The 134753-nt window shown below is 51.2% G+C and overlaps 1 protein-coding gene and 1 long non-coding RNA gene across 2 annotated transcripts; both read right to left on the bottom strand.

The window, feature by feature from the left end:
* Window positions 1–19100: 19100 nt before the first annotated feature.
* LOC144728271 (uncharacterized) lies at window positions 19101–21864 on the bottom strand. Its single transcript, XR_013587502.1, has 3 exons — window positions 21692–21864; window positions 20681–20741; window positions 19101–19185 (listed from the first exon to the last, which is right to left on the bottom strand). It is a non-coding gene; the product is annotated as an uncharacterized LOC144728271 (long non-coding RNA).
* A 4354-nt stretch (window positions 21865–26218) lies between these two features.
* Window positions 26219–84619, bottom strand: LOC144728242 (dual specificity tyrosine-phosphorylation-regulated kinase 3-like). Its single transcript, XM_078607548.1, has 9 exons — window positions 84495–84619; window positions 84036–84090; window positions 83285–83384; window positions 74060–74217; window positions 70549–70685; window positions 52120–52266; window positions 50562–50700; window positions 27692–27795; window positions 26219–26273 (listed from the first exon to the last, which is right to left on the bottom strand). Exons 2-9 carry the CDS (start codon window positions 84036–84038, stop codon window positions 26219–26221), a joined length of 843 nt encoding a protein of 280 aa, XP_078463674.1. The 5' UTR covers window positions 84039–84090; window positions 84495–84619.
* Window positions 84620–134753: the final 50134 nt, after the last annotated feature.

Here is a 134753-nt window from a genome sequence, read left to right as displayed (position 1 = left end):
GGGGACGGGGACCCTTTCATCGCGGTCCTCAATGTGGGATCGCAGACGGTGGTGGTTCCTCAAGGGACGGTGCTCGCTCACGCGACGCCAGTGCCCTGCGAGGAACCTGTCGCGAACCACGTTGGCACTGCTTCCCGGATGCTCCCACATTCGGACAGCGATGAAGGGTGGATCGACGCGCTTTGTGCGGGATCGACGGACCTGACAAATTCAGAGCGCCAACAGCTTAGAACGCTACTGAGGGAATTTTCCGACGTTTTCAGTCGAGATAAATATGATTTGGGTTGCACTCACCTGCTGCGTCACCATATTGACACGGGTGACAGCCCGCCAATTCGCCAAAATCCGTTTCGGTTAAGTCCCGCCGAAAAGGACCATGTCAAATCGGCTGTTGATGACATGTTAGCCGCCGACATCATTTCTCCCTCCACCAGCCCTTGGGGAGCGCCGATCGTCCTGGTTAAAAAACAGGACGGCTCGTTGCGGTTTTGCGTGGATTTTCGGCGCCTTAATAAAATTTCGGTTGCCGACGCATACCCGCTCCCACGGATGGACGAATCGCTGGACGCCTTGGCGGGAGCGCGATTCTTCTCCACACTAGATTTACTTTCGGGATTCTGGCAGCTTCCTCTGGACGATGATTCTAAGCCTAAAACTGCTTTCCGTACACCGCACGGCCTGTTCCAATTCAACCGGTTGCCGATGGGCTTACACTCAGCGCCGGCAACTTTCCAGCGATTGATGGAATTGGTTTTGGCTGGATTGCAATGGGAGTCGTGCCTGATTTATTTGGATGACGTTATTGTCTTTGGTAAAACTTTTGACGAACATCTCCAGAGGTTGCGGGCGGTTTTCCTAAAGATGTGGGCTGCTAATTTGAAATTTAAGCCCCAGAAATGCCATTTGTTACGCGAGTCGGTGCGTTATCTGGGGCACATCGTAGGGCGCTCGGGTATTGCTACCGATCCCGCCAAAACGCAGTGTGTCAGCTCCTGGCCGACTCCCACCACGGTGGGAGAGGTCAGGAGTTTTATTGGCTTCGCATCATATTACCGACGCTTCGTCGCTAATTTTGCAACGATTGCAAAACCCCTACACGCGTTAACATCAAAAGGGGTCCGGTTCCACTGGGGTCAGGATGAGGAAGCCGCTTTCTGCTCCCTTCGGGACGCGCTGGTGAAGGCTCCTCCCTTGATTTACCCAGATTTTTCGAGGCCGTTTTTGCTCGACACCGACGCGAGCAACACAGGTATTGGAGGCGTGCTTTCCCAGGTGGTTGACGGCGTGGAACGGGTGGTCGCGTACGGCAGTCGGGTGTTGTCTCCAACGGAGCAAAGATATTGTGTCACCCGTAGGGAACTGTTGGCAATCGTCTATTTCATCCAACAGTATCGCCCATATCTGTACGGTCGGCATTTCACCGTCCGCACAGATCATGCGGCACTGCAGTACGCCCTGAAGGTTCAACAGCCATCGGGACAATTGTCCCGATGGTTGGAGGTCCTCCAGGATTTCAGTTTTGAAACCACTTATCGTAAGGGCGTTCGCCACACCAACGCTGACGCTCTGTCGCGGATGCCAACCGCCTCCGAATGCGCATGCCTCCTGGGGTCGGGGCGTTGCAAGCCAGTAGGGGACATGATGGTTCCGGTCCTGGCGGCGGCCGCCGACGATGAAACGGTAGTCCCCATTGATATCGCCGAACAGGGGAGAGATTCCCTGCTTGGATTGCCCGTTGATGAATGGGGGCGCCTCCAGTTGGAGGATGCCTCCCTCCTCGCGTTGCGTCGTCGCGCCGGGGAGAGGGGGCGTGTGACGGGTCATGCCGACGCATGGGAAACCCATGCGGGCTTGCTTATGCATTGGGACGGGAAATCCCAGCGTCACCGGCTGGTGGTCCCTTCTGGCCTACGGGGTAAGGTGGTGTGGGCTGCTCATGAGCGCCTCCTCCACCTAGGTACCCAGAAAACACTCGCCTTGCTCCAGCTGAATTTTTTTTGGCCGGGTATGACAAGGGATGTCGCTGATCTGTTGGCGGCATGCCCTCAGTGTGCGCAGCGCAAACCACCGGCACGGGAGTCGAACCCGCCCTTGCAATCCATCCAGGTCTCCAGAATAAATGAACTAGTCGCACTGGACATTCTGGGGCCATTCCCCGCCACCTCCAGGGGAAATAAATATTTGCTTACTGGGGTCGAATATTTTACGCGCTGGCCTATGGCCTGGCCCCTGGCGAATCAGTCGGCAGCAGCCATCGTCGACGCCTTTGTCCAAGGTTATGTCATGGACAAAGGTGCCCCGGAGCGGTTGTTGACCGACCAGGGTAGAAATTTTTCGGGGAAACTCCTAAAACAAGTCTGTGATCTCCTAGGAACGAAAAAAATTCGAACCTCTCCCTATCACCCGCAAACGGACGGGATGGTCGAGCGTCTGCATCGCACCATCACGTCTATGTTGTCGCAGCAAGTTTCGGACTCACAGGCTGATTGGGACTTACAAATTCAAGGGGTTCTAGCGGCATACAGATTGGCTCCCCATGCTGCGACGGGGTTTTCACCTTTCTTTCTTATGTATGGCCGCGAACCCGACCCACCTGTTCGGGCACAGCTGCAGATCCCCGTGCCGCTGGGCAAATCTAAATTGGACGATCACGTTAAATTTAACCTTGACAAACTGACTGAGGCGCGGGATGCGGCGAGGCTAAATTCTGACAGGCGTCAGAAGGCGAACGAGCGCCTCAGACTGGCTCGCGCGCACGTGCTGCAGTGGAAGCCGGGGGACAGGGCATGGCTGCACTGTCCCCAGGTACCACTCGCGACCTCCTCTAAACTCGTACGCCCGTGGCGGGGCCCCGTCGAGGTTGTTGAGGTTTTGAGGCCTCAGTGCGTTCGAATCCAATGGGGGAGGCGCCGGTGGTTTGTACACCCCTCTAGGCTGAAGCCGTTTGTTGCGGTGCGGGGGCCCACGCCACGCACGCGAGGCCAAGCATGTGGGGGGTCGACCGACTCGGAGGGTCCGTCGCTGCTCTCGCCTGATGTGTTGCCGGCTGTCCCACCCACAGGTGCACCGGGAATGACGGGCTCACGCCCTGGAACCCACACAGGTGATGCCGACAGTCGCGCGACTTCAATCGCGACCTCACCTCGAATGGGACAGCCGCCACCGGATGGTCCGCCGTCCGGGGTTGCCCCGTGTGACGGTCCTGCGGCAAGGACGCGCGCTAAAATGCGCAGACTCTTATAATATACAGCAGGAAGAAAAAGAAGAAAAAAAAAACTTTATTTATTTATTTTCCTTCACGTGTCATGGTCACTGTATGCTGCGTCGGTGGTGTGCTCCTTGCACACTGTGTGTGTTGTGTTGTGTGGGCGCGGTGTGTGTGTTGTGGGTGCGTTGTGTGTCGTGGGTGTGCTGTGTGTGCTGGGGGGAGTTCCTGGCTAGTTGTATATACGTGCTTTTACGGATTTCGTATTTATGCGGGGGGGGGGGGTGCGTCGGACATTCCTTTCGGGGGTATGGTTGTTGTTCTTGTTGTTGTTCTTCAATTTGCATTTTGTTGAAAAAATGAGGCACACACGGGGTCGAGGGGTAAATGTTCCTTTATTTGGAATTGTTGCAGCCGGGACGGCTGCGAGCTGTAATGGGGGGGGTGATGTAGGGCTGTTACGGGAGGGCTGTAAGTGCATACGATCCAATGGGTAACAAACACAGTGGGCGGAGTTACGGGAGTACACGGGGGGTGCCCGCAACGACGTCCGCGTCAGGCAGCCTGGGGGGGTTGGGATCCTGGTGAGGAGTATAAAGGGGGAGGACAGAGAGAGCTCGGGGCTCAGTCTGGGAACGAAGGAGGAAGAGTGAAGATCCTCTAGCTAGAGCCCTGGACTCCCCTCGACGCCGCCCTTGTCAGGGCTGCAGAGGATCGAGCCAGAGGCGTGGTTCCGTGAACCAGGGTTAGACCCTGGGACTCCGGAGACCGTAGCCCGACTCACCAGTGTCGGGCCAGTTAGCCTCCCCTAGCCCGTTAGAGGAGGACTTGGGGATAAGTGAGGTTAGCTAGGGGGTATCCCCAGTTAGCCGGGTGAGGGGGCCGCTACCCCCTCTAGTGTTGTCCTGTACCGACAAGCTAAAATAAATATACGTGTGCCTCAACCTGGGTGTCCAGCGTCTTCACCGGTACTTCACATCTATGACCTCCGCACATGGGCGAATAATGGGGCAGTGTCGACTCGAAGGCAATGGAATTTCGAGCTAATTGGAACACGTGCACACAGGGAGGAGAAATACGCCTTGTTGTCCTGCAGCTGAGGGAGCCAAGATAAACCCAGCTCAAGGTTGTGTACACAGGGGAGGGAGCTGATTAACAACCCTGCACGTCTGAACGTGAGGGGGCTTTTGTCCTGAAATTAATAACACTCCCAGAGCAGAAGGTTGGATGACCACAGTGAAGGGTGTTGTGCATCTCTCAAGGCTGCAGGCTCAGCTGAACAGCGAGGCTGCGGGGGTCACCAGAAGTTCGTGTTCGCCTAGTTAAGTCAAAAAGCTCAATTATTCTGTATTGCTATTAAAGTCACGTTAAAGTCGGAATTTAACAACAGGGTAGGCTAAAGTTGTTGATGTGAAATGTCATTTCCATACCTTAATACTTTATATACAACTCGACCCGAAGCATAACGGGATGAATCACCACCAGGTCGAATATAAAATACATAATAAAAGAGCGATGTTAAACCCAGGGTCGGAGAGAAAGGGAGATCCCGGCCATCTTTGTATCCCCGCAGCGCGGGATATGAGTGTGTATACGCTCGGGGAAACACCTCCACTTGAGTCAAGCACCACGATGGGAAATGACAGACCTTAGGTTACATACAGAATCATAACTGTGAAATGGTAAGGGACAAATGTTAAAACTTTTTTAATCATTTCTTTGTGCGTCAGTGAGGGTCGGAGGGAGTGTGCCCCTCCCTCCAGGTGGTGCAACACGGACAAAGGTGCCTATGAGACGATTTGTAACGTCTGTGTTTTGGTTCATGAAGAAGGCCAAACAAGAGATAATATCGCACCCAGACAGAGAGACGACCTCGAGGCAATTTGTAACACTTGACTGTTTGCTCGTGGATTTTATGGAGGGAATATGACAACGGAATATACCGTGGGTGAGGCACACAAGGACATACGGACGTACGGACACACACATGAACACACCTACCTACGGACAGATCCTGACACAGTAAATCAAAAGAAAACCCCGCCTTGTGGGCAGGGTCTAAAGGGATTTTTCGGCATAAAAGAAAGGACTCTGAGCATTGGAAACCAGTTCGACCAGGAGGGTCAACTCATCAGCCGAGTTCGACCAACAGGGTCGGCTCAGGAGTTCGACCAGCGGGTCGGCTCAGGAGTTCGACCAGCGGGTCGGCTCAGGAGTTCGACCGGGAGGGTCGACTCAGGAGCGAGCTGCGACCAGCGGGTCGGCTCGGCTCATAACCAGCTCGACCGAGAGGGTCGACTCAGGAGCGAGCTGCGACCAACGGGTCGGCTCGACTCTTCAGCTCGTCTGGGACTCAGCCGAGTTCGATCGGCTCTCGGGGCTCGACTCAAGCGGCTCCCCATCTCCTCTGCAGGCGGGCAAGACCCGCTTGACAGCTCAACTCGGCCTGCGTGGGTCAACCTCTGCCGAGTCGGAGGTCTCTGCTGCCGCGAGAATCGCGGTTTGGCGACGAGGCTTCGTGCTCACCCTGGCGACGACCCAACACTGCACGCTGCGAGCGAGCTGTGGGCGCCACCTACCGACCGGGTTCCGAACTACGACAGCGTATCAACAGGCATCCAACCAATTCACCACGGCGACAGGGGAGCGACTGATACGTATGACGCGCACCGCCCCCTCACCACACGACCACCAGGCGTCTGTTTGACATAAAGAACCGACTCCGAACACTGACTATTCAAGACAACTCTTACCACTCAAAAACACTCGAGACCGAGTGATGGCCATCCGTCGTTTATAAGAGTATTCGTAATTTTTATCTTTAATATTTAGTGGGCTGTACTCTTAATCGCATAAATTCCCAACAGATCCATCAATACGAATTGATTCTTGGTACCTCCTTCCGCCGAGCCACGCTCACGTGGGGAGTGGTGGCCCACCAGATCCTTATCAGGTGATCTGGTCCCCAATTAGTAAACTTGATAAGATAACGATCTTCGGAAAAGGAGCACCGTCGCAGGCCCTTACTCCGAGCCATTCTGTTGTCAGATAACCTGCCGATGTATCTGTTGAGATTGGTGCCTTTAAGAATAATAACTGTTTTTGATTGTGTCCTTTTTTTTATCGCCGTATAATCATTCAAGTATCTTTCAGTCATAATCGCCGCGCGTACTCGCATCCTATCAATAAGGAGTACGGTACTGCGTGAACAATATTGAGTAATCATTCATTAACGTTAAGGTTTTTCTTAGCATAGTATTTGCATGTTTTAACGACTCTCTCTCACTAACAACCATCGCGTTATGCGGGATACATGTGCCGTTGTCAAAGTGAAATCAGACAATCATTGATGATACTGTATTGATGCCGTGTTGACGTTCCGGGATTGAGAGTTCGCATACTATATCATAGTTGAGGTTGAATTAGTAATAAATTGATTAATACAGAAGTGGTTGTGTGATTCTTTCCTGAAATCTATGCATAAGATCTGCTTCTGCGTTGAGATCTGAACTTGGTGACCTTAATAAACACACTAATACACTCAGTAAATGTTAAAGCGATAACGGGGTGAACCGGGGACCAAAAAAAAAATAAGCGAGAATGAGACGAACCTAGACAACGATGCCGAGTTAATCTAAGTTAATCTTGCATACTTACACCACACCTGCATAACTGCATACGATTAATTGCCTTATTCCGATCGATAACCCACCCTCGTCACCGAGGCGGGGTCTGGTTATCATAACGACTGGCATTATCATAATTACACCCACTCGCATAATTACTACGATTACCTCTCAAATTGGCATAATTAAATGTGCATAATTACATAAATTAACATATTTCCGGATAATTACACATTTGGCCAAATTTCATTTGATTATTATTATTTTCACTGAATATTCATAACCCACATATACAACATAATAATTTCACCCACGCACGCATACAACACATCAAAATTTTGATACCCAACATATACAACAATTACCCTTGTTGGCCGAGAGGATGACTAAGTCATCTCTCTTTTTAAATTTTGCGAGTTCAGAGTGCTCTGCTGTAGCTTTCGTATAATTTCCAGTTGTGATTGAGTTTGTGGCGGCCTATTGACGTTCGAAGATGGTGTACGCGACCATCTTTTTCCAGTATAAAGATGATGACAGAGAATAGTCTTTGGTTTAACATGTAGGCTTTCACGACCAATATCCTTAATATAGTTTTTTTTGGGGTTAATATTTACGCGATTTAACCCAAAACATCCTTTACCGAACAGCATCTGAAACCCGAGCCCTATTCTTGCCGGCAAGGCTATGGCCTGGCCATCATTCTGACAGGATGGTGAATGGCAGCACCAGAGTGCGTGCGGGGGAAGCGAAGTCGCCAGCAGTGACCCCAAACGTGAGTCACCGACTCCAGCCGCTGGCTTGTGGGCACCGCGGGGTGCCCACGTCTACAGCAAAGTTGCACTTTCTCTTTCTGGAGCCAAGGGCAGTGGTGAGTGTCTCCCCCCCCCCACCCTGCCTGTGGCGTGTAACTTGCTGTGAGTCAACGAGACCTCTTTCTAGACGAAGTTTATTTTTGTCGGTCTGTTTTTTGAAACAAATTTTTTTTGCTTCCTGAGTGCGGCCGAGCGGGTTTCTCGGTGTACGAGCAGTGCATCGGCCTTGCCTAGTCTCGTCCCCGGCTTAGCGCGGGGTAACCAGCGCGGTCGGGAACAAGCTGCTCGAATATTAAAGCGGTAAACGAATACTCTTTGGTTTTTTCGGTAAAGTCACGTAGGTAAAAAATATAATGAATGAAAACAACTAAAATAAATCACGACGTTTCTGGCGCAACAAAAGCGTCCTTCAGGTGGGGAGAACGTAGCGAAAGCACAACCGCTTAAGTGTGTACAAGAGATGACTGACGAGGAATTATATAGTCGCGGGGGATGGAGGGAGGGGGGCATGGTGAGTGTGTGGGCGGGCTGTGGACTGGGAGCCAACGATGTGAGGAACGGGGAGGGCGCTGGGTGCCAAACGCATGGAGCTCAAACTGAAGCCTTGTGACGCAGGGGACGGAAGTAGATAAGAAAGCTAAGATTAAGCAGCCTTTGTTATGCTGCGGGGGATGGGGGGTATATTAGAAATGCGCAAGATGAAAAAACAACGTGGTAATGGTGATGGTAGTGTGTGAAGCTGGGGGTAACAGACTGGGAATATGGATATGATTATGAAAATAAATCTAAACTGCCTGTTTCGCAGTAAACTGAACGGCAGCTAAAGTTTAACTTGGTTAATTACATCCTTCCAATGATTGCTCAATTTGAATCCATCATCTCGGTTGAAGTTATGTCTATGTTTGTATATCTGGAAAATTTGAAAGGAAAGTATATTTATCATATGTGTGTATATATGTATATGTAGCATATGAGCACCTATTTCATAGACTGTAGTAGACTGCATCTTCAATACTGGTGTGTGACATAAATTGCTCTGGTCTGACGGTAGGCCTCGGCAAGGTAAGGTAATTTGCCCTTTTTACCGGGTAAAAGGGTAAAGGTAAAGGGTAAAGATGTCGACATGCCAAGGGGTAAGGTAAAGGGTAGGGTAAAGGTAGCCCGGAAGAATTACCCGGTAGGGTAAAGATAGCGCAAAGTATTACCCGGTAAATACGGTACCTTGTTTACCGCTAAAAGCTCCGTCGCGCAGTCCGTGGCCTACATTTAATGAGCAATATTAAAACAAACGTTATTAAAAACACGCTTTTATGAAATGTACGAGTAATGGCAGAACTGCACGACCCCAGGAAGTGGCCCCGAAGCTTGCCAGAACGTAAGGGACCGTGGTGATTTACAGCCAACGTTAGTTGAGCGTGGACAATTAGACCCAAACCGAAACATAACATATAACAAAGATTGTTTAAAAAGATATCGATTTTTTATGGTAGAATATAGTATTGTCATCAGTATTACCTAAGTATACCAAGTTTGCAGTCGATACCACATTAGGAAGTGGGTAAAATTTGAGTTTCAAGATTTGAGGATACAACAACAATAACGACAACAACGACAACCAGAGTGAGTTAAAAGAAAGCGTGTAAAATTGGAATAATCGAGAGTATTCTATATGATTAATGCGCTCTACCTAGCCTTTACCGTTATAAACCTTGTTCATGTGTAGTAGTTGCCTAGTAATTACCCTGTAATCGGGTAATTTGTATGGGGTAAGGGTAAAAGGTAGGGTAAAGGTAAGCTCGTTGCTTTTTACCTTTTACCTTACCTGCTAAAGCAGGGGTCCTCAAACTTTTTAAACAGGGGGCCAGTTCACTGTCCCTCAGACCGTTGGAGGGCCAGACTATAGTTAATAAAAAACTATGAACAAATTCCTATGCACACTGCATATATCTTATTTTGAAGTGAAGAAACAAAACGGGAACAAATACAATATTTAAAATGAAGAACAAGTAAAGTTAAATCAACAAACTTGCCAGTATTTCAATGGGAACTATGGGCCTGCTTTTGGCTAATGAGATGGTCAATGTCCGGTTCCATATTTGTCACTGCTAGTCGTAACAAGTGATGCAAGTGTGCATCCATTAGTCTAGATCTGGTTGGAGATTTCAAATGTTTCATTCTGGAAAAAGTCTGTTCACAGACATAAGTGTTGCCAAAGATGGTGGCCATTTTGAGTGCATGGTTCCTGAGATGAGGATATGTCTCAGAGGGGAGAGATGCATAGAAATTATGAAGGCTGCTTGACTTGAATGCGTCTTTCAGAGAGTCACAATTCTGCAGTTCAGCCAGTTCCATTTGGTAAATTGTATCCACATTTTCAATGTCAATAGAAAATGGGTTACGGAAAAGCTGTATGTCCTGTTCATGGAGATGAAGCTCTTTAAATCTAAATTGGAACTCCTTTTGCAATTTTTCCAGTGAATCCACACATGTTTTGTTTGGGAATGCAACCAATGGTTTTTCCGCTAACAGATTTTGAGTTGTGGGGACATGGCAGAAGTTTTCCTCCTTCACTTGTTTGATGAGGAGGCCTAATTTTACTTCAAATGCTTTGACATGTGATTGCATATCACAGATGAGCTTCCCCTTTCCTTGAAGTTGCACATTGAAACTGTTGAGTAGCTCTGTTACATCTGTCAGAAAGGCAAGGTGCCATTTCCATTCTGCATCATTGAGCTCTGGTACTTCTTTGTTTTTTGAAAGTAGAAAAGCTGTAATCTGTGGAAGTAAGTCATAGAAACGTTTCAAAAATCTCCATCGACTCAGCCAACGGACTTCTGTGTGGTACAGAACATCTTCATAGTCAACATTTAGCTCAGACAGAAATTCCTGAAATTGTCTGTGGTTTAGTGCATGAGCTCTAATGAAGTTAACACAAGATACCACAATTTTCACAACAGAGTCCCACTTCAGTGATTTACTACACAGCGCTTGTTGGTGGATGAGGCAGTGTATGGCTATTGGATGAGGATGGTTATGTTTGTCCATCTCTTGGTTAATGCGAGCAATTACTCCTTTCTTAGACCCCACCATGCTAGGAGCACCATCAGTTGTCACACTGGCTAGTTTAGCCCAGTTCAGCTCCAAACCGTTCACAGTTTGGCAAACCTTTTCATAGATATCCTCTCCTGTAGTTGTTCCTTTGATGCTTTGCAGTGCAGCAAGCTCTTCTGTGACTTCGAAATAGTCATTCGTCCCACGAATAAAAATTAGAAGTTGTGCAGAATCACGAACATCATTGCTTTCGTCGAGTGCCAAGGAATAGGAAAGTTTTTTTGTGGAGTTTTGCAAATGCTGATGCAAATTGTCTCCCATTTCTTCAATCCTCCGTGTAATTGTAGGTCCTGAAAGACTCACTGTACTAAATAAATCGGCCTTCTCTGGACACATCTCTTTGGCAACAGAAAGAAGGCATTCTTTAACAAATTCTCCCTCCACGAATGGTCTGCCAGTGCACGCTATTAGCTTGGCAACTTGAAAACTTGCTCGCAGTGATGAAATATTTAGTTGCTTCTGCTTCACGAAAGTATGTTGCTGAGTTGTTAATGTATTTTTCAGTTTTAATATTTAATCTTTTCTCACTTCTCCGACCAAACAATCATATTTATCTTAATGTTGAGTTTCATAGTGTCGACGTAAATTGTATTCTTTGAACACAGACACCATATTCTGGCATATCAGACACACAGCTCTTTCCTTGTACTGCATGAAAAAGTAATCATAAGTCCACTGTTCTTTGAATATCCTACACTCCGAGTCAATTTTTCTCTTTCTTGACATCATTGTTTCCTAGGGAGTCAAAATTGCTATTAGTAAAATACCAATATATATACAGCGCTACAAAAATATACCAGCAATAACTTTGCCCACACAGAGACATACAGACTGCACTGCCCATCAATGCAGTCTGATTGGGGGAACTCCGCTTTTACCCCAGGCTCACACTGGTGCGGGTGCCATTAAAAAGTTAATTACACCTGCAGTTTTGTTCACAGATCGCAGTGCGATCTGCGAACTCGCATTGGAATCTGATCGCATGGGGGAGAAGACCCATGCGATCCGATTCCACTGCAGGAAAAAAGAAGGCACATGTGCCTTTTTTCTTTCGAATCTAATGCAAGTTCAGCCATACAAGCATATGACTGAACTCGCACTGCTCAGAGATCGCAACAGTATGAACCGGGGCTTACACAACATACAACATATAACCTCATACAACTGAATAGCAATCAGAATATAAATGCACTTACTGTCATTTAAATTGGGTTTCCTACTCCTCGGCTGTCTGTCACTGACCAGCACGGGAAAACAGCAGGCAGCCCCTCCAGACATCAGAGATCACTCTGTTATTACCCCTCTATCATTTACTCAGCGGAATATCACTGGGAGTGGAGCCGAGGGGCAAGTGAGGGAGCTGAGGGAGGGAGAGCCAGTCAAGCGCAGCCAGGGGAGGGCTGGCAGCCTTAGGCCTGGGGGGCAAGTCCAGTCAATTGGCCCATTGAACCATTCACCAGTGCAGCCCAGAGGCGTAGCTAGGGGGGGGCAGGGGGGTACATATGTCCCCGGGCGCCAAGGTAAAGGGGCGCCAAAATGAGGCTTACAACTTTACATTATAACTTATTGCGGCGGGCGCGGCAGCCTGAAACTACTGCACAAATCTACACCTCAACCTAAAAGTTTATATATCCCGCCACACACAGCCTACATGTCATGTAATTACATTTTGGTACGCGGAAAATTTGAATACGGATGAGGATAAAAATGTTGGAAACTTTCTCGCGCTGATCAAACTCGTTGCTCAGTGTGACCCATTGTTAGCAAAACACGTATACCACGCAGGAGAAAATCCGGGATCAGTTTCTTATTTGTCACCGGAAATCCAGAATGAATGTATCCACATACTTGCGTCGACTGTAAAGAACCAATTGTTGAGTGATATCAGGAAAAACAAATACTACGGTATCTAACTTGACAACTCCTGATCTAGGCCATCGGGAACAGCTTTCTCAGGTCGTAAGATTTGTGGATGTGGATTTTCAAACTAAAAAAGTAACTATCAAAGAATATTTTTTAGGTTATATCGAGATACATGCAAAAGATGCAGCAAGCCTAGAAAGAGTCATCGTCGAGAGACTGAAATCTGACAACATACCTCTAGCCGACTGTCGGGCACAATGTTATGACAATGCTGCTGTGATGACTGGGCATGTATCCGGCCTTCAACAACGAATATGTGACAAAAATCGCAGAGCATTGTTTGTCAACTGTGACAACCACAGCTTAAACTTAGCAGGAGTACACTCAGCTTAACAGGATCCACTTGTCGTCACATTTTTTGGAACAGTTGAAAGTATATATTTGTTTTTCTCTCGTTCAACAATTCGTTGGGAAGAGTTAAAACAAGCTGTGCCCATCACAGTAAAGCGGGAATCTGAAACACGCTGGAGTGCACGATCAGAAGCTGGTAAAGCTATCTATGAAGGACTGGATGAACTAGTAGGGCTGCTAGACAAACTATCGGAGGACGTAACTATGACGCCTGAAACCAGAAGTGATGCAGAACAGTTACAGGTGTAACTCACTACACAAGCATGCGTATTAAATTTTAACTTCATAGTTTTATTACATTTCTGGAATGTCATTCTTGGAAAAATTGATCGTGTTCAGAAGCGCTTACAGGAACCTACTATGAATTTCAAGGAAGCAGCAACTGATCTTAAATCTTTGGAGCATGAATTTGTCAAGCTTCGTGATGATTTGAGCCAAGTTGCTGTAGAAAACGCCAAAACAAGATGCACAGCCTGGGGGATCGCTGTGGACAGAAGAATTAGGCGACGTCGGAAGATGCCAGGAGAACTGGCAAGAGATGCAGGACTTTCAGCAGAAGAAGAAATTGTGCGCGTTATGAAGTGTATTTTATCGACTTCAACAGGAGATGTCAACACGGTTTTTACGACTAAAAGACCTGAACACAAAATTTGGATTTCTGCTGGACGTCAAAACTCTTCTATCCGACACAGATGTCGATGCAATTCGTCGAAATTGCACAGATTTTGGAAATTTCTATGACACCGACATCAATGGCCACAAACTTTTCACAGAAATTGGAGATTGCAAAATGCTGCTCAGTAACCAGAATGAAGTTCTACCAGAAACTCCTTTGGATCTTCTTGGTTTTATTGTGTTTTATGGAGACGACATATTTCTGAATTTGCGAATTTCACTGCAAATTTTATTAACAATAGCAGTTTCAATTGCAAGCTGTGAGCGGTCGTTCAGCAAATTGAAACTTATTTTGTCGTATTTGCGTGCTTCAATGGGACAAGATCGTCTCAGTGATCTTGCTCTTCTTAGCGTTGAAAGAGAAACATTGGAAAAAACAGATTTTGATTACGTGATTGACCAGTTTGCGACAGTGAAATCAAGAAAAATGTATCTTTTGTAGATCATGTCAACCAGTCTACGACAGTGACTGAGTGAGCCATGTAATATAATTTCTATAAATTTGCTCCTTTAAATACAATGTTTCATTAAAATTGTTATTCCTTATTCGATGTAATAGGAAAATGTGATTAAACGGGGGGGGGGGGGGGGGCGCCAATTTTATAGTTCGTCCCCGGGCGCAAAATATTCTAGCTACGCCTCTGCCAGTCCATGTCTGGCGGCCGCTCTTCAGTCGTCTTCCACAGCTGGTCCCCACGATAGTGAGTGTGGTAAGTGGGTGTGTGTGTGGGGTGAGTGAGTGTGTGTGTGGGGTGAGTGTGGGGTGAGTGTGTGTGTGTGGCTGGGTGGGTGGTGCGGTGCTGCTGCCCGTGGTCGTGGTGGTTGGCACCGACTCCACCACCACCACACCGCTACTCTGCCGTGGGCCGTCCACCACACAGCAGCAGGTGGAAGATCGAGGAGAGTGAGCGGAGCGCCCTGCCCATTTGGGCCAGGCCCCCTCGCTTCTTTTTCTTCTTCTCCTGCTGCTGTTGCACTTCCTCCTCTTCCATCTGCTCCTCCTCTTCTGTCTTCTCCTCCACTTGCATCTTCTCCTCTTCCTCAGTCTCATCCTCCTCCTCTTCCTCCTCCTCAGTCTGATCCTCTTCCTCCTCCTCAGTCTGATCCTCCTCCACCTCCTCCTCCTCCTCCTCCTCCACCTCCTCCTCCACCTCCTCCTCCACCTCCTCCTCCACCTCCTCCTCCACCTCCTTCTCCACCTCCTCCACCTTTTCCTTATCCTCCACCTTCACTGTCTCATCCTCCTCCAGTGATGATGATGATGGGGGCTTCTTCTCCGACTCAGCTCTGTGGAGAGAGAGGCAGCAGCACCACAGCGGCGCATCATCATCATCACGCTGCTACTATAACCAGAGGTCGCAGTCGGTCGCAGTCGGTCCCCACGGCCAGAAGTGGACCTGGCCATCACAAATTAAAGCAGCTCAACCAAGTGGCCGATATCATCATCATCATCATCGTCACGTGGGGATTCATAGCGGCAGCCAAAATACTCTAAATGCATACAGATGCATAGAGACCCGTACTCATAGAGACCCATAGATATCCAGAGACTTGTGTAGAACCACATAGACCTACAGAGACCCATACTCATAGAGACCCATACAGACCCACAGAGACCCATACTCAGAGACCCTGCACTGAGCATACAGAGGGCGTCTCACCGTGGATGAGTAGCTCCAAAGGCCTCGCTGGTGGTGGGGGTGGCCTCGATGGTGGTGGGGGTGGCCTCGTTGGTGGTGGTTGTGGCCTCGCTGGTGATGGGGGTGGCCTCGCTGGGGGTGGGGGTGGCCTCGCTGGTGGTGGCCTCGATGGTGATGGGGGTGGCCTCGCTGGTGGTGGGGGTGGCTTCGCTGGTGGTGGGGGTGGCCTCGCTGGTGGTGGGGGTGGCCTCGATGGTGATGGGGGTAGCCTCGCTGGTGGTGGGGGTGGCCTCGCTGGTGGTGGGGGTGGCCTCGATGCTGATGGGGGTGGCCTCGCTGATGGTGGGGGTGGCCTCGCTGGTGATGGCCTCGATGGTGATGGTGATGGGGGCGGCCTCGATGGTGGTGGGGGTGGCCTCGCTGGTGGTGGGGGTGGCCTCGCTGGTGGTGGGGGTGGCCTCGATGGTGATGGGGGTGGCCTCGCTGGTGGTGGGGGTGGCCTCGATGGTGATGGGGGTGGCCTCGCTGGTGGTGGCCTCGATGGTGATGGGAGTGGCCTCGATGGTCGTGGGGATAGATACGATGGTGGTGGGGGTGGCCTCGATGGTGGTGGCATCGATGGTGGTTGGGGTGGCCTCGATGATGGTGGGGGTGGCCTGGATAGTGGTGGGGGTGGCCTCGATGGTGGTGGGGGTGGCCTCGATGATGGTGGGGGTGGCCTGGATAGTGGTGGGGGTGGCCTCGATGGTGGTGGGGGTGGCCTCGATGGTGATGGGGGTGGCCTCGCTGATGGTGGGGGTGGCCTCGCTGGTGGTGGCCTCGATGGTGATGGGAGTGGCCTCGATGGTCATGGGGATAGATACGATGGTGGTGGGGGTGGCCTCGATGGTGGTGGCCTCGCTGGTGGTGGGGGTGGCCTCGCTGGTGCTGGGGGTGGCCTCGCTGGTGGTGGGGGTGGCCTCGATGGTGATGGGGGTGGCCTCGCTGGTGGTGGGGGTGGCCTCGATGGTGATGGGGGTGGCCTCGCTGGTGGTGGCCTTGATGGTGATGGGAGTGGCGTCGATGGTCGTGGGGATAGATACGATGGTGGTGGGGGTGGCCTCGATGGTGGTGGCATCGATGGTGGTTGGGGTGGCCTCGATGATGGTGGGGGTGGCCTGGATAGTGGTGGGGGTGGCCTCGATGGTGGTGGGGGTGGCCTCGATGGTGATGGGGGTGGCCTCGCTGATGGTGGGGGTGGCCTCGCTGGTGGTGGCCTCGATGGTGATGGGAGTGGCCTCGATGGTCATGGGGATAGATACGATGGTGGTGGGGGTGGCCTCGATGGTGGTGGCCTCGCTGGTGGTGGGGGTGGCCTCAATGGTGATGGGGGTGGCCTCGCTGGTGGTGGGGGTGGCCTCGCTGGTGGTGGGGGTGGCCTCGCTGGTGGTGGGGGTGGCCTCGCTGGTGGTGGGGGTGGCCTCGCTGGTGGTGGGGGTGGCCTCGCAGGTGGTGGGGGTGGCCTCGCTGGTGGTGGGGGTGGCCTCGCTGGTGGTGGGGGTGGCCTCGCTGGTGGTGGGGGTGGCCTCGCCGGTGGTGGGGGTGGCCTCGCCGGTGGTGGGGGTGGCCTCGATGCTGATGGGGGTGGCCTCGCTGATGGTGGGGGTGGCCTCGCTGGTGGTGGGGAAAGACTCGATGGTGGTGGGGGTGGCCTCGATGGTGGTTGGGGTGGCCTCGATGGTGGTGGGGGTGGCCTGGATGGTGGTGGGAGTGGCCTGGATGGTGGTGGGGGTGGCCTCGCTGGTGGTGGGGGTGGCCTCGCTGGTGGTGGGGGTGGCCTCGCTGGTGGTGGGGGTGGCCTCGCTGATGGTGGCCTCGATGGTGATGGGGGTGGCCTCGCTGGTGGTGGGGGTGACCTCGCTGGTGGTGGGGGTGGCCTCGCTGGTGGTGGTGGTGGGGGTGGCCTCGCTGGTGGTGGGGGTGGCCTCGCTGATGGTGGCCTCGATGGTGGTGGGGGTGGCCTCGCTGGTGGTGGGGGTGGCCTCGCTGGTGGTGGGGGTGGCCTCGCTGGTGGTGGGGGTGGCCTCGCTGATGGTGGCCTGGATGGTGGTGGGGGTGGCCTCGCTGGTGGTGGGGGTGGCCTCGCCGGTGGTGGGGGTGGCCTCGCCGATGGTGGGGGTGGCCTCGCCGGTGGTGGGGGTGGCCTCGATGCTGATGGGGGTGGCCTCGCTGATGGTGGGGGTGGCCTCGCTGGTGGTGGGGAAAGACTCGATGGTGGTGGGGGTGGCCTCGATGGTGGTTGGGGTGGCCTCGATGGTGGTGGGGGTGGCCTGGATGGTGGTGGGAGTGGCCTGGATGGTGGTGGGGGTGGCCTCGCTGGTGGTGGGGGTGGCCTCGCTGGTGGTGGGGGTGGCCTCGCTGGTGGTGGGGGTGGCCTCGCTGATGGTGGCCTCGATGGTGATGGGGGTGGCCTCGCTGGTGGTGGGGGTGACCTCGCTGGTGGTGGGGGTGGCCTCGCTGGTGGTGGGGGTGGCCTCGCTGGTGGTGGGGGTGGCCTCGCTGATGGTGGCCTCGATGGTGGTGGGGGTGGCCTCGCTGGTGGTGGGGGTGGCCTCGCTGGTGGTGGGGGTGGCCTCGCTGGTGGTGGGGGTGGCCTCGCTGATGGTGGCCTGGATGGTGGTGGGGGTGGCCTCGCTGGTGGTGGGGGTGGCCTCGATGCTGATGGGGGTGGCCTCGCTGATGGTGGGGGTGGCCTTGCTGGTGGTGGCCTCGATGGTGATGGGGTTGGCCTCGATGGTGGTGGGGGTGGTCTCGATGGTGGTTGGGGTGGCCTCGATGGTGGTGGGGGTGGCCTCGATGGTGGTGGGAGTGGCCTGGATGGTGGTGGGGGTGGCTTCCATGGTGGTTGGGGTGGCCTCGATGGTGGTTGGGGCGGCCTCGATGGTGGTGGGGGTGGCCTGGATGGTGGTCGGGGTGGCCTGGATGGTGGTGGAGGTGGCCTGGATGGTGGTGGGGGTGGCCTGGATGGTGGTGGGGGTGGCCTCGATGGTGGTGGGGGTGGCCTCAATGGTGGTGGGGGTGGCCTCGATGGTGGTGGGTATGGCCTCGATGGTGGTGGGGGTGGCCTCGATTGTGGTGGGGGTGGTCTGGATGGTGGTGGGGGGTGGCCACAATGGTGGTGGGGGTGGCCTCGTTCTGGAGCCAGCTGTGACTCAGTGCCTGCTCCGGTGTCATGCGGAGTTCTGGATCCCACCTGGGGGGGCGGGGGGATGGTGAGAGGGGAGGTGAGGATTTGATGTTCCCATCTGTACGTGTGTGTACGTGTGTGTGTGTGTAATGGAGAGCGGTGGTGCTATGAACCCGGCAGAAACCCGAGTTAGATTCCTGCTCACGGCCAACACCATTGACAGCGATTCTATTATTTGAAACGGTCCTGGGCCTCCCCTAGGTCGACTCAGCCTCAAATGAGCACCTGGTTTAGCGGTCTGTAAACATCGCCACTGGCGAGACAAAGGTGGCCGGGCGTGGTGGTACTGGCCACCCACCTCCTCTGTGTGTGCCACAGTGCCAGTAGCCTTCATAGGCGGTGCTGCTACTTGCTACTGATAACATCACTTGCCCCTACAGCCTGGTAGAGGCAACACGGGGATCTTTGTGTATAGGTGCTGCTACTCGCTACTACTAACAGCACTTGCCCCTACAGTCTGCTTGAGGCTACATGGGGGGTATTTGTCTAGGTTCTTACTGCAGGCAGCTGCTAATGAAGGCCACTAGCTGAGCTCCACATCCCCGCAGCACCAAATGCAGGGGGACACTTGCCGGGAGTCGTTTCCTGGCCGGGCAGTGAGGCTGGCCGGCCTCGTCTGTAGGACAGAGACAGAGAGAGATATACATACACACAGAGAGAGAAAGAGACAGAGAGATAAACAAAGATATATAGAAAGAGCAAGAGAGACAGAGAGAGAGACACATACACACAGAGACAGAGAGATGGAAATAGAGACAGAGAGACGGAAAGAGAGACACACAGAGAGAGCCACGCACAGTGTCACCAACCACCACATCACCCACCCACCCACTCACCCACCCACATACCCACCCACATACCCACCAACTCACTCACCCACCTACCCACTCACCCACCCACATGCCCACCCACATACCCACCAACTCACTCACCCACCTACCCACTCACCCACCTACCCACCCACTCACCCCCCTACCCACCTACCCATCCACTCACCCACCCACCTATCCACCTACTCACCCACCTACCCACCCACCCACTCACCCACCTACCCACCCACTCACCAACCTACCCACCCACCCACACACTCACCCACCTACCCACCTACCCATCCACTCACCCACCTATCCACCGACCCTCTGACCCACATACCCACCTACCCACCCACTTACCCACCTACCCACCCACTCACCAACCTACCAACAACCTACCCACCCATGCACACACTTACCCACCTACCCATCTACCCATCTACCCACCCACGTGACGGTTCTTAATTGACCCACCCAGGTCGTTACTGAGTGGGCCCAAACCCCCAGCTCTTCCCTCTCCCTCCCCCCAGGCCCCCCCACCCCATTACCAGCACCATCGCCACCACCAACACCTCACCACCATTACCTCACCACCACCCCACCACCAGTACCACCACCTCACCACCACACCGCTACCCCTACAACACCACCACCTCACCACTACCACCTCTATGCCACCACCAAACCACGACCACCACCTCACCACCACCACACCACCACCACCTCACCACCACCCCGCTAGCTCTACACCACCACCACCTCACCACCACACCGCTAGCCCTACACCACCACCACCTCACCACCACTTCGCCACCACCATTGTCACCTCTACACCACCACTACCACCATACCACCACACTGCTACCCCTGCAACACCACCACATCACCACCACCACTACACCACCACCTCACCACCACCACTGCCACCTCTACACCACCACCAGGACCATCACAATACCACCATCGCCACCTCACCCCCACTACCTCTCCACCACCTCACCACCGCACCGCTACCCCTACAACACCACCTCACCACCACCACCACACTACCACCACACCATCACCACCTCACCACCACACCGCTACCCCTACAACACCACCACCTCACCACCACACCACCACCTCACCACCACCACACCACCACCACCATCGCCACCACCAACACCTCTCCACCACGACCTCACCACTACCTCACCACCACCACACCACCACCTCACTACTGCCATCTCTACACCACCACAACTACCACACCACCTCTACACCATCACAACACCACCATCACACCACCCTTCAACTCACCAAAGTAGGCCGCTCTTTTGCGAGCTTTCTCCACCATTTCTTTTGGAGGCATGCCCAGGATCTGTGCAACCGTTTCAAGACAGAGACACAGAGAGACACACGCATGTTACATGGATGTTACACGCGTGTTACACACGGGGACCTATAGAGAGATCCATAGAGATCCAGAGACTTATATAGAACCATTGGGACTCATAGAGACCCATACAGATTCACAGAGACCCATACAGAGACCTATACGGACACACAGAGACCCATACATAGACCCATAGAGGTCCAGAGACTCATATATAATCATTGGAATCCACAGAGACCCACACTAAAACTGAATTATTTTTATTTCACCAGGTAAGGTCCCACTGAGCTACGTTTTTCATCGGCCGTACGACGGAAGACCTGAACGTGACATTATCGTTGTTGCTCAGCGCATCTAGCATCATGGGTGAGTAGGTGGGTGGGGGGGTGAGTGGGTGGGTGGGTATGGGGGGGTGGGTGAATGGGTGCGTAGGTGGGTGGGTAAGTGAGTGGGTGGGTGAGTGGGTGGGTGAGTGGGTGGGTGAGTGGATGGGTGAGTGGGTGGGTAGGTGGGTGAGTGAGTGGGTGGGTAGGTCGGTGGGTGTGTAGGTGGGTGGGTGACTAGGTGGGTAGGTGGGTGGGTCAATGAGTAGGTGGGTGGGTGGGTGAGGGGGTGGGCGAGTGGGTGGGTAGGTGGATGAATGAGTGGGTGGGTAGGTAGGTGGGTGAGTGGGTGGTTACGTGGGTGTGTAGGTGGGTGGGTGGCTGGGTAAGTAGGTGGGTGAGTGGGAGGGTAAGTAGGTAGATGGGTGGGTGGGTGGGTAGGTGTGTGGGTGAGTGAGTGGATGGGTAGGTAGGTGGGTGGGTAGGTGAGTGGGAGGGTGGCTGGTTGGGTGACTGGCTGACAGGGTGGGGTGACTGAGTGACTAGCTGGGTGACTGGCTGGCTGTGGGCCAGGTCGTCGCTCGAGGCCCCCCAGGGAGGCTCTCCAGTCACCTCGATACAGCATGCCAGGTGGTCGTCGCGGCTGAACGAGAGGAAGAGGTCCCTGTCGGTGGCCAGCTTGGCTACGGTGCATCCCAGCGACCATGTGTCCACAGCACAGGTCGCCGGGTAGCCGAGAAGCACCTCAGGGGCCACGTATGCGAGGGTTGCTCCCACGTGTGAGGCTGTGCAGACGACAACAACAGCAGCGGTGATGATGATGATGAATGTAGACTGGGTACGTGTGTGTAGGTGGGTAAGTGTGTGTAGGTGGGTGGGTGGGTTGGGTGGCTGGGGCGGTGGCTGGGTGGGTGGGTGGATGGCTGGGTGGGTGGGTGGATGGTTGGGTGGGGGTGAGTGGGTGGGTGAGTGGGTGGGTAGATGGCTGGCTGGGTGGATGGGTGGGTGGATGGCTGGATGGGCAGGTCAGTGGGTGAGTGAGTGGGTGGCTGGATGGGTCGGTGGGTGGATGGGTGGGTGGGTGCATAGATGGATGGGTGGGTGGGTGTATGGCTGGGTGGAAGAGTGGGTGGATGCCTGGATGGGTGGGTGGATGGCTGGGTGAGTGGGTAGCTGGATGGCTGAGTGGGTGGATGGATGGATGGGTAGGTGCGTGGGTGGATGGCTGGGTGGGTGGGTGGATGGATGGCTGGGTGGGTGGATGGATGGCTGGGTAGGTGGATGGATAGATGGATGGGTGAGTGGGTGTATGGGTGGATGGGTGTGTGGGTGGGTGGCTGGATGTGGGGGTCGGTGGGTGGATGGGTGGGTGGGTGGGTGGATGGATGGATGGATGGCTGGCTGGCTGGGTGGGTGGGTGAGTGGGTGGGTGAGTGGGTGGCTGGATGGCTGGGTGGGTGGGTGGATGGCTGGGTGGGTGGGTGGATGGCTGGGTGGGTGGATAGGTGGGTGGATGAATGGGTGGATGAGTGGGTGGGTGGGTGGGTGGATGGATGGATAGATGGATAGATGGATGGGTGGGTGGGTGAGTGGGTTGCTGGGTCAGTGGCTGGGTGGGTGGGTGGATGGGTGGGTGGGTGGGTGGATGGATGGATGGGTGGGTGGATGGATGGATGGATGGGTGGGTGGGTGGATGGATGGGTGGGTGGATGGATGGATAGATGGGTGAGTGGGTGGGTGAGTGGGTGTGTGAGTGGATGGGTGTGTGGGTGGGTGGCTGGATGGGTGGGTGGATGGGTGGGTGGATGGGTGGGTGGGTGGATGGGTGGGTGGGTGGGTGGGTGGATGGGTGGGTGGATGGATGGATGGGTGGATGGATGGATGGGTGGATGGATGGGTGGGTGGATGGGTGGGTGCATGGATGGATAGATGGATGGATAGATGGATGGGTGAGTGGGTCAGTGGATGGGTAAGTGGCTGGGTCGGTGGATGGCTGGGTTGGTGGGTGCATGTGTAGTGGTGGTGTTGACGCGCGCCGACTGTGACAGTGATGGATCACGGGGCGGCACAGGGTGCGGGGTTGGGCACGCGTTGTGGGCGTGGTATGGACGCGCGCGCCGGGAGTGACGGATGACGGGGCGGCGCGGCGTGGGTGGTGAGGCACGCTGAGATGTGGGAAAACAGGATCGTAGCGAGTGCCCAGTGATTGGTCAAATAGGATGGGTGCTCTCAGCGACGTCCGCAGGTGGGGTATAAAGGGGGACGCGCGAGAGCACTCGGGGTTGTTAACCAGTTGAAGATCGAAGACGGAGTTGAAGAGATAGTGCCCCGAGACCCCTAGTCCCGCTGTCCTTGTAGGGACCGGGGCCCTGTGTGGCTCGGAGGCGAGACTGTGGGACCCGTGGTTCGACGCCCACGTGGGTCGGGACTGGGGGACCCACAGTCGAGACGGACACCCCGGCAGGGTGTGTCCCGAGTAGCTCAGTGGGTGTTTGTCACCCGAGTAGCTCAGTGGGCGTTAGTCGCCAGAGTAGCTCAGTGGGCGTTAGTCGCCAGAGTAGCTCAGTGGGCGTTAGTCGCCAGAGTAGCTAAGTGGGCGTTAGTCGCCAGAGTAGCTAAGTGGGTGTTAGTCACCCGAGTAACCACGTGGGTGTTAGTCACCCGAGTAGCTAAGTGGGTTATAGTCACCCGGGTAACCAAGTGGGTGTTAGTCACCCGAGTAGCTAAGTGGGTGTTAGTCACCCGAGTAACCACGTGGGTGTTAGTCACCCGAGTAGCTAAGTGGGTGTTAGTCACCCGGGTAACCAAGTGGGTGTTAGTCACCCGAGTAACCAAGTGGGTGTTAGTCACCCGAGATACTACAGTGGGTGTTAGTCGCCTGTGAACCGAAGTTGGTGAAATAAAGAGTGTGCTACCCGTGAAGTCGTCTCCCGCCGAGTTACTACATTACAACTGGCGTCAGAAGTAAACCTGTCTTCAAGAAGAATGGATACTAGGAAGACTACCCGTACCCACGAGCGAGATCGGGAAGACGACGGCGTACCGGAGACACCAACCTCGGGAGGAGAGGACGAGGAGTTGCCGCCGATGCAGCACTTCGCGGCGATGGCCGACGCTCAGCTCGCCTCCGACACCAGCCTACAGGACGCGCACTCCCGCCTGGCGGAGTTGCTGCTCGCCGCCGCTGCAGTTTTGGCGGAGATCTCCGTTCCAGCCGGCGGAGGGACGGCTGCGGGTTTGGAGGAGGCGGCGCGGCTGGAGGGTTCCCGCCAGAAGGCGCTTCGCGCCAAAAGTTTTGAGGTTGGCGCCGTTTTTGAGGCACCGCCATTGTTTGGCGGGAAACGGGGACACCACGTGGCCGGAGATCTCCACTCAGCGCGGCCCGCGTCATCGGCGCGCGCCGGAGCTCTCCAGGGTGCGACTGCTGACAGAGCCGACATTTTGTACAACCACAGTGGCGCGGGGGAAAATCGTTCCGACGACGACGACGACCGAGTCCTCCAGCAACGATTGCCCGCGCTGTCGGCGTTCAAGGCAGACGGAGGCGACTGGGGAGCCTTCCACCGAAGGTTCCTCGCACATCAAGAAATGTCGGGGTGGTCCGACACCACTGCCCTGCGCGCTCTGCCAGCGATGCTCGACGACGACGCGCTTGCAGCCTTCACATCGGCCCCAAGGTCGTCTCGCTCAACGCTACAGGCCGCGCTACACCTGATGGCTAGGGTGTTCGGCCCGCCCTCGACCTGCCGCCACCAATTCTACGATCGGCGGAAGGTGGCTGGGGAAACAACGCTCGCCTATCGCACGGCGCTGCTCGCCTTGGCGGACGCAGCTTTTCCCCGCATGGACAAGGAGGGGAAGGACGCCATGGTGACGGAGCAGCTGCTGGCGTTGGCCCACGAGTTGGGAGTCCCCATCAATGTGGCAGACGAAATGGATATCTGCTCCCTGGCGATCGCCACGAGTATTCACGCGTACGAGGTCCTCAAGCGCAAGCCGACGGTCGTCTGCAAATTGGCGGAGAACGCGGCACTGGCCGCCACGATCGCCGAGCCTCAGCCAGCTGCGGATCGGGAGCAGGCCTTCGCTGTATCGCGTCCGGGGGAGTGGAGAACGGGAGGTCGTTCACCCACACGTTCATCCCGCAAGCTGGAGCAACCGAAACCTACGACGTCCCTCGTCGTCTGCTACAACTGCGGCCTTCGGGGTCACGTCGCAGCCGGGTGCCGGGCCCCGCGTCTGCGCGCCACGGGACCACGTCGGGACGACGACCAGGCCCACAAGTCATCCCAACTAAACCCGGCTAGTCGCGGCACCTCACACGCCCGGTCCACATACGCGGCACGTTCGGGTCGCCGCTTGGCGGTGGGGGGTCAGCGGCTGGGTGCCGGGGGTTCACTTCGGCGGGGGGGGTCCGTACACGGCCCGCAAGCAGTCGAATGGTCCGAATTGGCCCACAGGATAGTGGCTGCGTCGGCCGGGTCGTCCGTGGAAACCGGGATTATTGACGGGGTTGAGGTCCGGGTGCTTGTGGACACGGGTGCGTCGGCCACTATCATTTCGGACCTTATTTATAACATTCTTCCCGTCCAAAGTCGACCCCTTCTGCCTGTGGACGTGCCATTTTATGCGGCGAATGGGGGATCCCTGGGGATCATCGGCCAGATTCGGGCGACTATTTGCATTGGTGACATCAAATTGGCGGGCCCTATTTTTGTATCATCATCGCTGGCCGTTGCTTGTTTGCTAGGTACGGACTTTTTGTCCAAAATGCCCATCAAAATTCTCATAGATCAGGCCTGCATTGAGCTTCCGTCGGGACGGCGGGTTGCGTTCTTGACAAGCCCTACCAAAATACGCACGGTTTGTGCGATGGTGCAGGCGCTGGCAACTCAGACTGTACGGGTGCCCCCGGGATCGCAAATGTTGGTACCCCTTCGGTTGAGGAAACCGCTCGGGGTGGGTGCGGGGGCACAGGGAGTACTGTTGGGGCCGTCTAACAGGGCCAAAAGGGGCCTCGACTTGGCGGTAGCTCAAACCATGGTGAGAGGGGACAGTGAGCCGTTCGTAATGGTCCTGAATACGGGGTCGCGGCCGGCCATAATTACGCAGGGAACGGTGCTGGCTCACGCCGCACCGCTACCCATTGAGGAACAGCTCGTTGCTCACGCCGATTTCAGTGTCGAGTCGCATCCTCCAAGTGATGAGGGGACAGAGTGGTTGGACTCGTTGTGTGCCGGGTCTGCTAACTTGTCCAAGGTGCAATTGGGAGCATTGAGGGGTTTGCTACTCGAGTTTGCTGATGTGTTCAGCAGACATAAGTACGATATCGGCTGCACAGACCTGTTGCGCCACCACATAGCTACGGGGGACGCGGCCCCTATTCGACAGAATCCCTTCCGGCTCAGGCCAACCGAGAAGGAGCATGTGCAGTCGGCGGTTAATGATATGTTGGCGGCCGACATTATTTCGCCCTCTTCCAGTCCGTGGGGTGCTCCTATTGTCCTAGTTAAAAAACAGGACGGGTCTTTGCGGTTCTGTGTCGATTTCCGCCGTTTAAATAAAATCTCGATGGCGGATGCGTATCCGCTCCCCAGAATGGATGAGTCGCTGGATGCCTTGGCGGGAGCACAGTTTTTTTCCACACTCGATCTGCTTTCCGGATTTTGGCAATTGCCCCTCGATAACGAATCTAAACCTAAAACCGCTTTCTGGACACCTGGTGGCCTATTTGAATTCAACCGTTTGCCCATGGGCTTACATTCCGCTCCCGCCACGTTCCAGAGGCTCATGGAATTGGTTTTGTCGGGCCTCCAATGGGACACCTGTTTGATTTATCTCGACGATATCATCGTTTTCAGCCGGACTTTTGAGGAGCACCTCCAGCGACTGAGAGCGGTGTTCCTCAGGATGCGTTTCGCTAAGCTTAAATTAAAGCCGTCTAAATGTTTTCTGCTTCGGGAATCGGTCAGGTATTTGGGCCATATCGTGAGTCGTTCAGGGATCTCGACAGACCCTGCTAAGACGCACTGCGTCAGCTCATGGCCAACGCCACCCTCGGTCACGGAGGTTCGCAGCTTTATTGGATTCGCCTCCTATTACCGTCGTTTTGTCAAGCAGTTTGCCACCATAGCCAGGCCCCTGCACGCTTTGACGGCTAAGGGTGTGCGGTTTCACTGGGGGGCGGAAGAGGAGGCTGCGTTCTGCTCCCTTCGTGATGCCTTGGTGCAGGCTCCCCCCTTGTGTTACCCCGATTTCACACAACCGTTTTTGCTTGACACGGATGCCAGCAACACGGGTATCGGGGGAGTGCTCTCACAGGTGGTCGGGGGGGTCGAACGGGTGGTCGCCTACGGTAGTAGAGTTCTTTCCCCCGCCGAACAATGCTATTGCGTGACTCGCCGTGAATTGTTAGCGATTGTGTTTTTTACACAGCAATTCAGGCCGTATCTTTACGGCCGTCATTTTACGGTTCGTACGGACCATGCGGCTCTCCAATACGCTTTGCGGGTGGCGCAGCCATCGAGCCAATTGTCCCGATGGTTGGAGGTCCTTCAGGACTACCAATTCACGACGATTTACCGCAAGGGATTACGGCACTCAAATGCGGACGCCTTGTCGCGGTTGCCACCGCGCACGGACTGCGCATGTTTGCTGGGATCGGCGCGGTGTAAACCCCCGGTCGCCGACACCGCGGGAGTTGGCGCTCGCCGCCACTGACACCCCGGGTGTCGACGCTCCCACGGGGAGGGACTCGCTGTTATCGTTGCCCCTCATTGAGTGGGGCCGTCTCCAAATGTCCGACAGCTCCCTGCTTACGCTACGTCGGAAAGTTGACGCTCCCGAGTTAGGGGATGCGCGGGTCGGTTCCTGGGTGTGCAGACAGGGCCTCTTGATGAAGTGGGACAACATGTCCCGGCGTCACGTGCTTGTTGTGCCTTTTGCTATGCGGGGTAGGGTCGTTCTGGCTGCTCATGAACGACTCATGCATCTGGGTTTTCACAAAACGCTCGCCCTAATCCAGCGAGACTATTATTCGCCGGGGATGGGTAACGACGTGGCGAACATTCTTAAGGGATGCGTAGGGTGCGCCCGAAGAAAACCCCCACCATTGGCAGCTAATCCACCGCTGCAATCCATTCAAGTTTCGCGCACAAACGAATTGGTTGCGTTAGACATCTTGGGGCCCTTTCCTGCTACGCCGAGGGGAAATAGGTTCCTGCTGGTTGGCGTAGAGTACTTCACCCGATGGCCCATGGCATGGCCACTCGCCAACCAGTCGGCTGCAGCGGTTGCGGACGCCTTCGTCCAGGGTTATGTTTTGGACAAGGGCGCCCCCGAACGCTTGCTGACGGATCAAGGAAATAATTTTTCGAGCGTTTTGTTGCGCGAGGTGTGCGACCTGTTGGGTACAAAGAAAGTGCGGACTTCCCCGTACCATCCGCAGACTGACGGGATGGTTGAGCGTCTAAACAGGACGATTACGTCTATGCTGTGCCAACAGGTCTGCGACGATCAGGTTGATTGGGACTTACAGGTGCCGGGGGTACTCGCGGCCTATCGAATGGCCCCTCATGCGGCGACGGGGTTTTCCCCATTTTTTCTTATGTATGGGCGGGAGGCCGATCCGGCCATGGACGTCCAACTGGGGATTTCCCAGCCACGTGCAAAATCAAAATTGGCAGACCACATCAAATTTAATATCGCCAAATTGGCTGAAGCGCGGTAGGCGGCGAGATTGAATTCGCGGTCTCGGCAAATCGCGAACGAGAGATTGCATGGACGGAGGGTGCATACGCACGATTGGAAACCAGGCGATAAGGCCTGGCTGCATTGTCCACATGCACCGTTGGCTATGTCCCCCAAATTGTTGAGACCTTGGAGGGGACCGGTGGAAATTGTGTGGGTTGCACGACCCCAGAGTATACAGATTAAATGGGGAAAACGCCGTTGGTACGTGCACCCCTCCCGACTGAAGCCCTATGCGGCACCGTGTGACCCCGTTCTGTGCCGTAACGACCGGGCGTGTGATGTGACCGTCGACTCGGGGAGGGATGTGTCGCAGGCTGATCCTCACGTGTCTCCACCTGACCCTCCCCCAGGTGTCTCGGGCCTGACGGCTGCTGACCGTCGGGAACCGGAACCCCGCGGCACGCGCGGGTCCCCGATGCCTGGCCCGTGCCTTCCTGAACTGCCGGCACCGCCGGACGGTCAACCGCGTCTGGTGCCGTACGACGGACCGGCAAGGCGGACTCGGGCTAGGGCACAACACTTTTCATGAAGACATTTTTCAACACCGAGCTCGCCCGGTGTTCCCCCTCTGCCGGGGTCATGTCCCGTTCTAGGGACGCTCGGAAAGAATGGGACGCTGCACGAGTCGGGAGAAGAAAAAAAAAAAAATTATTTTTCTTTTCTGCATACACATTTGGTATTGTCACTCGCCGGATTGTATATATTGTTCTGTTGTTGTGTAGTGGCATTGGTTGATGGTTGCGGATCGCAGTGTTCGCGTTGTGTTGTGTTGTTACGTTGGTTGTTGTTCTTCTTGTTGTGTTACGGGGCACACTGGGGGGAGGGGGTGTTGTATATTTTTATAGCAGCCGGGTCGGCTGCGAGCTATGTGGTAGGGGGTGATGTAGTGGTGGTGTTGACGCGCGCCGACTGTGACAGTGATGGATCACGGGGCGGCACGGGGTGCGGGGTTGGGCACGCGTTGTGGGCGTGGTATGGACGCGCGCGCCGGGAGTGACGGATGACGGGGCGGCGCGGCGTGGGTGGTGAGGCACGCTGAGATGTGGGAAAACAGGATCGTAGCGAGTGCCCAGTGATTGGTCAAATAGGATGGGTGCTCTCAGCGACGTCCGCAGGTGGGGTATAAAGGGGGACGCGCGAGAGCACTCGGGGTTGTTAACCAGTTGAAGATCGAAGACGGAGTTGAAGAGATAGTGCCCCGAGACCCCTAGTCCCGCTGTCCTTGTAGGGACCGGGGCCCTGTGTGGCTCGGAGGCGAGACTGTGGGACCCGTGGTTCGACGCCCACGTGGGTCGGGACTGGGGGACCCACAGTCGAGACGGACACCCCGGCAGGGTGTGTCCCGAGTAGCTCAGTGGGTGTTTGTCACCCGAGTAGCTCAGTGGGCGTTAGTCGCCAGAGTAGCTCAGTGGGCGTTAGTCGCCAGAGTAGCTCAGTGGGCGTTAGTCGCCAGAGTAGCTAAGTGGGCGTTAGTCGCCAGAGTAGCTAAGTGGGTGTTAGTCACCCGAGTAACCACGTGGGTGTTAGTCACCCGAGTAGCTAAGTGGGTGTTAGTCACCCGGGTAACCAAGTGGGTGTTAGTCACCCGAGTAGCTAAGTGGGTGTTAGTCACCCGAGTAACCACGTGGGTGTTAGTCACCCGAGTAGCTAAGTGGGTGTTAGTCACCCGGGTAACCAAGTGGGTGTTAGTCACCCGAGTAACCAAGTGGGTGTTAGTCACCCGAGATACTACAGTGGGTGTTAGTCGCCTGTGAACCGAAGTTGGTGAAATAAAGAGTGTGCTACCCGTGAAGTCGTCTCCCGCCGAGTTACTACATTACACATGGATGGATAGATGGGTTGATGGGCAAATGGATGTGTAGGTGGGTGGATGGGTGGGTGGGTAAGCAGGTGGGTGGATGGGCCAGTGGGTGGGTGGATGGGTGGGTGGATTAGTGGGTGGATGTGCGGGTGGGTGGATGGGTGGGTGTGTGGGGGTATCAGTGGGTGGATGAGTAGGTGGGGGTATCAGTGGGTGGATGAGTAGGTGGGTGGGTGGGTGAGTGAGTGGGTGGGTGTGTGTGGGTGTCTCCACCAAACCACACCCACTCACACATGTTTGTGCGTGTGGGGGGTGTCCACTCACTTTTGCCGTTCACAAAGAAGCTTGAGGCGAAGTTCCTGACCCTGACGATGCCGTCCGCGATGTTCGTCAACAGAACGTTGCTCTGGACGGGGAGCGAGCGGCAAGGAGGGGATTCACACCCAGAATGGTCAAGACGGTGAGTGTCGTCTACGACCGAGCATCTGTGCAGAGAGACTGCCTCCGCTCACAGACGTTGGACTTACGAACGTTTCAGAGATATGTGCAAAAAAAACAGTGACATCTAAATCTGCAGAACGTGAAGAACCTGTGGCATCTACATCAACAGAAAACGGAGAACCTGTGGCACCTCTAGAACGGGAAGAACCAGTGGCATCTACATCTACAGAACGTGAAGAACCAGTGGCATCTACATCTGCTGAACGTGAAGAACCAGTGGCATCTACATCTACAGGACGTGAAGACATAGTGGCATCTACATCTACAGAACGTGAAGAACCAGTGGCATCTACATCTACAGAACGTGACGGACCAGTGGCATCTACATCAACAGAACAGGAAAAACCTGTGGCACCTACAGAACGGGAAGAACCAGTGGCATCTACATCTACAAAACATGAAAAACCAGTGGCATCTACATCTACGGAACGTGAAAAACCAGTGGCATCTACATCTGCAGAATGTGAACAACCAGTGGCATCTACATCTACAGAACGTGATGGACCAGTGGCATCTACATCTACAGAACATGAAGAACCAGTGGCATCTACATCAACAGAACATGAAGAACCTATGGCACCTCCAGAACGTGAAGAACCAGTGGTATCTACATCAACAAAACAGGAAAAACCTGTGGCACCTACAGAACGGGAAGAACCAGTGGCATCTACATCTACAGAACATGAAAAACCAGTGGAATCGACATCTACGGAACGTGAAAAACCAGTGGCATCTACATCTGCAGAATGTGAACAACCAGTGGCATCTACATCTACAGAACGTGATGGACCAGTGGCATCTACATCTACAGAACATGAAGAACCAATGGCATCTACATCAACAGAACATGAAGAACCTATGGCACCTCCAGAACGTGAAGAACCAGAGGTATCTACATCAACAAAACAGGAAAAACCTGTGGCACCTACAGAACGGGAAGAACCAGTGGCATCTACATCTACAGAACATGAAAAACCAGTGGAATCGACATCAACAGAACGTGAAGAACCAGTGGCATCTACATCTACAGAATGTACATCTACAGAACGTGAAGAACCAGTGGCATCTACATCTACAGAACGTGACGGACCAGTGGCATCTACATCAACAGAACAGGAAAAAACCTGTGGCACCTACAGAACGGGAAGAACCAGTGGCATCTACATCTACAAAACATGAAAAACCAGTGGCATCTACATCTACAGAACATGAAAAACCAGTGGCATCTACATCTGCAGAACGTGAACAACCAGTGGCATCTACATCTACAGAACGTGGCGGACCAGTGGCATCTACATCTACAGAACATGAAGAACTAGTGGCATCTACATCAACAGAACATGAAGAACCTATGGCACCTCCAGAACGTGAAGAACCAGTGGTATCTACAGCAACAAAACAGGAAAAACCTGTGGCACCTACAGAACGGGAAGAACCAGTGGCATCTACATCTACAGAACATGAAAAACCAGTGGAATCGACATCAACAGAACGTGAAGAACCAGTGGCATCTACATCTACAGAACGTGAAGACATAGTGGCATCTACATCTACAGAACGTGAAGAACCAGTGGCATCTACATCTACAGAACGTGATGGACCAGTGGCATCTACATCAACAGAACAGGAAAAACCTATGGCACCTACAGAACGGGAAGAACCAGTGGCATCTACATCTACAAAACATGAAAAACCAGTGGCATCTACATCTGCAGAACGTGAAAAACCAGTGGCATCTACATCTGCAGAACGTGAACAACCAGTGGCATCTACATCTACAGAACGTGGCGGACCAGTGTCATCTACATCTACAGAACATGAAGAATCAGTGGCATCTTCATCAACAGAACATGAAGAACCTATGGCACCTCCAGAACGTGAAGAACCAGTGGTATCTACATCAACAAAACAGGAAAAACCTGTGGCACCTACAGTACGGGAAGAACCAGTGACATCTACATCTACAGAACGTGATGGACCAGTGGCATCTACATCAACAGAACAGGAAAAACCTGTGGCACCTACAGAACTGGAAGAACCAGTGGCATCTACATCTACAAAACATGAAAAACCAATGGCATCTACATCTACAGAACGTGAAAAACCAGTAGCATCTACATCTGCAGAAGGTGAACAACCAGTGGCATCTACATCTACAGAACGTGACGGACCAGTGGCATCTACATCTACAGAACGTGAAGAACCAGTGGCATCTATATCTACAGAACGTGAAAAACCAGTGACATCTACATCTGCAGAACGTGAAGAACCTGTGGCATCTACATCAACAGAACAGGAAAAACCTGTGGCACCTACAGAACGGGAAGAACCAGTGGCATCTACATCTACAAAACATGAAAAACCAGTGGCATCTACATCTACAGAACGTGAAGAACCAGTGGTATCTACATCTGCAGAACATGAAGAATCAGTGGCATCTTCATCAACAGAACATGAAGAACCTATGGCACCTCCAGAACGTGAAGAACCAGTGGTATCTACATCAACAAAACAAGAAAAACCTGTGGCACCTACAGAACGGGAAGAACCAGTGACATCTACATCTACAGAATGTGACGGACCAGTGGCATCTACATCAACAGAACAGGAAAAACCTGTGGCACCTACAGAACGGGAAGAACCAGTGGCATCTACATCTACAAAACATGAAAAACCAGTGGCATCTACATCTACAGAACATGAAAAACCAGTGGCATCTACATCTGCAGAACGTGAACAACCAGTGGCATCTACATCTACAGAACGTGGCGGACCAGTGGCATCTACATCTACAGAACATGAAGAACTAGTGGCATCTACATCAACAGAACATGAAGAACCTATGGCACCTCCAGAACGTGAAGAACCAGTGGTATCTACAGCAACAAAACAGGAAAAACCTGTGGCACCTACAGAACGGGAAGAACCAGTGGCATCTACATCTACAGAACATGAAAAACCAGTGGAATCGACATCAACAGAACGTGAAGAACCAGTGGCATCTACATCTACAGAACGTGAAGACATAGTGGCATCTACATCTACAGAACGTGAAGAACCAGTGGCATCTACATCTACAGAACGTGATGGACCAGTGGCATCTACATCAACAGAACAGGAAAAACCTATGGCACCTACAGAACGGGAAGAACCAGTGGCATCTACATCTACAAAACATGAAAAACCAGTGGCATCTACATCTGCAGAACGTGAAAAACCAGTGGCATCTACATCTGCAGAACGTGAACAACCAGTGGCATCTACATCTACAGAACGTGGCGGACCAGTGTCATCTACATCTACAGAACATGAAGAATCAGTGGTATCTTCATCAACAGAACATGAAGAACCTATGGCACCTCCAGAACGTGAAGAACCAGTGGTATCTACATCAACAAAACAGGAAAAACCTGTGGCACCTACAGTACGGGAAGAACCAGTGACATCTACATCTACAGAACGTGATGGACCAGTGGCATCTACATCAACAGAACAGGAAAAACCTGTGGCACCTACAGAACTGGAAGAACCAGTGGCATCTACATCTACAAAACATGAAAAACCAATGGCATCTACATCTACAGAACGTGAAAAACCAGTAGCATCTACATCTGCAGAACGTGAACAACCAGTGGCATCTACATCTACAGAACGTGACGGACCAGTGGCATCTACATCTACAGAACGTGAAGAACCAGTGGCATCTATATCTACAGAACGTGAAAAACCAGTGACATCTACATCTGCAGAACGTGAAGAACCTGTGGCATCTACATCAACAGAACAGGAAAAACCTGTGGCACCTACAGAACGGGAAGAACCAGTGGCATCTACATCTACAAAACATGAAAAACCAGTGGCATCTACATCTACAGAACGTGAAGAACCAGTGGTATCTACATCTGCAGAACATGAAGAATCAGTGGCATCTTCATCAACAGAACATGAAGAACCTATGGCACCTCCAGAACGTGAAGAACCAGTGGTATCTACATCAACAAAACAAGAAAAACCTGTGGCACCTACAGAACGGGAAGAACCAGTGACATCTACATCTACAGAATGTGACGGACCAGTGGCATCTACATCAACAGAACAGGAAAAACCTGTGGCACCTACAGAACGGGAAGAACCAGTGGCATCTACATCTACAAAACATGAAAAACCAGTGGCATCTACATCTACAGAACATGAAAAACCAGTGGCATCTACATCTGCAGAACGTGAACAACCAGTGGCATCTACATCTACAGAACGTGGCGGACCAGTGGCATCTACATCTACAGAACATGAAGAACTAGTGGCATCTACATCAACAGAACATGAAGAACCTATGGCACCTCCAGAACGTGAAGAACCAGTGGTATCTACAGCAACAAAACAGGAAAAACCTGTGGCACCTACAGAACGGGAAGAACCAGTGGCATCTACATCTACAGAACATGAAAAACCAGTGGAATCGACATCAACAGAACGTGAAGAACCAGTGGCATCTACATCTACAGAACGTGAAGACATAGTGGCATCTACATCTACAGAACGTGAAGAACCAGTGGCATCTACATCTACAGAACGTGATGGACCAGTGGCATCTACATCAACAGAACAGGAAAAACCTATGGCACCTACAGAACGGGAAGAACCAGTGGCATCTACATCTACAAAACATGAAAAACCAGTGGCATCTACATCTGCAGAACGTGAAAAACCAGTGGCATCTACATCTGCAGAACGTGAACAACCAGTGGCATCTACATCTACAGAACGTGGCGGACCAGTGTCATCTACATCTACAGAACATGAAGAATCAGTGGTATCTTCATCAACAGAACATGAAGAACCTATGGCACCTCCAGAACGTGAAGAACCAGTGGTATCTACATCAACAAAACAGGAAAAACCTGTGGCACCTACAGTACGGGAAGAACCAGTGACATCTACATCTACAGAACGTGATGGACCAGTGGCATCTACATCAACAGAACAGGAAAAACCTGTGGCACCTACAGAACTGGAAGAACCAGTGGCATCTACATCTACAAAACATGAAAAACCAATGGCATCTACATCTACAGAACGTGAAAAACCAGTAGCATCTACATCTGCAGAACGTGAACAACCAGTGGCATCTACATCTACAGAACGTGACGGACCAGTGGCATCTACATCTACAGAACGTGAAGAACCAGTGGCATCTATATCTACAGAACGTGAAAAACCAGTGACATCTACATCTGCAGAACGTGAAGAACCTGTGGCATCTACATCAACAGAACAGGAAAAACCTGTGGCACCTACAGAACGGGAAGAACCAGTGGCATCTACATCTACAAAACATGAAAAACCAGTGGCATCTACATCTACAGAACGTGAAGAACCAGTGGTATCTACATCTGCAGAACATGAAGAATCAGTGGCATCTTCATCAACAGAACATGAAGAACCTATGGCACCTCCAGAACGTGAAGAACCAGTGGTATCTACATCAACAAAACAAGAAAAACCTGTGGCACCTACAGAACGGGAAGAACCAGTGACATCTACATCTACAGAATGTGACGGACCAGTGGCATCTACATCAACAGAACAGGAAAAACCTGTGGCACCTACAGAACGGGAAGAACCAGTGGCATCTACATCTACAAAACATGAAAAACCAATGGCATCTACATCTACAGAACGTGAAAAACCAGTAGCATCTACATCTGCAGAACGTGAACAACCAGTGGCATCTACATCTACAGAACGTGACGGACCAGTGGCATCTACATCTACAGAACGTGAAGAACCAGTGGCATCTATATCTACAGAACGTGAAAAACCAGTGACATCTACATCTGCAGAACGTGAAGAACCAGTGGTATCTACATCAACAGAACAGGAAAAACCTGTGGCACCTACAGAATGGGAAGAACCAGTGGCATCTACATCTACAAAACATGAAAAACCAGTGGCATCTACATCTACAGAACGTGAAGAACCAGTGGTATCTACATCTGCAGAACATGAAGAACCAGTGACATCTACATCTGCAGAACATGAAGAACAATTTGCATCTACATCTGCAGAACATGAAGAATGAGTGGCATCTATATCTACAGAACATGAAGAACCAGTGGCATCTACATCTACAGAATGTGAAGAACCAGTGGCATCTACATCTGCAGAACGTGAAGGACCAGTGACATATACATCTGCAGAATGTGAAGAACCAGTGGAATCTACATCTGCAGAACGTGAAGAACCAGTGACATCTACATCTGCAGAATATGAAGAAGCAGTGGCATCTACATCTGCAGAACATGAAGAACCAGTGGCATCTACATCTGCAGAACACGAAGAACCAGTGGCATCTACATCTGCAGAACGTGAAGAACCTGTGGCATCTACATCTGCAGAAAATGTAGAACCATTTGCATCTACATCTGCAGAACATGAAGAACGAATGGCATCTACATCTACAGAACACGAAGAACCAGTGGCATCTACATCTACAGAACGTGACAGACCAGTGGCATCTACATCTACAGGACGTGAAGACATAGTGGCATCTACATCAACAGAACGTGAAGAACCAGTGGCATCTACATGTACAGAACGTGAAGAACCAGTGGCATCTATATCTACAGAACGTGAAAAACCAGTGACATCTACATCTGCAGAACGTGAAGAACCTGTGGCATCTACATCAACAGAACAGGAAAAACCTGTGGCACCTACAGAACGGGAAGAACCAGTGGCATCTACATCTACAAAACATGAAATACCAGTGGCATCTACATCTACAGAACGTGAAGAACCAGTGGTATCTACATCTGCAGAACATGAAGAATCAGTGGCATCGACATCTGCAGAACATGAAGAACAATTTGCATATACATCTGCAGAACATGAAGAATGAGTGGCATCTATATCTACAGAACATGAAGAACCAGTGACATATTCATCTGCAGAATGTGAAGAACCAGTGGCATCTACATCTACAGAACGTGAAGAACCAGTGGCATCTACAAAACGTGAAAAACCACTGGCATCTACATCTGCAGAACATGAAGAACCAGTGGCATCTACAGAACGTGAAGAACCAGTGGCCTCTACAGAACGTGAAGAACCATTGGCATCTACATCCAAAGAACATGAAAAACCAGTGGCATCTACATCTGTAGAATGTGAAGAACCAGTGGTGTCTACATCTACATAGCGTGAAGAACCAGTGGCATCTACATATACAGAACGTGAAGAAAGAGTGGCATCTACAAAACGTGAAGAACCAGTGGCATTTACATCTAAAGAAAGTGACGGACCAGTGGCATGTACATCTACAGAACGTGAAGAACCAGTGGCATCTACATGTACAGAACGTGAAGAATGAGTGGCATCTACAGAACGTGAAGGACCAGTGGCATCTACATCTAAAGAAAGTGACGGACCAGTGGCATCTACATCTACAGAACGTGAAGAACCAGTGGCATCTACATCTACAAAACGTGAAGAACCAGTGGCATCTACATCTACAAAACGTGAAGACCCAGTGGTATCTACATCTACAGAACATGAAGAACCAGTGACAGCAACATCCGCAGAACATGAAGAACCAGTGGCATCTACATTTGCAGAACGTGAAAAACCAGTGGAAACTACATCTGCAGAACATTAAGAACCAGTGGCATCTACATCTGCAGAACGTAACAAACCAGTGGTATCTATACTCTTTGTTTTTTTCGGTAAAGTCACGTAGGTGTAAAATAAAATAAATGAAATCACGACGTTTCCATTGCAACACAAGCAATCATCATCAGCTGGGAAAACCACTGCAAGAAAATGTTTTGCTGAAGTGGGAGAGAGAGTTGCTGTAGTAAGAGGTTTTACTGGTAGGAACGAAGTGGACCAGCCTACAACAGATTATATCGTCCGTCCGTCCGTCCGTGTAGCAACATCGCCCCCTACTGCAAACACTTGGCATGACCCTACAAAAACCTTTAGACTCAGTGACGCTTTCCTTGCTAAACAAGTGTAACATCTAACCTATAAACGTCACTTTTTGTCTGTCCGTCTGTCCGTCTGTCCGTCTGTCCGTCTGTCCCTCTGCGTACGCTCGCTTTGGAGGGATTTGGCGCTCGGGCCGTGGGGTTTAGGAAGAACAAATTTTGCAGGTGGGCACACCCCCGGCCCCGTGGTGAACGTAGGCATTTACGATTTTTCGTCCGTCGCCTTTAAATCGGTCCGATTATCGATTTTGTGCGATTTCGCGTTATATATTTATTTCCTATTATTTATTTATTTACTATTGTTGACCTGCGCGGACCACGGCGGTTGCCCCTGACAACGGCCAGCGACGCCTTCGCTGCGGGGTGGATGCCATTTTTAATTCCCGTTACAAATATGCACACGCATTAACACGCGACGCTGAGGTAAATACATCAAAGTTTCACGTCCTCTTCACTCCCCCCCACTCCAGTGTGCGCAATTACTATTATAGGGTCTGCAGATAATAAAAATATAGCGATTAGACACTATTATTCTAGCGCGGGGGGGGGGGGGGGAGGCGACCCCAATACCCAGCCTCGGCCGGCTGGGCAATCTCGGCGAGGCCGGAGGCTCTGCACGGTACTAGGCCTCGTCACCCCACACGTGTCAGGTGAGCACTTTGCGCTATAAACTCGATATACCCAGCGTTGCCCGGGTGAAAAATACATTTAAAAACTTCTTAAAAATATAAAACATAACATACCAATGAAAATACAACTGTGTAATTACTTTTAAACCCGACGCGCCAGGAATCGATTCTCTGAATCGCACAAAGGAATCGATGGTTGTTGATTCATTTAGAATCGCCGTTCCCGTTTAAAATAAGTTGATTATAGAGTCGATATAAACTGCTACGAATGGAAAATATCCGGCGTTGACCGGGGCAAAATTATTCTTAAAAACTCCTGAAAACTTTCAAACATAACATACCAATGCAAATAAAACTCTGTAATTAAAAATGTAGCCCAAGCGCGAAAAGAAGCGAATCTTTGCAATCGTTGCGAAGGAATCAAGGGTTGTAGATTACTTTAGAATCGCCCTATTCTCTTTTTAACAAACTGCGTGTCGCAGACACACACATTCACACATTTTGCTTTTACATTTAACATACAAAACGTCAGCATGTACTGCTGTCATCATAGGCAAAAATATATACACCCTCACCACTCTCCCTCACTCACCCTCACCACTCACCACTTACTATCACTCACCACTCACACTCACCACTCACCATCACTCACCCTCACCACTCACCCTCACCACTCACTCACCCTCACTACTCACCCTCACCACCACTACTCACCCTCACCACTCTCCCTCACCACTCTCTCACCACTCACCCTCACCACTCACCCTTCTCCCTCAACACTCACGCTCACCCTCACCAATCATCCTCGCCCTCACCACCACCACTCATCCTCACCACTCACCCTCGCCACCACCACACGCCCTCAACACTCACCACCACCACCACTCACCACCACTCACCCTCACCTCTCACTCACCCTCACCACTCACCACTCACCTCTCACCACTCACCCTCACCACTCACCCTCACCACTCACCCTCACCACTCACCCTCACCACTCACCCTCACCACTCACCTCTCACCACTCACCTCTCACCACTCACCACTCACCCTCACCACTCACTTTCACCACTCACCCTCACCACTCACCCTCACCACTCATGCTCACCCCTCTCCCTCACCACTCACGCTCACCACTCACCCTCACCACTCTTCCTCACCACTCTTCCTCACCACTCACGCTCACCACTCACCCTCACCACTCACTAATCACCCTCACCACTCACCCTCATCACTCACTACTCACCCTCACCACCACTACTCACCCTCACCACTCTCCCTCACCACTCACCCTCACCATTCACCCCTTTCCCTTACCACTCACGCTCACCACTCACCATCACCAACCATCCTCACCCTTACCACCACCACTCTCCCTCACCACTCTCCCTCACCACTCACCCTCACCTTAACCACTCACCCTCTCCACTCACCCTCAGCACTCACAACTCACCCTCACCTTCACCACTCACCCTCACCACTCACCACTCTCACAACTCACCCTCACCACTCACCCTCACCATTCACCACTCACCCTCACTACTCACCCTGACCACTCACCCTCACCACTCACCATACACCCTCACCACTCACCGCTCTCCCTCACCACTCACCCTCACCGCTCACCACTCACCCTCACCACTCACCATCACTGTGGTGGTGGTACCTGCTATCATGACAGTAGTACAAGCTGACGTTTTGTATGTGTAATGTCAACATCTAAATTAGTGAATGTGTGTGTCTGTAAGAAATGTTAAGCATACTTGGCGACACGTAAGCAAGTTTTTTTTAAAACGGGAATAGGGTGAGTGCTGGTGGTGAGGGTGAGTGGTTAGGGTGAGTGGTGAAGGTGAGGGTGAGTGGTGATTGGTGATTGGTGAGGGTGTGATTGATGAGGATGAGTGGTGAGTGGTCAGGGTGAGGGTGAGTGGTGAGCGATGAGGTGAGTGAGGGTGAGTGGTGAGTGGGCAGGGTGAGTAGTGAGGGTGAGTGGTGAGCGTAAGTGGTGAGCGTGACTGGTGAGTGGTGAGGGTGAGTGGTGAGGGAGAGTGGTGAGGGAGAGTGGTGAGGGTGAGTGGTGAGGGTGAATGGTGAAGGTGAGTAGTGAGTGGTGAGGGTGAGTGGTAAGTGGTGAGGGTCAGTGGTGATTGTTGAGGGTGTGATTGGTGAGGATGAGTGGTGAGTAGTGAGGGTGAGTGGTGAGGGTGAGTGGTGAGGGTGAGTGGCAGTTGTGAGTGGTGATTAGTGAGGGGTGAGGGTGAGCGTGAGTGGTGAGTGGTGAGGGTGAGCAGTGAGGGTGAGTGGTGATTGGTGAGGGTGTGATTGGTGAGGATGAGTGGTGAGTGGTGAGGGTGAGTGTGAGTGGTGAGCGGTGAGGGTGAGTGGTTGTTGTGAGGGTGAGTGGTGATGGTGAATGGTGAGGGTGAGTGGCAGTTGTGAGTGGTGATAGGTGAGCGGTGAGGGGTGAGTGGTGAGTGGTGAGCGTGAGTGGTGAGGGTGAGTGGTGAAGGTGAGTGGTGAGGGTGAGTGCTGAGTGGTGAGGGTGAGAGAGTGGTTAGTTTTAAGGGTGAGTGTTGAGGGTGAGTGGTGAGGTTGAGTGGTAAGGGTTAGTGGAGAGTGGTGAGTGGTGATTGGTCAGGATGAATGGTGAGTAGTGAGGGTGAGGTTGAGTGGTAAAGTTGAGTGGTGAGGGTGAGTGGTGAGGGTGAGTGGTGGTTGTGACGGTGAGTGGTGAGTCGTGAGGGTGAGTGGTGAGGCTGAATGGTGAGCGTGAATGGTGAGAGTGAGTGGTGAGTGGTGAGGGTGAGGGGTGAGTGGTGAGGGTGAGTGGTGACGAAGAGTGGTGAGGTTGAGTGGTGAGTAGTAAAGGTGAGTGGTGATGGTGAGGGTTAGTGGTGAGGGTGAGTGGTGAGTGGTCAGTGGTGAGGGGTCAGGGTTAGTGGTGAGGGTGAGTGGTGAGGGGTGAGTGGTGAGGGTGAGTGGTGAGTGGTGACGGTGAGTGGTGAGGGAGAGTGGTGAGGGTGAGTGGTGAGGTTGAGTGGTGAGGTTAAGTGGTGAGGGTGTGTGGTGAGGGTGAGTAGGGAGGGTGAGTGCTGAGGGTGTGGTCAGAGTGAGTGGTGAGGTTGAGTGGTGAGGGTGAGTGGTTAGGATTTGTGATGATGGTGAGTGGTGAGGGTGAGTGTTGATGTTGAGGGTGAGTGGTGAGGGTGTGTGGTGAATAGTAAGGGTGAGTGGTGAGAGTGAGTGGTGAGGGTAAGGGTGAGTGGTCAGTGGTGAGGTTGAGTGGTGAGTAGGAAGGGTGAGTGGTGAGGGTGAGTGGTGGGTGGTGAGGGTGAGTGGTGAGGTTGAGTGGTGAGTAGGAAGGGTGAGTGGGGAGGGTGAGTGGTCAGGGGTGAGGGTTAGTGGTGAGGTTGAGTGGTGAGTAGGAAGGGTGAGTGGGGAGGGTGAGTGGTCAGTGGTGAGGGGTCAGGGTTAGTGGTGAGGGTGAGTGGTGGTGGTGAGGGTGAGTGGTGAGGGTGAGTGGTGAGGGTGAGTGGTGAGCGTGAGTGGTGAGGGTGAGTGGTGATGGTGAGTGGTGATGGTGAGTAGTGAGGGTGAGTGGTGATGGTGAGGGGTGAGTGGTGAGGGTGAGTGGTGACGAAGAGTGGTGACGTTGAGTGGTGAGTTGTAAGGGTGAGTGGTGAGTGGTGAGGGTTAGTGGTGAGGGTAAGTGGTTAGGGTTTATGGTGATGGTGAGTGGTGAGGATGAGTGGTGAGGGTGAGTGGTGAGGGTGAGTGGTGAATGGTGAGTGGTGAGGGTAAGTGGTGATGGTGAGTAGTGAGGGTGAGTGGTTAGGGGTGAGTGGTGGGGATGAGTGGTGAGGGTGAGTGGTGAGGGTCAGTGGTGAAAGTGAGTGGTGAAGGTGAGTAGTAAGTAGTGAGGATGAGTGGTGAGTGGTGAGGGTGATTAGTGAGTAGTGAGGGTGAGTGGTGAGGGTGAGGGTGATTAGTGAGTAGTGAGGGTGAGTGGTGAGGGTGAGTGGTGAGTGGTGAGAGGTGAGTGGTGAGAGGTGAGTGGTGAGGGTGAGAAGTGAGTGGTGAGAGGTGAGTGGTGAGGTTGAGTGGTGAGGGTTAGTGGAGAGTGGTGAGTGGTGATTGGTCAGTGGTGATTAGTCAGGATGAATGGTGAGTAGTGAGGGTGAGGTTGAGTGGTGAGGTTGAGTGGTGAGGGTGAGTGGTGAGGGTGAGTGGTGAGGGTGAGTGGTGGTTGTGACGGTGAGTGGTGAGGGTGAGTGGTGAGGCTGAATGGTGAGGGTGAATGGTGAGAGTGAGTGGTGAATGGTGAGGGAGAGTGGTGAGGGTGAGTGGTGATGGTGAGGGGTGAGGGGTCAGGGTTAGTGGTGAGGGTGAGTGGTGATGGTGAGGGGTGAGTGGTGAGGGTGAGTGGTGAGTGGTGACGGTGAGTGGTGAGGGAGTGTGGTGAGGGTGAGTGATGACGAAGAGTGGTGAGGTTGAGTGGTGAGTAGTAAGGGTGAGTGGTGATGGTGAGGATTAGTGGTGAGGGTGAGTGGTGAGTGGTCAGTGGTGAGGGGTCAGGGTTAGTGGTGAGGGTGAGTGGTGATGGTGAGGGGTGAGTGGTGAGGGTGAGTGGTGAGTGGTGACGGTGAGTGGTGAGGGAGTGTGGTGAGGGTGAGTGGTGAGGTTGAGTGGTGAGGTTAAGTGGTGAGGGTGTGTGGTGAGGGTGAGTGGGGAAGGTGAGTGCTGAGGGTGTGGTGAGAGTGAGTGGTGAGGGTGAGTGGTTAGGATTTGTGATGATGGTGAGTGGTGAGGGTGAGTGTTGATGTTGAGGGTGAGTGGTGAGGGTGTGTGGTGAATAGTAAGGGTGAGTGGTGAGAGTGAGTGGTGAGGGTAAGGGTGAGTGGTGAGTGGTCAGTGGTGAGGTTGAGTGGTGAGTAGGAAGGGTGAGTGGTGAGGGTGAGTGGTGGGTGGTGAGGGTGAGTGGTGAGGTTGAGTGGTGAGTAGGAAGGGTGAGTGGGGAGGGTGAGTGGTCAGGGGTGAGGGTTAGTGGTGAGGTTGAGTGGTGAGTAGGAAGGGTGAGTGGGGAGGGTGAGTGGTCAGTGGTGAGGGGTCAGGGTTAGTGGTGAGGGTGAGTGGTGAGGGTGAGTGGTGAGGGTGAGTGGTGAGGGTGAGTGGTGAGCGTGAGTGGTGAGGGTTAGTGGTGAGGGTGAGTGGTTAGGGTTTATGGTGATGGTGAGTGGTGAGGATGAGTGGTGAGGGTGAGTGGTGAGGGTGAGTGGTGAATGGTGAGTGGTGAATGGTGAGTGGTGAGGGTAAGTGGTGATGGTGAGTAGTGAGGGTGAGTGGTTAGGGGTGAGTGGTAGGGATGAGTGGTGAGGGTGAGTGGTGAGGGTCAGTGGTGAAGGTGAGTGGTGAAGGTGAGTAGTAAGTAGTGAGGATGAGTGGTGAGTGGTGAGGGTGATTAGTGAGTAGTGAGGGTGAGTGGTGAGGGTGATTAGTGAGTAGTGAGGGTGAGTGGAGAGGGAGAGAGTGAGTGGTGAGCGTGAGTGGTGAGGGTGAGTGGTGGTGGTGAGGGTGAGTGGTAAGCGTGAGTGGTGAGGGAGAGGGTGAGTGGTGAGGGTGAGTGGTGAGTGGTGAGGCTGAATGGTCAGGGTGAATGGTGAGAGTGAGTGGTGAGTGGTGAGGCTGAATGGTCAGGGTGAATGGTGAGAGTGAGTGGTGAGGGTTAGTGGTGAGAGTGAGTGGTGAGGGTGTGTGGTGATTGGTGTTTGGTGAGTGGTGAAGGTGAGGGTGAGTGGTGAGGCTGAGGGAGATTGGTGAGGGAGATTGGTGAGTGGTGAGTTGTGATGGTGAATGGTGAGGGTGAGTAGTGAGTGGGAGTGGTGAGGATGAGTGGTGAGGGTGAGTTGTGAGTGGTGAGTGGTGAAAGGTATTGTCAAAGCCCACCGGGCTTTGACAATACCTTAGTATCTGTGTATATATGTAAGGTTATTTTTAAAAATTTTCACCCGGGCAACGCCGGGTACTTCTGCTAGTTCCCTTATAATTCCCTCAGATAGCTTTTAATTAAGACATTTAAATTAACGAGGCTTTCCTGGCTAAACAAGTGTAACATTCCCTTATAATTCCCTGAGATAGCTTTTAATTAAAACTTTTAAATTAAAATTTAACTCACAGCACCCTAAAGCCTACAGCTAGGCCTAAAGCCTCGAACTATGCCTCAAACTCTCCCTTCGTATCGTACCCCCGCGTGTGTGCAAGGGAGTTAATGTTTAACAATGTTACATTCCCTGATGTTTTTAAATAGAAACATTTAAATTTAAAGCTTTTAGATAAATAATTAAAACATTTAAATTAAAAATTAACTCACAGCGGCCTAACGCCTACAGCTAGGCCTGAAGCCTAGAACTAGGCCTAACACTCTCCCTTCGTATCGTCCGATTCGGTGTAGCAACATCGCCCCCTACTGCAAACACTTGGCAGGACCCTACAAAAACCTTTAGACTCAGTGGGGCTTTCCTGGCTAAACAAGTGTAATAATACATTATGTTTATATTCTTTGGTTATTCGTTCCTACCAGCCCACCCCGCAGGGTCCTGTTCCAAGCAAGAAAGGGGGAGGAGCAAGGGAGGAGAGGGAGGTGTGGGCATGTGGGGTAGGGGGAGGGGAAGCACTGCGTGGACGCCAGGAAAGGGACGCGAGGCAGGGGGGGGGGAAGTGGGCGGGGCTGGGAGTGGGAGGCCGAGAGAGCTGGGGATGCGGAGGGGAAGAAAACAGAGTCGTAGTATTAATCTTAATTTTGGAGCTTTCGTGACTGCAGGAATTATTCTTTGGTTCTTTCGGTAAAGTCACGTATAAAGATAAAATAATAAATTAAATAATAGCATAATACGACGTTTCGATTGCAACACAAGCAATCATCATCAGGTATAAAAGAAATAGCAACAAAAATCTAACCAGAAAACTATAGACAGACATATAAGCAGACAGATATCACAAAGATACACAGAGAGAGAACACGTATCGGCACAAAGAGGGAGGTCGTCTCTATGACGAGGCCTTAAATATAGAGAGGGGGCGGGGGCGGAGAGAGGGAGGGGGCAGAGAAAAAATTAGAATGTCAATGAGTGGACAACGACGTGGTAGCAATCTTTGAAATACGTAATCTACCAGGCTATGTGTTAATTGTGTGTTGACCGACTCTCTGTGTTGCATTACATTACATTTCGATATTTTGCTAGGTTATTTAATTTTAGTGTGTCTTTCTCTTAATTTTAAGCTTATCTTTTTTCTCTCTCTCCGGTTGTTTGTTTTCTCTCTCTGCCTGTGTCCTCTCTTTGGAATTTTCACACTTAAATTCTAACTTAGCAATCTTTGAAATACGTAATCAACCAGGCTATGCGTTAATTGTGTGTTGATCGACTCTCTGTGTTGCATTACATTACATTTCGATATTTTGCTGGGTTATTTAATTTTAGTGTGTCTTTCTCCTAATTTTCAGGCTTGCGTACCGTACCACGTCGTTGTCCACTCATTGACATGCTCATTTTTTCTCTGCCCCCTCCCTCTCTCCGCCCCCGCCCCCTCTCTATATTTAAGGCCTCGTCATAGAGACGACCTCTCTCTTTGTGCCGATACGTGTTCTCTCTCTCTGTGTATCTTTGTGATATCTGTCTGCTTATATGTCTTTCTATAGTTTTCTGGTTAGATTTTTGTTTCTATTTCTTTTATACCTGATGATGATTGCTTGTGTTGCAATCGAAACGTTGTATTATGCTATTATTTAATTTATTAATTTATTTTTATACGTGACTTTACCGAAAGAACCAAAGAAGAGTAGTAGTACCCGGCAGATATGATAGACGACAACCACTACAGAGCAGTTAGGGTTTTACGTAGTTAATAATATCCTTCCAATGATTGCTCAATTTGTATCCATCTTCTCGGTTGAAGTTATGTCTATGTTTATATATCTGGATGGCTTCATGAACAAACCTTTGATAGTAGCCCGAAGGTTTGTATAGTACCTTGGTCTCGGAAAAAAACAATATCACAAGAGCCCACAGCGTTATAACAGTGGTCAGCTACGGCAGAGATATTAGTTCTGCCGTGTTTCAGATCTGCCTTGTGTTCGCGAACACGGTCCGAGATGTGTCGTTTCGTTTCCCCAATGTAACAGCCATACACCCATCCATCTAATTCACCATGGAAGTGGAGAAGGATGTTAAGCTACCATTTCTGGGTGTTTTGTTTGAGAAGAGGCCTGACGGCTCGTTGGGACAGTCTACAGGAAAGCCACCCACACAGATTCGTATCTGAAACCTGATTCCCACCCCCACCTGGCACAGACTAATTCCCTCGTCAAAACACTACACTATAGGGCCCACTGCATTTCTGACCAACACCACATAGCCAGTGAACTGGAACACGGACACCAGGCCCTCAAGATGAATGGGTACTCGGACCACATTATTCGAAAAGCTGTTTCTCCAACCATGGAGAAACAACCCCCTGAGATGCCAATCAAAACCATCAAGTTACCATACATAGCAGGTGTTACCAAAAAGATTTCCAAAATCTTAAACAAACACAAGATCCAGGTCCGATTCAATACAGTACACAAAATCTGTTATCTAATCCCATCTGTGAAGGATGTCATTGCTGACATGCAATATCCTGGAGTCTACAAATTAAGTTGCACCTGTGGTGGGTGTTACATTGGGGAAACGAAACGACATATCTCGGACCGTGTTCGCGAACACAATGCAGATCTGAAACCCGGCAGAACCAATACCTCTGCCGTAGCTGACCATTGTTATAACGCTGTGGGCTCACATAATATTGTTTTTTTCAGAGACCAAGGTACTCTGCAAACCTTCGGGCTACTATCAAAGGTTTGTTCATGAAGCCATCCAGATATATAAACATAGACATAACTTCAACCGAGAAGATGGATACAAATTGAGCAATTATTGGAAGGATGTTATTAACCAGGTAAAACCATAACTGCTTTGTAGTGGTTATCGTCTATCATATCTGTCGGGCACTACTACTCTATTTTGTTCCCCTCCGCGTCCCCAGCTCTCACGGCCTCCCACTCCCAGCCCCGCCCACTTCCCTCCCCCCCAGCCTCGCATCCCTCTCCTGGTGTCCACGCAGAGCTTCCCCTCCCCCTACCCCAAACCCCCACCCCTCCCTCTCCCCCCTTGCTCCTCCCCCAATCTTGCCTGTGTAGTAGGTTCAAAGAGACTTGGATGACGTAGTCGGAGGCTCACTTATTCATTAACCGTTCCACTCTATACAGGCCAAGGTATACAACACTCGAAGGGGTATCGGCCCCTTCACCCGTCTAACAGGGAGATCCCACAATCTATCCCGGCTAGCCTACTCCCAGGTCCTCCACTACAGAGCTAGGGAAGGCTAGCTGACCCAGCTCTGGCCAAGCTGGGATTACGGCACCCTGAGTCCCCAGACCGACTCTTACAAGAACATCGGCTCTGGGCTCTCGGAGCCACGCCACTGGCTTGCTCTGGTTGGTCCTTAGAAGGACGGCGATCTAGGGGAGTCCCAGGGCCTATCTAGCCAGTCTTCCTTCTTCACTGGTTTAAGCTAAACACTGAACCCCAAGCCCACCGGCTCACCGCCTTATATAGCAACTCCCCCACCGAGGGGTGGGGCCGTGGGGGATCACAGTGCCGTTTCAGCCCCCCAGGCTAAACGATGCGGACGTGGATGTAAGCATCCTTCCGCGTGCGGGCATAACCACCCCTGGTGTGTTTGTTCGCCCTCCCGTAACACCTCTACACCTGTATAACCTCTTACCATGGCAACTCTCTCTCCCACTTTAGCAAAAAAAATTATTGCTGTAGTTTTCCCACCTGATGATTGCTTGTGTTGCAATCGAAACGTCATGATTTAATTGATTTTATTTTATATCTACGTGACTTTACCAAAAGAACTAAAGAGTTTGGATCCCTGCAGTCACAAAACTTCAAATCTAGATCAGTGGGTGGTATCTACATCTACAGAACGTGAAAAACCAGTGACATCTACATCTGCAGAACGTGAAAAACCGTCTCACATTGACATGCTAATCTCTAATCTCGAGCAAAACAATGGCTTCTTCAGCACCGTAACCGTGGGGTTACATTAACAGATTGACATGCTAATCTCTAGCAATGCAATGGCCGAGGTTTACCTAGCTCTGCGATCTTACATTTATTTGCAAATTCCATCTCTAGCCCCACCCACTTACCCTTGGGTAGTACCCATCTCAAACCTTTATAACCTATGGCTGCAATAGCTCTCTCGCTATATTTCTTCCTGCTTCAGCAGTCCGCCGGCTGTATTTTTTCATCTGAAGACGATTGCTTGTGTTGCGATCGAAGCGTCGTGATTTTTTAATATTTGATTTTTTCTATCTACGTGACTTTACCGAAAGACCCAAATAGTATGAAAAACCAGTGGCATTTACATCTGCAGAACATGAAGAACCAGTGACATCTACATCTGCAGAACTTGAATAATCAGTGGCATTTACATTGGCAGAACATTAAGAACCAGTGGAATCTACATCTGCAGAACGTGAAGAACCAGTGGCATTTAAATCTGCAAGAGCGAGCATCAGCGCCCCAGCGTGTACTCACCCACACACACAGACACCCACATACACACACTCACACACAGACACCCACACACAGACACCCACACACAGACACCCACACACAGACACCCACACACATAGACACCCATACACACAGACACCCATACACCCATACACACAGACACCCATACACAGCGTACACTCCACTCACGGGCTTGATGTCCCCGTGTACGATGCCCCGGGACTTGGTGTGGGCCAAGAAGTGGAGGATGGACCTAGTGTACGACCTCACCGCGTCCTCGTAACTTTGCCACAGCGTCATCTCTCTGAGCACGCAATGGAGTTTCGCCCTGCCATGCGGAGAGACAGCGACCACGTCAGTGACGTCAGCGACGACGTCAGCGACGACATCAGTGACAGCATCGGTTAGCGTCCTGCGCTGCAAAACTGGTGAACCGGGCTCGATTCCCGCTCATGGCCAACACCCAGTGATGATTATCTGAACCGGTCCTGGGCCTACCCTAGGTCGACTCAGCCTCAAATGAGTACCTGGTGCGATGTGTAAACATCGCCACTGCGGAGACAAAGGCGGCCGCGCGTGGTGTTGACCACCCACCTCCTCGTGTGCCGTTCCGGCCTTTATAGGTGCTCGCTAACAGCACTTGCCGCTACAGTCTGTTAAGGCTATATGGGGGATCTTTGATCTTTGTGTGCGTATGTTGAAATTCATTCACACCGTACGTAGCCAAGCGTGCTAATGTGTGGGTCTCTATGGGTGTCTGTGTGGGTGTCTCTGTGGGTCTCTATGGGTCTCTGTGGGTCTGGGTGTCTGTGTGTCTCTGTGTGTGTGCATATGTTGAACTTCTGTCGCACCATATGTAGCCAACCGTGCTAATGTGTCGGTCTCTATTGGTGTCTGGGTAGGTGTCTATGTGGGTCTCTATGGGTCTCTGTGGGTCTGGGTGTCTGTGTGTCTCTGTGTGTGTGCATATGTTGAACTTCTGTCGCACCATATGTAGCCAACCGTGCTAATGTGTGGGTCTCTATTGGTGTCTGGGTGGGTGTCTATGTGGGTCTCAATGGGTCTCTGTGTCTAGTTGTCTGTGGATCTCTGTGTGTAAACGTATGCAGAACTTATTTTGCACCATACGTAGCCAACCGTACTAATGTATGGGTCTCTATGGGTGTCTCTGTGGTTTTATGGGTCTCTGTTAGTGTCTGTGGGTCTCTGGGTCTGGGTGTCTGTGGGTCTCTATGTTCGAATTTTGAACTTCTTTTGCACCATTTGTAGCTAACTGTGCTAATGTATGGGTATGGGTGTCTATGGGTCTGTATGGGTGGTGGTGGTGTTGTGGTGGTGGTGGTGGTGTTGTGGTGGTGGTGTTTGGTGGTGGGTGGTGGTGGATGGGTGGTGGGGGGTGGGTGTGGATGTGGTGATGGTGGGTGGTTAGGTGGGTAGTGTGGTGGGTGGGTGGTGGAGGGTGAGTGGGTTGATGGGTGAGTGGTGGTGGTGAGTGAGTCAGTGAGTGGTGGTGAGTGGCGGTGAGTGGTGGTGAGTGAGTGGGTGAGTGGTGGTGAGTGGTGGCGAGTGAGTGGGTGAGTGGTGGTGAGTGAGTGAGTGGGTGGAGGTGGTGATGGTGAGTAAGTCGGTGGTGGTGAATGAGTGGGTGATGATGAGTGAGTGAATTAGTGAGTGGGAGAGTGAGTGAGTGTTGGTGGCGAGTGAATGAGTGAGTGAGTGGTAGTAGCGGTACTGGTGGTGTGCGTACTTCAATAGCTCCATGACAAGGCAATTGTGTCCTCGAAAGTAGAAAGTCTCGAGGACCCTGGCTACGTTATAGTCCACGTTGCTACGGTCGCTCTGGAGCTCCATGGACATTTGCAGCTCCGTTCTCTGGTGCTTTTCTTCCCTGGAGCTGCGAGCGAGTGAGCGAGTGCACAGAACGAGAGAGAGACAGAGACAGATAGAGAGAAAGAGCGACAGAGAAAGAGACAGAGACATAAAGAAACAGAGATCAAGACAGAGAGACAGAGAAAGACACAGGGAGAGAGAGAGAGACAGACAGAGACAGAGAGTTTAGACTTTAATATACAAATGGCCACAATTATGCGGGCAGTGGGTCTGTGTGTGAAACACTGAGCAGTAGTAGTGGGTCTGTGTGCGTAACACTGAATAGTAGTAGTGGGTATGTGTGTGTAACACTGAGTAGTAGTAGTGGGTCTGTGTGTGTAACACTGAGTAGTAGTAGTGGGTTTGTGTGTGTAACACTGAGTAGTAATAGTGGGTCTGTGTGTGTAACACTGAGTAGTAGTAGTGGGTATGTGTGTGTAACACTGAGTAGTAGTAGTGGGTCTGTGTGTGTAACACTGAGTAGTAGTAGTGGGTTTGTGTGTGTAACACTGAGTAGTAATAGTGGGTCTGTGTGTGTAACACTGAGTAGTAATAGTGGGTCTGTGTGTGTAACACTGAGTAGTAGTAGTAGTGGGTCTGTGTGTGTAACACTGCGTAGTAGAAGTAGTGGGTCTGTGTGTGTAACACTGCGTAGTAGAAGTAGTGGGTCTGTGTGTGTAACACTGAGTAGTAGTAATGGGCCTGTGTGTGAAACACTGAGCAGTAGTCGTGGGTCTGTGTGTGAAACACTGAGTAGTAGTAGTGGGTCTGTGTGTGTAACACTGAGTAGTAGTAGTAGTGGGTCTGTGTGTGTAACACTGCGTAGTAGAAGTAGTGGGTCTGTGTGTGAAACACTGAGTAGTAGTAGTGGGTCTGTGTGTGTAACACTGAGTAGTAGTAGTGGGTCTGTGTGTGTAACACTGAGTAGTAGTAGTGGGTCTGTGTGTGTAACACTGAGTAGTAGTAGTGGGTCTGTGTATGTAACACTGCGTAGTAGTAGTGGGTCTGAGTGTGTAACACTGAGCAGTAGTAGTGGGTCTGTGTGTGTAACACTGAGGAGTAGTAGTGGGTCTGTGTGTGTAACACTGAGGAGTAGTAGTGGGTCTGTGTGTGTAACACTGAGTAGTAGTAGTGGGTCTGAGTGTGTAACACTGAGTAGTAGTAGTGGGTCTGTGTGTGTAACACTGAGGAGTAGTAGTGGGTCTGTGTGTGTAACACTGAGTAGTAGTCATGGGTCTGTGTGTGCAACACTGAGTAGTAGTAGTAGTGGGTCTGTGTGTGTAACACTGAGAAGTAGTAGTGGGTCTGTGTGTGTAACACTGAGTAGTAGTCATGGGTCTGTGTGTGTAACACTGAGTAGTAGTAGTGGGTCTGTGTGTGTAACACTGAGTAGTAGTCATGGGTCTGTGTGTGCAACACTGAGTAGTAGTAGAAGTGGGTCTGAGTGTGCAACACTGAGTAGTAGTAGAAGTGGGTCTGAGTGTGTAACACTGAGTAGTAGTAGTGGGTCTGTGTGTGTAACACTGAGTAGTAGTAGTGGGTATGTGTGTGTAACACTGCGTAGTAGTGGGTCTGTGTGTGCAACACTGAGTAGTAGTAGTAGTGGGTCTGTGTGTGTAACACTGAGGAGTAGTAGTGGGTCTGTGTGTGTAACAATGAGTAGTAGTAGTGGGTCTGTGTGTGTAACACTGAGTAGAAGTAGTGGGTCTGTGTGTGTAACACTGAGTAGTAGTAGTGGGTCTGTGTATGTAACACTGAGTAGTAGTGGGTCTGTGTGTGTAACACTGAGTAGTAGTAGTGGGTCTGTGTGTGTAACACTGAATAGTAGTAGTGGGTATGTGTGTGTAACACTGAGTAGTAGTAGTGGGTCTGTGTGTGTAACACTGAGTAGTAGTAGTGGGTTTGTGTGTGTAACACTGAATAGTAATAGTGGGTCTATGTGTGTAACACTGAGTAGTAGTAGTGGGTATGTGTGTGTAACACTGAGTAGTAGTAGTGGGTCTGTGTGTGTAACACTGAGTAGTAGTAGTGGGTTTGTGTGTGTAACACTGAGTAGTAATAGTGGGTCTGTGTGTGTAACACTGAGTAGTAGTAGTAGTGGGTCTGTGTGTGTAACACTGCGTAGTAGAAGTAGTGGGTCTGTGTGTGTAACACTGCGTAGTAGAAGTAGTGGGTCTGTGTGTGTAACACTGAGCAGTAGTAATGGGCCGGTGTGTGAAACACTGAGCAGTAGTCGTGGGTCTGTGTGTGAAACACTGAGTAGTAGTAGTGGGTCTGTGTGTGTAACACTGAGTAGTAGTAGTAGTGGGTCTGTGTGTGTAACACTGCGTAGTAGAAGTAGTGGGTCTGTGTGTGAAACACTGAGTAGTAGTAGTGGGTCTGTGTGTGTAACACTGAGTAGTAGTAGTGGGTCTGTGTGTGTAACACTGAGTAGTAGTAGTGGGTCTGTGTGTGTAACACTGAGTAGTAGTAGTGGGTCTGTGTATGTAACACTGCGTAGTAGTAGTGGGTCTGAGTGTGTAACACTGAGCAGTAGTAGTGGGTCTGAGTGTGTAACAGAGTAGTAGTAGTGGGTCTGTGTGTGTAACACTGAGGAGTAGTAGTGGGTCTGTGTGTGTAACACTGAGTAGTAGTCATGGGTCTGTGTGTGCAACACTGAGTAGTAGTAGTGGGTCTGTGTGTGTAACACTGAGGAGTAGTAGTGGGTCTGTGTGTGTAACACTGAGTAGTAGTCATGGGTCTGTGTGTGCAACACTGAGTAATAGTAGTAGTGGGTCTGTGTGTGTAACACTGAGGAGTAGTAGTGGGTCTGTGTGTGTAACACTGAGTAGTAGTCATGGGTCTGTGTGTGCAACACTGAGTAGTAGTAGAAGTGGGTCTGAGTGTGCAACACTGAGTAGTAGTAGAAGTGGGTCTGAGTGTGTAACACTGAGTAGTAGTAGTGGGTCTGTGTATGTAACACTGAGTAGTAGTGGGTCTGTGTGTGTAACACTGAGTAGTAGTAGTGGGTCTGTGTGTGTAACACTGAATAGTAGTAGTGGGTATGTGTGTGTAACACTGAGTAGTAGTAGTGGGTCTGTGTGTGTAACACTGAGTAGTAGTAGTGGGTTTGTGTGTGTAACACTGAGTAGTAATAGTGGGTCTGTGTGTGTAACACTGAGTAGTAGTAGTGGGTATGTGTGTGTAACACTGAGTAGTAGTAGTGGGTCTGTGTGTGTAACACTGAGTAGTAGTAGTGGGTTTGTGTGTGTAACACTGAGTAGTAATAGTGGGTCTGTGTGTGTAACACTGAGTAGTAGTAGTAGTGGGTCTGTGTGTGTAACACTGCGTAGTAGAAGTAGTGGGTCTGTGTGTGTAACACTGCGTAGTAGAAGTAGTGGGTCTGTGAGTGTAACACTGAGTAGTAGTAATGGGCCTGTGTGTGAAACACTGAGCAGTAGTCGTGGGTCTGTGTGTGAAACACTGAGTAGTAGTAGTGGGTCTGTGTGTGTAACACTGAGTAGTAGTAGTAGTGGGTCTGTGTGTGTAACACTGCGTAGTAGAAGTAGTGGGTCTGTGTGTGAAACACTGAGTAGTAGTAGTGGGTCTGTGTGTGTAACACTGAGTAGTAGTAGTGGGTCTGTGTGTGTAACACTGAGTAGTAGTAGTGGGTCTGTGTGTGTAACACTGAGTAGTAGTAGTGGGTCTGTGTATGTAACACTGAGTAGTAGTGGGTCTGTGTGTGTAACACTGAGTAGTAGTAGTGGGTCTGTGTGTGTAACACTGAGTAGTAGTAGTGGGTCTGTGTGTGTAACACTGAGTAGTAGTGGGTCTGTGTGTGTAACACTGCGTAGAAGTAGTAGTAGTGGGTCTGTGTGTGTAACACTGAGTAGTAGTAATGGGTAGTAGTAGTAGTGGGTTTGTGTGTAGTAGTAGTGGGTCTGTGTGTGTAACACTGAGCAGTAGTAGTAGTGGTAGATTTGAAGCTTTCGTGACTGCAAGGATTCAGATTCTTAGGTTTTTTCGGTAGAGTCACGTAGGTAAAACATTTTTAAATGATACAGCTGTCGGGCTGTGACAGTTCCACCTGAAGATGGAAGCTTGTGTTGCCTCCGAAATGTCATGATTTTTATTTTTATTTAACTTTTATTAATTTAAATTTTTTACCTACGTGACTTTACCGAAAAAACCTAAGAATAGTAGTAGTGGGTCTGTGTGTGTAACACTGAGGAGTAGTAGTGGGTATGTGTGTGTAACACTGAGTAGTAGTAGTGGGTCTGTGTGTGTAACACTGAGTAGTAGTAGTGGGTCTGTGTGTGTAACACTGAGTAGTAGTAGTGGGTCTGTGTGTGTAACACTGAGTAGTAGTAGTGGGTCTGTGTGTGTGACACTGAGTAGTAGTAGTGGGTCTGTGTGTAACACTGAGTCATAGTGGGTCTGTGTGTGTAACACTGAGTAGTAGTAGTGGGTCTGTGTGTGAAATACTGAGTAGTAGTCGTGGATCTGTGTGTGTAACACTGAGTAGTAGTAGTGGGACTGTGTGTGTAACACTGAGTAGTAGTAGTGGGTCTGTGTGTGTAACACTGCGTAGTAGTAGTGGGTCTGTGTGTGTAACACTCAGTAGTAGTAGTGGGTATGTGTGTGTAACACTGAGGAGTAGTAATGGGTCTGTGTGTGAAACACTGAGCAGTAGTAGTGGGTCTGTGTGTGTAACACTGAGCAGTAGTTGTGGGTCTGTGTGTGTAACACTGAGTAGTAGTAGTGGGACTGTGTGTGTAACACTGAGTAGTAGTAGTGGGTCTGTGTGTGTAACACTGAGTAGTAGTCGTGGATCTGTGTGTAACACTGAGTAGTAGTAGTGGGACTGTGTGTGTAACACTGAGTAGTAGTAGTGGGACTGTGTGTGTAACACTGAGTAGTAGTAGTGGGTCTGTGTGCGTAATACTGAGAAGTAGTAGTGGGTCTGTGTGTGTAACACTGAGTAGTAGTAGTGGGTCTGTGTGTGTAACACTGAGTAGTAGTAGTGGGTATGTGTGTGTACAACTGAGTAGTAGTAGTGGGTATGTGTGTGTAACACTGAGTTGTAGTAGTGGGTCTGTGTGTGTAACACTGAGTAGTAATAGTGGGTCTCTGTGTGTAACACTGAGTAGTAGTAGTGGGTCTGTGTGTGTAACACTGAGTAGTAATAGTGGGTCTGTGTGTGTAACACTGAGTAGTAGTAGTGGGTCTGTGTGTGTAACGCTAAGTAGTAGTAGTGGGTCTGTGTGTGTGAAATACTGAGTAGTAGTAGTGGGTCTGTGTGTAACACTGAGTCATAGTGGATCTGTGTGTGTGACACTGAGTAGTAGTAGTGGGTCTGTGTGTGAAATACTAAGTAGTAGTCGTGGATCTGTGTGAGTAACACTGAGTAGTAGTAGTGGGTCTGTGTGTGTAACGCTGAGTAGTAGTAGTGGGTCTGTGTGTGAAATACTGAGCAGTAGTAGTGGGTCTGTGTGTATAACATTGCGTAGTAGTGGGTCTGTGTGTGTAACACTGAGTAGTAGTAGTGGGTATGTGTGTGTAACACTGAGTAGTAGTAGTGGGTCTAGGTGTGTAACACTGAGTAGTAGTAGTGAGTATGTGTGTGTAACACTGAGTAGTAGTAGTGGGTCTGTGTGTGTAACACTGAGTAGTAGTAGTGGGTCTGTGTGTGTAACACTGAGTAGTAGTAGTGGGTCTGTGTGTGTAACACTGAGTAGTAATAGTGGGTCTGTGTGTGTAACACTGAGTAGTAGTAGTAGTAGTGGGTCTGTGTGTGTAACACTGCGTAGTAGTAGTAGTGGGTCTGTCTGTGTAACACTGAGTAGTAGTAGTGGGTTTGTGTGTGTAACACTGAGTAGTAGTAATGGGTCTGTGTGTGTAACACTGAGTAGTAGTAGTGGGTCTGTGTGTGTAACACTGAGTAGTAGTATTGGGTCTGTGTGTGTAACGCTGAGTAGTAGTAGTGGGTCTGTGTGTGAAATACTGAGCAGTAGTAGTGGGTCTGTGTGTATAACATTGCGTAGTAGTGGGTCTGTGTGTGTAACACTGAGTAGTAGTAGTGGGTATGTGTGTGTAACACTGAGTAGTAGTAGTGGGTCTGTGTGTGTAACACTGAGTAGTAGTAGTGGGTCTGTGTGTGTAACACTGAGGAGTAGTAATGGGTCTGTGTGTGAAACACTGAGCAGTAGTAGTGGGTCTGTGTGTGTAACACTGAGCAGTAGTTGTGGGTCTGTGCGTCTAACGCTAAGTAGTAGTAGTGGGTCTGTGTGTGTGAAATACTGAGTAGTAGTAGTGGGTCTGTGTGTAACACTGAGTCATAGTGGATCTGTGTGTGTGACACTGAGTAGTAGTAGTGGGTCTGTGTGTGAAATACTGAGTAGTAGTCGTGGATCTGTGTGAGTAACACTGAGTAGTAGTAGTGGGTCTGTGTGTGTAACGCTGAGTAGTAGTAGTGGGTCTGTGTGTGAAATACTGAGCAGTAGTAGTGGGTCTGTGTGTATAACATTGCGTAGTAGTGGGTCTGTGTGTGTAACACTGAGTAGTAGTAGTGGGTATGTGTGTGTAACACTGAGTAGTAGTAGTGGGTCTGTGTGTGTAACACTGAGTAGTAGTAGTGGGTATGTGTGTGTAACACTGAGTAGTAGTAGTGGGTCTGTGTGTGTAACACTGAGTAGTAGTAGTGGGTCTGTGTGTGTAACACTGAGTAGTAGTAGTGGGTCTGTGTGTGTAACACTGAGTAGTAATAGTGGGTCTGTGTGTGTAACACTGAGTAGTAGTAGTAGTAGTGGGTCTGTGTGTGTAACACTGCGTAGTAGTAGTAGTGGGTCTGTCTGTGTAACACTGAGTAGTAGTAGTGGGTTTGTGTGTGTAACACTGAGTAGTAGTAATGGGTCTGTGTGTGTAACACTGAGTAGTAGTAGTGGGTCTGTGTGTGTAACACTGAGTAGTAGTATTGGGTCTGTGTGTGTAACGCTGAGAAGTAGTAGTGGGTCTCTGTGTGAAATACTGAGCAGTAGTAGTGGGTCTGTGTGTATAACATTGCGTAGTAGTGGGTCTGTGTGTGTAACACTTAGTAGTAGTAGTGGGTCTGTGTGTGTAACACTGAGAAGTAGTAGTGGGTCCGTGTGTGTAACACTGAGTAGTAGTAGTGAGACTTTGCGTATAACACTGAGTAGTAGTAGTGGCTCTGTGTGTGTAACACTGAGTAGTAGTAGTGGGTCTGTGTGTGTAACACTGAGGAGTAGTAGTGGGTCTGTGTGTTAAACACTGAGCAGTAGAAGTGGGTCTGTGTGTGTAACACTGAGCAGTAGTAGAGGGTCTGTGTGTAACACTGAGTCATAGTGGGTCTGTGTGTGTGACACTGAGTAGTAGTAGTTGGTCTGTGTGTGAAATACTGAGTAGTAGTCGTGGATCTGTGTGTGTAACACTGAGTAGTAGTAGTGGGTCTGTGTGTGTAACGCTGAGTAGTAGAAGTGGGTCTGTGTGTGTAACACTGAGTAGTAGTAGTGGGTCTGTGTGTGTAACACTGAGTAGTAGTAGTGGGTTTGTGTGTGTAACACTGAGTAGTAGTAATGGGTCTGTGTGTGTAACACTGAGTAGTAGTAGTGGGTCTGTGTGTGTAACACTGAGTAGTAGTATTGGGTCTGTGTGTGTAACGCTGAGTAGTAGTAGTGGGTCTGTGTGTGAAATACTGAGCAGTAGTAGTGGGTCTGTGTGTATAACATTGCGTAGTAGTGGGTCTGTGTGTGTAACACTGAGTAGTAGTAGTGGGTATGTGTGTGTAACACTGAGTAGTAGTAGTGGGTCTGTGTGTGTAACACTGAGTAGTAGTAGTGGGTCTGTGTGTGTAACACTGAGGAGTAGTAATGGGTCTGTGTGTGAAACACTGAGCAGTAGTAGTGGGTCTGTGTGTGTAACACTGAGCAGTAGTTGTGGGTCTGTGCGTGTAACGCTAAGTAGTAGTAGTGGGTCTGTGTGTGTGAAATACTGAGTAGTAGTAGTGGGTCTGTGTGTAACACTGAGTCATAGTGGATCTGTGTGTGTGACACTGAGTAGTAGTAGTGGGTCTGTGTGTGAAATACTGAGTAGTAGTCGTGGATCTGTGTGAGTAACACTGAGTAGTAGTAGTGGGTCTGTGTGTGTAACGCTGAGTAGTAGTAGTGGGTCTGTGTGTGAAATACTGAGCAGTAGTAGTGGGTCTGTGTGTATAACATTGCGTAGTAGTGGGTCTGTGTGTGTAACACTGAGTAGTAGTAGTGGGTATGTGTGTGTAACACTGAGTAGTAGTAGTGGGTCTGTGTGTGTAACACTGAGTAGTAGTAGTGGGTATGTGTGTGTAACACTGAGTAGTAGTAGTGGGTCTGTGTGTGTAACACTGAGTAGTAGTAGTGGGTCTGTGTGTGTAACACTGAGTAGTAATAGTGGGTCTGTGTGTGTAACACTGAGTAGTAGTAGTAGTAGTGGGTCTGTGTGTGTAACACTGCGTAGTAGTAGTAGTGGGTCTGTCTGTGTAACACTGAGTAGTAGTAGTGGGTTTGTGTGTGTAACACTGAGTAGTAGTAATGGGTCTGTGTGTGTAACACTGAGTAGTAGTAGTGGGTCTGTGTGTGTAACACTGAGTAGTAGTATTGGGTCTGTGTGTGTAACGCTGAGAAGTAGTAGTGGGTCTCTGTGTGAAATACTGAGCAGTAGTAGTGGGTCTGTGTGTATAACATTGCGTAGTAGTGGGTCTGTGTGTGTAACACTTAGTAGTAGTAGTGGGTCTGTGTGTGTAACACTGAGAAGTAGTAGTGGGTCCGTGTGTGTAACACTGAGTAGTAGTAGTGAGACTTTGCGTATAACACTGAGTAGTAGTAGTGGCTCTGTGTGTGTAACACTGAGTAGTAGTAGTGGGTCTGTGTGTGTAACACTGAGGAGTAGTAGTGGGTCTGTGTGTTAAACACTGAGCAGTAGAAGTGGGTCTGTGTGTGTAACACTGAGCAGTAGTAGAGGGTCTGTGTGTAACACTGAGTCATAGTGGGTCTGTGTGTGTGACACTGAGTAGTAGTAGTTGGTCTGTGTGTGAAATACTGAGTAGTAGTCGTGGATCTGTGTGTGTAACACTGAGTAGTAGTAGTGGGTCTGTGTGTGTAACGCTGAGTAGTAGAAGTGGGTCTGTGTGTGTAACACTGAGTAGTAGTAGTGGGTCTGTGTGTGTAACACTGAGTAGTAGTAGTGGGTATGTGTGTGTAACACTGAGTAGTAGTAGTGGGTCTGTGTGTGTAACACTGAGTAGTAGTAGTGGGTCTGTGTGTGTAACACTGAGTAGTAGTAATGGGTCTGTGTGTGTAACACTGAGTAGTAGTAGTGGGTCTGTGTGTGTAACACTGAGTAGTAGTATTGGGTCTGTGTGTGTAACGCTGAGTAGTAGTAGTGGGTCTGTGTGTGAAATACTGAGCAGTAGTAGTGGGTCTGTGTGTATAACATTGCGTAGTAGTGGGTCTGTGTGTGTAACACTGAGTAGTAGTAGGTATGTGTGTGTAACACTGAGTAGTAGTAGTGGGTCTGTGTGTGTAACACTGAGTAGTAGTAGTGGGTATGGGGGTGTAACACTGAGTAGTAGTAGTGGGTCTGTGTGTGTAACACTGAGTAGTAGTAGTGGGTCTGTGTGTGTAACACTGAGTAGTAGTAGTGGGTCTGTGTGTGTAACACTGAGTAGTAGTAGTGGGTCTGTGTGTGTAACACTGAGTAGTAATAGTGGGTCTGTGTGTGTAACACTGAGTAGTAGTAGTGGGTCTGTGTGTGTAACGCTGAGTAGTAGTAGTGGGTCTGTGTGTGTAACACTGAGTAGTAGTAGTGGGTCTGTGTGTGTAACACTGAGTAGTAGTAGTGGGTCTGTGTGTGTAACATTGTGTAGTAGTGGGTCTGTGTGTGTAACACTGAGTAGTAGTAGTGGGTATGTGTGTGTAACACTGAGTAGTAGTAGTGGGTCTGTGTGTGTAACACTGAGTAGTAGTAGTGGGTCTGTGTGTGTGACACTGAGTAGTAGTAGTGGGTCTGTGTGTAACACTGAGTAGTAGTAGTGGGTCTGTGTGTGAAATACTGAGTAGTAGTCGTGGATCTGTGTGTGTAACACTGAGTAGTAGTAGTGGGTCTGTGTGTAACACTGAGTCATAGTGGGTCTGTGTGTGTAACACTGAGTAGTAGTAGTGGGTCTGTGTGTGAAATACTGAATAGTAGTCGTGGATCTGTGTGTGTAACACTGAGTAGTAGTAGTGGGTCTGTGTGTGTAACACTGAGTAGTAGTAGTGGGTCTGTGTGTGTAACACTGAGTAGTAGTAGTAGTGGTAGATTTGAAGCTTTCGTGACTGCAAGGATTAATATTTTTAGGTTTTTTCGGTAAAGTCACGCAGGTAAAAAATTAAAATTAAATGATACAGCTGTCGGGCTGTGACGGTTCCACCTGAAGACGGAAGCTTGTGTTGCCTCCGAAACGTCATGATTTTTATTTTTATTTAACTTTTATTAATTTTAATTTTTTACCTACCTGACTTTACCGAAAAAACCTAAGAATAGTAGTAGTGGGTCTGTGTGTGTAATACTGAGTAGTATTAGTGGGTCTGTGTATGTAACACTGAGTAGTAGTAGTGGGTTTGTGTGTGTAACACTGAGTAGTAGTAGTGGGTCTGTGTGTGTAACACTGAGTAGTAGTAGTGGGTCTGTGTGTGTAACACTGAGGAGTAGTAATGGGTCTGTGTGTGAAACACTGAGCAGTAGTAGTGGGTCTGTGTGTGTAACACTGAGCAGTAGTTGTGGGTCTGTGCGTGTAACGCTAAGTAGTAGTAGTGGGTCTGTGTGTGTGAAATACTGAGTAGTAGTAGTGGGTCTGTGTGTAACACTGAGTCATAGTGGATCTGTGTGTGTGACACTGAGTAGTAGTAGTGGGTCTGTGTGTGAAATACTGAGTAGTAGTCGTGGATCTGTGTGAGTAACACTGAGTAGTAGTAGTGGGTCTGTGTGTGTAACGCTGAGTAGTAGTAGTGGGTCTGTGTGTGAAATACTGAGCAGTAGTAGTGGGTCTGTGTGTATAACATTGCGTAGTAGTGGGTCTGTGTGTGTAACACTGAGTAGTAGTAGTGGGTATGTGTGTGTAACACTGAGTAGTAGTAGTGGGTCTGTGTGTGTAACACTGAGTAGTAGTAGTGGGTATGTGTGTGTAACACTGAGTAGTAGTAGTGGGTCTGTGTGTGTAACACTGAGTAGTAGTAGTGGGTCTGTGTGTGTAACACTGAGTAGTAATAGTGGGTCTGTGTGTGTAACACTGAGTAGTAGTAGTAGTAGTGGGTCTGTGTGTGTAACACTGCGTAGTAGTAGTAGTAGTGGGTCTGTCTGTGTAACACTGAGTAGTAGTAGTGGGTTTGTGTGTGTAACACTGAGTAGTAGTAATGGGTCTGTGTGTGTAACACTGAGTAGTAGTAGTGGGTCTGTGTGTGTAACACTGAGTAGTAGTATTGGGTCTGTGTGTGTAACGCTGAGAAGTAGTAGTGGGTCTCTGTGTGAAATACTGAGCAGTAGTAGTGGGTCTGTGTGTATAACATTGCGTAGTAGTGGGTCTGTGTGTGTAACACTTAGTAGTAGTAGTGGGTCTGTGTGTGTAACACTGAGAAGTAGTAGTGGGTCCGTGTGTGTAACACTGAGTAGTAGTAGTGAGACTTTGCGTATAACACTGAGTAGTAGTAGTGGCTCTGTGTGTGTAACACTGAGTAGTAGTAGTGGGTCTGTGTGTGTAACACTGAGGAGTAGTAGTGGGTCTGTGTGTTAAACACTGAGCAGTAGAAGTGGGTCTGTGTGTGTAACACTGAGCAGTAGTAGAGGGTCTGTGTGTAACACTGAGTCATAGTGGGTCTGTGTGTGTGACACTGAGTAGTAGTAGTTGGTCTGTGTGTGAAATACTGAGTAGTAGTCGTGGATCTGTGTGTGTAACACTGAGTAGTAGTAGTGGGTCTGTGTGTGTAACGCTGAGTAGTAGAAGTGGGTCTGTGTGTGTAACACTGAGTAGTAGTAGTGGGTCTGTGTGTGTAACACTGAGTAGTAGTAGTGGGTATGTGTGTGTAACACTGAGTAGTAGTAGTGGGTCTGTGTGTGTAACACTGAGTAGTAGTAGTGGGTCTGTGTGTGTAACACTGAGTAGTAGTAATGGGTCTGTGTGTGTAACACTGAGTAGTAGTAGTGGGTCTGTGTGTGTAACACTGAGTAGTAGTATTGGGTCTGTGTGTGTAACGCTGAGTAGTAGTAGTGGGTCTGTGTGTGAAATACTGAGCAGTAGTAGTGGGTCTGTGTGTATAACATTGCGTAGTAGTGGGTCTGTGTGTGTAACACTGAGTAGTAGTAGGTATGTGTGTGTAACACTGAGTAGTAGTAGTGGGTCTGTGTGTGTAACACTGAGTAGTAGTAGTGGGTATGGGGGTGTAACACTGAGTAGTAGTAGTGGGTCTGTGTGTGTAACACTGAGTAGTAGTAGTGGGTCTGTGTGTGTAACACTGAGTAGTAGTAGTGGGTCTGTGTGTGTAACACTGAGTAGTAATAGTGGGTCTGTGTGTGTAACACTGAGTAGTAGTAGTGGGTCTGTGTGTGTAACGCTGAGTAGTAGTAGTGGGTCTGTGTGTGTAACACTGAGTAGTAGTAGTGGGTCTGTGTGTGTAACACTGAGTAGTAGTAGTGGGTCTGTGTGTGTAACACTGAGTAGTAATAGTGGGTCTGTGTGTGTAACACTGAGTAGTAGTAGTAGTAGTGGGTCTGTGTGTGTAACACTGCGTAGTAGTAGTAGTGGGTCTGTCTGTGTAACACTGAGTAGTAGTAGTGGGTTTGTGTGTGTAACACTGAGTAGTAGTAATGGGTCTGTGTGTGTAACACTGAGTAGTAGTAGTGGGTCTGTGTGTGTAACACTGAGTAGTAGTATTGGGTCTGTGTGTGTAACGCTGAGAAGTAGTAGTGGGTCTCTGTGTGAAATACTGAGCAGTAGTAGTGGGTCTGTGTGTATAACATTGCGTAGTAGTGGGTCTGTGTGTGTAACACTTAGTAGTAGTAGTGGGTCTGTGTGTGTAACACTGAGAAGTAGTAGTGGGTCCGTGTGTGTAACACTGAGTAGTAGTAGTGAGACTTTGCGTATAACACTGAGTAGTAGTAGTGGCTCTGTGTGTGTAACACTGAGTAGTAGTAGTGGGTCTGTGTGTGTAACACTGAGGAGTAGTAGTGGGTCTGTGTGTTAAACACTGAGCAGTAGAAGTGGGTCTGTGTGTGTAACACTGAGCAGTAGTAGAGGGTCTGTGTGTAACACTGAGTCATAGTGGGTCTGTGTGTGTGACACTGAGTAGTAGTAGTTGGTCTGTGTGTGAAATACTGAGTAGTAGTCGTGGATCTGTGTGTGTAACACTGAGTAGTAGTAGTGGGTCTGTGTGTGTAACGCTGAGTAGTAGAAGTGGGTCTGTGTGTGTAACACTGAGTAGTAGTAGTGGGTCTGTGTGTGTAACACTGAGTAGTAGTAGTGGGTATGTGTGTGTAACACTGAGTAGTAGTAGTGGGTCTGTGTGTGTAACACTGAGTAGTAGTAGTGGGTCTGTGTGTGTAACACTGAGTAGTAGTAATGGGTCTGTGTGTGTAACACTGAGTAGTAGTAGTGGGTCTGTGTGTGTAACACTGAGTAGTAGTATTGGGTCTGTGTGTGTAACGCTGAGTAGTAGTAGTGGGTCTGTGTGTGAAATACTGAGCAGTAGTAGTGGGTCTGTGTGTATAACATTGCGTAGTAGTGGGTCTGTGTGTGTAACACTGAGTAGTAGTAGGTATGTGTGTGTAACACTGAGTAGTAGTAGTGGGTCTGTGTGTGTAACACTGAGTAGTAGTAGTGGGTATGGGGGTGTAACACTGAGTAGTAGTAGTGGGTCTGTGTGTGTAACACTGAGTAGTAGTAGTGGGTCTGTGTGTGTAACACTGAGTAGTAGTAGTGGGTCTGTGTGTGTAACACTGAGTAGTAATAGTGGGTCTGTGTGTGTAACACTGAGTAGTAGTAGTGGGTCTGTGTGTGTAACGCTGAGTAGTAGTAGTGGGTCTGTGTGTGTAACACTGAGTAGTAGTAGTGGGTCTGTGTGTGTAACACTGAGTAGTAGTAGTGGGTCTGTGTGTGTAACATTGTGTAGTAGTGGGTCTGTGTGTGTAACACTGAGTAGTAGTAGTGGGTATGTGTGTGTAACACTGAGTAGTAGTAGTGGGTCTGTGTGTGTAACACTGAGTAGTAGTAGTGGGTCTGTGTGTGTGACACTGAGTAGTAGTAGTGGGTCTGTGTGTAACACTGAGTAGTAGTAGTGGGTCTGTGTGTGAAATACTGAGTAGTAGTCGTGGATCTGTGTGTGTAACACTGAGTAGTAGTAGTGGGTCTGTGTGTAACACTGAGTCATAGTGGGTCTGTGTGTGTAACACTGAGTAGTAGTAGTGGGTCTGTGTGTGAAATACTGAATAGTAGTCGTGGATCTGTGTGTGTAACACTGAGTAGTAGTAGTGGGTCTGTGTGTGTAACACTGAGTAGTAGTAGTGGGTCTGTGTGTGTAACACTGAGTAGTAGTAGTAGTGGTAGATTTGAAGCTTTCGTGACTGCAAGGATTAATATTTTTAGGTTTTTTCGGTAAAGTCACGCAGGTAAAAAATTAAAATTAAATGATACAGCTGTCGGGCTGTGACGGTTCCACCTGAAGACGGAAGCTTGTGTTGCCTCCGAAACGTCATGATTTTTATTTTTATTTAACTTTTATTAATTTTAATTTTTTACCTACCTGACTTTACCGAAAAAACCTAAGAATAGTAGTAGTGGGTCTGTGTGTGTAATACTGAGTAGTATTAGTGGGTCTGTGTATGTAACACTGAGTAGTAGTAGTGGGTTTGTGTGTGTAACACTGAGTAGTAGTAGTGGGTCTGTGTGTGTAACACTGAGTAGTAGTAGTGGGTCTGTGTGTGTAACACTGAGTAGTAGTAGTGGGTCTGTGTGTAACACTGAGTAGTAGTAGTGGGTCTGTGTGTGAAATACTGAGCAGTAGTAGTGGGTCTGTGTGTGTAACACTGAGTAGTAGTAGTGGGTCTGTGTGTGTGACACTGAGTAGTAGTAGTGGGTCTGTGTGTAACACTGAGTGATAGTGGGTCTGTGTGTGTAACACTGAGTAGTAGTAGTGGGTCTGTGTGTGTAACGCTGAGTAGTAGTAGTGGGTCTGTGTATGTGAAATACTGAGTAGTAGTAGTGGGTCTGTGTGTGTAACACTTAGTAGTAGTGGGTCTGTGTGTGTGACACTGAGTAGTAGTAGTGGGTCTGTGTGTGAAATACTGAGTAGTAGTCGTGGATCTGTGTGTGTAACACTGAGTAGTAGTAGTGGGTCTGTGTGTGTAACGCTGAGTAGTAGTAGTGGGTCTGTGTGTGAAATACTGAGCAGTAGTAGTGGGTCTGTGTGTATAACATTGCGTAGAAGTGGGTCTGTGTGTGTAACACTGAGTAGTAGTAGTGGGTATGTGTGTGTAACACTGAGCAGTAGTAGTGGGTCTGTGTGTGTAACACTGAGCAGTAGTAGTGGGTCTGTGTGTGTAACACTGAGTAGTAGTAGTGGGTCTGTGTGTGTAACACTGAGTAGTAGTAGTGGGTATGTGTGTGTAACACTGCGTAGTAGTAGTAGTGGGTCTGTGTGTGTAACACTGCGTAGCAGAAGTAGTGGGTCTGTGTGTGTAACACTGAGCAGTAGAAGTGGGTCTGTGTGTGTAACACTGAGTAGTAGTAGTGGGTCTGTGTGTGTAACACTGAGTAGTAGTAGTGGGTCTGTGTGTGTAACACTGAGCAGTAGAAGTGGGTCTGTGTGTGTAACACTGAGTAGTAGTAGTGGGTCTGTGTGTGTAACACTGAGTAGTAGTAGTGGGTCTGTGTGTGTAACACTGAGTAGTAGTAGTGGGACTGTGTGTGTAACACTGAGTAGTAGTAGTGGGTCTGTGTGCGTAATACTGAGAAGTAGTAGTGGGTCTGTGTGTGTAACACTGAGTAGTAGTAGTGGGTATGTGTGTGTAACACTGAGTAGTAGTAGTGGGTCTGTGTGTGTGAAATACTGAGTAGTAGTAGTGGGTCTGTGTGTGTAACACTGAGTAGTAGTAGTGGGTCTGTGTGTGTAACACTGAGTAGTAGTAGTGGGTCTGTGTGCGTAATACTGAGTAGTAGTAGTGGGTCTGTGTGTGTAACACTGAGTAGTAATAGTGGGTCTGTGTGTGTGACACTGAGTAGTAGTAGTGGGTCTGTGTGTGAAATACTGAGTAGTAGTCGTGGATCTGTGTGTGTAACACTGAGTAGTAGTAGTGGGTCTGTGTGTGTAACGCTGAGTAGTAGTAGTGGGTCTGTGTGTGTAACACTGAGTAGTAGTAGTAGTGGTAGATTTGAAGCTTTCGTGACTGCAAGGATTCAGATTCTTAGGTTTTTTCGGTAAAGTCACGTAGGTAAAAACAAAATTAAATGATACAGCTGTCGGGCTGTGACAGTTCCACCTGAAGACGGAAGCTTGTGTTGCCTCCGAAATGTCATGATTTTTATTTTTATTTTCATTTAACTTTTATTAATTTCAATTTTTTGCCTACGTGACTTTACCGAAAAAACCTAAGAATAGTAGTAGTGGGTCTGTGTGTGTAACACTGAGGAGTAGTAGTGGGTATGTGTGTGTAACACTGAGTAGTAGTAGTGGGTCTGTGTGTGTAACACTGAGTAGTAGTAGTGGGTCTGTGTGTGTAACACTGAGTAGTAGTAGTGGGTCTGTGTGTGTAACACTGAGTAGTAGTAGTGGGTCCGTGTGTGTAACACTGAGTAGTAGTAGTGGGTCTGTGTGTGTGACACTGAGTAGTAGTAGTGGGTCTGTGTGTAACACTGAGTCATAGTGGGTCTGTGTGTGTAACACTGAGTAGTAGTAGTGGGTCTGTGTGTGAAATACTGAGTAGTAGTCGTGGATCTGTGTGTGTAACACTGAGTAGTAGTAGTGGGACTGTGTGTGTAACACTGAGTAGTAGTAGTGGGTCTGTGTGTGTAACACTGCGTAGTAGTAGTGGGTCTGTGTGTGTAACACTCAGTAGTAGTAGTGGGTATGTGTGTGTAACACTGAGTAGTAGTAGTGGATATGTGTGTGTAACACTGAGTAGTAGTAGTGGGTCTGTGTGTGTAACACTGAGTAGTAGTAGTGGGTCTTTGTGTGTAACACTGAGTAGTAATAGTGGGTCTGTGTGTGTAACACTGAGTAGTAGTAGTGGGTCTGTGTGTGTAACGCTGAGTAGTAGTAGTGGGTCTGTGTGTGAAATACTGAGCAGTAGTAGTGGGTCTGTGTGTGTAACACTGAGTAGTAGTAGTGGGTCTGTGTGTGTGACACTGAGTAGTAGTAGTGGGTCTGTGTGTAACACTGAGTCATAGTGGGTCTGTGTGTGTAACACTGAGTAGTAGTAGTGGGTATGTGTGTGAAATACTGAGTAGTAGTCGTGGATCTGTGTGTGTAACACTGAGTAGTAGTAGTGGGTATGTGTGTGTTACACTGAGTAGTAGTAGTGGGTCTGCGTGTGTAACACTGAGTAGTAGTAGTGGGTCTGTGTGTGTAACACTGAGTAGTAGTAGTGGGTCTGTGTGTGTGACACTGAGTAGTAGTAGTGGGTCTGTGTGTAACACTGAGTCATAGTGGGTCTGTGTGTGTAACACTGAGTAGTAGTAGTGGGTCTGTGTGTGTGACACTGAGTAGTAGTAGTGGGTCTGTGTGTGTAACACTGAGTCATAGTGGGTCTGTGTGTGTAAAACTGAGTAGTAGTAGTGGATCTGTGTGTATAACACTGAGTAGTCGTCGTGGGTCTGTCGCGACCAATAGTATCCACAATAGAGGTGAGTTTGGGTTGGATGATGTAAATATAAATGTTGTGTTGTTAAACCCGCCACCTGACACACGCCCAATTGGTTGAGGTGGTTTGTCACCTAAACAAAAAATGCTTGGCCAGCTCGCTACTTGCTCAGCACTTAACTGATTGTTGTGTTGGAAAATGTCAAAGTCAATTGTCAGTGTTGTGGTGGGGTTAGTCTCCAACACACAACCAGTGGTGGCGGTGAGGGTGGTGGGGAGGTGGAGGTGGTGGTGGGGAGGTGGTGGAGAGTCAAGTAAAGGATGTTCAGTCATTGTTTGTTGTTGTGCTTCACAGCCAGCAGCAGTCCCATAGTGTGTGTTTGTTTATTGTTCTTGTTGTTGGTGGTGTTATTGTTGTTGTTGACTACACTGCTGCGCCAGGGCCCACTCACGTGGAGGGTGAGGCGAGGATCTTGAGAGCCACCATCGTCCGAGTCTTGTGGTCCAGACACCTTACCACCACGCTCTGCCCACCCTGCCCAATCTTCCTGTCCAGCTGGAAGCGGTAATAGAAGTGCTCGTTCTGGACCTGCAGGGGTCACGGGGAGGTCACGGGAGGTCAGGGTGGGGGTCACGGGGAGGTCACACGTAGCCAACAGTGCTAATCTGTGGATCACTGTGAGTGTCTGTGGGTGTCTCTATGTGTCTGGGTGTCTCTGTATGTGTGTATGTTCAACTTATTTCGCACCGTACGTAGCCAATCTGTGGTGCTTTATGGGTATCAGTGTCTCTGTGTGGGCAACTGTGGGTCTCTGTGCATCTCTGTGGGTCTGGGTCTCTGTGGGTCTTTGTGGGTGTCTCTGTGGGTCTCTATGGGTATGAGTGTGGGTATGAGTGTGGGTATGAGTGTGTTATTTATTATTATTATATTTTTATTTTTCACCTACGTGACTTTACCGAAAGAACTAAAGAGTATGGATTCTTGCAGTCACGAAAATTTCAAATCTAGAATGAGTGTGGTTGTGTCTGTGTGTGTCTGAGTGCCTCTGTGTGCCTCTGTGTCTGTGTGTGTGTCTGTGTGAGTGTGTTGGCTGACTTCAATGTCTGGAGTGATTGGAAGGCATGGGCCAGATCAGCTCAATAACAACGGTAGGAGGCTAATAGATTTGTGTGCAGCCCATGGGCTTGTAATTACCAACACGCTGTTCTGGCATCGGCGCATCAACACAACATCATGGATGCATGCCGGATCCAAGCAAGAACATCTGCTGGACTACATATTGACGGACCAGTGGATGCGAGCCCATGTCCTTGACACCAGGACCTAACGTGGAGCTGATCTGCCCTCTGACCATCGACTTGTTATCTGTAAGATGCGCCTGCCATTCTTCCACTCCGGTGGTGGGTGTACACCCAGGACCCCATTCCAACCTAAGGTGGCCTGGTCTCAGCTAGCTGATGGAAGTTGCAAGCGAGAATTACATCATCGCTTGTGGCTGGGGTTGCCATCGTCCCCCACTCCTCCTGATGTCGAGGGTAAATGGGCGAGGTATAGGACTGTGACTCATGCAGCTGCAATGGCTGCTTTGGGTACGCGGTCCAGACCTCCCCAGAGACCCTGGCTGACAGAGGAGGTGTTCCGGATGGTTGAGAAAAAGCGATAGGCCCACTCTAATCGTCTAAAGCATTCCACGTCAGAGAATGAGGAGGCTTACCGCAGCCTTCGCTCGGAGGTTCGGAGAGCCGTGAGGCGCTGCAAGGATGGGTGGTGTCGCGGGTTGCTGAGGAAATAGAGTCAGCCTCAATGGCCCGCGATCACAAATCCCTATTTAACTCCCATCAAAAAAGTAACCTGCAGTGCCACACCTATTACCATCATTAGGGGAAAGAATGGTGATCCAATCTGTGACCCCCAGGAACAGGTTTGCAGATTTGCTGAGCATTACCGTGAGGTCCTGGGGGAGAGGGAATCCCTCAGTCTGGAAAACATCATGGGACAAAGTGGGGATGGCCCTGCTGAGGCTGCGGTGCCTCAAATATTGAAGGAGGAAGTCACCCCCTGTGAGTGGCTGGCTGAGGTGTCATCCGTTGAGGAAGTACTGAAGGCGATCCAGAGTCTGAGATCAGGAAAGGCACCGGGCAGAGATGATCTCCCAAGCGAAATGCTGAGGGAGGGTGGCGTTTATGCGCAGACTGCCCTACATGACATCATCACAACAGTCTGGGCCACTGGATGGGTTCCGCAGGATTGGAAGGATGCCCTGGTGGTCCCCCTCTTCAAGAAGGGGGACTACAGGGGCATCTCAATCCTAAGTGTGCCGGGAAAGTTCCTGGCAAGGATTATTCAACATCACCTTGCTAGGCACGCTGAGGAGAGGCTTGCAGAGCCCCATTGCGGTTTCAGGAAAGGGCAGTCCTGCACAGATGCCATATTTTCTGTCCCTCTGCTACAGCAGAGGTGTAGGGAATTCCAACAAGACTTACATCTCTGCTTTATAAGGCCTATGATACCATCAGTAGGCCTGGGCTCTGGGTTGTTCTTCGTGCTTTCGGAGTCCCTGACCCTCTGCTCACGCTCATTAAGGACCTTCATGATGGTGAGCATGCCTGGGTAAAACTACGTGGCCGGGAGTCAGAGCCATTCCCTGTACACCTTGGGTGCGACAGGGATGTCCTCTGGCTCCAACATTATTTAACATCTATTTCGACCACGTAGTTCGTAAAGCCTTCAGTAGCTGTACTGGAGGAATTTCCATCTGGTACAGATACAATGGGAGGCTCATCGATGCCCGGATGTGGTCAAGGGATGGCTCCCTATTGGTCAACCACGTTATGTATGCCGACGACCTGGTAATTGCGGCTCACTCAGAGGAGGAGTTGGAGGTGCTGCTGCTGAAACTGGAGTGTGCCACTAAGAGGTGGGGTCTTACCATCAGCCCCACCAAAACGAAGCACCTGCCTGGATATTTTGTAACATCGGGCACTCCACCCCCACAACTCCCAATCGGTGATAGGGCAGTTGTGGAAAGAGTGGAGAGTTTCCCATACCTGGGCAGTGTGCTCATGACCGACTCCGGTTTAACAGTAGAGGTCTCACTCCGAATCAGTCGAGCGGCATTATCTTTTTATCGGTTGCTTAACGCTGTGTGGAAACTACCTGGTCTATCGCTCTGTACGAAGCTTCAGGTTTTCTCGGCCACAGTCATTCCCTCCCTTCTCTACGCTTGCGAAACGTAGACCCCCCTAATGGAACATCTCTGCCGGTTAGAAACATTTAGGCTGGCCTACCTACAATCAATCCTGGGTTTAACCAGGCTGCATTGTGTGAGGAGCTCACAATTCCTCGAAAGATCTGGACAAAGTCCCATCGGTGAGCTTCTCCGGCAGGCAAGGCTGCGTTGGCTGGGCCATGTAGCCCGCATGCCCAATCACCGCATGCCCAAACAGCTTTTGTTTGGCCGGATCGAGGGGGCTAAACGGGCGCGGCACGGGCTAGAAAAGAGATGGAGTGATGTGGTACAGGAGGACGTGGAACTGAGTGGACTTGCCAATGACTGGTACCAGCGGTGTCAAGATCGGGCTCTGTGGAGGAGGCTCGTGGAGGAGGCTCGTGAAGGATGCTACTGGGCAGTTGGACGCAGTTGCCCTCTAACAACAACAGAGGGCGGAGGAGCGACGCTCACAACAACGAGCGGAGCGCCGGGTGGCTAAAGCACAGCAAGTTGGCACAGTAGGGGGCACAGGTGGTACATCAATCAGTCGTCTCAGTCAGTCAACCCGTGGCACCTGGGTCTGTCCCGTGACCTCCTGCCAGCGGGCGTTCGACACTTCACGTGGCCTCAAGGTGCACATGGCCTGGCACAAGCGTCGTGGTGACATCATCGCCACTTAGTGGCGAATGGCGGTTGTTGTTGTTGTCTGTGTCTGTATCTTTGTGTGTGTGTGTCTGTGTGTGAGTCTCACAAGGATGTAGTTGTTGTCGTCGTAATCAAATTCTCCGTTCTTCACTCCCCCTCGTGAGCTTCCTTCCCCATCCAGAGTAAAGAACCAAACTTCCTGCATGGCGGCCAGCTCCAGCTTCTGGCGCTCAGTCAGGTGAGGCTTGAAGAGACTAAGGATCGCTGCACACGTGACAACAACTTAAACTTTAAACTAATTTTGTTTACGCACACACCAGGTTAAGCCCCCCACCGAAGTGGCTGGTATAATCATCGTAATCATCATCGTCGTCGTCGTCATCATCATTATCGTCGTCATCGTCATCATTGTCATCATCATTGTCAATATTGTCATCATTGTCATCATCGTCGTCATGATCATCGTTGTCATCATCATTGTTGTCATTATCGTCATCATCGTCATCATCGTCGTCATCGTCGTCGTCGTCGTCGTCATCATCATTGTCATCATCATTATCATCGTCATCAACGTCATCGTCGTCGTCATCATCATCACCATCATCATCATCATCGTCATCATCATCATCATCGTCATCATCATCGTCGTCGTCAGCCTCATCGTCGTCGTCATCATCGTCATCCCCATGTGGCAACCATATGCTCTAAGTGCACATTGATACAGACTCGTAGAGACTCAGAGAACCACAAAGATCCTCAGAGACCCACTGAGACCCATATTCATATAAAACCATATAGACCCACAGAGACTGATACTCAGAGACCCACGGAGCGGTACAGGGTGCATGTACGGATAATGAACTTCGTTCGCACTGCACGTAGCTAGTTCTTTGTGGGGTGTTTCTGTGTGTTTATGGGTCTCTTAGGGTGTATCTATGTGTCTTTGGGGTCTCCTTGGGTATCTCTGTGTGTCTATGGGTCTCTATGGGTGTCTCTGTATCTATGGGTATATCTGTGGGTCTCGATGTGTCTATAGGTGTCTCTGTGGGTCTAAGGGTCTCTATGGGTGTCTCTGTGGGTGTCTGGGTGTCTGTGGGTCTCTGTATATATGGGTGTCTCTGTGGGTCTCTGTGGTGGTCATTGCATGGATTTGTTCCCCTTCACATTTTGAGGGATCACCATCGCCACGCTTTATTCAAAGTGTTTTTTCGCTTTAAAGCTTTCGTGACTGCAGGGATTCATATTCTTGGTTCTTTCGGTTAAGTCACGTAGAAGGGAAATAATAAAATAATGAAAATAAAACATAATATAATTTAATTCTCACGAAGTTTCGGCCACGAAGCAAGCAGCCGTCCTCAGGTGAAGAACAGAGCTGTTGGAAAGACAGCATCCTAATGAACACTGCTAAGCTTGGCAGCGTATTTTAAGTTGGGTGGGAGGAGGAGAGCGCCTTGACAAAGGAATTTACATATCAACAGAGTAATATAGCATATTGATGACAAATGCAGATATGGGGTTAGTCACCTCTTGTGGAATGTGTAGGCAGTGGGGGGTCTCAAAGTCATATTATGCTTGTGTATTATGTAGGATTAGCAGTAATAAAGGGGAGGGAAATTTTAATAATAAATAACTGCAACAGCCAAAACCACCGCGTATCAAGCTAGTGCATTATGTGGAAAACAAAAAAGGAGTTTCTAAAGAACTGCAAATACCCTACTACCATACAATACACCGATGTGAAAAAACTAAATATAAACTACATCAATATAATCAATGTACTCAATATACTCTCCAATAAGCTGAGCTATCAACATTAAGTAACTGGGTATACACTACACTATATAATGACTACCATATAGTAAACTGATAAAAAAAACTAAAATATAAACTACATCAATATAATCAATAAACTCAATATACTCTCCAATAAGCTGAGCTACTAACAATAAGTAATTATACATTACACTTCTATGTAGAAAAAAGTGGCGGTTTTTTCCTTAACGTTAGCACCACGGAAAGCAGCGAGCGTTGTTCAGACGGACGAGTCCATCTATGCTCGGAACGGAGGAGGGGGGAGAGAGAGAGAAACAACCACGGTGTTGTGCTACTCTGTCCTGTGCTGCGTTACAACTATACTATAAACTAGACTACTATACAGTGGCGGCTCCTGCAAAATCTCTCAGGGGGGGCAAATGTCTGGATGATTGATAAGGATGAGGTCCACCCATGCAATGGATAAATTAACAGCTTAAGCATGTAAAGGAAACTTCACTTCTTTAATATTAATGAAAAATAAAATGACTTACAATACATCGTGTTTGTTTCTATACTCACTATTAATATACAATCCACTCAAGTTTCTTTTATTAAAGATTCCACTAGGTGGCGACAAATTATATTGTTGGATGAAACGTGCTTACGTATGATGACGTAAGCACGTTAGGGCGAGCCCTCCCGGAAGCCATAGAGAATGCATTGCAGCGCCCCCGTTCGAAAAAAAACATCTTTGAATGTAAGTCTATGGGGCCACTCGGGGCGATTCTCAGCCGGAGTGAAATCGCCCAAAAAGAGGCGGTACTCCACAGAACGTGACATGACGCTGATTGGACTATATCCAGAGGCACAGTGACGGCTAGCGTGACTCTGTGGTTGAATGACATTGGTGGTGCGTCGCCCAATCGCCCTAATGAAGAAACCGCCCCTGCTACTATACATTACAATATTATACCTTCCAATCTAAACTACACTGTATAATATCGTATACGCAGCCCAATATACGCTCTAACATTATGCATTATATTGATATGCCTCCAACTAAACTTTTTTCTACATCACACGACTATACACCGGACTATACACTGCCATAGACAAACCCCAACATTGAATTATACACTGCGTTACTATACACTACCCTATAACTTAGACTATACATTGTAATATTACACTATGTATTATTCTACAAACCCTACTGTATACCACACTGCTGTCTATTCACGATACATTACGATACTATATATTACCTTATACAGTGAGGGAAAAAGTATTTGATCCCCTGCTGATTTTGTACGTTTGCCCACTGACAAAGATATGATCAGTCTATAATTTTAATGGTAGGTTTATTTGAACAGTGAGAGACAGAATAACAACAAAATCCAGAAAAACGCATGTCAAAAATGTTATAAATTGATTTGCATTTTAATGAGGGAAATAAGTATTTGACCCCCTCTCAATCAGAAAGATTTCTGGCTGCCAGGTGTCTTTTATACAGGTAACGAGCTGAGATCAGGAGCACAATCTTAAAGGGAGTGCTCCTAATCTCAGCTTGTTACCTGTATAAAAGACACCTGTTCACAGAAGCAATCAATCAATCAGATTCCAAACTCTCCACCATGGCCAAGACCAAAGAGCTCTCCAAGGATGTCAGGGACAAGATTGTAGACCTACACAAAGCGCCCACAAGGTTCCCTTGCTCAAGAAAGCACATATACATGCCCGTCTGAAGTTTGCCAATGAACATCTGAATGATTCAGAGGACAACTGGGTGAAAGTGTTGTGGTCAGATGAGACCAAAATGGAGCTCTTTGGCATCAACTCAACTCACCGTGTTTGGAGGAGGAAGAATGCTGCCTATGACCCCAAGAACACCATCCCCACCGTCAAACATGGAGGTGGAAACATTATGCTTTGGGGGTGTTTTTCTGCGAAGGGGACAGGACAACTTCACCGCATCAAAGGGACAATGGACGGGGCCATGTACTCAAAGACAATGTAAATAAGTATAACCCGTAAAAACAAAGTTTTTCACTATAAATCCTTTATATGCGTGGCAGCGAACTTAATATAAAGGATTTAAAAATATATTCGCCTGTGGAGGACGCGGGGATCGATCCCGCGACCTTTGGCATGGGAAGCGAGGGCGCTACCAACTGCGCTACTCCGCCACGGCCTGTGGAGGGGTTACGCTCTGGGCTCTTACACTCTGACGTTCAGCCAAAGCCATGAATGCGTTCTATTTGAATATATGTAAAATACATTTTTTTTGCCTAAAAAGTGTAAAATTTTGGGAAATTTTTTTTCACGAACAATAATTGTCTGGCACAACGAGTCTGTGTGGAAAATGTCAGCTCGATTGGATCACGGGAAGTGGGTTAAAAAACGACCGAAACATTTGCACGGTCCTAAGCAAGCAAGCAAGCACGCAAGCAAGCAAGCACGCGAACTTAATATAAAGGATTTAAAAAGGTGTCAGTTTTGTTGCCAGATAGAAGGGTAAAAAGCCAATTATCATATTTTTACTGGCAAATGAGGCTCCAATGGTGTAAATGCTTACCCCGAGCTCTCATACTCTGATGGTGCATTGTCTTTGAGTTGTGCGCCTTTTGGCGTCATCTGGTCCAACCCATGTGAGACTAGGCTCTAAGGAAAGCTGTCTCGGGTGTGGACCAATCAACTTCAAGGACAGTGCACATTATTAAAGTTATGTTTTTTGTTTGCATTATGACTGCAGGTATTGTGGTCTATATAAACATGACTCCTTGTAAAAAAGGTGTCAGTTTTGTTGCCAGATAGAAGGGTAAAAAACCAATTATCATATTTTTACTGGCAAATGAGGTTCCAATGGTGTAAATGCTTACCCCGAGCTCTCATACTCTGATGGTGCATTGTCTTTTAGTTGTGCGCCTTTTGGCGTCATCTGGTCCAACCCATGTGAGACTAGGCTCTAAGGAAAGCTGTCTCGGGTGTGGACCAATCAACTTCAAGGACAGTACACATTATCAGAGTTATGTTTTTTGTTTGCATTATGACTGCAGGTATTGTAGTCTATGTAAACATGACTCCTTGTAAAAAAGGTGTCAGTTTTGTTGCCAGATAGAAGGGTAAAAAAACAATTATCATATTTTTACTGGCAAATGAGGTTCCAATGGTGTAAATGCTTACCCCGAGCTCTCATACTCTGATAGTGCATTGTCTTTGAGTTGTGCGCCTTTTGGCGTCATCTGGTCCAACCCATGTGAGACTAGGCTCTAAGGAAAGCTGTCTCGGGTGTGGACCAATCAACTTCAAGGACAGTGTACATTATCAGAGTTATGTTTTTGTTTGCATTATGACTGCAGGTATTGTGGTCTATGTAAACATGACTCCTTGTAAAAAAGGTGTCAGTTTTGTTGCCAGATAGAAGGGTAAAAAAACAATTATCATATTTTTACTGGCAAATGAGGTTCCAATGGTGTAAATGCTTACCCCGAGCTCTCATACTCTGATGGTGCATTGTCTTTGAGTTGTGCGCCTTTTGGCGTCATCTGGTCCAACCCATGTGAGACTAGGCTCTAAGGAAAGCTGTCTCGGGTGTGGACCAATCAACTTCAAGGACAGTGCACATTATCAGAGTTATGTTTTTTGTTTGCATTATGACTGCAGGTATTGTGGTCTATGTAAACATGACTCCTTGTAAAAAAGGTGTCAGTTTTGTTGCCAGATAGAAGGGTAAAAAACCAATTATCATATTTTTACTGGCAAATGAGTTTCCAATGGTGTAAATACTGACCCCGAGCTCTCATACTCTGATGGTGCATTGTCTTTGAGTTGTGCGCCTTTTGGCGTCATCTGGTCCAACCCATGTGAGACTAGGCTCTAAGGAAAGCTGTCTCGGGTGTGGACCAATCAACTTCCAGGACAGTATACATTATCAGAGTTATGTTTTTTGTTTGCATTATGACTGCAGGTATTGTGGTCTATGTAAACATGACTCCTTGTAAAAAAGGTGTCAGTTTTGTTGCCAGATAGAAGGGTAAAAAACCAATTATCATAATTTTACTGGCAAATGAGGTTCCAATGGTGCAAACAGTTCTCGTTGAAACCTTCTGCGGCCAGGCTACCAAGATTATATGGCTTACCAAAGATACATAAAGAAGATACACCCCTTCATCCCATCGTCTCTATCAACTCCCCAACTACGAACTGGCTCGTATTTTATTTCGATTTAAAGCTTTCGTGACTGCAGGGATTCATCTTCTTGGTTCATAACAAAATAATTTTGAGAATTATTTTGTTATGTTTTATTTGTATTATTTTATTACTTCCCTTCTACGTGACTTTACCAAAAGAACCAAGAAGATGGCTCGTATTTTGTCTGAAATCCTGCGGCCTTTCACTGGAAAAAACACCTCTGCGGTACTAAACTCTACTCACCTGGCATCGACAATCAATGGTATTTACCTGTCCCCAGACAACCTGCTTGTCAGTTTTTATGTGGCTTCCTTATTCACCAAAGTTCCTGTACCTGACACCATCGCAATCATTGAAGACTTGGTTCATCAAGGACTGAAAACTGAGGTACCCCCCCCCCCCTGGTGAGACACTGCTTAACCAATACATAACTCACCTGGAATGGAACTTTCTACAAACAAACTGAGGGCACCCCAATGGGCCCCCCCCTATCTTCGGTAGTAGCCAACGTTTTCATTGAGAAATTTGAGACTGACACCATCCAGATTGTCACTCTACGCCCAACCTTATGGAAGAGGTACGTGGGTGACACTTGTGTCATCTGGCCACATGGCCGGCCTGCTCTAGACCAATTCCTTGACCACATCAATTCCATACACCCAGCCATCAGATTCACCATGTAAGTCGAAAAAGATGGCAAGCTACCCTTTTTGGATGTCCTCATAAAAAAGAGACCTGATGGTTCAATAAGCCACTCTGTCTACAGGAAAGCTACCCATACGGATGCTTACCTAAAACCGGATTCCCACCACCATCCATCCCAGAAGAATTCCCTCATCAAGACTCTACACCATAGAGCCCAATGCATCTCCGACCAGGAACAGATTGCCAGTGAACTCAAGCACGTACACCAAGCTCTCAAGGCGAATGGTTACTTCGACTACACAATCCGCAAAGCCATCACTCCAACTATGAAGAAGGACCATCTTGATGAGCCATTCAAAACCATCACCTTACCCTACATTGCGGGGGTCACAAAAAAGATCTCCAAAATTCTGAATAAACACAAGATCCCGGTCCGATTCACCACAGTACATAAAATCCGTGATCTGGTCCCGTCTGTAAAATATGTGATTCCAGACATACCCTGGTGTCTACAAACTAAGTTGCCCCTGTCATAGCAGTTACATTGGGGAAACCAAACGACATGTCTCGGACCGCATTTGTGAACACAAAGCAGACCTGAAACACGGTAGGACCAACACCTCAGCCGTGGCAGACCATTGTTATAATTCAGTGGGCTCATATGACATTGACTTCTCCAAGATGGAGGTTCTCTTCAAGTCATCCGGCTACCATGAGAGATTCGTTCATGAGGCCATCCAAATATACAAACACAGAGACAATTTCAACCGAGAAGATGGATTCTGGCTCAGCAATCATTGGAAGGATGTGATGAACCATTTCGGGTCTTGATTGATTGTGTTCACGTTTACGGTGACTTTCAGACCGCATTCAATTCGCTGGCATTGACTATATAGCTTTTGTATTCTCTTCACGGATCAGAGTCTTTGCTCCGCTGCAAGTTTCCTGCTACCACTCTCCCACTTACATATTTCTTTGCCTCCTCTTAGTACCTTTCACGCGACGGTCAATGGTATGGTGTATAGTAGATTGTATATTAATAAATAGTACAATAGTGTAATGTTTAATAGAATGTATAAGGTAATATATAGTATCGTAATGTATCGTGAATAGACAGCAGTGTGGTATACAGTAGGGTTTGTAGAATAATACATAGTGTAATATTACAATGTATAGTCTAAGTTATAGGGTAGTGTATAGTAACGGAGTGTATAATTCAATGTTGGGGTTTGTCTATGGCAGTGTATAGTACGGTGTATAGTCGTGTGATGTAGAAAAAAGTTTAGTTGGAGGCATATCAATATAATGTATGTTAGAGCGTATATTGGGCTGCGTATACGATATTACACAGTGTAGTTTAGATTGGAAGGTATAATATTGTAATGTATAGAAGTCTAGTTTATAGCATTGTTGTAACGCAGCACAGGACAGAGTAGCACAACACCGTGGTTGTTTCTCTCTCTCCCCCCTCCTCCGTTCCGAGCATAGATGGACTCGTCCGTCTGAACAACGCTCTCTGCTTTCCATGGTGCTAACGTTAAGGAAAAAACGCTACTTTTTTCGACATATAAGTGTAATGTATAATGACTTATTGTTAGTAGCTCAGCTTATTGGAGAGTATATTGAGCTTATTGATTATATTGATGTAGTTTATATTTTAGTTTTTTATCAGTTTACTATATGGTAATCTTTTAGTGTAGTATATACCCAGTTACTTAATGTTAATAGCTCAGCTTATTGGAGAGTATATTGAGTACATTGATTATATTGATGTAGTTTATATTTAGTTTTTTCACATCGGTTTATTGTATGGTAGTAGGGTATTTGCAGTTCTTTAGAAACTCCTTTTTTGTTTTCCACGTAATGCACTAGCTTGATACGCGGTGGTTTGGGCTGTTGCAGTTATTTATTATTAAAATTTCCCTCCCCTTTATTACTGCTCATCCTACATAATACACAAGCATTAATATGACTTTGAGACCCCCCACCGCCTACACATTCCACAAGGAGTGACTAACCCCATATCGGCATTTGTCATCTATATGCTAAATTCCTCCGTTGATATGTAAACTCCTTTGTCAAGGCGCTCTCCTCCTCCCACCCAGCTTAAAATACGCTGCCAAGCTTAGCAGTGTTCATCTTCTTGGTTCTTTCGGTAAAATCACGTAGAAGGAAAATAATAAAATAATAAAAATTAAACATAATAAAATAATTCTCACAACGTTTCGGCCACAACACAAGCAGCCGTTTTCAGACTCTGTCTACTTGACAGACCTGTTCTCCACCTGAAGACGGCTGCTTGCGTTGTGGCCGAAACGTCGTGAGAATAATTTTGTTTTCTTTTTATTATTTTATTATTTTCCTTCTATGTGACTTTACCGAAAGAACCAAGAAGATGAATCCCTGCAGTCATGAAAGCTTTAAATCGAAACTTTGCAGTGTTCATTAGGACGCTGTCTTTCCAACAGCTCTGTTCTTCACCTGAGGATGGCTGCTTGCTTTGTGGCCGAAACTTCGTGAGAATTTAATTTGATTAATGTTTAATTTTCATTATTTTATTATTTCCATTCTACGTGACTTTACCGAAAGAACCAAGAATATGTTTTTCGCTGCTGCTGTGCATTTCCAAGCGATTACAATGATGATGATTTGATATCAGGCCACTTGGTTGAGCTGCTGCTATTTGAGCTGCTATAATTTTTAGACTTTGATGATGTTCCTGCTCCTCTCTCTCTCTCACCTTTGGGTGATTTGCTGCGGATTAATCCGGTCCCGGAGGTGAACGCACTCCACGTGGTGATAGACGGAGGCTGCCTCCCACTCGCTCCAGCTCGACTCGTCTACACACATACATATACACACACATACACACACACGTACAAACACATACACACATACAAAGACAAAGATCCCCCGTATAGCCTGTAACAGACTGTTGGGGCAAGTGCTGTTAGCGAGCACCTATGAAGGCCAGCACGGCACACTAGGGGGTGGGTGGGCAGCACCTTTATCTCTACAGTGGCGATGTTTACACACCACACCAGGTACTCATTTGAGGCTGAGTCGACCTAGGGGAGGCCCAGGACCGGTTCAAATAATCGTCACTGGTGTTGGCCGTGAGCGGGAATCGAACCCGGGTCGCCAGGTTCGTGGCAGAGTGCGCAAACGGCTACACTACCGCTCCCCACATACACACATACACACACATAGACAAAGGTGCAGTAGACTCGTCAACACACACACAAAGACAACGGTCCCCTTGAGGCTGTAACAAAAATGTGTTCATAGGTGTGGGTGTTTGTAAGTGTGGGTGTTCATAAGTGTGGGTAGTGTTCGTAATTGTGGGTGTTCGTAGGTGTGGGTAGTGTTCGTAAGTGTGGGTGGTGTTCGTTAGTGTTGGTGTTCGTAAGTGTGGGTGGTGTTTGTAGGTGTGGGTGGTGTTTGTAAGTCCTGGTGTGGTTCATATATTGAGTGAAGGGGGTCACGTATACCATGGCGCTAATTCTGAGAGTAGCGTTGTTGTGCTCCGTAAATCTCTCAGCGTCTCTGCGTGGAGAGTGGAGAGGGGGACGAAGGAGAGAGTCAGTGGAGGGCGATGTCACCGCTATCACAAGTGGACTCACATCGTCAACACGGACTCACACATTCACCACAAGCTCACATCCTCACCACCAGCCCACATCCTCACTACGGACCCACATTCTCACTACGGACCCACACACTCACTATGAACCCACATCCTCATCACGAACTTGTAACCTCACCACGAACCCGCATCCTCACTACGGACTCACACCCTCACCAAGAATCCACAACACAGACCCACACACTCACCACGAACCCGCAACACGGATCCACACACTCACCACGAACCCACAACACGGACCCACACACTCACCACGAACCCGCAACACGGACCCACATACTCACCACGAACCCACACAGCTCACCTCGTAAAGATTTTCGATTGGATGGCTTCGGCAGAAGCCGTTCGAAAGTTGATAATGAGGATGATGAAGATGAAGCAGCTTGAAGATTCAGAAGCAGGCGTCTCCTTCACACCCACTCAAATTCTGAAGTGACGTCACAGGTGACGTAATAGCGTAAATGACGTGACCACGCCCCCTATAGCCACGCCCCGTCGAGTGACGTCATACAACGCGACTACGCCCAACCGACAGCTCCTCCCCTGGGCATCCACCCACCACCCCCGCTTCTACTTCCGGGTCGGGGCGATTGGAGGCAGTGGCGGGAAAATCTGAACCCTATTTGGCCTTCCTCTAGGTCGACGCAGCCTGAAGGTACCTACACGGGACTCTGTGTGTGGTGAGTCTGTGGGTCTCTCTGTGTGGTGTGTTTGTGGGTCTCTGTGTGGTGAGTCTGTGTGTGGTAAGTCTGTGTGGCGAGTCTGTGGGTCTCTGAGAGTCTCTGTGTGAGAGTCTGGGCCTGGTGCAAGAAACAAGACTGAAACCTGCCAATGTCCCCCTCTGCTCACGTGGCATGGCACCGCAGCAACTCCCCACCCGTGTGGGCCCGTGCAGTTGCACCGCCTGCACACGCGGTAGGAGACGGTCCACTGGTGGTGTGCCGCGTGCTCGTAGTTTTAGTGGACTGTATTGTCCTTGCCCGGACAGGAAATCAAAGGTAATTGTTTATAGCACGGCCTCCATGCGCGCGCGTTTTGTGTTTTAGTGTCCTTGCTCCGCACATCGGATTAGCACCGTTGGCTACGTACGGTGCGAAAGAAGTTCAAGTTTCTACATCCGTTAAAGGAGTCGATGATGTAAAATGTAAAATTAAAGTCTCGCGTAAGGCAGTGTGGCGATTACAGAAAGACACGCCTTTAGCTCGTGCATTTACAGTCGTCTCATGGAGACGCCACATGAAGATGCGTGAAGGGAATTTAATTTCTGACGGGGAGAAACAGCGGCAAATCGAATATTAACCATTCTTGGGAGCCTCCCTTAGGTCAGCTCGACCTTAAATGAGTGCTCGGTTCATTGCGAGTGTAGATATGGGAGACAAAGACGGATGTGTTGCTGCTTACACGACCACTAACAGCACGCTGCTGGCCTTCATAGAGGCTCACTCACTACGCTTGATGTTCAGAGCTAAAAGTAGCGAATTGAGTCCCCGAAAGAAGATCTGAGCAGGCCATAAAATAAGCGGACAATAAACTCAGAATAGTTTTTTACACTTATCGTCAAATCCTGCTATTGTATCATTTCAAGCAGCATTGGTTCAACACAAGCAGGTAAGAATTGTTTCAATACCACCGGGTAAATTAGTTGCTAGATGTACTATTAATGTATGAAGTTTATAGTTCAAATGTTTTAATCTAATGTCCGCGATTTTGAATTATCCGCGGCTGTCCTCCCCGTCATTAGCACGGATAATCGATAATCTACTGTACTTTATTAGCTGACGTCCAAAGAAAATCCTAAATGAATGAAAATCAGGTCTACGATTATCATTCAATCGTAGACCTGATTGAATGAAAATAAGGTCTATCGTCATAAGTACAACCCCTTAATCTGTGATGATGACGAGGAGTCGTCGCTTTCAAATGGGAAAAGTCGACGCTGTCTTTGCGCGTCAGGTGCTGCCTTAGCACTTGTTCTGATCCCATGCCTTGGTTGGGATTTTAAATTTGTCTGTTTCCCAGTGGAGCCTGGGACGTTACACAGCCGCCCCTACCTGCTGGTGTGCGGACACGCGTCTTGTGTGGAGCATGCCTGCAGGACAAAGGCACACGCGCGGGCTGCGAGTTTGTGTGCCCGACCTGCAAGGTACAGCTACGACAACCGTATGGCCACGTTGTGTGCACACGCGCGTACGAGTGTATTTGTAGTGACATGGGAGGGGAGGGGCTGCTGGGGGGCTCTGGGACCTTGGGCGGCCCAGGCGCTTGGGCCCCTTGGCGCCGGGCGCTGGGTTCCCAGGCGGCCCAGACGCTTAAGCCCCTTGGCGCCAGGCGTTGGGTTCCCAGGCGGCCCAGGCGCTTAAGCCCCTTGGCGCCACCAACGGGGGGGGGGGGGGGCTGTGTGTGCTCTGTGGGATATCTGGGGGCGCACACGGCCCCACCCCTCGTTGGGGACTAGGCATAAAAGGGGAGCTCCCTGGATGATCAGGGCCAGTTGTAGCTCAAGACCCAAGACCAGCCATCTGAGGACCCTGGGACGCTGTGAGGGCCAGTGGTGGGACTCTGGAACTCCCGGCTCTACGTCCTTGTGAGGGCGAGTTCTAGAGCGTAGCCAGAGTAGTGTATCTAGGCTGTGTACCTAGGCTGTGTACCTAGGCTGTTACAGAGTATCAGGACTGTTGGAGTGTTGGATTGTAATAAAGAAGTTACCTCTACAAGTGTCTCCGGAACCCGTAACATTTGGAGTCAGAAGTGGCCATGGAGACAAGAAGTAAGCCACGTACCTTCAGTCCTGACGGCGATGTCGAGGAGCAAGCAGCGATGGGGCGGCCAACGCCGGCCGACAACGACGCCGCACCGCCGGCCGACAGCGACGCCGCACCGCCGGCCGACAGCGACGCTGCATTGCCGGCCGACAGCGACGCCGCACCGCCGGCCGACGGCAACGCTGCACCGCCGGCCGACGGCGACGCCGCACCGCCGGCTGAGCAGCTGTCTGCTCCGCCGACCGTCCCCTCTCCAGCGTCGGGAGCAGGGATGTAGGAGGCGCAGCTTCGCCTCGCAGAGCTGCTCTGCGCCACCGCCTCCCTCCTGGGCGAGATGCGGCGCTCACAGGCGATGGCGGGAGGGAGAGAAGAGGCGCAGCGCTCGCCCGAGCATGCCGCCGCCGCCGCCACAAACATGGTGGACGCCACCGGCATTCTCGCCACAAATGTGGGGGATACTTCCGGGTGTGTCGTCACTTCCGCCGGGGGAGCAATGACCGCTGGGAGCAACGTCACTTCCGGGCCCAGCGTGGTCCAACCATACAACGCCGCGTCATCAGCGCTGCGACCTTCACCGCTGGACGACAGCTGGCTTCAACCTAGCATACCGCGTCATCAGCGCTGCGACCGGACAGTGAGAGCGCCATTCTTACTGTAACCGGGGCCGGGACATCGACCGACACGCTGGTCGTTGCCTTTGCTCTGGCCAAAGGTTGGAGGTCGGGAGACCAGGCCCCTGACACTTCGTCCATTTACGCGCTCCGGATTAATGATTTTTGTTGACATTTTCTTCGTTGTCGTCGGAGAGTCGTGATTGTTGTTGGGTAAACTGTGTGGAGCTTCGCTCGTGAGTGTTGTCAATATGTGTGCGAAACTTTGCTTAGTGATTGTTAACAATGTATAGTTTGTATGCAGCTTTGTTCGTGATTGTTAATGTATAGCTTGTGCTGTCATTGTTAACGATGTATAGACTGTATGGGGCATTTATCTTGAGATGGTGACATGCTGCCAGGGATTTGGAATTGTCGTGCTGGCTCTCAAATATCTTGTGGTGCAGATCCTGACCAGGATGGCCCAGTGGGTGTTGCGTGTCTAACACGAGAGTTGTGGTCCCGTCATGCTATGGCTGACGGCTTGACCTGACAGCCCGGAGATTGAAACACTCCGTGGCATGTCTAGCCTAGTGGGCTGTGCGCTCACATGGCTCGGACAGTGTGGTCCCGTCATGCAATGGCTGACGGCTTGTCCTGACGGCCCGGAGGTTGAGACCCTCCGTGGTGCGTCTGGAGCTGTAGGCTCGCCCTGACGGCCCGGAGATTGAAACACTCCGAGGCGCGTTGAAACAGTAGGCTGGAGATTCGTAGTGTTCAGGTGTAGTTGTCCCGTTACGTTGGGACTGTATCCCTCAGTTGTTAGGGTGCATGTTGTGCAGAGAGTGAACGATGGGTCGTCTCAGCTCGGTCGGTAAAGCTATATGCTGCGATGCGAGTCTTGGAGAGAGACTGGGTCTCAGCTCGGTCGGTACAGCTATATGCTGCGATGCGAGTCTTGGAGAGAGACTGGGTTGAAGTCCCCCCCGATATGGCCGACGCGTGCTACTGGTTGTGATGCCTCGTCGGAAAGGGGGTGGGGTGGTAACACGGAAATTCCCCCCCCCCCCGATATGGCCGACGTGCGCGGTTTTAGGATGGAGACGCCACGTCGGAAAGGCGGTGGGGTGGTAACATGGAAATTCCCCCATCCGATATGGCCGACGCGTGCTACTGGTTGTGACGCCGCGTCGGAAAGGCGGTGGGGTGGTAACATGGAAATTCCCCCCCGATATGGCCGACGTGCACGGTTTTAGGATGGAGACGCCACGTTGGAAAGGCGGGGCGTGCTAACGGTTGACATGTAATGTCGGTGGTGGTCCTCATTGAGGGCTGCTGGCACGCAAGTGTAGTGGTGGTATTGACGTGCGCCGACTGTGACAGTGATGGATCACGGGACGGCGCGGGGTGCGGGGTTGGGCACGCGTTGTGGGCGTGGTGTGGACGCGCGCGCCGGGAGTGACAGATGACGGGGCGGCGCGGCGTGGGTGGTGAGGCACGATGAGATGTGGGAAAACAGGATCGTAGCCAGCGCCCAGCGATTGGTCGAATAAGTGGGTGCTCGCAGCGACGTCCGCAGGTGGGGTATAAAGGGGGATGCGCGAGAGCACTCGGGGAGAGTTACCCAGTTGAAGACCCGAAGACGGAGCTGAAGACCTAGTGCCCCGAGACCCCTAGTCCCGCCGTCCTTGTGGGGACCGGGGCCCTGTGTGGCTCGGAGGCGAGGCTGTGGGACCCGGGGTCCGACGCCCCCGTGGGTCGGGCTGGGGACCCACAGTCGAGACGGATACCCCGGGCAGGGAGTGTCCCGAGTAGCTCAGTGGCGTTAGTCGCCGAGTAGCTAAGTGGATGTTGGTCATCCGAGTAGCTCAGTGGCGTTAGTCGCCGAGTAGCTAAGTGGGTGTTTGTCACCCGAGATACTAAGTGGATGTTGGTCATCCGAGTAGCTCAGTGGGCGTTAGTCGCCAAGTAGCTAAGTGGGTGTTTGTCACCCGAGATACTAAGTGGGTGTCTGTCACCCGAGATACTAAGTGGGTGTTTGTCACCCGAGATACAAAGTAGGTGTTAGTCACCTGTGAACGAGTTTGATAAAATAAAGAGTGTGTTACCCGTGAAGTCGTCTCCCGCCGAGTTACTACATTACAACTGGCGTCAGAAGTAAACCTGTCTTCAAGAAGTATGGACACGAGGAAGACTACCCGTACCCACGAGCGAGGTCGGGACGACGACGGCGTACCGGGGACACCAACCTCGGGAGTAGAGGACGAGGAGTTGCCGCCGATGCAGCACTTCGCGGTGATGGCCGACGCTCCGCTTGCCTCCGACACCAGCCTCCAGGACGCGCACTCCCGGTTGGCGGAGTTGCTACTCGCCGCCGCCGCTGTCTTGGCCGACATCTCCGTTCCGGCGAGCGGAAAAACGGCTGCGGGGTTGGTGGAGGAAGCGACGTTGGAGGATTCCCGCCAAAAGGCGCTTCGCGCCAAAAGTCTGGAAGTTGCCGCCGTTTTTGGGGGGCCGCCACCGATTGGCGGGAAAGACGGACGCCACGTGGCCGGACACCTCCGCGCAGCGCAGCCCACGTCATCAGCGCGCGCCGGAGCTCTCCATTTTGCGCCTGACAACCGAGCCGACATTTTACACAACTACAGCGGAGCGCGGGAAAATTTCTCCGACGTCGACGACGATCGGGTCCTCCAGCAAAGATTGCCCGCGCTGTCGGCGTTCAAGGCGGATGGGGGCGACTGGGGAGCCTTCCAACGAAGGTTCCTCGCTCATCAGGAGATGTCGGGGTGGTCCGATACCACTGCCCTGCGTGCGTTGCCAGCGATGCTTGACGACGACGCGCTTGCAGCCTTCACATCTGCTGCAAGGTCGTCCCGCTCTACGCTCCAGGCCGCACTACACCTGATGGCGAAGGTGTTCGGGCCGCCCTCCACGTGTCGCCACCAGTTCTACGATCGGCGGAAGGTGGCTGGAGAAACGACGCTCGCCTATCGCACGGCACTACTCGCCTTGGCGGACGCAGCTTTTCCCCGCATGGATAAGGAGGGGAAGGACGCCATGGTGACGGAGCAGCTGCTGGTGTTGGCCCACGAGTTGGGGGTCCCCATCAACGTGGCGGACGAGATGGATATCTGCTCCCTGGCGATCGCCACGAGCATTCACGCGTACGAGGTCCTCAAACGCAGGCCGGGGGTCGTCTGCAATTTGGCGGGGAACGCGGTACTGGCAGCCACGATCGCCGAACCTCAGCCAGCTGCGGATCAGGAGCAGGCCTTCGCTGCATCGCGTCCGGGGGAGTGGAGAACGGGAGGTCGTTCGCCCACACGTTCACCCCGCAAGCTGGAGCAACCGAAACCAACGACGTCCGTCGTCTGCTACAACTGCGGCCTTCGGGGTCACGTCGCAGCCGGGTGCCGGGCCCCGCGTCAGCGCGCCACAGGACCACGTCGGGACGACGACCAGGGCCACAAGTCATCCCAACAAAACCCGGCAAGTCGCGGCACCTCACACGTTCGGTCCACAAACACGGCACATTCGGGTCGCCGCTTGGCGGTGGGGGGTTCGCGGCTGGGTGCCGGGGGTTCATTTCGGCGAGGGGGGTCCGTACGCGGCCCGCAAGCAGTCGAGTGGTCCGAATTGGCCCACAGGATCGTGGCTGCGTCGGCCGGGTCGTCCGTGGTAACGGGGTTCATTGACGGGGTTGAGGTCCGGGTGCTTGTTGACACGGGTGCGTCGGCCACCATCATCTCGGACCTTATTTATAACATTCTTCCCGTCCAAAGTAGACCCCTTCTGCCAGTAGACGTGCCATTTAATGCGGCGAATGGGGGATCCCTGGGGATCATCGGCCAGATTCGGGCGACTATTTGCATTGGTGACATCAAATTGGCGGGCCCTATTTTTGTATCATCATCGCTGGCCGTTCCCTGTTTGCTAGGTACGGACTTTTTGTCCAAAATGCCCATCAAAATTCTTATAGATCAGGCCTGCATTGAGCTTCCGTCAGGTCGGCGGGTTGCGTTCTTGACGAGCCCTACCAAAATGCGCACGGTTTGTGCGACGGTGCAGGCGCTGGCAACTCAGACTGTAAGGGTGCCCCCGGGATCGAAAATGTTGGTACCCCGTCGGTTGAGGAAGCCACTCGAGGTGGGCGCGGTGGCACAGGGGGTGCCGTTGGGGCCGTCTAACAGGGCCAGAAGGGGCCTCGACTTAGCGGTTGCTCAAACCATGGTGAGAGGGGACAGTGAGCCGTTCGTAAGGGTCCTGAATACGGGGTCGCGGCCGGCCGAAATTGCGCAGGGAACGGTGCTGGCTCACGCCGCGCCGCTACCCGTTGAGGAACGGCTCGTGTCTCAAGCGGATTTCACTGTCGAGTCGCATCCTCCAAGTGATGAGGGGACAGAGTGGTTGGACTCGTGTGCCGGTTCTGCTAACTTGTCCAAAGTGCAATTGGGAGTCGACGCTCCCACGGGGAGGGATTCGCTGTTGTCATTGCCCCTCATTGAGTGGGGCCGTCTCCAAATGTCCGACAGCTCCCTACTTACGCTACGTCGAAAAGTTGGCGCTCCCGAGGTAGGGGATGCGCGGGTCGGTTCCTGGGTGTGCAGACAGGGCCTTTTGATGAAGTGGGACAACATGTCCCGGGGTCACGTGCTCGTTGTGCCTGTTGCTATGCGGGGTAAGGTCGTTCTGGCAGCTCATGAACGGCTCATGCATCTGGGTTTTCACAAAACGCTCGCCCTAATCCAGCGAGACTATTATTGGCCGGGGATGGGTAACGACGTGGCGAACATTCTTAAGGGATGCGTAGGGTGCGCCGAAAGAAAACCGCCACCATTGGCAGCTAATCCACCGCTGCAATCCATTCAAGTTTCGCGCACAAACGAATTGGTTGCGTTGGACATCTTGGGGCCCTTTCCTGCTACACCGAGGGGAAATAGGTTCCTGCTGGTTGGCGTAGAATACTTCACCCGATGGCCCATGGCATGGCCACTCGCCAACCAGTCGGCTGCAGCGGTGGCGGACGCCTTCGTCCAGGGTTATGTTTTGGACAAGGGCGCCCCCGAACGCTTGCTGACGGATCAAGGAAATAATTTTTCGAGCGGTTTGTTGCGCGAGGTGTGCGACCTGTTGGGTACAAAGAAAGTGCGTACTTCCCCCTACCACCCGCAGACTGACGGGATGGTTGAGCGTCTGAACAGGACGATTACGTCTATGTTGTGCCAACAGGTCTGCGACGATCAGGTTGATTGGGACTTACAGGTGCCGGGGGTACTCGCGGCCTATCGAATGGCCCCTCATGCGGCGACGGGGTTTTCCCCATTTTTTCTTATGTATGGGCGGGAGGCCGATCCGGCCATGGACGTCCAACTGGGGATTTCCCAGCCACGTGCAAAATCTAAATTGGCAGACCACATCAAATTTAATATCGCCAAATTGACTGAAGCACGGGAGGCGGCGAGGTTGAATTCGCGGTCGGGGCAAATTGCGAACGAGAGATTGCATGAGCGGAGGGTGCATACGCATGATTGGAAACCAGGCGATAAGGCCTGGCTGCATTGTCCACATGCACCGTTGGCTACGTCCCCCAAGTTGTTGAGACCTTGGAGGGGACCGGTGGAAATTGTGCGGGTTGCACGACCCCAGAGTATACAGATTAAATGGGAAAAACGCCGTTGGTACGTGCACCCCTCCCGACTGAAGCCCTATACGGCACCGTGTGACCCCGTTCTGTGCCGTAACGACCGGGCGTGTGATGTGACCGTCGACTCGGGGAGGGAGGTGTCGCAGGCTGCTCCTCACGTGTTTCCACCTGACCCACCCCCAGGTGCCTCGGGCTTGACGGCTGCTGACCGTCGGGAGCCTGAACCCCGGGGCACGCACGGGTCCTCGATGCCTGGCCGATGTCTTCCTGAACCGCCGGCACCACCGGACGTTCAACCGCGTCTGGTGCCGTACGACGGACCGGCAAGGCGGACTCGGGCTAGGGCTCAACAATTTTCATGAAGACGTTTTTTCTCTACACCGAGCTCGCCCGGTGTTCCCCTCTGCCGGGGTAATGTCCCGTTGTAGGGACGCTCGGAAAGAAGGGGACACTGCACGAGTCGAAAGAAAAAAAAAAAAAAAAATTTCCATTTATTTTCCTTTCTGCATACACATTGCTATTGTCACTCGCCGGTTTGTATATATTGTTCTATTGTCGGGGTGGCATTGGTTGATGGTTGCGGATGGTAGTGTTCGCGTCGTGTTGTGTTGTTACGTTAGTTGTTGTTCTTGTTGTTGTGTTGTGTTACGGGGCACACAGGGCGGTTTGTATATTTTTATAGCAGCCGGGTCGGCTGCGAGCTATGTGGTAGGGGGTGATGTAGTGGTGGTATTGACGTGCGCCGACTGTGACAGTGATGGATCACGGGACGGCGCGGGGTGCGGGGTTGGGCACGCGTTGTGGGCGTGGTGTGGACGCGCGCGCCGGGAGTGACAGATGACGGGGCGGCGCGGCGTGGGTGGTGAGGCACGATGAGATGTGGGAAAACAGGATCGTAGCCAGCGCCCAGCGATTGGTCGAATAAGTGGGTGCTCGCAGCGACGTCCGCAGGTGGGGTATAAAGGGGGACGCGCGAGAGCACTCGGGGAGAGTTACCCAGTTGAAGACCCGAAGACGGAGCTGAAGACCTAGTGCCCCGAGACCCCTAGTCCCGCCGTCCTTGTGGGGACCGGGGCCCTGTGTGGCTCGGAGGCGAGGCTGTGGGACCCGGGGTCCGACGCCCCCGTGGGTCGGGCTGGGGACCCACAGTCGAGACGGATACCCCGGGCAGGGAGTGTCCCGAGTAGCTCAGTGGCGTTAGTCGCCGAGTAGCTAAGTGGATGTTGGTCATCCGAGTAGCTCAGTGGCGTTAGTCGCCGAGTAGCTAAGTGGGTGTTTGTCACCCGAGATACTAAGTGGATGTTGGTCATCCGAGTAGCTCAGTGGGCGTTAGTCGCCAAGTAGCTAAGTGGGTGTTTGTCACCCGAGATACTAAGTGGGTGTCTGTCACCCGAGATACTAAGTGGGTGTTTGTCACCCGAGATACAAAGTAGGTGTTAGTCACCTGTGAACGAGTTTGATAAAATAAAGAGTGTGTTAGCCGTGAAGTCGTCTCCCGCCGAGTTACTACATTACACAAGCACGGGATGCCTTGGAGATGCGGTTCGCGCGTGCGGCCACCATTTCTGGGCAGGAGCAGGCAGATTTATTTTGTTTGTGTCATGTCAATTTTATATATATATTTAAAAATGTAGATACTGGGGCAGCCCTGAAGTGCGACTTCTTTGCCCAGTACATGGGTCGGCCCTGAAGTACGACTTCTCGACCCGGGACGTAGACAGACGTCCGGATAAGTGTGTGTAGAGGGGTGCTAGACATGTTGGTCTTCGCCTTCTCACCACCTGACGGATGGGAGGGTGGCAGGGTGGTGTGGATCCCTGCCATCCATGCGGTGGTTGTGTGATTTCGGTTCGATTACCGGTGTTGGTTGTGCATCCAACGCGTCGGAATCTGTATATTTGTTGTTGTTAATTCCCCGTTTTCTATGCGGATCCCGAGGAGGGCTAGGTGTGCTGCGGGTCGTTTGTTCACGTGTCATTGTTTCACCTTTTTTGTTGATTGACGCTTGTATATAGTGTTTGGTTGTACAGGTTGGTTAGGGTATTTATGGTTGCTTTCTTGTTCTCTTTTCTTTTCCTGTTGAGGCTCACGTATTTTTTTCTCTCCCTTTCGTTAATTTAAACTTTCTAATTATTGACAGCCGGGACGGCTGGAGGCTACATAGAGGAGGGTAATGTAGTGACATGGGAGGGGAGGGGCTGCTGGGGGGCTCTGGGACCCTGGGCGGCCCAGGCGCTTGGGCCCCTTGGCGCCGGGTGCTGGGTTCCCAGGCGGCCCAGACGCTTAAGCCCCTTGGCGCCAGGCGTTGGGTTCCCAGGTGGCCCAGGCACTTAAGCCCCTTGGCGCCACCAACGGGGGGGGGGCTGTTTGTGCTCTGTGGGATATCTGGGGGCGCACACGGCCCCACCCCTTGTTGGGGACTAGGCATAAAAGGGGAGCTCCCTGGACGATCAGGGCCAGTTGTAGCTCAAGACCCAAGACCAGCCATCTGAGAACCCTGGGACGCTGTGAGGGCCAGTGGTGGGACTCTGGAACTCCCGGCTCTACGTCCTTGTGAGGGCGAGTTCTAGAGCATAGCCAGAGTAGTGTATCTAGGCTGTGTACCTAGGCTGTGTACCTAGGCTGTTACAGAGTATCAGGACTGTTGGAGTGTTGGATTGTAAACAGGACCCTGCGGGGTGGGCTGGTAGGAATAATACTAATACCGGTAGAGGGATATCGACCGCACACACACGCAACAACAACAACCGCCATTCGCCACTAAGTGGCGGTGACGTCACCACGACGCTTGTGCCAGTCCATGTGCACCTTGAGGCCACGTGAAGTGTCGAACGCCCGCTGGCAGAAGGTCACAGGGCAGACCCAGGTGCCACGGGTCGACTGACCGAGATGGCCGAGATGACTGGCTGATGCACCACCTGTGCCCGCTACTGTACCAACTTGCTGTGTTTTAGTCACCTGGCGCTCCGCTCGTTGTTGTGCGCGTCGCTCCTCCGCCCTCCGTTGTTGTTGGAGGGCGACTGCCTCCAACTGCCCAGTAGCGTCCTTGACGAGCCTCCTCCACAGAGGCCGATCTTGACACCGCTGGTACCAGTCATCGGCAAGTCCACTCAGCTCCACGTCCTGTACCACATCACTCCATTGCTTCTCTAGCCCGTACCGCACCCGTTTAGCCCCCTTGATCCGGCCGAACAAAAGCTGTTTAGACATGCGGTGGCTGGGCATGTGGGCTACATGACCCTGTTGTGTCTATACCCTTTTTTTTAATTAAGAACAATTCAAAAAAAATATATAATCATTTTTTTTAATCTATATATATATATATACCTTTTTTTTTTATTAATTAATGAAAACAACTCACTTCTCCTCACAAGAACACCAGGAATCCATGAAACATGGAGGGCGGTTAAAATGTTGAGAGTTCGGTCACAAAGAGGTCATGGACATCCAGATGGACAAAAGATGTATGGACTAGCCTCCCAAGACATCTGGAGATGTACAGATAAGGGCAGAATAAATAACGGTTGAAACTTCACGTTTTCTTAACGTTTTCCTTACCGAAAAGTAGAAACTTAACAAAGATAATTAACCAACAAACAATAATATTTTTTCCTATTATTATATGTTTCCTACCTACACGACCTTCCAAAAAAAATAAAAACTAAAGAGTACGAATTCCAGAAAGCTTAAGTGGAAACATAATTACGCTTAACCTCAGGACATTAAAATATAACTCAGAATAAACACCAATCTCTGGAGAACTAAACTTGGCGAAGCCAAAATAATAATGTGACGAGAATCATTACGAATATTCATTAAACATAGACGAATGATTACCACGATACTAAGACCGAAGGAACTCATAAAATATAATTCAAGAATAAATGTAACACACAGGATCACATAAATGTATTACAAACATCTCCTCAGCCACCTTTGTCTTCCAGCGGGGTCTGACGGGCAAGGAGGGAGCAAAAGGTCACAAGGGGGGGGGGTGTCTGCTTCTTCTCACTCTGTCTTGTTTGTTTTCTCTCGCAAGAGACGCGGAGAGAGGGGAGTCACGTTTTGAGTTAGGCACGGGCGCACACCGCGAAAGGACAGTCTGGGTTGAGTCGGTCCGAGTCGCGCTCAGCGGTGCGACGGGGCACGCAAGGGAGCTGTGGCAGTCGTGCCTCGAGAAGAGATGGGACGACGAGACATCGTTAAAGTGGCAGCCTGAGAGCAGTCTGGGAGTCCGAGTCGAGCTCAGCGTTGCGACGGGGCACGCAAGGGAGCTGTGGCAGTCGTGCCTCGAGAAGAGATGGGACGACGAGACTTCGTTAAAGTGACAGTCTGAGAGCAGTCTGTCCGAGGCGCTCGGTCTCGCAACTCGGCTTGCGACGCAGTGTTGCGACGGGGGCTCGCAAGAGAGCTGGGGCGGTTGTGCCTCGAGAAGTGATGGAACGAGGAGGAGTCGTTCGAGTCGCAGAAGTCTGAGTTCAACCTGAGTTGGGGCTGGGTTTCAGCCGTGCTCCGGCTGGCGGAGCGTCGTGAGGAAACGAAACACCGATGCCGATAGCAGGTGTCACTTCTCGCAGAACGAAGTTAAGTGCGAGTGAAGCTGGCAGCTTCACGAACAAGGGAAGCACGGAGCAGAGAGAGTGACGAGTGACGACAAGCAATCAACCTGTAAAAGGGCGGAGATCGCCAAGCGTCGACCAAGCGAGCAAAAGCAGAGAGCGCGAAGCAGTGGAGAAAGCCTGGTCAAACGGCTGGGAGGGAGAGGACAGCGCCATCGAATGCGCCGTGTGCCTGAGGGCACACCGACCAACGACCAGTGCGAACACACCAGACGTCCAGAGCGACGGCGAGCATCGTGCCGACTCAACAATCAATCGAGCAGTGGAGAAGCCGGGGGCTGCCACCAAGAAAGCGCGAGCGACACCCAGCGCCACCGTGCGCCACCGTGCGCCACTGTGCGCCACCGTGCGCCACTGTGCGCCAACGAGCGACACGAGCGACCGAGCATCTTCAAGGACAGCATCGTGCCAACTCGTCATCGAGCAGTGGAGAGAGAGAGAGAGAGCGCACAAGCCGAGCGACACGCTGAGCGAGGGAGCAGCAGGCGCTCGCTGCGGCCACGCCCAAGCCAGAGAGAACCTCTCTGGCCGCTGTTTGTATAATCCCTCCCCTACCCCACAAGCTAACGACACAACTCCCGGCTCTAAAAATTTTTTAAAATTAATTGTACAAGGGGACAACGCACACACAACACGCACACGAATAAGACTTTCAAAAGTTATCTTTGTGTTTCAAAAAGGGTTGCCATTTCGAGGTGGTGTGTTCAATATCAACTGATCGTGCAAAGCAGTGCTGCCGTCGAGTTACATGTGTAATGCGGGCGTAAGCGACCTTCCGGATGTGACGTCACGGGGGGTGGAGTCATGTGACGTGGGTGGAAGGTTCGGGTCCTTAAGCGGGTAAACCGGAAGGGGAAGTCAGTCGGGGTGTGAGCGGAAAAGAGAGAGGCCACGCGGGCGAGTGAGAAGAGGGGGGCACCGACGGCCATCGGGAGCCAACCCCGAAGAGAGGCGGAAGCTACGGAGTGGTGTGCAGCTGCGGAGAAGACAGCCAGAAGAGCTGCGTGTTAGAGGCAGCGGTGTGGCTGCCAGCTGAGGCGGGAGAGAAGAGAGAGAGACAGCACGAAGCTGTCAGAGCTGCAGAGAGGACGAAAGAGAGAGGAGTTGCAGCGAGTACAGCCAAGGGGGGCTGTGCGAGAGTAACAGCAGCGGGGCTGCTGTTGTGGATCGGGCCAACATTGGATTCAGCACCGTGGAGAAGCTACAGAGTAGAGACAGCCGTGTGGGAGTACAGCACGAACCGAATAAAGGACACTGAGCCAGACATCGTGGTCCAGTCGTTTATTACACTGGTGTCGGAAGTGCAACGGCATGTCTAAACAAGTGAGGAAGAAAGTTAATCCGGCGCCTGCATCGGCTTCTTCGTCCGACGACGACGAACTCCCTCCAACCACGGATCCTGTTGGGGTGGTGGAGGAGAGCCCGGCTGAGGCGACCACGGGAACGGGAGTGGAGGATGTTGGCGGGGTGGCGGGTCCGTCGACATCATCAGACGCGGATCAACGATGGCAAGCGATGGCGGTACAACTGGAGGCACTTAAGGACGTCCTGGCGCATCTATGCCATCTCGTCGCGCCAGGGACGATGGAGGACGCAGTTGGTGCTCCGCGGGCCGCCACGTTGCCTGTCCTGCCGCCGCCATTGCCCACGCGGTAAGAGGCCGCCATTTTGCGCGCTCCGCGGCGCCAAACCGCCATCTTGGCCACGCCGCGGGCCAACGCCATTTTGAATTTGCCACCACAACCACCACCATTGGAAGACGGCGGGAAGAGGAGTCGGAGTAGCCACCTTACCACGGTTAAAGAATTTTCCGTCGGTGGGGACTGGAGCGCGTTCGCCTGCCGCTTCTTGGCGGCGGTACGCACAGCAAGATGGACCGATGCGGAGGCTTTGGAGGTGCTGCCGACTCTCCTGGACGACGAATCTGTCCGATTCTTCCGTTCCATAACGACCGATAAGAAGGCAACTTTACGTGGTGTTTTTCAAGAAATGGCCGATGCTTATGAGCCACCAGATGATGCGCATCGGCGATTCGCTCAACGACAACGAGCACCAGAGGAGTCGCCCGTGGCGTTCAGGGGTGCGGTGCTGGAGCTGGCCATGGCAGCTTATCCTGAGACGCCACAGGACCTGCTCGAGCCTCTCATATTAGGGAAAATGTTGGAGCTGTCTCGGGATCTAGGGATCCCCATGCCTGTGTGTGGGCATGAGAAGCTAACTTCCCGGACGGCTGCTAAGTGTCTCGATGCGCAATTCAACCTCCGTCGCTGGAAACAAGTGACGGCGTGGACGGGGGGGCCCGTCAAAGAAGGGGATGCGCTGGGGTGGAACCCTGCGCAGGCTGTCTATGTTCCGGATGACCGGGGCCCTCAACAGCTGACGGCCGCCTCCGCTCCATGGACGGGACGCGGCGGGCCAAGACCGCGCGCGGCGCTACCAGAACGGGGCCGTCAGGAGGCAAGGCCTGCGCTTCGGCGCAACGAGGCCGATTGTTTCCGCTGCGGGCGTAGGGGCCACTACGCCAGAGACTGCTGGGCCCGCTTCCCGGCTCCGCCGCAGCAGGAGGCCTCGGCACCGGACAAGTCGGCTAAAGATCCTCAGAAACAGGCATGTCGGCACGCACCAGACACTCGGCAAGGCTTTACACCTCACCCATCACCGTCGTTGCGCCATCCTAACGTTGTGGTTAAAGCATGCCCTTCGGGGCCTTGTCGCTCGGTCACGCAGTGGCGCAAGTTGGCACGGAGAGTCGTCGCGGCCGCTACGGGCTCGTCCACTGTACCGGGGTCTATACAAGGGGTGGACGTACGCATTTTGGTCGACTCCGGCGCGTCGGCGACTATTATTACGGATGTCATTTTCCATCTGTTGGGCATCCCGCCGGGGGCTGTGCGTCCGGTTTATGGGTCGTGCGTCGCTGCGAACGGGGGTAGCATGGGTATCGTGGGTCAGGTGGATGCTAAGATATCCTTGGGGATGTGTCGGCCTCGGGCGTTGTGTTGATATCGAGATCTTTGGCGGTTCCTTGTTTGTTAGGCACCGATTTTTTGGCTAAGATGCCCATTTTGATCAAAATCAATGAGAATTGTATTGAACTGCCGGGGGGCCGTCAAATCTCGTTTCTGCCGTCGCCCTGGGGGCGACCTGCTTCGGCCGTACAAGTGCAGGCGCTGTCCGTCGCATCTGTGGACATCCCACCTGGTACACAGATGCTTATACCCTTGCGGTATCGGAAGCCCCTGCCTGATCGGCTAGGAGCAGTAGGGGTCTTGTTGTCACCGTCCGCCACGATAACAACCGGGTTGGCGTTAGTGGGGGCACAGACCATCGTCCGGCCGTATCAATTACCGTTTTTACAGGTGCTTAATGCGGGGGGGGAAAACGTCCGTGTCCCGGCCGGTACGGTTGTGGCACATGCCACTACGGCGTTTGCGACCAATGATTGTCCGCATAGCCGGGCAGTTGTTGCTGGGGTTTCCGAGCCAAGGAGTTCGGATGATCGTTGGGTTGCTGATTTATGTGACGGAAATTCTTCCCTGTCCATGGAGCAACGTGGTGCGCTGCGTAAATTGTTGTTGACATTCCGATGTGTTCAGCTCCGATGATTTGGATTTGGGCCGCACATCGTTGCTTTACCATCACATTGAGACGGGCGATGCTGCCCCTATTCGATTAAATTCGCATCGGATGAGTCCTGCGGAGCGAGAACACGTACGGGGGGCAGTGGAAGACATGTTGGCTGCGGACATTATATCGCCATCTAACAGCCCATGGGGCGCTCCGGTCGTCTTGGTTAAGAAGAAGGATGGCAAATTGCGATTTTGTGTTGATTTCCGCAAATTGAATAAGATATCGGTGGCAGATGCGTACCCCCTGCCGCGTATGGATGACTCCCTCGACGCATTGTCGGGGGCTAGGTTCTTTTCCACACTGGACCTCTCTTCGGGATTTTGGCAGCTTCCCCTTGACGAGTCCTCACGGGAGAAAACCGCATTCCGTACGCCGCAGGGGTTATTTCAATTCAACTGTCTCCCGATGGGATTGAATGCGGCCCCTGCTACATTTCAAAGATTGATGGAGCTCGTTTTGTCGGGGTTGCAGTGGGATACGTGTCTTATATATTTGGATGATATTATTGTCTTCAGCCGCACATTTGATGAACATTTGACGCGGCTGGAGACAGTGTTCACGAGGATGCGTTCTGCCAAATTGAAATTCAAACCAAAGAAATGTCACCTACTGCAACGGTCCGTCCACTATTTGGGGCACATTGTGAGTGCTGAGGGGGTGTCCACGGATCCGGAAAAGACGGCGTGCGTCCGGGATTGGCCGACTCCGGCCACCGTGGGGGATGTTCGCCGGTTTTTGGGATTTTCCTCGTATTACCGAAGATTTGTGCCGGGTTTTGCGACAATTGCGAGGCCCTTGCATCTCCTTACAGGTAAAGGACGGAAGTTTGGTTGGGGACAGCCGGAGGAGGCGGCCTTTCGGAGTCTGCGTGATCTATTGGCCACGGCCCCAACATTGGATTATCCCGATTTCGATCACCCATTCATTCTTGATACGGACGCGAGTGACACGGGTATTGGGGCGGTATTATCACAGTCTAAAGGGGGTGTAGAGCGCGTCGTGGCGTATGGTAGCCGAGTCTTGTCTCCTGCGGAAACCCGCTACTGTGTCACTCGCAGAGAACTATTGGCGGTTGTTTTTTTCCTACGGCAATTTCGACCATACCTCTACGGTCGTTCTTTTATTGTGCGTACGGATCATGCGGCCTTGCAATATGCCCTTAAAATTGACCAGCCATCCGGACAGTTGGCACGTTGGTTGGACACGCTACAGGAATTTTCCTTCCAAATTCAACATCGGAAGGGAGTGCGCCATGCGAACGCTGACGCACTTTCCAGATTACCGCGGCGCGCCCCTTGTAAATGTGAGTCGGGGACGCATAGGTGTTCGCCGATTCCAAACCCCCCTCAGCCGCTTACGTTGGCCGTCGAGAAGTCGGATACTCCGATGGAACCGGGACCGGCTGACGGGGTTTTGAATCTGCCGCGGTCTGTCTGGATCCGGGAACAGTTGATGGATGAGTCGTTGGTGTCCTTGCGGAAGCGGTCTGCTAGGGACAAGGGGAGTCCGTGTGCGGCTGTAGGGCCGCAAACCGCTCTCCGAGATGGTCTGCTTATGTGGCGGGAGGGGTTCCAGGAACGTTGGCGCCTGGTGGTACCAACGTCCTTGCGATTCGAGTTGATTAGAACTCTCCATTGTGACACTCTCTTACATTTAGGGGTGCAGAAGACCTTGTTGACGTTGCAACGTCATTATTTTTGGCACGGCATGGCGACAGATGTCGTAGGGCACGTGCGCGCGTGCCCTGCGTGTGCACGACGTAAGCCGCCGAAACATCCATACGTGCCGCCTCTCCAGTCGATTCAGGTGTCTCGAGTCAATGAATTAGTGGCACTGGACATATTGGGACCTTTTCCACCATCGGCGAGGGGAAATAAATATTTGCTGGTAGGGGTTGAGTACCTCTCCCGTTGGCCGATGGCCTGGCCGTTGCCCGATCAGTCGGCCGCGGCCATTACCGACGCCTTTTTGTTTGGGTATATTATGGACAAGGGGGCGCCTGAGAGACTCCTCACGGACCAGGGCAGGAATTTCTCTTCTAAATTATTGGCGGAAGTGTGCGCGGGCCTTGGGACTAAGAAAGTACGGACATCCCCATACCATCCGCAGACGGATGGTATGGTTGAACGGCTGAACAGGACATTGTCTGCCATGCTTTGCCATACCGTGAGCGAACAACAATCAGATTGGGATCTGCACATCCCCGGAGTGCTTTCGGCGTACAGGATGACGCCTCATGCGGCTACAGGGTATTCGCCGTTTTACCTTATGTATGGTCGGGAAAACGTGCCGCCGGTGGATGTGCAATTGGGAACTGGGGTGAAGGGACCTCGTAAACCACTTCCTGAATACATTCAGGACACGGTTCGCCGAGTCACGGAGGCGCGGGAGAATGCCCGCGTGGCTACGGCCAAAGCCCAGGCCCGGAACGAGCGATATGCGCGACGGTCCGAGGGGGAGTGCCCTTGGAAGGTTGGGGACCTAGCCTGGCTTCATTGTCCACAGGTACGTCCGGGAACCTCGCTGAAATTGCACAAACCCTGGCATGGTCCCGTACGCCTCATTGCGGTTCCCAACCCACAGCACGCGTCCAGATTGGGTCTCGTCGCTGGGTTGTGCATACGTCGCGCTTGAAACCATATGTTGCTCCCTTACATGATGCGTCATCCCCCAATGTTGCCTTGCCGGGGTCTGTTGCTGCTGACTCTCCCCTGCCTGCGTCCATTGATCTTGCTAGAGCGCCTGTCGTACCTGTTCCAGACAGGCCGGCCGTGACATTGCGGGGGACGAGGGGCCCTGCTCGGAGGGCGCCTGCCAGGTCTGCGGGACCTTCGAGCCCTGCAGCCCTTCCGACCCAGCTGCGGGCACGGTCACAGGACAAGCCCAAGACTAACTCTTTAGGGACACGGGACGTCGGTGGACTTCCAGCTGCGACAGGGGGATTACCCCCTGTCATTCCTCGACTTTCATCGCGTTCCCGTTCTGCGAGTGGGCCGCCGACCGTCCGGGACGGGCCGGCGACCCGCACACGTTCCAAATCGCTTACGTTTCGTTGATTGTTGCTGTGTTGTTATCTTTTTCTTACAGTTGTATTTATTGCATGCTTTTTGTACGTTCGTTGATGTTAATTGCGTTGTTGTTGTTGTTCTTGCTGTTACATTGTATGCTTAGTGTCCTTTAGGGGGGGAAGCTCGGTTCGCCGCATTACGATTTGCTATTGGTCAGCCGAGGTCGGCTGGGATTTTTCTACGGGGGAGGGTGGTGTAATGCGGGCGTAAGCGACCTTCCGGATGTGACGTCACGGGGGGTGGAGTCATGTGACGTGGGTGGAAGGTTCGGGTCCTTAAGCGGGTAAACCGGAAGGGGAAGTCAGTCGGGGTGTGAGCGGAAAAGAGAGAGGCCACGCGGGCGAGTGAGAAGAGGGGGGCACCGACGGCCATCGGGAGCCAACCCCGAAGAGAGGCGGAAGCTACGGAGTGGTGTGCAGCTGCGGAGAAGACAGCCAGAAGAGCTGCGTGTTAGAGGCAGCGGTGTGGCTGCCAGCTGAGGCGGGAGAGAAGAGAGAGAGAGACAGCACGAAGCTGTCAGAGCTGCAGAGAGGACGAAAGAGAGAGGAGTTGCAGCGAGTACAGCCAAGGGGGGCTGTGCGAGAGTAACAGCAGCGGGGCTGCTGTTGTGGATCGGGCCGACATTGGAGTCAGCACCGTGGAGAAGCTACAGAGTAGAGACAGCCGTGTGGGAGTACAGCACGAACCGAATAAAGGACACTGAGCCAGACATCGTGGTCCAGTCGTTTATTACACATGAATAAGAAATGTTTTAGTCATTCATTTTCGTTAACTGCATAATTTCGCCAATGAATAAAAAAAAAATGTTTAGTCATTCATATTAGGTAATTGCATAACCTCGTAATTGCATAAGAATTTTAGTTATTCATATTAATCGAATGCATAGTATCGCAATGCATAAGAGTTTGGTTATTCATGAATTATTGACGCATGTTTGACCTGCATGATAGAATGTCACATGCTTGTTAGAATAAAATTGCTTAACACCAACTGTTCGAGTGCTTCTTTCCAAGTCCATGCAAAACTGTCTTATTCATAAGAGCTGTATCCTGTGATGAGATCTGAACTGGTGACCTTAAATATCATAACACACACTAGGATAATCGGTAAACGTTTAATCGATGATAATCGTGTTATCCTGATTGACAACTCTGGATAAACGAAGCTGAGCCTAATTATCACAACTGCACACATTAACATCATCGCAAGCATCCGCATACATTACTACGATTATCTCAGCGATTATCATAATTTATGCATATAATTACACGCATCATCATAATTTATGCATATTAATACACACATTAACATAATTAATGCGATTTGCGCATTTTTCGGAAAATTATTAATTTTTATTATTTTTATCAAAATTTCATAACCCGACACATACAACATAATGGGTGGCGTCGTCCGGGATCTCTCACAGACAGTGTTTTGCATGTGTAATAAAAGACTTGACCACGATCTCTGGCTCAGTGTCCTTTATTCGGTCCGTACTGCGTTCCCACACGGCTGTCTCTCTTATTCTCTCTGTGCTGGTTCCGATGTCACTCCAGTCCACATCAGCAGCCCCGCTGCTGTTCTTGTCGCTCTTGCAGCCCCACAGCAGCTCCGCTGCTGTACTCTCACACAGCTCCTTTCTGTGCTGGTTCCTGCTGCAGCTCTGACAGCCTCGTGCTGTCTCGCCTTCTCGTTGCTCCTGCGACTCTTGGCAGCCACCTCGCTGCCCCTCACACACAGCCTTACTGCCTACCTCTGTCTGCAGCTTTACACCTCCCAGTAGCTCCCTACTGTTCCCAGGGTTGGCTCCCGCTTCTGACGGTGCCCCCTCGGCTCGTACGCCCGCGTGGCCCCACACCTTTCCATTCACACCCCGACTGACTTCTCCTTCCGGTTTACGCGCTTAAGGACCCCCTACCTTTCACCCACGTCACCTGGCTCCGCCTCCTCGTGACGTCACATCCGGAAGGTCGCTTTCGCCCGCATTACACCACCCTCCCCCATAGAAAAAACCCAGCCGACCTCGGCTGAACAACACCAAAGCGTAATGCGGTGAACCGACCTTCCCCCTTAAAGGACACTAAGCATGCAATATAACAACAAGAACAACACACAAGTAACATCGACGAACGTACGAAAGCATGCGATAAATACGACGGCAAGAACAAGAACAATAACAACATACAATCAACGAAACGTAAGCGATTTGGAACGAGTGCGGGTCGCCGGCCCGTCCCGGACGGTCGGCGGCCCACTTGTAGAACGGGGACGCGAAGGAACACGAGAAATGACAGGGGGTAATTCCCCTGCTGCGATTGGAAGTCCACCGACATCTCGTGTCCCTGACGAATCAGTCTTGGTCGTATTCCGCGAATGCGCCTGCAGCGGGGTCGGAAGGGTCGCCGGGCTTGAAGGTACCGCAGCCCTGGCAGGCGCCCTCCGAACAGGCCCACTCCTCCCCCGCGGTGTCACGGTCGGCCTGTCTGGAACAGGTACGACAGGCGCTCCAGCAAGATCAATGGACGCAGGCGGGGAAGAGTCAGAGTCAGCAGCAACAGACCCCGGCAAGGCAACATTGGGAGATGACGCATCACGTAGGGGAGCAACATATGGTTTCAACCGCGACGTATGAACAAACCAACGGCGAGAACCACACTGAACGCGCGCCGACTGTGGATTGGGAACCTCAATGAGGCGCACAGGACCATGCCAAGGTTTGTGCAATTTAGGAGAGGTCCCCGGCCGCACCTGCGGGCAATGGAGCCAGGCCAGGTCTCCCACCTTCCAGGGGCACTCTCCCTCAGACCGCCGAGCATACCGCTCGTTCCGGGCCTGGGCTTTGGCCGTAGCCACGCGGGCGTTTTCCCGCGCCTCCGTAACCCGGCGAACCGTGTCCTGAATGTATTCAGGGAGTGGTTTACGAGGTCCCTTCACCCCAGTACCCAATTGCACATCCACCGGAGGCACGTTTTCCCGACCATACATAAGGTAAAACGGCGAATACCCTGTAGCCGCATGGGGCGTCATCCTGTACGCCGAAAGCACTCCGGGGATGTGCAGATCCCAATCCGATTGCTGTTCACTCACAGTATGGCAAAGCATGGCAGACAATGTCCTGTTCAGCCGCTCAACCATACCATCCGTCTGCGGATGGTATGGAGATGTCCGTATCTTCTTAGTCCCAAGGCCTGCGCACACTTCAGCCAATAATTTAGAAGAGAAATTTCGGCCCTGGTCCGTGAGGAGTCTCTCCGGCGCCCCCTTGTCCATAATGTACCCAAACAAAAAGGCGTCGGTGATGGCCGCGGCCGACTGATCGGGCAACGGCCAGGCCATCGGCCAACGGGAGAGATACTCAACCCCTACCAGCAAATATTTATTTCCCCTCGCCGATGGTGGGAAGGGTCCCAATATGTCCAGTGCCACCAATTCATTGACTCGAGACACCTGAATCGACTGGAGAGGCGGCACGTAAGGATGTTTAGGCGGCTTACGCCGGGCGCATTCAGGGCACGCGCGCACGTGCCCTACGACATCTGTCGCCATGCCGTGCCAAAAATAATGACGTTGTAACGTCAACAAGGTCTTCTGCACCCCTAAATGCAATAGTGTGTCACAATGGAGAGTTCTAATCAACTCAAATCGCAAGGACGTTGGTACCACCACACGCCAGCTTTCCTGGAACCTTTCCTGCCACATAAGCAGACCATCTCGGAGAGCGGTTCGCGGCCCCACAGCCGAACTCGGACTCCCATTGTCCCTCATAGACCGCTTCCGCATGGACAACAACGACTCGTCCATCATCTGTTCCCGAATCCAGACAGACCGCGGCAGATTCAAAACCCCATCAGTCGGTCCCGGTTCCATCGGAGTATCCGACTTCCCGACGGCCAACGTAAGCGGCTGAGGGCGGTTCAGAATCGGCGAACACCTATGCGTCCCCGACGCACATTTACAAGGGGCGCGCCCTGGTAATCTAGAAAGTGCGTCAGCGTTCGCATGGCGCACTCCCTTCCGATGTTGAATTTGGAAGGAAAATTCCTGCAGCGTGTCCAACCAACGTGCCCACTGTCCCGATGGCTGGTCCATTTTAAGTGCATATTGCAAGGCCGCATGATCCGTACGCACAATAAAAGAACGACCGTAAAGGTACGGTCGAAATTGCCGTAGGAAAAAAACAACCGCCAAAAGTTCTCTACGAGTGACACAGTAGCGTGTTTCCGCAGGCGACAAGACTCGGCTACCATACGCCACGACGCGCTCTACGCCCCCTTTAGACTGTGATAATACCGCCCCAATACCTGTGTCACTCGCGTCCGTATCAAGAATGAAAGGGCGATCAAAATCGGGATAATCCAATGTCGGGGCCGTAGCCAATAGATCACGCAGACTCCGAAAGGCCCCCTCTTCCGGCTCTCCCCAAACAAATTTCCGTCCTTTACCCGTAAGGAGATGCAAGGGCCTCGCAATCGTCGCAAACCCCGGCACAAATCTTCGGTAATACGAGGCAAATCCCAAAAACCGCCGAACATCCCCTACAGAGGCTGGAGTCGGCCAATCCCGGACACACGCCGTCTTTTCCGGGTCCGTGGACACCCCCTCTGCACTCACAATGTGCCCCAAATAACGGACGGACCGTTGCAGTAGGTGGCATTTCTTTGGTTTGAATTTCAAATTGGCAGAGCGCATCCTCGTGAACACTGTCTCCAGCCGCGTTAAATGTTCCCCAAATGTGCGGCTGAACACAATAATATCGTCCAAATATATAAGACACGTCTCCCACTGCAACCCCGTCAAAACGAGCTCCATCAATCTTTGAAATGTAGCAGGGGCCGCATTCAATCCCATCGGGAGGCAGTTGAATTGAAATAACCCCTGCGGCGTACGGAATGCGGTTTTCTCCCGTGAGGACTCGTCAAGGGGAAGCTGCCAAAATCCCGAAGAGAGGTCCAGTGTGGAAAAGAACTTAGCCCCCGACAATGCGTCAAGGGAGTCGTCCATACGCGGCAGGGGGTACGCATCTGCCACCGATATCTTATTCAATTTCCGGAAATCGACACAAAATCGCAAGTTGCCATCCTTTTTCTTAACCAAGACCACAGGAGCGCCCCATGGGCTGTTCGATGGCGATATAATGTCCGCAGCCAACATGTCTTCCACCGCCCCCCGAACGTGTTCTCGCTCCGCTGGACTCATCCGATGCGAATTTAACCGAATAGGGGCAGCGTCGCCCGTCTCAATGTGATGGGAAAGCAACGATGTGCGTCCCAAATCCAAATCGTCGGAGCTGAACACATCCGAATACATCAGCAACAATTTACGCAGCGCATCACGTTGCCCCACGGACAGGGAAGAATTTTCGTCACATAAGGTAGCGATCCAACGATTATCCGAACCCCTTGGCTCGGAAACACCAGCGACCACTCCCCGGCGATGCGGACAATCGTGCGTCGCAAACGCCGTAGTGGCATGTGCCACAACCGTACCGGCCGGAACACGGATGTTTTCCACCCCCGCATTAAGCACCTGTAAAACCGGTAATTGATCCGGCCGGACGATGGTCTGTGCCCCAACTAACGCCAATCCCGTTGTTATCGTGGCGGATGGTGACAACAAGACCCCTTGTGCTCCTAGCCGATTGGGCAGGGGCTTCCGATACCGCAAGGGTATAAGCATCTGTGAACCAGGTGGGATGTCCACAGATGCGACGGACAGCGCCTGCACCTGTACGGCCGAAGCAGGTCGCCCCCAGGGCGACGGCAGAAACGAGATTCGACGGCCCCCCGGCAATTCAATACAATTCTCATTGATTTTAATCAAAATGGGCATCTTAGCCAAAAAATCCGTGCCTAGTAAGCAAGGAACCGCCAAAGATCTCGATATTAACACAACGCCCGAAGCCGACACATCCCCTATAGATATCTTAGCATCCACCTGGCCCACGATACCCATACTACCCCCGTTCGCAGCGACGCAAGACCCATAAACCGGACGCACAGCCCCCGGCGGAATGCCCAACAGATGGAAAATGACATCCGATATAATAGTCGCAGACGCTCCCGAGTCGACCAAAATGCGCACGTCCACACCTTGTATGGACCCCGGTACAGTGGACGAACCCGTAGCGGCCGCGACAACTCTCCGTGCCAATTTGCGCCACTGCGTAACTGAATGACAAGGCCCCGTCGATGGCCTTTCTTTAACAACAACAATAGGATCGCGCAACAAAGGTGGTGGGTGAGGTGTAAAGCCTTGCCGAGTGTCTGGTGCGTGCCGACATGCCTGTTTCGGAGGTTCCTTGGTCGGCTTGTCCGGTGTTGTGGGCTCCTGATGCGGCGGACCCGGGAAGCGGGCCCAGCAATCTTTGGCGTAATGGCCCCTACGGCCGCAGCGGAAGCAATCGGCCTCGTTGCGCCGAAGCGCAGGTCTTGCATCCCGGCGGCCCCGTCCCGATGGCGTAGCGCGCGGCCCCGGCCATGGAGAGGAGGCAGCCGTCAGCTCCTGTGGACCCCGCTCATCCGGCACATAGATCGCCCTTGTGGGGTCCCACCCCATCGCGCCTCCTTCCTTGACGGGCCCACCCGTCCATGCCGCCACTTGCTTCCAGCGACGGAGATTAAACTGCGCATCCAGACACTTTGCTGCCGCCCGGGACGTGAGCTTCTCATGCCCACACACAGGCATGGGGATCCCCAGATCCCGAGACAGCTCCAGCATTTTCCCCAATATGAGAGGCTCGAGCAGATCCTGTGGCGTGTCAGGATATGCTGCCATGGCCAGCTCCAACACCGCACCCCTGAACGCCACGGGCGATTCTTCGGGTGCTCGTTGTCGTTGAGCGAATCGCCGATGCGCGTCGTCAGGTGGCTCATAGGCGTCGGCCATTTCCTCAAAAACTCCACATAAAGTCTTCTTCTTATCGGCCGTTATGGAACGGAAAAATCGAACAGATTCGTCGTCCAGTAGAGTCGGCAACACTTCCAAGGCCTCCGCATCGGTCCATCTTGCTGAACGAACCGCCGCCAAAAATCGGCAGGCGAAAGCGCTCCAATCGCCCCCGATAGAGAATTCCTTAACTGTAGTAAGGTGGCGACTCCGACTCCTCTTTACGCCGTCTTCCAATGATGGTTGTTCTGGAGGCAAATTCAAAATGGCGTCGGCCCGCGGCGTGGCCAAGATGGCGGTTTGGCGCCGCGGAGCGCGCAAGATGGCGTCTTCTTGCCGCGTGGCCAATGGCGGCGGCAGGGCAGGCAACGTGGCGGCCCGTGGAGCACCTTCTCGTTCCATCGTCGTCCTTGGCGTAACGAGGTGACATAGATGCGCCAGGACGTCCTTGAGTGTCTTCAGTTGTTCTGCCACCTGTTGCCATCTTTGGTCAGCGTCCGATGTTGTTGACGGACCCGCCATCGCGCCGACATCTTCCACGCCCGTCCCCGTGCTCGCCTCAGCAGGGCTCTCCTCCACCACCCCAGCAGAATCCGTGGTCGGAGGGAATTTGTCGTCGTCGGACGAAGAAGCCGATGCTGGCGCCGGGGGAATTTTCTTCCTTACTTGCTTAGACATGCCGTTTCACTTCTGACACCAGTGTAATAAAAGACTTGACCACGATCTCTGGCTCAGTGTCCTTTATTCGGTCCGTACTGCGTTCCCACACGGCTGTCTCTCTTATTCTCTCTGTGCTGGTTCCGATGTCACTCCAGTCCACATCAGCAGCCCCCCTGCTGTTCTTGTCGCTCTTGCAGCCCCACAGCAGCTCCGCTGCTGTACTCTCACACAGCTCCTTTCTGTGCTGGTTCCTGCTGCAGCTCTGACAGCCTCGTGCTGTCTCGCCTTCTCGTTGCTCCTGCGACTCTTGGCAGCCACCTCGCTGCCCCTCACACACAGCCTTACTGCCTACCTCTGTCTGCAGCTTTACACCTCCCAGTAGCTCCCTACTGTTCCCAGGGTTGGCTCCCGCTTCTGACGGTGCCCCCTCGGCTCGTACGCCCGCGTGGCCCCACACCTTTCCATTCACACCCCGACTGACTTCTCCTTCCGGTTTACGCGCTTAAGGACCCCCTACCTTTCACCCACGTCACCTGGCTCCGCCTCCTCGTGACGTCACATCCGGAAGGTCGCTTTCGCCCGCATTACACATGGATGATGGAATGAACCACTACGTGTTAACCAGAATATCAAACATTGCATGGTGATTGTAAACGGGCGTAAAACAAAAACAAAAAAACGCCCTCCAAGGTCAAAACCCAGAATAACAAGTTGAAACAGAGACAGTTGAATTAAGATAATATCGTATCAAAACGATTGCATCCTGTGATAAATGGTGTTAGAGGTACGCACACTGAATCGGAAAATAACAGAATAACTCGAGTCAAACTGACTACCCTCTGTGAGATAATTGTTTTATATGCACTCTAAAAAGGAAATGTCAAAGTAACTCTTGCCATACCTAAGATGCTAGGATTAAGAATAATTTTTGAATGGGTTACGGGATACTGCGAGCTCGTATTAAAACGTACCGACCAATCTGTTATAAAGCAGTACAGTCAGAGAGACATATGGGAAGGGAGCTGTATCGATAACACGAACACACCTCGAGGGAAACTAAGTGACTGGATAAAATGTAACAAAGGCGAACACGATGCAAAAACTGCAGAGAAGGCAGGACAGGACTCATGCCTTCTCACACAGGCATACAGACAGGGATTGTGGAATGAGGAAAATTTTGGAAAGGAAACGGGAGAGAAATCGTCTCTAATAAACGAGGAAAAATGTCCTCACACCATCGTAAGGGAGGAGAAATCAGGGCTCGCGACACCAGCGAAACTCACAGACGTTGATCCATAGAATAAATATGGAAGTAACATTAAATCACACTCTTGGGTACGTGGACAGAGTCCAGGGACTGATCGCAAAAAAATTATGGATATCGAACAAAAAATCATTGACAAAGGGAAACCCTCACAATTCGAGAGAAGGGATGGAGAGATACATATGCAAACAAGAGCATGTGAGACTGACAACTTCACAGCTAGAGCGAGGCAAAATGTTAAAGTAAAGTCGACAGGACATCCTTCCCTAAGGGCAGAGGCAAAAACTGAAGGGAAATGGCAACACGAGCGACACAGCACTGAGCGATCACACAAAAAATGCACGCCACTTAAACACAAGCGACACAGCACAGACCAAAGTGACAGATTGCCTGATGATAACTTGTTTTATGATGACGCTGACGGCAATCAACTTTCGGAATACCTATTCACCAGTAAAACCCTTAAATTGATGGACAAGGCTCTAGTCAGAATTCCCGATTTTGACCCCCACAATAAGTCCATGGATATACATACACATATCGCGACAGTGGAAGAGGAGGCAATGATTAGAGGGCTGATGAGACGGGATGAAAAAGCGAGTTTGTTGAAACGAAGCTTACACAAAGATTCTATCCCATGGGTAAAGTCACTACCACACAAGGTTAGAAATGATTTTAAACAACTGAGCCTGGCAGTGATTCGGAAGTTTGGAGAATATTCGACACTCACTGAGGGGTTTTATGCTGTAAAATCGATGACCCAGGGCATGGACCAAGATCCACGTGACTACCTCGTACAATTTAAAAGAGCGTATTACGCAGGCGATGTGAATCAATACCACGAAGGAGATAAAATGTTCAAAATTATGTTTTTTGAATCCTTGAGCCCAGAGATTACAGAAAGGGTGAGAATGGTTGTGAATCCAGAAACCGCATCCTTACGCCGCATAGAGAGCAAGGCGTACATGGCATGGTTATACAGAGCTAAGAATCATAATTCGGATCCAGAACACAGGGAGAGGGATAAAGAACCCAGCCTCTCAGAGAGGAATAAAAATCACCGAGCAGTCCCACAATGCAGGACGGAGCAAAAACGCACGCACACATGGCAAAATAACCCAGAGAGAGGTTGGCACGAGTATGAGAGCGGCACAAAGCCGAACATTCAGAGGAATCGCAGGAGGGGGAGGTTCAGAACAGAACCATACCAACACCCCATGCCACGACACACACGAGGCCAAAGTTGCACACTAAGATGGCGAGATAACCATCCAGCGGGAAGGTACACAGACTGCGGAGGTATGGATGCGAACATGCAGGAGAATCGTAGGAGGGAGAGGTTCAGAGCAGAACCATATCAACACCCCATCCCACGACACACGCAAGGTTCAAATTACGCACAGAGATGGCAAGATAACCACCTAGCGGGAAGGTGTTACACAGACCGCGGAGGTATGGATGCGAACATTCAGGAGAATCGCAGGATGGGAGGTCAAACACAATCGATCCAATTCCGACCAATTCCTCCACCGGCTATACCAGGAGGGAATAGAGGAATAACACAGAATGCGGTCCAAAGACATGATGAACTACCCACAGTGAGCGCGAGCGAGCGGCCAACACGCGCCCCACCCGCCGAGGTGTTAAACCCTGAGCTCAATGGGAAATACAAACAGGCTGCAAGTGACAGGGCGGGCAAAAACGTGGACAGTGCTCCCGTAAATGACGTGCGGATCGAATACAAGGACAGGGTTGCATTGAAGCGTGATCGGACAGTACAAAAACAGACAGCAGGGACACGCCCTGAGGAGCGCAGGCGTGAGCCTTTGAATGGAAAATATCCAAATGAAACAAAAATTAATGTGGATCGGAGTGCTAAAATGGAGACGAATGTTCATGACATATCGGGAATGGTGTTGGAATCTAACACACTCGTAAAACCAAAGAGGGCAACATTACGAGGTACGGAATTAAATCGACACGCTGACTCGGCAAATGTGCATGTAATCGCAGAGAGAGCGAATGCCAGTGATGACGGAGTACAGAAGTTGGTTGTGTGCGCGAATTCTGATTATGTGCAGCACAATTTTACACCACACACTCCCACGACGCGAGAGAGTGAGAGGGGAAATTACAAAAACGAACCGGAAAACCGTGATCGAATGATCAAAGTGATAAGTGGTAAACCAGACACTCGGAACTTGGTAAAAAGATTGCAAGGATGTAACAGGAGGAAAATAACGCAAAAATGCGTTCGAAACCGCTACCTAGCGTTTCCCAGGATTTAACAAAAACAAAAAAATTAATATCCGTCGGAGTTATGATGTATGAGAACCATGTAACTGGTGATATCGATGTTAAAGTTTTGTTGTATTTTCCTTGCTTATTTCAAATGTAACCTTGTTAAGATTGTGATACATATGCGCGCGCTTTGGAAGGAATGCGTTATGGATTAGTACCGATGTTTAACGTTGTGTTTTATTTCTTTTGATTATTTCAAATGTAACCATGTTACGATTGTGATACATATGCGCGTGTCGTAAGAAATAACCGCCGAGAGTGAGGGCGGCTTATAGATTCATAACACAAAAAAAGGGCATTTACTTGGTTTGAAAATTCGCCAGTGGCCAAATCGACCCCTGATAATTTTCAAACGGGCGGATTGTTGTGTCTATACCCTTTTTTTTAATTAAGAACAATTCAAAAAATATATATAATAAAAAATTTTAATCTATATATATATATACCTTTTTTTTTTATTAATTAATGAAAACAACTCACTTCTCCTCACAAGAACACCAGGAATCCATGAAACATGGAGGGCGGTTAAAATGTTGAGAGTTCGGTCACAAAGAGGTCATGGACATCCAGATGGACAAAAGATGTATGGACTAGCCTCCCAAGACATCTGGAGATGTACAGATAAGGGCAGAATAAATAACGGTTGAAACTTCGCGTTTTCTTAACGTTTTCCTTACCGAAAAGTAGAAACTTAACAAAGATAATTAACCAACAAACAATAATATTTTTTTCTATTATTATATGTTTCCTACCTACACGACCTTCCAATAAAAATAAAAACTAAAGAGTACGAATTCCAGAAAGCTTAAGTGGAAACATAATTACGCTTAACCTCAGGACATTAAAATATAACTCAGAATAAACACCAATCTCTGGAGAACTAAACTTGGCGAAGCCAAAATAATAATGTGATGAGAATCATTACGAATATTCATTAAACATAGACGAATGATTAACACGATACTAAGACCGAAGGAACTCATAAAATATAATTCAAGAATAAATGTAACACACAGGACCACATAAATGTATTACAAACATCTCCTCAGCCACCTTTGTCTTCCAGCGGGGTCTGACGGGCAAGGAGGGAGCAAAAGGTCACAAGGGGGGGGGGTGTCTGCTTCTTCTCACTCTGTCTTGTTTGTTTTCTCTCGCAAGAGACGCGGAGAGAGGGGAGTCACGTTTTGAGTTAGGCACGGGCGCACACCGCGAAAGGACAGTCTGGGTTGAGTCGGTCCGAGTCGCGCTGAGCGGTGCGACGGGGCACGCAAGGGAGCTGTGGCAGTCGTGCCTCGAGAAGAGATGGGACGACGAGACATCGTTAAAGTGGCAGCCTGAGAGCAGTCTGGGAGTCCGAGTCGAGCTCAGCGTTGCGACGGGGCACGCAAGGGAGCTGTGGCAGTCGTGCCTCGAGAAGAGATGGGACGACGAGACTTCGTTAAAGTGACAGTCTGAGAGCAGTCTGTCCGAGGCGCTCGGTCTCGCAACTCGGCTTGCGACGCAGCGTTGCGACGGGGGCTCGCAAGAGAGCTGGAGCGGTTGTGCCTCGAGAAGTGATGGAACGAGGAGGAGTCGTTCGAGTCGCAGAAGTCTGAGTTCAACCTGAGTTGGGGCTGGGTTTCAGCCGTGCTCCGGCTGGCGGAGCGTCGTGAGGAAACGAAACACCGATGCCGATAGCAGGTGTCGCTTCTCGCAGAACGAAGTTAAGTGCGAGTGAAGCTGGCAGCTTCACGAACAAGGGAAGCACGGAGCAGAGAGAGTGACGAGTGACGACAAGCAATCAACCTATAAAAGGGCGGAGATCGCCAAGCGTCGACCAAGCGAGCAAAAGCAGAGAGCGCGAAGCAGTGGAGAAAGCCTGGTCAAACGGCTGGGAGGGAGAGGACAGCGCCATCGAATGCGCCGTGTGCCTGAGGGCACACCGACCAACGACCAGTGCGAACACACCAGACGTCCAGAGCGACGGCGAGCATCGTGCCGACTCAACAATCAATCGAGCAGTGGAGAAGCCGGGGGCTGCCACCAAGAAAGCGCGAGCGACACCCAGCGCCACCGTGCGCCACTGTGCGCCACCGTGCGCCACTGTGCGCCAACGAGCGACACGAGCGACCGAGCATCTTCAAGGACAGCATCGTGCCAACTCGTCATCGAGCAGTGGAGAGAGAGAGAGAGAGCGCACAAGCCGAGCGACACGCTGAGCGAGGGAGCAGCAGGCGCTCGCTGCGGCCACGCCCAAGCCAGAGAGAACCTCTCTGGCCGCTGTTTGTATAATCCCTCCCCTACCCCACAAGCTAACGACACAACTCCCGGCTCTAAAAAAATTTTAAAATTTATTTTACAAGGGGACAACGCACACACAACACGCACACGAATAAGACTTTCAAAAGTTATCTTTGTGTTTCAAAAAGGGTTGCCATTTCGAGGTGGTGTGTTCAATATCAACTGATCGTGCAAAGCAGTGCTGCCGTCGAGTTACATGAATAAGAAATGTTTTAGTCATTCATTTTCGTTAACTGCATAATTTCGCCAATGAATAAAAAAAAAATGTTTAGTCATTCATATTAGGTAATTGCATAACCTCGTAATTGCATAAGAATTTTAGTTATTCATATTAATCGAATGCATAGTATCGCAATGCATAAGAGTTTGGTTATTCATGAATTATTGACGCATGTTTGACCTGCATGATAGAATGTCACATGCTTGTTAGAATAAAATTGCTTAACACCAACTGTTCGAGTGCTTCTTTCCAAGTCCATGCAAAACTGTCTTATTCATAAGAGCTGTATCCTGTGATGAGATCTGAACTGGTGACCTTAAATATCATAACACACACTAGGATAATCGGTAAACGTTTAATCGATGATAATCGTGTTATCCTGATTGACAACTCTGGATAAACGAAGCTGAGCCTAATTATCACAACTGCACACATTAACATCATCGCAAGCATCCGCATAAATTACTACGATTATCTCAGCGATTATCATAATTTATGCATATAATTACACGCATCATCATAATTTATGCATATTAATACACACATTAACATAATTAATGCGATTTGCACATTTTTCGGAAAATTATTAATTTTTATTATTTTCATCAAAATTTCATAACCCGACACATACAACACCCAGCCAACGCAGCCTTGCCTGTCGGAGGAGCTCACCGATGGGACTTTGCCCAGATCTTTCAAGGATTTGTGAGTTCCTCACACAATCCAGCCTGGTTAAACCCAGGATGGATCGTAGGCAGGCCAGCCTAAATGTTTCCAACCGGCGAAGATGCTCCATTAGGGGGGTCCACGTTTCGCAAGCGTAGAGAAGGGACGGAATGACTGTGGCCGAGAAGACTTGAAGCTTCGTGCGGAGCGACAGACCAGGTAGCTTCCACACAGCGTTACGCAACCGATGAAAAAAATTGGAGCCGGTCATAAGCACACTGCCCAGGTATGGGAAACTCTCCACTCGAACATGCACACATGGACTAACACACACACAGCGACTGATACGCACACTAACACACACACAGCGACTGATACGCACACAAATGGACTGATACGCACACTTGGACTGTGACACACAAACACTTAGACGTACAGACACACACATTGGGCGTTGTTCGTTCTAAAAATACAGACACACACATGGACTTAAACACACGTATTGACCTACATGCACACACATATCGACTCAAACACGCACACATCTACTCACACACACACACATGGACGTGCACAGCAATCCCCGATGGCACAGCTATCAGCATCGCAGTACAACGTATGAGTAAATAGCGTGACGTGAGCAATCGAAATAGAAATGCATAGAAGAAATGAGTTCAAATGAGTGTAAATTTAAGAGCAGCAGTGCGCACAGGTAAGTAGAGAAGCAGGCTACAGTCTAGATTATAGATTGCTAGTACGCCGACTCAATGACATAAGCATTGCTACAATCGACATAAAAAGCTTGCAATACGGGCAGCAGCTGAAAAATCAGAATACAGTGGACATGAAATGTTGGCAGTACACTTAGTGAGGTAAAGAAGCGGGCAACAAATTATAGACTGGCATACACTCATAATGGGCAGTGCACTGATGTTAATTAATCAGCAGGCAGCAGGCCACATCGCAGACTGGCAGTACACCGTCGCAGCGTAAGAAAAACACAGGTAAAAAAGAAGAAATTTAGGAACCTAATCATGAAATATTCGTTTTCTGCACACAAACATAATTATTGTAACATCTGTCAACTTGTTTCATAATAGTAAACAATGAACCTGAGTTGTTATCTGCACACAAACATAATTATTGTAACATCTGTCAACTTGTTTCATAATGGTAAACAATGCAGCTGAGTTATCTGCACACAAACATAATTATTGTAACATCTGTCAACTTCTTTCATAATAGTGTAGAGAGTAAAATAGGGATGTGACGTCAGGTGTGCCTTTCAGTGCGATGACGTCACGTCTCCTAGGGTACTTAAGGGATACCCCGTGATGTAAGCGGGGTCACTGTGGGAACGGGTAAAGTAAGCAGGGTGAAGAGGGAACCAAGGGTAGAGAGAGGGATCGAATAGGGAGTCTGGGGAGAAGCCGGTGGTAGCCGTAGAGGTGCTTCTCTCTCCGGTCGGTGGAGTCGGCAGAGTCTACGATCCGACACGAGAGAGAGAAACCGGAGCTAGCCGGCAGGGACCCGGACTCAGAGTAGGACCCCTAGCCCCTGGGAGTTGTGTACCCTGTGTATTATTGATAAGCTTTAATAAACCCTGGAGAAAGCCCTTAACTTACCTCCGTCTCCGAGTACGTCCGTCGGGACTTCTCTACAATAGTAAACAATGAACCTGAGTTATTATCTGCACACTAACATTATAGTAATATTTGCCAACTGATTAGTTTAATAATAGTGTAGTGAGTTCAAGGAGACGTAGACGACAGTCGGAGGCACACTTATTTATTCAACCAAAGGGCAGAACACAATACTTGAAGGGGTAACGGCCCCTTCACCCGTCTAACAGGGAGACACCCTTAGCGCTAGCCCGGCTAGTCTGCTCCCAGGTCCTCCACTAGAGAGCTAGGGGAGGCTAACTGATCCAGCTCTGGCCAAGCTAGGATCTCGGCACCCTTAGCCAACCAGACCGGCTCTTACAAGAGCATCGGCTCTAGGCTCTCAGGGCCACGCCGCTGGCTTGCCCTGGTCGGTCCTTAAAAGGACAGCGAGCCAGGGGAGTCCCAGGGCCTATCCTGCTGGTCTTCATTCTTCGCTGGTTAAGCTGTAATACTAGACCCCGAGCCCACCGGCTCCCCGCCTTATATAGCAACTCCCCCCTGAGGGGTGGGGCCGTGGGGGATCACAGCGCCGTTACAGCCCCCCAGGGCTAACCATTGCGGACGTGGATGTAGGCACCCTTACGCGTGCGGGCGCAAACATCACTTGTGTGTTTGTTTGCCCTCGCGTAACACCCCTACATCACCCCCCCCCCTCCTGTCCGGCTGCAACAAAATTCAACAATAAAAGATGAAACCCCCCAAAACCGTGTGTGCCTCGCATTAATAACAGCAACAACAATAACAACAGCAAGAACAACAACACCGAAAAAAAACCGACGTACCCCCAATAAATACCCCACCCCATAAAGAAACTAACATATATACAATACAAGTCTTCCCACCCCGAATGGATTTCTCCCGTGACCGCAGCAAGGGCCACACAAGAGGCCGGCCTCATAAAAGTCGGCGCGTTTTGGCACGCATTCTTGCAGCGGGACCGTCACAAGGGGCAACCCCGGTCGGCCCAGCGGTGCGTGTCAACAGTTCGGGTGCGAGAGCGTCTGGCTTCAGACGAGTGACGAGCGATCCCCGACCCCCCCGGGAGGGGTTGGCAGTTGCGAGCGCGTCAGTCCCGGTGCACCTGGAAGTGGAAGAGTCAATGGTAAATCAGGCGCATGCAGCGAAGTCGGACTCCGGGAGTCAGTGGACACCTCACATGTTCGGCCATGTGTGTGTGGAGTAGGAACATGGGGCGCAACGAACGGTTTCAACCGCGAGGGGTGCACGAACCAACGACGCTTCCCCCACTGAATACGGACACATTGTGGCCGCAAGACCTACACCACTTCCACGGGCCCCCTCCATGGCAGCAACAGTTTCGACGAGGTTGCCAGCGGAACTTGGGGACAATGCAACCACGCTTTGTCGCCCGGCTTCCACCGGTGCACATGTACCCGGCCCAGCTTGAGCATTTCATTCGCCTTTTGGCGGAGGTCTGAATTTTGGATGGCCGCCTCCCGCACCTCTGCCAATTTAGAGATGTTGAACTTGACATGGTCGGCCAATTTGGATTTAGCATGCGGCGCAGCTGGGTCGCGACAGGCGGTTCAGCCTCACTACCATACATTAAGAAGAAGGGCGAAAATCCGGTCGCCGCATGAGGAGCCATCCTGTAGGCTGCCAAAACCCCCGGGATATGAAGGTCCCAATCGGTCTGGGATTCAGATACCTGGTGAGACAGCATGGACGTGATAGTCCAATGTAGACGCTCCACCATCCCATCAGTTTGCGGGTGATATGCGGAGGTACGAATCTTTTTCGTACCCAGGAGCTCGCACACCTCGTGGAGAAGTTTACCGGATAAATTTTTCCCTTGGTCGGTCAGCAGCCGCTCCGGAGTACCCTTGTCGAGGACGTAGCCCTAGACAAAGGCCTCAGCGATGGCTGCTGCCGACTGGTTGACGAGGGGCCAGGCCATAGGCCATCGTGTAAAATATTCAACGCCAACCAATAAACTCACAAAGACAATATACTTGTGTAATAAAATATGTTTGTCACACACTGCTGGTCTCCGTTGCTCTTTTATTTAGCTTCTTTCTCGCACCCCCCTGGTCCTGACAGCGGACCAGCGTCTCCTCGCGCACGCCCCGCACGCGCTCCCTCGTCAGCTCTTCCGCTCCCCCACTCCGCACACCGCTGGCCGACGGTGTGCCAAAGCTCCTCCAGCCACGTGGCTGATGGCGCGGATCCCCTCCGGCCACCCAACGTGGTTCAGCTTCTTCACTCTAGCAACTGACCCGGAGCCCTTCTGGGCTCTCACCTATATCCCCTTCACCACGTGATCCTGACTCCTCCCCTTCCGGATCGTCAGATCCAGCCTTCCCATAGCGCCCTGCTGGCTCCACCCCCATTCACCTCGCTTCTGATTGGACCCGAGGTGAACGGCGGGCTCTCCCATATGCCCCCCATACTGGGCTCTGCCCCCCAATACCCCAGGCCATATGATTGGGCCAGAGCCCAGCAGCGAACCCCGTTTACGCTCGCATTACATGAAACCCCCCCCCGATGTAAAAGACCAGCCGTCCTGGCTGAACCAGGATAAAATAATGCGAGCCACGGCAACACATTAATGAATCACAACCGACACAAGGGAGAGCACAATAACGACGAACACAATCAACGAAAGGGAAGGGATCTGGAACGAGTGCGGGTCGCCGGCCTGTCCTTCACGAGAAGCGGCGCCCTCGGAGATCGCAGTCCCGACAGGGTTTGAGGAGCGGCGGAAACGGAATCATCTGCCGCTGGTGGAGGCCTGTCCTTCCTCGACGGCGTTGGAGGGGCAGCGGGAGCAGGTGCCCCCGTCGCCGTGGTAGGCCCACCCGGTGCAGAAATCCTTTTATCCGGCCGGATCACCGCTGGCCCGTCTACAGGAGGCACGACAGGCGCGCTCGCAGGTTGAACAGGCAAGGGCAGTGGCGCGTCAGACGCGACAGACACCAGCAAGGCAACGTTAGGAGATGACGCATCGACACGCTGGACAACGTAGGGTTTCAATCGGGACGTGTGAACTTACCAACGTCGCGACCCGACCCGAACGCGTGCGGACTGTGGGCTAGGGACCTCAATCAGCACCACCGGCCCTTGCCAGGGTTTGTGCAACTTAGGGGAGGTCCCCACCGGCACCTGTGGGCAGTGGAGCCAGGCCATGTCCCCCACTCGCCAAGGGGACCCACGATGAGAGCGCCGGGCGCACCGTTCGTTCCTGGCCTGGGTCTTGGCCGTAGCCAATCGGGCCGCGTCCCGCGCCTCCGCCACGCGCCGAACGGATTCGCGAATATACTCGGGGAGGGGTTTAACAGGACCCTTCGCCCGCGTGTCAAGTTGCACCTCCACAGGCGGCACATTCTCGCGACCGTACATCAAAAAGAAAGGTGAATACCCCGCCGACGCATGTGGTGCCATCCGGTAAGCGGAGAGCACTCTCGGGATATGCAAAATCCCAATCGGCCTGCTTCTCGCTAACCGTATGGCAGAGCATGGCCGACAGGGTCCGGTTCAACCGTTCAACCATCCCATCAGTTTGTGGATGGTAGGGTGAGGTCCGAACTTTCTTAGTTCCCAGTGCGTCGCACACATCCCGCAATAGGTGTGAAGAAAAACTTCGCCCTTGGTCCGTAAGCAGCCTTTCCGACGCCCTTTTGTCCATGACGTACCCGAACAGGAATGCCTCCGTGATAGACGACGCCGACTGGTCGGGCAAAGGCCAAGCCATTGGCCATCGTGAAAGATATTCGACCCCAACCAGCAAAAATTTGTTCCCCCGAGCGGACGGGGGAAAGGGGCCCAGAATGTCCAACGCCACCAATTCGTTTACCTGCGTTACTTTAATCGACTGCACCGGGGGAACATACGGTTGTTTGGGCGGCTTCTGCCGGGCCCAGTCGGAGCACGCCCGAATGTGCCCGACGACGTCAGTTGTCATGCCGTGCCAAAAATAATGACGTTGCAACGTCAACAAGGTTTTCTGCACCCCGAGATGTAACAACTTCTCGGCGTGCAGAATCCGAATCAACTCGTATCGCAACGACGACGGCACAACAAGACGCCAGCGACCCTGCAAGCCCTCTCTCCACATCAACAACCCGTCACGGAGAGCTGCACCCGGCATCCCATCAGATGACGGATAACCCCTTCGACTTCGCAGCCTGACTCCGCAAGGCCCCAAGCAAGTCATCGAGAAATTGTTCACGAACCCACACGGAACGCGGCAAATTCAAAACCCCGTCAGCCGGTTCCGGACACGTGGAAGCCACGGGCATCTCCACAGGGGACACGACAGGCCGCGGGGGCTGTGGCACCCACGTGCACTTTTTTCGAGCCAGAGGCAACACGCGCAGGTGGACCCCTGTGGCAGTCGGGAGAGCGCGTCCGCATTAGCGTGACGCGAGCCCTTACGGTATTGAACATCAAACGAGAACTCTTGCAAAGTTTCCAGCCATCGTGCCAGCTGGCCAGATGGCTAGTCAACTTTCAGGGAGTATTGCAAGGCCGCATGGTCCGTGTGCACAATGAATTTCCGGCCATACAAATACGGGCGGTATTGTCGGACAAAATGCACAATAGCTAACAATTCCCGCCGGGTGACGCAATAGCGGGTCTCCGCCGGAGAGAGAACGCGGCTCCCGTAAACCACAACGCGCTCGACGCCACCTTTACGCTGCGATAGGACGGCGCCAATACCCGTGTCACTAGCGTCGGTATCCAAAATAAAAGGCAGAGCAAAATCAGGGTAATCCAGCGTCGGCGCTGACGCCAAGTGATCGCGTAGGCCGTGAAACGCGCCTCCTCCGCCGGCCCCCATCTGAACCTCTGGTTCTTTGCCGTAAGGAGGTGCAGCGGCCTAGCGATCGTAGCAAAATTTGGAACAAATCACCGTGGCTTGAGTCGGCCAGTCCCGAACGCACGCCGTTTTGTCTGGGTCCGTGGCCACACCATCAGGGCTAACAATGTGACCCAAATAGCGCACGGAGTGCTGCAAAAGGTGACACTTCTTGGGCTTAAATTTCAAATTGGCGGAACGTACCCTAGCAAAAACAACATCCAATCTCTGAAGATGCTCCTCAAACGTGCGGCTGAAAACAATAACGTTGTCCAAATATATCAGGCACGTGTCTCACTGCAGGCCGGCCAACACGAGTTCCATCAACCTCTGGAACGTAGCGGGGGCGGCGTTCAAACCCATGGGGAGACTATTAAACTGAAACAGGCCCTGCGGCGTACGGAAAGCCGTCTTTTCCCTCGACGATTCGTCCAGGGGGAGCTGCCAGAACCCCAAAGAGAGGTCAAGAGTCGAAAACAATTCGCCCCAGACAAGGCATCGAGGGAATCATCCATACGCGGCAGGGGGTAAGCGTCTGCAACCGACACTTTGTTTAACCTCCGAAAATCAACACAAAATTGCAGGCTATCATCCAGGACCACCGGAGCGCCCCCATGGGTTGTTGGACGGAGAGATAATGTCGGCGGCCAGCATATCATCTACTGCGCCGCGGACATGATCCCTCTCCGCTGGGCTCAACCAATGCGGATTCATCCGAATAGGACTAGCATCCCCGGTATCAATGTGATGGGAGAGCAGCGAGGTGCGTCCCAGATCGAAATCATCTTTGCTAAAGACGTCGGAATATTTGGACAGCAGCGCGCGATCCATCGATCGTCCTGCGACGTAGAGGCCGAAACCCCCGCCACGAGACCCTGGCGATCTGGATCATCATGGGCCGTGAAAGCGGACGTGGCATGGGCCAGGACCGTACCGGCCGGCACCACAACATTGTCCGCGCCTCCGTTTAACACTTGCAAAAACAGAGGCTGACCCAGCCGAACAATCGTCCGGGCTGCGACCAGCGCCAGGCCGCCCGTAACAGCGTTGGACGGCGACAACAACACACCCTGCTGCCCCCTCAACCCCAGGCACGGTCTTCCGATAGCGCAGCGGAATGAGCATCTGCGAGCCCGGCGGAATGTCGACCAAAACGTTGGACAGCGCCTGCACCTGGAGGTCCGGGGTGGACCGGCCCCACGGCGATGGCAAAAAGAAAATCTTACGGCCCGCCGGTAACTCAATGCAACTCAGATCGACCCTTTTCTGAATCGGCATCTTCGCCAGGAAATCGGTTCCCAATAAGCAAGGCACATCGAGGGACCTGGAGATCAACACCGTCCCCGAAGCCGACACATCCTTAACGGAAATGCGTACTTCCACCTGACCCACGATGCCCATACTCCCCCTGTTAGCAGCAACACACAAATCGAAAACCGGACGTACCCGTGACGGCGGAATGGATAGGAGATGGAATATAACGTCCGAGATGATAGTGGCGGATGCGCCTGAATCGACTAAAATCCGCACGTCAATCCCTTGTATAGAGCCCGGCACGGTCGAAGACCCAGTGGCGGCTGCAACGACCCTGTGAGCCAGTTTCGCCACTGTGTCATCGTCTGACGCGGATCCCTTAGAGTCCCCCCATTAGAACAGGCCCCCGGAACGTACTCCGACAACGATGAATGAGGTGACAGGCCTTGGCGGGTGTCTGATGCGTGCCGACTTGCCTGACACGGGTCACCGTCCGATGTCGATGGCGCGTCCTTGGTCGGGGACTCCGGGCGAAGAGGTGGACGAGGGCGACTCCGGCAGTCATGCGCGAAATGTCCGAGAGGTCCGCAGCGGTAACACGGCAAGTCGGCCCACCGCCCGGCTCCCCCGGCGTCCCGGCGATCCACCGACGAGGGCCCCGAGTGCGACACCGCTCCCCCCCGTGGAACCCACTGGGCCGCCGCCGCAGTGAGATCGCCAGGCCCCGCCTCGTCCGGGACGAATACGGCCTTCGATGGTGTCCAACCCACGGCCTTCTCCGTGGTCGGACCCCCCATCCAGGTGGCCATCTGCACCCAACGGCGCAAGTTAAACTGCGCGTCGAGGCACTTGGCAGCCAACCAGGAGGTCAGCTGCTCGTGGCCGCACACGGGCAGTGGAATGCCCAGGTCCTTGGACAGTTCCAACATTATCCCCAGTATCAAGGGCTCCAACAAGTCGGGCTCGGTCTCGGGATACGCGGCCATGGCCAGCGCAACCACAGCGCCACGGAAGGCCACAGGTGATTCCTCCGGTGCCCGTTGTCTTTGGACAAATCGACGGTGTGCGTCGTCCGGAGGCTCGTATGCTTCCACCATCTCGTCGAAAGCCCCTTTCAGCATCGCCTTCTTCGCGGCCGTGATGGAGCGGAAAAATTTTAAGGACTTGTTATCGAGGAGCGTTGGCAGAACTTCCAAGGCCTCCGCATCCGTCCACTTGGCGGAGCGGACAGCCGATTCAAAGCGCCAAGCGAATGCGCTCCAATCCCCGCCGACGGGAAATTCTTTAATAGTCGTCAGTCGGTGGCTGCGAGTCACCCGAAGCGGGCGCCCCACGTGGCGGTGACAAGATGGCAGCTTCCCGCCAGTCAGTCATGGCCGCGCCCAAGATGGCGGCGTCTTTCCGCGTGTCGGGGAAGGCGGGAAGCCTCGCAGAGGTCGCAATGGCGGATGTCTCGGCCCCACCCGAAGTTTCTCCCCGGAGAGGCCTGACCCGTGGCTGTCCCGGCATCGTCGCTGGTGCGACCAGGGTGACCAAGTTCATCAAAACGGCCCGCAGCGAATCAATTTGCTCCGCCACGAGCCACCAGCCGTCCTCGCCACCCGAAGACGTAGATGGCCCGGCTCCCGCGACGACATCTTGTACCCCTGTCGTGTCGCTCGCCGCCGACCCGCCCGCGCCCTCAGGGTTCGGGACCGCCACCGCTGGAGGGGAAGGTCCTCCTCGTCCTCTGAAGAAGGCGTAGGTAGATTTTTCTTCTTGAGATGTTTTGACATTTCGAAGCACTTCTGACCCCAATGTAATAAAAGACTTCGTCACACACTGCTGGTCTCCGTTGCTCTTTTATTTAGCTTCTTTCTCGCACCCCGCTGGTCCTGACAGCAGACCAGCGTCTCCTCGTGCGCGCCCCGAACGCGCTCCCTCGTCGGCTCTTCCGCTCCCCCACTTTGCACACCGCTGGCCGACGGTGTGCCGAAGCTCCTCCAGCCACGTGGCTGATGGCGCGGATCCCCTCCGGCCACCCAACGTGGTTCAGCTTCTTCACTCCAGCAACTGACCCGGAGCCCTTTCGGGCTCCCACCTATATCCCCTTCACCATGTGATCCTGACTCCTCCCCTTCCGGATTGTCAGATCCGGCCTTCCCATAGCGCCCTGCTGGCTCCACCCCCTGCTGGCTCCACCCCCACTCACCTCGCTTCCGATTGGACCCGAGGTGAACGGCGGGCCCTCCCATATACCCCGGGCCGTATGATTGGGCCAGAGCCCAGCGGCGAACCCAGTTTACACTTGCACAATGACCTATATGATCATACAGAGATCCAAAGACACACACAGAGACACGTACTCGCACAGATACCCATAGACACCCATAGACATACTGTACACAGAGACCCATAAACTCACACAGAAAAATATACTTTCACAAAAAAACATTGCATAACACAGAGACACATACACACACACAGACCTATGGACTCACACAGGGACTTACAAAAAGACCCATAGAATCGCATAGAGACAGATTGACTCGCACAGAAACCCAAAGACTCACGCAGAAACAATATACTTGCACAAAGACCCATGGACACACAGAGACCCAAAGACACACACAGAGACAATAGACTCACAAAAGGACAATATACTTGCACAAAGACCGATAGACTCACACAGAAACCCATAGACTCACACAGAGACCCATAGACTGACACAGAGACCCATAGACTCACAGAGACCCAAAGACTCACACAGGGACAATATACTTGCTCAAAGACCCATAGACACACAGACCCAAAGACACACACAGACAATAGACTCACACAGGGACAATATACTTGCACGAATACCCATAGACACAGATACACAGAGACCCAATGACACACATAGATTTAAAAATCTCACAGAGACCCATAGACTCGAACAGAGACTAATACACTCACACAGAGACCCATAGACTCAAACAAATACCCATATACATACACAGAGACCCATAGACTCACACAGGGACAATTTACTTGCACGTCCCATAAAATCACACAGACACATTCACTCACAGAGACCCATAGACACTCACACAGACAATTCACTTGCACTTTTGCTAATATACTGCCACCACCTCCTCTTGGTTGCCCGTCTCATCAACATATATTCCATCCTTAAATTTCTATTAGGCTAGGGAATTATACGTGAGGTAAGCCATGTTTTAGACAGACAGAAGATATCTGGATAAAGATGATTGAATTAAATCTTGAGTTGCTCAAATTTTGCTTTCTGGCCTCTAATATTGATGTGAGCAATGCCAAGACCCTGTCGGTATTTGAAATCTATTAAGTTACATGGTGAGTGATGGGGATGGTGTGTCACTAATGCGACCAGGATTGGTTTCAACTCCCAACATAATTAAGAATGTAAACATTTAATGTTTTAGAATGTATTTATACTAAAGTGCCGTCCTAAATGGCGTTTTTCGGCATGTAGAGAGGCAATGTTTGTGATTTATATTTAAGCTTCATGTAACAGGAGGTTACGTATGAAACGAATATCATGAATTGTAGAATATTGTAGACTGCAAGAACAAAATGAACATAATATAGGAGATGCATTGTTTGAGAAAGTACATGGGTTTTTTGTGTCTGATGAATGAGGTCACATTGTCAGAGAGTTTGCTGGGTTGGCTGACAATGGGGTAAAAAGACAGCTGATTTACTGGGTGGGAGACAAGCAGCAGTCTGCTCTACCGATTCTAAATAGCCCAGTAGCAGCACATACAGCAGCCAGGGGAGGACCTCTTTCGAGTGGGAGCTCATCCCAGGGTCTTGACCGCGATCTGACAGCTGAGCTCTTGTGGGTTGAAGATGCGCATGAGGTCCCCAAGGTGGTGGAGCGGCACGCCGCCCATGCAGTTGCTGCTGGAGAAGGGGACGCGCACCTTGGCCGCCAGCTGCTCGGCCTCACCGCGCGTGCGGCGCAACAGCGCCTCCATGCTGAAGCCATTGTTGAGCAGCAGTGACACAAGCAGCCGGGCCGTGAGCCCCATGTTGAACACTCCCCACATTGGGCAGCCTGGCTCCCTCGCTCGCTCTCTCCCAGCTCCTCATCCTGGTCCCAAGCTTGAGTCTCGCCAGGGGGCACGCAGCTGCCACGGGTCCCAGCTCGCCGCCCTCCCCTCCAGGATGTCGTTGCAGTGGTGCGACAGGCTGTGCCATGCGGGTGCGAGGTCCGACAGTGGTGACTCGTGGGGGTGGTCCAACCCATTGCACCTCCTCCACCGATCCCCCGCAAGATCGGGTGCAGGATGCCCACCTCCCCCACAGGCGGTGCAGGAAGACGTACTTCTCCGAGTAGTTCAGTGCTAATACATCTCAGCCTGGTTGCCATCCGGTGGTGCTGCTGACTGGTGGTGATGGTGATGACTGGGGGTGATTGGTAGTGAAGGTGACTGGTGGTGATAGTGACTTCGTGGTGACTGATGGTTAATATTGATGGTGGTGGCTGATGGTTGTGCTAGCGGTAGTATAGAGGTTAACACGCTGTACTACAAATGTATCGATCCAAATTCGATTTATGCTCACGGCCAACAACAGTGACGATTATCTGAACTGTTCCTGGGCCTCCCCGACGTCGACTCAGTCTCCAATGAGTACGTGGTGTGGTGTGTAAACATTTCCACTGGGGAGAAAAATGCGGTCAAGGCGTGTTGCTTGCCACCAAACGTCGTGTACCGTGCCGGCATTAATAGGTGATCACGAACAGCACTTGCCTCAACAGTCTGTTAGTTAAGTATATACGGGGTATCTTTTTTCTTTATATGATTGTAATGCGGGCGAAAGCGACCTTCCGGATGTGACGTCACGAGGAGGCGGAGCCAGGTGACGTGGGTGAAAGGTTGGGGTCCTTAAACGGGTAAACCGGAAAGAGAAGGCAGTCGGGGTGTGAATGGAAAGGTGTGGGGCCACGCGGGCGTACGAGCCGAGGGGGCACCGTCGAAGCGGGAGCCGACCCCGGGAACAGTAGGGAGCTACTGGGAGGTGTAAAGCTGCAGATAGAGATAGGCAGTAAGGCTGTGTGTGAGGGGCAGCGGGGTGGCTGCCAAGAGTCGCAGGAGCGACGAGGAGGCGAGACAGCACGAGGCTGTCAGAGCTGCAGCAGGAACAGCCAAGGGAGCTGTGTGAGATTACAGCAGCGGAGCTGCTGTGGGGCTGCAAGAGCGACAAGAACAGCAGCGGGGCTGCTGATGGTGACTGGAGTGACATCGGAACCAGCACTGAGAGAATAAGAGAGACAGCCGTGTGGGAACGCAGTACGGACCGAATAAAGGACACTGAGCCAGAGATCGTGGTCAAGTCTTTTATTACATGATGATGAGCATGATGGTGATGTCTAATAGTGCTCCAGTGTGATGATGGTGATGACTAACATCATACAGTGATTGAGATGACGCAATGGTGGTGGTGGTTGGTGGTGACTGATGAATGTTGCTGTTGTGATGGGCCTGTCTCTATCACACTCACCTCTACTCAAACTTACTCACCTGGGTCTGTCTCCTTATCACACTCACCTCTACTTACACACCTGTCTCTACCCATACTCATCTGGATCTGTCTCTATCAAACTCACCTCTCTACCACACGCACTCACCTGGGTCTGTCTCACTGTCACACTCACCTCTCTACCTACACTCACTCAGCTGGGTCTGTCTCACTGTCACATTCACTTCTACCCACACTTATCCGGGTCTGTCTCACTGTTGATGCTCATCCTCCCGTCATCAACACTGAAGTATTGCCGAACAACACGCGGTTCAACCCGCAAGCACTTCAGAACGCAACACGGCTCAGACTCCAGGCCCTACACAGTCCTGTGATGCGTCTTATTTTCATTATCCATAATATGTGTGGCAAAGGCATGTGACAGACTGAAAAATAAAACACAAGGCCGTCCATACAGGGTGTGAGGCCTTGGGCAAAACACAGTGTGGGCCCCCCGACGCCTTCAAACTCGACCGGAAGTATTGCATCTGACTCCTCCATGATATTGAAGCGCAGGGCCCCCCAATGCTCGCGTACACATTGCAGACCTGGTAAATCCATTGTTTGACGTGGACCTCCCCACGCCGTGCAGGTCGAGGTTAGTTGACTGAATGTTGCCATGTCACTCTTTGTGGGATGGTGAGGGAAGCTGCTGACTCAGGACCAGTTTAGACATCGCTCATCTCTGATGTTGATCTTGGCCAAGAATCCAACGTTGATTTGCTGGGTTCATAAGGCGGTGTGCTAACTGCTGTACAGGAGCTAAATGGTTCTGTGTTGCATCACAGGACCAATGAGAGATGGTGATGACTCGGAGGCCTTTATTCAGCAGATGATGGTTGATGAAGATGATGATGGCAAAGTTGACTTATTTTACCAGCTACTGAACATTAACCCCCTGTGTGTTTGTAACAAAGCCCTAGGTCCTCTGCCACTCCATCCCAAATCGCACATTGGCACAGCTGGTGGTGGTGGTGGCGGAGCATCGCGTGACGCCAGCGCCCCGAGTCTCGGCCCCACAGGGCGCTGGATGGGCCGGGCGGAGGAGCCGCGTCATGAAGCGTGTCACCCCCTGTACCCAGGCATGGTGAGCATGCAAGCAGCAGTTCTGAGTTGGCAAGTGCTGTTAGCGAGCACCATGAAGGCCGGCATGGTGCATTAGAGCTGTGGCCAGCACTACGCCAGATTTTCTTTATCTTGAAGGTGCGTATGTTTACGCACCGCATCGGGTACTTGTTTTACTCCGAGTCGGGTTGGACCCACCAACCCGGTTGTCTGCGTGAAGAGCGGTAGTGCAGTGGTAGGGTGCTGTGCTACAAACCTGGGAGCCCAAGTTTGATTGCTGGCCACTGCTCACGTTTAATTTCGGTGGTGATTTATGTGAACTGGGCTTAGGCTTATCATACGTGTGGTGTGTAACAATCAGCACTCCAGCGACAATGGCAGTGGGGCGTGGTGCTGTCCACCCACCCCTTCGTGTGCTGTCTCAGCTTTCATAGGTGTTGCTCACTAAAGGCACTTGCCTCAACAGTTTGTTAAAGCTATAAAGGGGATCTTTGTGTTTGTGGGTGTCTATGTAGGGAGTGGTGGCATAGCGGTTACTGCTCTGGGCTACGAACCCGTTGACCCGATTTTGGATCCCACCCATGGCTAAGCGCAGTGACGATTATTTGATTTGGTCTTGGGTCTCCCCTAGGTCGATTCAGCCTTAAAGGAGTACATCGCGTGCTGTGTAAACATCGCCACTAGTGATTGAAAGGTGATCGAACGTTGTGCTGGCCACCCGCTTCGTAGTTGTGCTTGCTAACAACACTTTCCCTAAAAGTCTCGTGAGGGCTATATAAGGGGTCTTTGTATGTGTACAGACATGTTTCTGGGATGAGTGTCTATGTCAGAGACACTGATCTATAATAATGTTGTTACATTTTACAGTTGGAATTTATCAATTTCATGGAGAACCACATTACAGCCAGGTGATGGTTTATTTTGTGCAGTCAATGACGACCAGGCTGAGACCATTAACTCGCTAGACTTGAAAATCCGCTTTCTCTTTAATCCACCACACACATCTTGCCGCACGATTGTGGCACACCCATTTTCACTGCTTGGTGGACAGGCAGGGGGATTTAAGATACTCAATAATTTGTTTCAACTGCTGTGCCAGATGGTGGAGCAGTGGGGCAGTGGAGCAGAAGGGCAATGAAGCAGAGGGGCCGTGGGGCAATGGGAGAGTGAAGTAATGGGGCAGTGGAGCAGTGGAACAGTTGATTCATGGGGCAGAGGAGGGGTGGATTTGTCGTTAAGAAGGCAAATCACCTGAATGTGTTCCCATCACCGCTTGTATGTGCTCTGAAGAAGGACCATTTCCCAAAACGTCTCATTATATATGTGTCCTTGTACCGCCGCACACACAGCCGGGACACTGCACACACAAGCCAAGGCCCATTTAACCAACCCAGGAAGCACTCACAAGCAATGCAACGTTATGCTGTGTCCTCAAAGGTTGATTTCACAAAGTTTATAGTAACAGCAATAGTATTTATCCTAATTCTTAACAGGGTGGCCTTGAAACTTGGCACGTGCAGGTTTTGTTCATTGTCTGCATCTGACCCCTCCAGCTCTCTCACCCTGGATCAGCTGCTCCTTCCATGTCCTGGAAACCATGGCAAGGTCATCCCATGATGACTGCCTGGATGAAAACCAGCATG

This window comes from Lampetra planeri, chromosome 28 (assembly GCF_965212315.1).
Source record: "Lampetra planeri chromosome 28, kcLamPlan1.2.h2, whole genome shotgun sequence".
NCBI lineage: Eukaryota > Metazoa > Chordata > Hyperoartia > Petromyzontiformes > Petromyzontidae > Lampetra > Lampetra planeri.
The sequence above is the reverse complement of the archived record's forward strand: the minus strand, read 5'-3'. Positions and strand labels throughout refer to the sequence as shown.

What these genes read in the sequence shown, in the direction of transcription:
- LOC144728242 (XM_078607548.1), bottom strand. An exon ending in ATCCTCGCCTCACCCTCCAC is followed by an intron (nt 52,267 to 70,548) that starts GTGAGTGGGCCC and finishes ACTCGCTCGCAG; the next exon opens with CTCCAGGGAAGAAAAGCACC. An exon ending in GGTGGCAACCGCGACAAGGC is followed by an intron (nt 26,274 to 27,691) that starts GTCCGCATTTGA and finishes CATCACTTGGAG; the next exon opens with GATGCGACTCGACACTGAAA.